The sequence below is a fragment of the Cinclus cinclus genome, chromosome 6, assembly GCF_963662255.1.
Source record: "Cinclus cinclus chromosome 6, bCinCin1.1, whole genome shotgun sequence".
Taxonomy (NCBI): domain Eukaryota; kingdom Metazoa; phylum Chordata; class Aves; order Passeriformes; family Cinclidae; genus Cinclus; species Cinclus cinclus.
The window spans coordinates 42591457-42735635 of record NC_085051.1 but is presented as its reverse complement, the minus strand read 5'-3'; the positions used below and the strand labels follow the sequence as shown (position 1 = coordinate 42735635).

Sequence of the window (144179 nt, the reverse complement as noted above, 5' to 3'; positions counted from 1 at the left end):
CTTTGTTTCTGGCCCTTTACTTTGAGGGACATTTGACAGCAAGAGGTAGGATAAACTTCAGCCTATTTGTTCTCCATTATTGTGCAGATCACGATTTTTTTTCTGTGGTTGTACACTGACACCCTCAGTGGAAAGCCCCTGGTGACAGCAATTAATTCATTTCCAGTAGCAAACATTCTGCATAAGAACAATAGCAAATACCCAGACAGGGGGAGGGAAGAGTATGAAGGCCAAGTACAAACAGAAGGATTGGTGTGGGAAGGATGGACACATTTGAAATCTGTTTCCTGTGCAGGCAGCTGTCCTGGAGGCTCAGCACGCCCGGTCGCGTTCCTGTCACGGCTCCAGCACTGTTGGGAAATCGTCTGTCTGTCTGTCTGTCTGTCTCTGCTTGAGTAGCTGCTCAGCTGACTAGATAATTACAGGCTGATGACCAGGCTCCTTGGAAACACATCTTGAAAAGGGCTTGCAAAGTGGGATTTCTGGAGTGCCATGAGAGCAAAGAGTATGGGTACTAGGAGAGAGAGATGCTGTCTTGTGCTGACATTACAACTACAGCATTTTGGGGCAGGTTCCCCAAAAAAGCAAATATTTGTTCCAGAGTGCTCAGAGTCTAAAAAATAGCAATTTAAAGACAGCTGGAATGTAGTGGTTTTCCTAAAGGAAGTACATTTTAAAGAAAAAACAAGGCTAACGCTAGGCCCTTGTTGTTCTGGCAAGAGTGAAGACGTTACTGGGGGAGCAGAGGTTGGGGGACTGATGGCAAGAAACAGGGCTGAAAAAGCAGGCGAGGAATTTGGAAGATAAAAAAAGGTAAAAATCAGAGGTACATAAATGAAAAGCACTCGTAGTAAACCTCACAGTGAAAAGTATATTTATTTAGAATATTCTTGTAAACCCTTCTGCCAGGTTCAGGCAGAGTAAATGCTAAGAAAAATGTTTGTTTCAAAATATTTCTGCATTTGGGATTTTTGTAAAGTTAACTGACAGCTGCCAAATCATGTGGATTTCTTCTCAAGAAGCAAAAACACTAGAATGAGGCCATAGAAGTATTTAGTCACAGGAATTATATATGGTGTCCCTCTCTGTTTTCCTTTCGCTGGGAAAAGAAGAAATTTTATTTTCGTTGTGATTATTATCAGCCTAGTCAAACTGTTACTGCCAAAGTGAAAAAATAAGATTTTTAGGCTCACCCAAATGTTGCACAATCGGTAAATGATCACAGTCAGCAGGTGACAGAACATTTGCATTTGTTACACAGTGGGCCTCCAGCTCACAGTCTCATTCTATCAATGTGTTAGCTGCACTCTTCAATTCAATGAGGTATTCTTAGTCACCATAATTAGACTAAGGCGAGATCTGTTAACATCATCCATCCTGCTCAGCCACGCCCACTTCTTCTCAAGAGCTTTGTCTGGTTTTACATGGCTCAAATTACTTGGACTCTTACCACGTCCCTTGAGACGCTATCCAGCAGCATATCTGAGCTTAACTACTTTCTGCTGTTCTCTCTGAAAGTAGGCAATATTTGCAACACAAGATCAGCAGCTGGAAACTACACCTGTCACTAGAAACTGTGATGCTATGGTAAAGTCAGAAAAAACTGAAGTCCTATGTAATAGCAAAGGAAATGATGCCAACATGGTTTATTGTAATGCAGTGTAGGGATCAAGAAACAGGTCCTTAAAACACCAAAGAGGAACAAAAGTTAAATCTGCATATTAAAAGCCAATCCATTGTTTTAAGAACAAACATGTCAAGAAAAGTAAAATGCATGTTGAAGGAAACAGTTTTCATTTTGGGAAGCTCTGAGTTGATTTTCAGTATCCAACGCATGCTACAGAATTTTCATTTTAGGGATAGTTCTGGTGCTGATCTTTCAGCATAAACGGATTTCTGAGAAATTCCTACAGCAGAAAGGCTGTGCCTCTCTGGCTATTGGCATTAAAGACTGAATTAAAAATTTCTACAAAAGCGCCCTTCCTCATTTAGGAATTTGGCTGCAGCACTTCCAGGAATCTGGAAAGCAGCAGCAGAAGCATCTGAAGAGAAATCTTAAACATGTGTAGATATTTACTTTTGCTTTATGAGATAGCTAGATGTTCTTTTGGCTCAGCATAGGAGAAAATGGACTTCTGTTTTAAATAATTAGTGTTGACTAGAACAGTCACAGGTAGAATTTGACTGTAGTAAGAATTTAAAGATCTATTGCAGAAAAAGCTGCCCATGATTTTGGTTTTCCAAAGTACAAGACTCATTTTAGGAAAAAAGCAAACAATTCTGTTCTTTCAAGATGGTCCAGCTTACCTGGAATGAAATTAACTGGCCTTTATATAGAAGCATTTGGCAACACTAGTCCAGTCAGTTGCCTTCTTAGATAAAAAACTGGGTTTGGAAAGCACAAAACTAGTTGGCAGTATTTGAGTAATTATATCTTGCATGTTTCTAAATTAGCCCGTGTTTTTGTATTTCTATGACTGACTTAAAAAAAATACTGGAAATCAAAGATTTTATTTTTAATGAAATAATTCCACTGTTTTTAGGATAGGAAACACACTTAAAAAAATAACTTGGCTTCTGTTAGCAATCCACATACAGAGCTCAGCTTTTCAGCTTGTCCTCTATGTCCAAATAAAGGGCTCTGTCTGTGAAAGCAATTTCAGCTGAAGTTTTAAGGATGGCTTTTCAGGTGCCTCATGCTGTGTTTAACAGAAGGACTGAGAGAGGGATTGACAGATTATAATCATACATTCATCATCCTTCCTCTACAATGTGCAGTTACTGGAGGGAGGAGGGGTGGGATTTGGTTTGTATCTGACACAACAGTTGTCAACCTGTGCAAATAAAGGGACAGATCTGATTTTCAGCTCCTCATCCTCAGGGATGAGCCTGCTCAGAAGCCATTCAGTGTCAGTAGGCTCACAGCTGTATATAAAAATACCACTGCCTTCTTACCTGAGGCTGTCAGTGCAGATGTACAAAATAAATCCACACTTCTCAAGAGGCAAGGCAGAGAGCACTGTTTGGATATTCTGTCTATGCACACAAGATTTCCATAATGATGAAGTGTTCCATCACATCACTTGGATGGAGAGAGATAAATCTTCTTCAACATTAATTTGTTGTTTCTCCCCAAAGTATTTGTCAAGCTAGTAAGGGTTGTTTGTTTATTACATGCTGAGAAGACAATCTCTGTGTCAGTAGCTGTTCAGTAACTGTGAAATTTGGGTAGCATCAAGATCTTTGTTGGTTTAGCAGCTAAATATAGATGTACTAATTTAGAAAACAGTTATTAAGCTGATATTAAATTAGAAGTTGTCTCTAGCCATATACTTTTCCTTAGTTCAGGAAGACTTTTTAACCATAACTTTCTTATTTATTAGTATTATTCCCTCACTTGAGTCACCCATTGTTCCTAGCATTCAAGTGATGTTGTGGGCAAAGAGTATGCATTACAAAGAGTACACAGTACAAACTCATAGCATTGGATGTGTGTGTGATTGTGTTCTAAACTCTGAGTGATGGTTAGGCAGGACTGAACTGTTTGATATGCAAGTCTGGCAAATGAGTAGAACAGGATTTTTGGTCAACACTGAGTTACATAATATTTTCAGATTGGGACTCTACATTCCACATGTTCAGAAACACAAGCCATTCCTGGTGCACATTAATAGGTCAATTTCAGGTTATTTTTATACTTCCCCTCCATGCAGAGCATTCCTGAGATGATGACTGCATTTGAGTGGGTGTCACAGACAGGGAATGCTTAATTAAATGTAATAAAACCACTTTAAAAAAATCTGTGGTGCTATAAATACTCCACTGTGTTGCACAACAAACATATTCAGGTCTTGTCAGCATGTCAGAAACATCAAATCTTGTTCTGAAAAGTCACAGCTTCTCCAATACTTGTGCAACAGGAAAGCATATGGCTGCCTGCAGTACAGATCTAAGGCAGACAGCTGAGTACCTGTGGAGGGTAACAGTGCCAGGCACTAGCTAAGTTGCTCTGCATTTATTATAAACTGTGTTGCTGTGGATGTTGGAATTTGTACTCACAGAGCCCCAGTCCACTGATCTAGCATGTCTTTGAAATAGTTGTGATCTTTGGGTAGATTGCCCTGCATGTTTCTAAGCAATACCTGTTTTCTGTAACCAGTGTCTGCATCAAAAGCACCCAGCTGGACTTCCCCCTCTTCCAACTCTTCTGAGAGGCAAGCCCGTGCCTCAGAGAGCAGCTGGACAACCAACTCAGAGGACACCAGCAGCCCAAGCATTGCTCCCTCATACACAGATCTGCAGTCACTTAATACCGAGGACTTGACCAGTGGTAGAACATCTGCAGCAGATTCAGCTGGTAAGAGGGAAGCCTTCAAGCTTCCATCTCAATTTTTTTGATGCTACTCAAACTCACTGTTCAGAATTGAGCCACGGGGAATGGATCCAAAGAACAAACTCAAGGATTAGGCAGACCAACATTTTGTTCTACTCCAATTCCAAAAAAATCACACTTGGATTTTACACAACACAGACATGTGCAGGCTTCTGAAGTTAGAGCCAAGTGCAGCTATGTACCTGTTGATAGACTTGGAGCATTTCTGGTTTTCACATGCCACGTCATCTTAAGCTGATCTAGGAACTAGTATTCTGTGGGAGAGGCGGGATGCCTTCCTGAATTTCCATGCAGAATTTTTCTCTACAATGTATTCAGCTGAGGCAGGCCCAGTTCTGCTTGCTCCTCTCTGTTTCAGTGAGTTCCACGACACAGATCCAGTTTGCTGGAGGCATTCTTTGCACAGTGCTTTGCACTGTTACTGAACGGTAAATGCAGAGAGAGTGTAAGACATGACATAAGATGGTTCAGTAGCAGAATTTAACCATTTAAAGATCTTGTATCTGACCTTGTAGGGCTCTATTCAGACACAATCCTGATTGTGGAAAAATGTGCTATATGGCATTGTAGTTCTTTGCTCTTCAGTTCTACTCTGGGTAATCTGAAGCAGGAGAAATAAAGCAGAGTGGTGCTAGTCATGGCATGGAGAATGGGGAGTCCTGAATGACAAAGCTGACTTTCATAGTGCATAAAAAGGCTGACATGTCAGGACACAAAAAAATACACAGCTCCAGGAGGAAGCACCTGTGCTATTTTGGAAGTTGTTCAACCCAAGCTGAGGAAGGTCAGCAGCTACCCAGTTTGGTGATGAAAATTGATTCCCTGGTGTCATGATAGCTCAGACCTGGGAGATATTTAATGTGTTTTCTCTCAGGTGGTGAATGTAAAAATATGTGTAAAATAAGATCTGTTTTGTGAGAATGGGCTAAGCCTTGCTGAGGTCATATGTCCCTTCCATAAGAAACATATGCATGCATCAACTGCAGAGTATTATTTGGTGGTTCAGTGAAGCTAGGTCAGGCTTCTAGGCAAGTGTATAAACAGCAGCATGGTAGGTGCTGGCTCAGTACTGTTTCTTTTTTCAAATAATGAAGTTACCATAAATTTGTGGGACCATTTTTATTTTGGAATACTCTGCTTCTCTGTACCTCTGAGTTTGGAAACCACTTTTTGGTAGAAAGGTAGAATAGGCAAGCTGGAGTATGTGCTGGATATTGCTATTTTGTTGATTTGGTATAGGATGCTGTCACTGGGGCTGTCTCCATCTGAGCAAAGGGAATGAGGGATGCCCAGTCTGTATGTAACTTCACATCATATAGGCAAATCAAAGACAAAAGGGCTGCTGTATATGCCTGTGACATGTGTGGGATTATATCCGATATGTGGCCCAAAGAAAAGCTAATACTTCAGTAAAAGCTTTGTGTGCAACTTTCTTACTATGTCTTTCTCAGTCAGTCACAAACAGACAAATTCATTAACAAGATGAGTACAAAAACTCACTCCAGTCACCTAAAATATTTTACAAGTAAAAAAGGAGATAATATAAGCAAGACTGTGCTATTAGTTAAAACATAAGATACCCTAATCATAAGATACATAAAACATAAGATACACTTACACTTCCAGTACCTTAGTGATACTGGAACATGAAGTGTGAAATACACAGAGTCTTCCTGTCACCAGGTGCAGAGCTTGCAGAAGGGCAGCATGAACAAAGTGCTGTTTGTCCTGTTCCTGGGATGCCTCACAGTCCTCTTCCCAAGGTGGTTGCTGGCATCAAGAAGGTTTGTGGAAGTGCAGAAGCTAAGGATCTAGTGGCCATGGAATTGTGGTACAGTTCTGGCTGCTTTTCTGTTGTTCCGTCCACCATCATCCCACCACAGCAGTGTATAAGTGGACAAAAAATATATTACCATTTTCTTCTCTCCATCCTCTCTGCTCCTCTCTAGAAATTCAGTTCTTTAAGCCTGACTTGTTTAGAGCATTTGATTTGCATTTCTCCCCTCAAAGGACTGGCTGCCTCAGTCTGTAGTGAAGTTTGAAGGCTTCATCAAGATAATGAAGTGGCATGTATTTTGCTCTGAAGGCAAAGAGAGGAATCCTCATGCTCTGTGTGATGATCAAGTCACCTTGACTGCTAGCCAGGGTGTTGACTCCAAGGTCAAGCTTGCTGGAGGGAAAAAACATCAGACTAATTTCACTGCTAAAAGCCCTATAAAAATAATAAATCAATGTTTGATCTACTTAGTGATGGTAAAGGATCAGGTCTATAAAACACTCTGGGTTTAATACTTTTCAAGTGAGAAAAACCTAGTGATGAGGAAAACATGAAATATTCTACTTGTGGTCAGATGCTAAGTAAAATAGCTGTTTTAGCTATGGTGAATTTTTACTGCCTGAACAGGATAAAAGGATACTCTGATGCATAATTTCACCACTTGTCTTGAATTTATCCTGCAATCAAATTGCTTAAACACCGTCTGTGGTAGTTCAGGGCACAGGGCTTTGTGTGGGAGCAGATTAAAGCCTGAGGTAGTTCTGACTGCAGGCATACACAGAGACAAGTCCCAGCCATAAAAATGTGCTTCTTGATGTCCACGACTGGTAGGCTCTAAGCAGGTAAAATTGGCTGGGAATTAACTTTCTCATAACTGACAGAGAATTTGAGTGTAAAACCTAGGGGCTTGAGCTTATATAATGCATGTGTTTATGCAAGATGTGGCCTGGAAAGATACCTGAGGAAGATGAGAGTCTTGAATGATGCAACTTGAAAGTTTACTTGCTAGAGGGGACTGCAGAAAACCTCCCAGCTGATGGAGATGGGATAAGCAGACTGATGTCCTGTAAAGGCAGCAATGCTCTCAGTGGTGAAGGTAAATGTTGCATGAGCAAAGCTGAAAAAAATTTACTTTTTTATCAAAATGAAGCTAAAAGATGCTGCACTTCATTGCCTATGCTTGTTTGAACTCTGGCACCAAGGAGCCTTCTATATTATCCTCTTTGTCAGCACAAGGGACTCTCTAGCCTGCAGCGGCTCAACAAAAAATTGGGTGAGGTGATAGCAGACTGTCCATTTAACGTGGGCATGTTTATGTGCTTATAACAGCAAACACTTTGCAACAGCTGGGGTTTCACAGTGTGTGAAGCTGTGTTTGGTGCTGCTGAAGTGCCCCTTGCCTCAGAGCTCTTACCGTGCCTCACCATGTCGCTCATCTTGGATCAATGAGCGTGAAAAGAAATGGGAACTTTTGGCCTTTGTGCTGTGCTCTGCAAGATAAGTAACACAGGACATCTCTGTTACTGATACAATACAAGTATTTGTTCCTTCTATAGCAGATGCCTGTCTCAGCTTTCAAAAAAGGCCAAATATCTTTGAGACAGAGGAGCAAGGGAGAGGCCGTCTTGTAACTATGGATCTGTTCTAAGGTTGTGCCCAAATACCTCACAGATTGATTTAGATTTCTGCATTTCACCATTCTTCTTTGAAATATTTTTATTTATATAAATTAAAATTATATTGTATACAAATATAAATAATTATATATTATCAGTATGTATATAATAAAGAATATATATATTTACATAGCTCATAAATTATACTGTGTTATAAACTTAATACGATATATAATAGAATCTCTCTGTATTATATAATAAAGCCGTGTGTGTATGTCTGTGTGTAGGGATAAGTTTCCTCATAGCAATTTTAGGTGCATTGCATAGTTGTGTTGTTTCTGTTGTGATTTGTATCTTAGCAAAGCTGCTGTGCCACATTTGATGTTAACAGTACAATTTGCTGACCAGTTGTTCTCTTTGGCACTTTCTTGTATCTCCGGGGCTACTGGAAAATACTGAGGAAATTGTTGTGTTATAATTTTCTGAGAACATTTGCATGTTTGGAAGTAGAAGTTTGCATGTGTGACCCCTAACTTTTCAAAATCCAGACAGTTCATAAATAGCACAAGGAATTAATTCTGAGAATGTTGTTATTTTCGAACTAAAACATGTCATTTAATGGGGTTCTGCTGCTTCTGTTCCAAAACTTGGAAATGGCAATTCTGACAAGCTCAGCTCCAGCTATCTCTTGAAGGTAATAGAAGGCAAGTAATAACGTTTCAAACCTTTTCCTAATGCTTTTCTGCAGTATTTCTGTTACATTTCTTGTGTAACCGTAGCCAGCTGGATACTGAATCCTGATGTGATGCAAGAATGGTGTTCTGTGAGTTCCAAACGAACAGCTTTGAACAGATTATATAGCTGTGCAATGTGGTTGCACTGAATACCGTGAATGGGCTACAAGCTCTGAAATTATTCCATGTTAATTACCATGCCAAGGGGGAAAATAATATATGCTGATGATTACCACCTTCCATCCAGAACTGCATTTCAGTTATGCTGTGTAACCAGCTTGTGCTGGTGTCCCAGTCCCAGACACATGAAAAAATTGTACATGAGAGCCAAAGCCAGCTGGAGAGGCTGCAGAGAGGAACATCCAACCCTGGCTTCAAGGAGGAGGGGACTCCAGAGTACCATGAACAAATAGTACCTAAAATATATTCTTAAACAACTCCAGCCTGTAAGGGCTAGATTCAGCACCAGAGGCAGGGTTTTTTTTATTTTTCATGTCAATACCAGCTAGCAATTCAGGAGTTTTATGTCTTAGTTGTCATCCCAGATTTTTTTCATGCATTTTTAGCTTCTTGAAGAGTAATGAATTAGTGGGAGAGATCTGGGACACTAAATCTAGATAATTCATAGCAGTAGAAGTGTTGTGATCCCAGGATAGACCTGTGTACTGGAAATTAGCTCATCTTCAAGGCTTCTTGGCTGCAGTATCCCAATGACCTCTGCTATTGTGTTCAATCCTCATTCCTCTTTTGCAGTGGGGAAGCCTGCAGCTTGGTTGTGCAAGCTGGACCGAGGTAAAGTAGAAATAGCTTTTGCCATTTAGACTGACAATCCTGCTCTTTAATGAAAGCTGCAGGTAAAAGCAGAGCAGAGTCACTGTCTCAGTCCTTCTTTGTGGTAGGAAGAAAGGCACAGAAAATCTGCCAGGAGGAAGGGGGAAGTGTTAGAATGAGGAAAGAACAGGTACAACAATAAACATGTTTGTTTCTATCTATTCTGTAGAGAGAATTACAAAATAATCTTGGTGTACAGTCATCTGATTCATAGGCTTTGAAGACAGAAAGGAAAACAGTGCTGTCATTATTGTTGTCCAGTCTGGCCTTCTGCATGTCTCAGGCCAAAGAACCTCACCTGGTCATTTCTGCACCAAACCCTTCAGTTTAAAAGGCCCAGCACAACTGCAGGCTGTGCAGAGAATGCATTGAGAACAGCCCCAAGGAAAAGGATGTGGGGTATTGGTGGATGAAAAGTTCAACATGAGCTGGCAATATGGAAGAAATTCTTTACTGTGAAGGTGGTGAGGCACTGGAAGAGATTGCCCGGAGAAGTTCTGGATCCCCCATCCCTGGAAATGTACCAGAGCCAGGCTGGATGAGGTTTGGAGCAAGCTGGTCTAGTGGAAGATGTCCCTGCTCATGGCAGGGTGGTTGAAACAAGATGATCTGTAAGGCTGCTTGCAACCCAAGCTGTTCTATAATACTGCCATGTCCTGAGCAAGTATTTGCCTAATATCTTCCTGATTAGCATCAGCTGCAGCAAAGTTAGTCCCTGATCAGCCATTTCCATCCCTTCAAAACTTCATTTTTAAAAAGGACTGTCCTGGTGATAACACTTAAAGCAAGCTGAGGTGTCACAGAGCTCAGCTCTGCCAACTCTTATGGGGCTAAATGTAGTCTGCTAACTTGAAAAGATCCAATATCTGCCTCTACTATGCCCCAGAAAATAAGACTGATTATTTATCTTCTCTGTAACCTTGCCTCACAAAGAGGACTGGTTGATATTACTGTAGGACTATCAGATTCTTGCTTTTTCTTCAGGAACAATGAGAAATATCAGGGTGTAGGAGGACAAGATTTAACATTGCTCTTATAGTAAGAAAGGAGTTAGAAGAGAGCTTAGAAGTGTCTGAGCTCAGTAGTGTCTGCTTCTACTAATGCCTGCTAGACTGAGTCTTATGGTGCTTACCCCCATGAATTAATTAGGCCTTCCCTGCTCCTCCACATTCTAAAAAAACCAAGTCTAAGACAAGGAGGAGGTAAAGTGTAAGAGGATAAGGTAACAGCATAAAAGAACTGAGTTTCATTTTCGTTATTGCTTGGAAAGGTTATAATTTAAACTTTATATATATACATATATATAATTAATATATATATGTATATATATGTGTGTGTGTGTGTGTGTGTGTGTGTGTGTGTGTGTGTGTGTGTGTATAGTAACTTTGCTGTTTAACTGAGTGTTTTCTTATCTGCTTGCTAGCATAGAATCAGTTCTGATCTTGTGCATGTCATTGGCCCTGTGCTGCAATCAGCTAAATGAGCATCTCCTAGTCTCCTAGTTCAGGTGCTGAGATTTCTTCTTATGGCTATTTGGAAGTGCAAGGTACAGTAACTGTGGATTTGTAGCAGGGTTATCTTTATTATAGAACAGCTAAATGCTGAGCCTGCATGGTGTTCTTGATGACGTTCACTCTTTTCACACCCATTCACCAATGTTTTTACATAGTCAGATCAGCTGAAAGGACAGCAGAGAGAAATCCAGGGTGAGTCACAGGACTGACCTTCTGATCTGCCTTTGTATAGGCAATATCCTGAGAAAACAGATGTGAGTAGAAGCTTTGTAGTTTGTCTCAGGCCAGTGAGGCAGACTAGGTGGTACAAAGCTCTTTATTTCTGTTTGTAAGGCTGTGATTCCTCGGCCCCAGTGTGTACGTTGGCCCCAGTTGTTTTCTAATGCAGAAGACCACATGCTGATATGATAAGCCTGAGGAGTTCAGCAGGAGGTTTTGCAGCTGGACAGGACGTTTCAGTGTAAAGCTTAATTGGAGATGGAATGCTTAAATGCAGCAGCTATCTGTGATTGCTGTTTTCACAGAGGAACACCTTGGTTTATTTGGACCAATTCTGCAGGATGCTAAGTGTCTTCCAAGCTTAAAGCTGCTGGGAGAGAAGAACACCAAGATATCTCACAACCAGCTCTTTCAAAGTGGAAAACCTCAGTGGCAGGATTTGGTGGCAACATCTCGCCTGTTGCATTCCATTCCTGGCAGCATGCTGCTGTCCTACTGACAGGAGGCAGGAATGGCACTGTAGCCATAGAGTAACTCTGGAGAAGCACTCTCCCAGCTTTGTGCTGCTCAGCACCACAGCCAATGCCCTAAAGCACTGGCTGCATCCCAAGGAACACAATTCTGCAGCTCCCGAATCACAGCATGATACACTGCAGGGAGAGGTCACCCACCTGAGAACTGGCGTTTTCCACCCTTGATACTACATGGCAGAGAAGCAAGCAAGGCTTCAGCAGCAGTACCAATTAAAAAGAGTTGTAAATCATTGCATGTGCTCTTGATTAAAGATCCCAGTTCTGTGTGGAATTTCCTGTCTGATTATGAAGGGGCTGAATGGAGCTGGCAGAATAAAACATCCAGTGAAAAAGCTGGCAGCAGCAGAGAGCAAGTAAGAATGAGAAATTTCACAATACCCAAATGCATGGATTTGCTTGTTCCTTCCTCTTTTGCTCTGTTATCATCTGAAACCTAAGAAAGGCTTGGGGGAATCTCTGGACTACACATCACAGGAATTGGAAAAGTGATTATGAATGCCTGTGGAGGATCAGTTGTAGAGTCATCTCCTCAAAGAACAGTGTGGGATAAAATGGGAAGCAGATTTGTCAAAAACAGGAATAGTGAACAGATTAATTTAAGCAAAACCTTCAGCTTCTATGTTGACAACTTACTTTCTTGTGCCCACTTAGATACTTTTAATATATGTCCATTTTTATCAGGACTTCTGCCTCCTTATTTTTTATTCAGCCCCAGTGTTGGGGGAAAAATGTAACACTTTCTGTTCTTTCAAGGCAGTAATGAGCAGAGTTGGATGACAGTACTCTAGGGAAATTGCTGGTTTCTGTCTTCAATATCTGTTTTTTACCTCATCTAGCCTTGATCAAACTGTACAGTAATGGAGCACAGATATGACATGAATCTTAATGATCATGTTCATCTGTTATTAGAAGCAATTTGGTCTTAATTGTCCTCATGTTTGACAGATGAGATCAAAATTCTCTGCTTATATAAACTGGTATTTGCATTATGACTGTGCGTATTGCTTGAGAGGAAGAGGAGACTTCATGCTATTTCTTCATTCTGATCTATTCTTAGCAAGAATAAGAATTGTGATTCTGAGCTTTGTCACATGGATGCCAGTCCAATTTACTTGTCAGTACCCTTGTGGTACTGCAATATATTTCACGGACACTGATTTGAACTAATAACTTAGGACTCATTTTTTTTAAAACTATTAAGAGTGCTCAGTACTTGTTGTGAAGTCCAGATCTGGGTTTTGCATATAAAACTGTTTCCAAGATTCTCATGTCCCAGCTATTCTTGTTACAGTTGAACAAAATTTTTAAACAGCTTCAGCTCAGTGTGCTCCTCTCCAAAGCCAGCCATTTAATTTAGTGTCTAAAGGGAGATTAGAGATCCTGCCAGCATATGTCCTGTAACTCTCTGTTCTCAAGCCCATTACAGACTTCGTAGAAATTATTCCATTTTAGTGGAGACTTTAGTCAGTGGTTTATTGAAGCTGCTGTATATTCATATGTAGACATTTCAGAGAGCTTTAAACATGATTCACTTAAGATCATAGGAATGGAATCTTTTTCCCAGGACCCTGATGTAAATGTATTAATGACCATTTCCTTTCCATGTGTTCCTGTGTCAATATTGTCTTTCAAATAGCTTTTTGCCCTCTCCAGGGTAAGCACTTTAATATATTTATACAGGGTGATTATCTCTCTCTTTATGTTCATTTGCTAAAATGAATGAGACAAACTCTTTAGTATTCTGGTTCTCCATTCTCCTCCTCATCCTAGAAAGCTTTTCTCAGCTCATGTTGTTGTTTGAATTAATGTTCTGGGTATGTGGTGACCAAAACTGTGCAAGACTGAGATCTCACCACAGTCTGATACCAAGATACTAGTTTTCCCATCTTCAGGAATTGTCTCCTTGATACATCCCAGGATCTTATTTCCTTTTGTGACAGTGCATCAGGCAAGTACCCTTGCAGTATATTCAAACTTACTTGTGCTTGCTATGTGCTTGCTGTGTCCTGCCCATGTTACACGTGCATTTGTATGCTTGGTGGTAGGCATGAGTCTTGGGAGGGACTGGGGTGGAAAGGGAGCACATGCCAGCACCGAGCGTACAGAGGGACACGTGGTGCCCCGGGCAGGGCAGACAACTGGAGGGTGTTAGTGCATTTGTCACGGCAGCCACAGCGCCAGCTTCATGGCTTCTTGTGCCTCAGGGCTGCACAACGCTGCCTCCAGCACAGGCAGCTGGCTCCACGAGTGGGACACGAGGTTGGCCCGAGGTGACTCACTGCGCCTCCTCTGCAGCAGGCCTTCACCAGCCAGCCAGAATTAGGATCTGGGTGGGAAAGTTTACATAAAAGAAGTAAGGGGGGCTTTCCTGGAGACTTTGCTTTCGTGAACCCACCGTTCCTCCTCCCCCGGACCGATTTGTTTGTTCAGGCTTGGTTGCCTCCAGCAACACATTATTAGTGAGAGCTATGGTGTATCCTGGGAGACCTACAGGATTCCCAGCAAATCTTTTGAGTTTTTTGTCTCCAAGGAGGAAGAGACACAAAGGCATTTCACTCTGTTGACGCAGTTGCACGTGCATTGTTCCCCTTCTTTGAGTGTTAGTGTGTCTCTTCAGCAAATGCTGTCATTGGACTGCAGTCTTTATCTTGCATCTTCGTCTCAGTGAGTAGATTATGCTTTTCTTGGTAGAGCCACCAAACTGCACTGCTTTAAAGGCTGAATTTGAAAACATGCTTAGCTGAAGAGGTTTCAGCAGAGCTGTGTACTTAATGTTGCACACACAGATCTGTCCTTGCTGATGGTAGATCTCAGGCTTTCAGGGTAAATCTGGTCTTAAGATTAAAATACAGATTGTACTATGCATGAGCAGTTTTCCTTCATTGAGCATGGCTGCAAAGGCAGTGAAGACACAGTGACATGGATTAACAACCATATGCTAAGACCATACATCTCTGCTAAAATCAGTGCCACTGCAAATTCTTTAGATATAATTAGTGTTATGAGAGCTTCCCCACTATGTGATCAAACTCCACAGGTATGCTTTTGATCTCTGCTTGGTTTGAAATTACCGGACTCAACTTCAGCTCCTTTGGCTGTTCTGTGTCCCAGGATTGCAGGGACCAGCCTATGTGTGAACAGAGCAGTTCAAACATCATGAAGAGCACCTGATTTCCTGATTAGTCATGTATGTGTCCAGAGATGGACAGCGTCAGATGAACTGATCTCCCATAAAGGTCAAGGCAGCTTAGCTAAGAGAGGTCAGTGCTCGGGTAGATAAGGCATCAACAACAGATGGCATCTCAATAACCAAGCAGTCAGAGGCAATGGATGGACATGAGGGTTTTCATGCAGTGATGCTGTCAGAAGTGGGATGCTATTGAGAGGGCAAGGGAGTTAGGGAAATGCAGAGAAAGTGTTCTAAGTGTGATCTGTTTTCACCAGGTGATTCAGTTGCCAAGAGACTCAGATGTTAAAAAGTGATGACTGAGGCTTCAGCCCTTTTGTCTGTCCCCCTGCTAAGCTGATCCAGGTCTGCCAGAAGGTGGGGGACTGCTGGAGCAAAAGGGTGAGCTGTGCTCTGCTGAGATTGACAGTCCAGCTGCATCCACAGAACAAAACCAGTTTGTCTCGCATGTCTGAACAACCCAAACCTGAACTAATGGAACAAACAGGTGTGAAAGGAGAAGAGTTTTGCCAGAGCCAGTAGCTCCTTGTCTGTTGGATAAAAGGAAAAGCAGGTCCGTAGAAATCAACCCATTCCTCATCAGACAGCAGGGAGAAGAGTCACTCTTCAGTGAGCTAAGGCAGTTGAGAATAACCTGATCATTCCTGGATCATTCTCAAATCAAACATCATGGGACCAGGACCCAGGAGGCTACTCCTGCTAGACCTGGAAACCCAGCTCATGTGCTTCTTGATGTCTTTCTCCAGGGAAGAAGTAAGGGAGAAGAAAATACAAGGATGGATGACTAGGCTATACTTTTTCCACATTGGAATTATTTCTTAGTGAACAGCTTTAATCCCCATGCTCCAGCCCATCTCCTGCTTTACAGAAAAGTTTCATGGTGGCTCTTGAGCCTCCCAGCTGCCATTGCTCTAAGAAATGCCATTTAACCCACACAATCCCTTTTCCTTTCCTTCACCATGGGATTTTCTCTCTTCCTGCCCATTTTTTTCTCTTCTGGGTCTGCTCTACTTCTATTTCTTTCCAATTTAAAATAACTTAAATGCTTAAAAGCTTGTTTCTAGTGGGTGACCCTCTGCATCCTGCATTCCTTTCTGGCAGGGAAGAGAAAATTAGTAAAGGGACTGTCATTCTCCTTTACTTGGCAGGAGGTCTTCCTGCATGTAGAAGAATTTCTTCATAATCTACTTCAAAACTTAAATTTCTCTTTGTTGACTGGATAATTGAAGTAGCACTCTTTCAATGTAGTGAAGTAATGGTAGTCTTTGAGAAAATACATACCAATTCTAGCAGTCACTAATGCTTTACTGGAATGCCCTGCAGTGTCATTTAAATTTCACCAGTGACCATAATTTCTGCCTGTTACAGAAACCTGAATCTGCAGTATTTCCCTACACATTTTCTATTTTGTATGGTGCTGTAGGAGTTTGACTCTTATACTTGGATTTGTACCATTGCATCAAAAAAAAAAAAGTGTATCATCTTTAAAACTCAATTTTATGGATGAAAATTTTGTGGCTATTTTAATTTTACTAACTTCATTAAATCATTCCCCTGCCTCTCAAAAAAAAAAAAAAAATCTGTACTCAAACACTATGAGTAGTGTTTGAGTATAGAAGTCTTCACTTATATTAGAATAAATTAGGAAAACGCCACTCAAGTTGATGAGCAGGTTTTGGAGACAAGCGGTCTGTATGCTTAACATCATAACCACCTAGAGTCCCCATGCAATAGTCTAGAGAGAGATATAATATTTATACTTAATAATATAGAGTACTTTATTACTCTAGGAAATTGCTAGTCACACTGAGCCTGTCTCATACCTGAATTGAAAGTGTAAAATATGTTCTTGTGCCATTTCTAATCTAATTAGCTAGTAATCATCAGGAGGTAAATACTCCTCACGATCTTTCCTGAAAAGTTTAAGAACTTAACACTCCCTATATATATTTATTTAGTTTTTGTTTCAAAAGCCTTCAATCCCAGTTCTGTATGACAAATGCAGTATTTTTTATTTTTTCATATAAGTGGACCTGGCTTTGCAACGTGTTTAATAAAGTCAGTTTCCACTTCGACAATGTGTAACCAAAAGGGAAGATGTTTAAAAAGAGGAAAACACTATGGTGAATATACAGTAATGGTCTGTATGCTGCATCTGCCAGTACAGTTTACTTTAAAGTAATTTTCAAGTCAACACTTGTACAAAACAGTGAACAAATGGTAAAAATGGTGAAAATACAACTTCTGATAAAAAATAATTGCTAGACTCACTAAGGCAATGAACTATGGCCATGGCATGTTTTGTGCTATCTCTGTCTTCTGTGATGAATGGCAGGACTGTTGAGCTCTGTAAAGATAAAATAATTTTTAATTCCTGTGATGAGATAAGATGGTGGGAACAGTGAAGATCCTCCAACATAATTTTCTACTTTGTGTTTTCTCCCACAGAAATTTGAATACAAAGGATGCCTTTATTCAACTGCAGGGTTTTTTCCCCCTCAGCTTCTCATACTTTATAATTTGGCTATGAATTTTAAAGAATGGAGCAGAGATTAGAAATTAGCACCCTTTGTATCCTATTGAAAGCATATCAACCCCTCCTCCTTAGACACTGCAAAATTCCTTTCTAATAAGGCTGACTGAACAAGACTTCATTAAACTGCATGTTGCTGGGCTGGAGAATTTGTCTCCATCAGCCATTCAGACCATGACCTGGAGAAATCAACCGTGATGCCTCAGATGTGAAAAGCCTTTGTTTGGCTTCTCACGTTCTGAACATAATTAGTAGCTCTGCAACTCATCCGTTTGGCCAAGGTAGAGTCATGCTGTCCCTTGCTGTAACTACTGGTCTTGAGGTAAGTCACTGAGTATTCCTCAAGTGATTCAGTAGAATATGATTTTAACCATGTAACTCCCAGTCCCATGGAAATGAGTGGCAGGTGAGAATAAAGCTGGTTACACCCAGGTAGCATAGTCAGTCTGTACTGTCTGTGCTGGCCACCTAAGAGGAAATGTAATTGGAGAAAATTTCCACTAAATTGGGGTAAAGAAACTGGCTTATGCAGTATGTCTGTCATTAAGGTGACTGAGGCTTCCCTCAGCTTCCAAACACTGTGGTCCAGATGTTTACCACATCTTCTTGCAACCAGGAGTAAGTTACAGTAGATGTGACTTTCATCTAACATGGTAGAATACATGAGTCTTTCATAAAAAATCACCTTCCATGTGAAGATAAAGTTATTATAAATTATAAAATAAAATATATAAAATAAAGGAGACAGCTTTTTGTAATAGTCATTAAAGGCTTAGGAGCTGTTTCACAAATACATAACTCCTTGAGTATGTCAGAGTTTGCTTTTCTCCAGAAGAATGAAAGGGCCAGAATTTTAAGCTGTATTTCCTTCTCATAAATCCTGAGGATCATGCATTTAGTTTGGCATTGGTTTTGCTGCTTCTTCAGGATATGTCTCTGTTCCCTTCAGTGTTACTGCACTGGGGAAGTGGTATGCCTTCTACTCATTATGGTCAGGAGTTAAGATTTCAGCTGTTTTGTCTCAGGCACTGGTTGAAGCCTTTCTGTTATGTGCCTGTTATGTGCCTGAAAGTCCCGAGGCAGCAGAAGCATGCAGCATGCAGCCAGGATGCTCTCTCTTTCTGTCTCTCTATGCATATAATTATCTGTATTTCTATGTATCGGTGGGGATGTACACGTATACATACTTTTATTTGTAAGCTCTTGCGAGACTTCAGACAAAAATCTCAGTTGTGGTTTTTGTTGGAAAAGATGGATGAACATCAGACCGACCCAACCTAGTGGCTCTTCAATCAGACAGGTCTTAACAGTGCCCTGTGTTCCCCCGGCTTCCTTACCCACCCCATCCCTCTCTATGCACTCAGATCCTGGTCTCCTCAGCCACAGCACACACAGATTGCTTCACAGAAGCAGGAGAAATGTTTTCTGTCAGCTGGAATCCAACCAGGATGTGAGCGTTCCCAGACACTTCTGAACTAGCCTCGTCTTTGGGGCACAGAGCTCCTGCCTACAGCTTGGAGGCCAAGAGGGGCTTGGTCACATGTGATAGGAGGTGCATCTGAAGGGATCTATTTCAAATGGATTTAAATGGCAGGCATGGTTAGGACACCCTTGGGGTTGAAGGAGGCATCTCTCAAGAGTTCTCAGCGTGAGAACTGGACTAGCTGGACAGTGGTCTTTGACCTGTGAACTTCCCTACATATTCTTCTTCTCACAGATCTTAAATGCTTATTGGCAAAATGCTGCTTCAGGCATGTGGATTTATGTAACAAGCAGAAACTCGTCAAGAGACTGTGTCTCGTAGATTTCCCAGGTATCAGTGGGTTTGGCTATTCATATTTTCAGTCATGAGTTGTATTTAGCACTGACTAGTGCCTGGATTATACCATGAGTTATATAGCTGAGGGGTATCTGAGTTTCAGTTAATATTTTCTCCCAATGTATTTTGATGCCTTTCATTCTCTATGTGGTGTTTTTTTGCTTTGATTATGTGCTGGCCTAAACCATCTTGCCATGCTAGGATGATACTACAGAAACCCATTTTGGACTACTGAGCTTTAATTTTGCCATCTTTTCCTCCCAAGAAAAGGATCCTGGAATAGCAACTGTTCAGAATTCGGTGGCTGCAAGATAAATTATAAACACAAGCCAAATGCTGCTGACTGAGAATTGTGTTCAGCCTGGGCTTGGTTCCTTCTCTCTTTCTCAACTGCAGCAGGATGAATACAGGCCAACAGTGACAAGATACTGATCAAGAGCAAGTCCTTATCTGTTACCAGTGCTTCAAATGCCTCAGGAAACAGAGTTGAAACAGACTTTCACACAGTTTTCGTATTTTATAAGTATGAATAGGAATAAAAGAAATTTGAATGTGAGGTGTGATGAAAATTACACCTTCTCAGGTGTAGCTGGGAGAATTTAGAGACCCTTCAGCTATTTGCTGTGCAATGAGATCTATTAGGCTGCCAAAGAGGCCACAGCAGTAAAAGCTCTATTGGTTAGCTATCTACAACACTATCTGCCAGAAAGGTGACAAACATCCAAAGGACAACCTTAGAAGTGCTGAACTGGACACACAATATTTATCAGCTGGTTTTAGTTTTTCTGTAGGGGTTGTGGGAAAGGTATTGTGGACACACTGGATTTTGACTGAGCTTCCATCAAGGTCCAAGGTAGGGTTTTGACAGACTGGACCCAAACTGGCAATAGCAGGGTGGGTAGGATCCTTCTCTAGGATGAGAAATGTGAAGTTCAAGTTGAGCCCCTGTGTAAAGAAAAACAGAGTTGAACATAGGTTTCCCGCAGCCAAGCAGAGGCTGCTGAGTTACCAGCTTAACAGGCATTTTGGAGTTTATCCTTTATATTTTTCACAAAGACTGTTGACAGTTTTTGAGACATTCTGATTACAGATAACAACATCTCTATAGTGCATGTATTTTTTAGGGCAGGTTTTATTTATTTCCCCACAAATCTGATTCTGTCCTTAATTTGAGTTAATTAATGTGCACATTTTAAAAGATTTTTTTGTAGTAGACGAAAGGTCAAGGGACTACCACCTTATGAGGAAAAAACCTGTTTCTTGTGAAACAAGCTTGCTTCAGTATGTCTTTGACATCCCAGCAGCCCATGCAGTGCTCTGTCGTGGTGGCCAGATTAATTATGGACCCTAATTGGGAACAAGAAACAAAAGAGGGAGTCTAGGGAAAGATGACTTCATCTCCCTGCTCATCTTACATTACTGTTCCACACAGAAAGATTGAGGAAACAGAAAACAAAACTTATCTCTACAGAGTTTTCCCTTGGCTGAGGAGAGAGAGAATCAAATGAGAAAAGGAGCACTGTTCACCTGGAAAGTCATAAGAGCAGGTCTGAGTTTTCATCTTTTCCAGCCAGCACGTTTGTTTAAGCCCACACCTTTGGAAGTTTTAGTTCAAGCAGTTTGTCCTTGGGCTAATTTATCCATCTCGTTGTGCTTTAGCCTCAACTTGCTTTAAGCCTGGTAATTTTAAGCCTCTGTGAGAGAAGCTTTTTTTTACACTGACAGAGAATGCCTTGTCTGCTACATGAAGTTGTTACAACAAGGTGTGGGAGGGAAATGAGGCATGATGATGTTGCGTAAGGGACAGCTTCACGGTTGGCAGACCTGGGGGGATTACAAAACAAATGTTCCAGGTCTTCCATTAATTATTTAATTTCAGATGAGTAGTATAGGCTTAGCTTCGCAAAGGCCTAGACAGATAGGCTGGCACAAGCAAGGACAGCATGTGGCCTTTTCTAATTTATTAGTTGTTTTGGGCTTTTTCTGAGGAAAGGCATCTAACCACTGATTCTGACTCCTTGCCTATCAACACATACATAACCCTCCAGTAAGGCAGTTGTCTCTCCCCTGCAGGCTGGCAGGCACCAGCTTTGTTGCATGCTATTCGGCACCTTTCCCACAGAAAAGACCCACACAGTTGAATCACCATTGTATCAACACCCAGAAATCATAGCCATTTACCTTCTGTGGGTAATTTCATGTACTTAAAGTTATTTCTGTACTGATATAATTTAATGGGTAAATGGCAAATCAATCATTTTTCTGTACGCCAGGTACTTTTTGGCATTACCTCCCAATTATCCAGACAACCTTGCCTTCAAACAATATGTTTTCTTCAGTGTGTCAAAATATAATTTTGTTTTCTACACAGTAATCAGTAGGTGGAAATGAGAAAAACCTGAACAACCCAAGGAATGTCACAGAGGAGCAGAAGGATGTTAGCTGTTTATCAGAGGCACTGACAGATCGTTCCTCTGGTTTTCAGTCTTACACCTGAACTGCTTGGGGCAGAGCTAAGGGGAAAGAAAGAAAAAAAAAATACAGGCTAAACCAGGACATTTGGGAATACCTAGAAGCATATTTGGCAGGTGAAGCACTCGGTGGACCTGGTTGGTTGGTAGGTAGGTTGCATCTCCTCCTACCTTTTATGGCAAGAGCTGGCAAGAACTTCCTGAATCATTAAGTCTTAATTCTTGCTATCACAAATGGACACATCCTGTTATTGTTGTCATAAATTGGCCTTGATTGCTGTTTTAAAACTGGTGGTTTATTCCTTTCATTTTCCATCTGTAAGACTGCACTGGAATCTCATATCCTTCCAATGATGAAAACCATCAATGAATAGCACACTCGAATTTCTGTCCTTTAGTTTGAGAGAGACTTGTGTCTATGATTGAAAAACATAGGAAAATGTTTCCAAGAAGATTAGAAATGACTGGCTTACTAAGTTCTTTAAAATGTGGTATGTGCTTTGCATTTAAAAGTTACATCTATATTTACCCAGGCTGGAGTAAATCCAAAACCGTGTACCTGAGAGAACAAAAGGAAATCCCAGTCCTAAAGCCAGCTGGTGACGGAAGAGTTAATGGGACACAGTAGTTCAGCTGCTGACACGGGGAGCAGCAGCCTGCTGCATTTCTGCAAGGTGATGAGCTGAAATGTTTGGAAGTTTGGTTTCGTTTGGCCAAAAAAAAAAAATGCAGCTTTTTTTACTGGAGGAAGAAAACCCAAAACTTCGAGAGTTTTGTTCGGCGGAGTTGAACGTGAAGCTCCACTCCCGTTTCACCGACTGCTCCCTGCCTGCCTGTCTGTCTGTCCTTCCGTCTCCCAGCTCCCTCGTTTCTGGGTGTGCCGGGCCTGCCCCCAACCTGCACATTCCCCACCCCCCGCCCTGCCCGGCGGGCCGGAGCCGGAGCCGGAGGCAGAGGCGGCTACGCGGGCACGGCGGGTGCGGCCAGCCCGGCGAGCGCCGGCCGCGGCGACCTGACCCCGCCTCAGGGCAGCAGCGCGGGGTCCGGGCAGCAGCGCGGGGTCCGGGCAGCTCGGCCGCCTCGCCTTCGTTTTATTTGCTTCGGTGGGAGGAGGAGGAGGAGGAGAAGCAGAGCATAAAGTTCTTTAAGGAGCAAGGTAATGCAGCAGCGGGGCCGGTGCGCGCCTGGGCAGGCGGAGGGATGGCTGATACTACAGAGAAAGGCGATTGGGAGAAACAGCTCCAGCCCACCAGGTCCAAGGGAACTTCCAGCACGATATTTTTGACTTGGGAAAGTTTTATTTACGGGCAGAGTTTGGCGCTCTGAGCGCTACTGGTAGGATGAGGCAGAGAGTTGGCGTTTCATCCCCCTGAGAACAAGTGATTAAAAAGAGAATTGTACATTTTACGTACGTAACTAAATGGACATTTGTTTTCCTCCTGTGCCTTAGTCGCAGCGCCCACTGCACTGGTACGAGTGCACCGTGCTGTAGAGCCGAGGAGGATGTGGGGGAGGAGGGTGCTTTGGTTCGTGAACTTCCCTGGGACGCTATTTCTCTTCTGCTCAGACGGAGGAAAGGTTGGCTGTTTCTTTGTAGTAGAACATAAAATTAAACATACGGAAAGAGCTGTATTAATTTTCTCCAAATATTGCTGAAGTTATAATGGAAATCTGTGTCTGTGCCCACTGAGATGTGCAAGAAAGGGAAGGTTTGGAAGCAGGTTTTGCTGTGAGATTAACAGCTCTGAGCTGTTCTGTATAGAATTTCAGTGGGTGAGTGAGCAATTCAGATTCGTCAAGGCTGCATTGTTAGGGGATTTCAGTGCCTCGGTATTTGTTGAAAGCACAAGCAGTGTGTCGCCCTCATATGCAGGAATAAGGATGCAGGAATAAGCAGTTGGATTTACACCAAAGTGCACATCAGGCACCGAATTTTGAAGTGCAAAAAAGTAAATTTCAACTAAGTTGTGCTCTATAAGAAAGGGTAATCTCATGCAAAACATATTTCCTCTGTTATTTTTCAACACCATTTAGTACTGCAGTATCATGTGTAGGATCATGTATGTCTGAGTACTTTGAGAGCAGGTTGTGTGAGGACATCCTCACATAAATATTTATATTTGGTCTTCTGAATATTGGTCTGGCTTTTTTTGTTGTTGTTTGTTTTTTGTGGGTTTTTTTTTTTGTTTGTGTTTTACAGCCAGTTCCAAGATGCTCAATTTGACATCAACTCTCCACATCTAATTTAATTTTATTAATATTTTTCTGTGAGGGAGCAGCACTAAAATTCATTCATCTGTTTTGAAATTCATCACACAACAGGGGAGTGAGATGGAGGTGCTTAGAGGTGCTCAAATAACTATTGCTGTATTTTGTCCTATGCAGATTAAAAGGTGAAAAAGCTTTAAAGTGGTCATGTAGCTGGAGCTTCTGCATATCACAAACCATAACACATCCCTGACTTAGATCCTGTGACTAGAATAATCTCACCTGCCTGAAGTATTCCTGTGACTTCACTGAGCAAAGTTTTTTGGTAAATCAGTGGTTAATTGCCTCTGCATGGTTTCTAATCTCAGTTTCTCCATGCTGCCTACCAACTACCACGTATCACTTATTTGATCACAGCAATTTTTCTTTTATAATTTTCTGTGTAGGTGCTTACAGACTGATTGTTCCTGAATCTCCCATGGAGCTGATTAAATAGGTTGAGCTGTTGTCTTCTGGTGTGTGGTAGAGTTTTTATTCCTTTATATTGTTGTGAATCTTTTCTGAACAGTTCTGTTTTTCTATGTTCCTGAAAAAAGACAAAAGATCAGGTGCCACCATACTAAATACACAAGTGAAATTATTTCCCGTCCCCTTCATGTTTTTTTCTTCCTAAATCCTATTGTATCAGTTAATTTAGTCTCAAGATAGCATAAGGTGTGATAATGATCCAAATCTTCTCCAGAACCACTGCTTCCAAAAGGTGCCATCCATCCCATAATGTTGCCCACTTCTCTCTGACCCTCCTTACCTGAGGGAAATCCATGCACTCCATCCCTAAGTACATACTACTGAACATAGCATTTATGGTAAAACGCCTTTACAGTCAACAGTAAATGAGGTGTACAAATTTATTTCCATCTATAAGGGTCTCCTACTGGCTCAGGGTTGCAAGAAAGGCTTCCTTTTGCCACTTCAGCAAAATTGCTGCTCACAGATACAGGAGTTCAGCTTTACATATGTTTTATCTGCTGCATCATGCAAGTGCAGACATCTGAGGAATAGATTCACTCAGTAGTGCAATCTGCTTGGCATCTGGCCATCCATGGGCAGACAGGGCAATATCTCCTTTCCAGGTGGTCCATTGTTAGGAAATGAATGAAGTAATGTAAATGAAAAGAACCAACCTGAACTCCAAATTTAAGCTGAACGCCAGAGCTCTACCAAAGCTGGAAGCTGTTCAGTTGAGCTTATTGTCTGTTTTGCAGCTGCCTGAGCATGTACAGGTTTCAGCCAGGACCAGCAGAGAATCACTGAAATGCTGTCAGGAATGCTGATCCAGGAGACTCTGTCCTGACCTGAAGTTCATACAGTCTTATGAGAGCTCCTGTTCTCAAGAGATTTTCAGCTTGCTTTGCAGGTCAAAAAGATGATGAAGAAACACTCAGACTTTGGTGTACTTACATAAAACTTACAGTTTACAAACTGCTGGAGTGTACAGCTGCTGCAGGCAGGATCCTTGTTCTTCCAACCAAATGGAAAGTAAAGCTGGTCTTGGCTGAAAAGGGAATTGCTTTGTCTGCTTGATGCTGTTTCCTCAGTTTCTGTATCCAAGCATTACAGAGAATAAGAAGGGAAATAAGATAACAGTAGAACTTACTTTCTTTTTTTTCTTCCATCAAAGATCACTGGGGAAAAGGTCTTGCCTGTCACAAAAGCAACCAGAACTTTTTAGTTTGGACAGTGAGACTCAGGTGTGAATTTTAAAAATCTGCACACTCTAGAGCTACATGTGCATACAGAGACTCGATGCTGAGAGCCAAAAGTTGGGGAAAGCATATACGATTCCAGTAGCTGCCCTCTGTAAAACTCTACCCTGTGTTTACAGAGGATAATGCTACCAGTGCTATCTATATTTATTCTTTGTGTCGGGAAGGTGTTGCCACTTCCACTGAATGACTTTCTGATGGTTTGTGCTGTAGCTTGCTGTGCTGGAGAAAAAGATAAAATACGAAGAATTAGTTCTTGCCTTATGTTAAAATTACAAACTGTCCACTCAATATGCTTGATCAGCCAGAGCTTCCTGTGAAATGACTACAGCCAGAGACCTGTCGTGTTTTCCTAACTATTTCTGGTGGACCCTGAAGGATGCCAGTTCCAGGCACGCAATGCTTTTAACGTGTTTGGTGCGTGTTATTTTGATCTAGTTCAGATTCTGTAATTAGCGCCCAGGCTTGTCCGTACAAGCTGGTCCTGCGGAGGAAGGAGCCGTCGGCGAAGGTTGGGCTCAGCCCCGGGCTCCCTGCAGGGACACCCAGCCCCGGGCTCCGTGCTCGGACACCCAGCCCCGGGCTCCCTGCAGGGACACCCAGCCCCGGGCTCCGTGCTCGGACACCCAGCCCCGGGCTCCGTGCTCGGACACCCAGCCCCGGGCTCCGTGCTCGGACACCCAGCCCCGGGCTCCCTGCAGGGACACCCAGCCCCGGGCTCCCTGCTCGGACACCCAGCCCCGGGCTCCGTGCTCGGACACCCAGCCCCGGGCTCCCTGCAGGGACACCCAGCCCCGGGCTCCCTGCTCGGACACCCAGCCCCGGCGGCCGGGGAGGGGAGCCCGGCGGGGAGGGCAGCCCGCTCACCCCGCTGCTATGGCAACGGGCCGGGAATGCCTCTGGCTCAGCCATCCCGCTCTCCGATCCGCAGCGCCTGCTCTGCAGACAGCTCCATTGTCTGCCGGACAGTTGCCTTTCCATCGGCTTCCAGCGAAATAGCCTCTTCCCGAAGACAAAAGGCTCGGCACAAAGAGATTGAACGGGGCTAAAAGTTTAAAAGGGGGAAAAAATACCCCCTTAATTTATGTTTTAACTGTAGGGAAGATAGGAGAACAGTAATTCTGGCTTCTCCTGAGTGATAGTCGGTGAAGAAGGAGAGGGGTCATAACTAGGTTTTGTTGGGATTTGGTAATTGCTTCCTGATGCATCCTGAAACTATTCACGAGGAGACTGGCTCACCCGCAGAACTGTGGCATGGTTTTTATTGCTGCACAGTCAGGCTGCTGCCAATTGACAGCTGTTCAGATCATATAATGAGAGATGTGTGTTTCAATTTGCTTTATGGGTGAACCAGTTTTCATATCCAAAATCATTAGAGTTGCCCCCAAGAAACAGTTTTGTTTAGATCCAGCTCGGAGAACTCGAGTGCAGCTTTGCCAAGTGTCGATAGATACCTTGTTTTCTAGAGTTACCTCCTTATGTTGTGGTGTGGTGATGATGGAGAAATTTACGGGGGAGGATACTGCTGAGTTAGTAAATACAGGATTTAATCTTGCAAGCCATCAGCATTTCTAGAGCATTAAAATTCTGGTTCAAATAAACATACTCCCAGTACATTCTCATGTCTTGTCTCAAGCAGAAACATGTTTTCCTGGAGCCAGTGGGAAGACAGAATTCTCCTTCACGACTTCAAGTGCTCTTATGTGTGTTTCTGAACAAAGCCTACAAGAAATGCTATTCCATGTAAGAAGTTAAATTCAAACCTTTTCATAGGGTGCATATTCTTGTCCACATGACTGGCCTTTTTGTTTGCACCATTTGACCTTGATGTGACCTAGATGAGTGATACAGATCTGCAAATTGAAGAGATGCACTGCAAAATATCAGAATGCATTACATTCCTAAATTAGTTTAGATATTTCTTCTAGACTTGTTAACCTAGTGGAAGTCCACTGGTGGTACTTTCTCATCTCACAGCTATTTCTGACATTATATCTAAGTCCTTTATCCAAATAGACCAGTGGACAAAAAAAAAAAAAATTCTCTCACCTCTAGTTTCATAACATACTGAAACAATTTTGCAGCATTATCTCATGAAGAAAAAAAAAATCTCTTTTCCTAGGACATGATCAGCTCTTGAAATGTTAGAATAGAATGCTCACCAGTGAACTGAGCAGTCATTCTTGTCCATAGCAATGTTGTTCTTCTTAGGTAACTCCTGTCAAATCTCCTCCACCAGTCAGTGCCACTATGTAAGACAGTCCTATCGAGTATTTTGATTAAGTGTTGCCCATTTATTTCTTGAATATTCATTTGATATTTTTGTGGGAACATACTAAAGTACGTATTTTATCATCTGAGTACCTTTTGTTTAAGCTCAGTAAACTCCTCATCTTACTATCCCATATTCCTCATTTCTCTATTCCCTGTTGTTTCCTTTGGGCAGACCTCAGTTCTTTCAAGACTCTTCTGCAAAATCTCACATGGCCCTTCAGAAAGCTGAGCTTTGTTTACAGGGTACAGCAGCTGTGGGGGCCCTGTTGTTTTCCTTCGCATTGGTCACATTCTGTTCTCAGCTCTTGTCTCTCCAGCGCCACCACCAAACCAGCTACGAAGTTCGGTGATAGAGGCAGTGAGGCTTCCTATCACACTAGCCATGCCTTTTTTTTTTTTTCTTATTCCCTAATCTTGTCCTGTACCCTGAAGAGATCTGTTAGGTTCCTTCCACATTTCCAGAATGCAGAAGTCTATATCCACTTAGCTTTCTGTGGTGTTTTGTACAAGGATTGTCCTGACACTATCAGAACTCCACTCTATTCAGCCCTAGCACCCTGCCTGATTGCTACTTCTGATTCCTCAGGACAGAAATTTTCAGGATTCCCTGTTCCTCCCTTCTGCATTCCCAACAAAGGAATTGGTGAGCATCATTTGGAGATGAAATAGGACATGCAGCTAAGACCAGATGGTGATGAGGGTTGCTAAAACTTAAAAATTATAAAAGAAATCAGTTGTCAGATAGAAGTTATTCAGGACTAGCATACAGAAATTTGGACCTTGTATACTCTGTGTTTTGCCTCCAGCTGGAATTGGATTGAAGATGCCTGTTAAAGATGGAAAAATGGGAAGTTAAAATTAGCACAGAGGACTGAAGTGTAGGTTTCTTCTTCACTTCTCACCGCAGTGCTGTGATAACATGAGTTACATCTTCCTATTCATTCTTGTATGGGTCACTTTTGCTCAAACTTTCACACTTTAACAGAGTCCCATGCTTTTCCCATTCAGTGTAATCACACCAACATGGTCCAAGAGAGGGAGGAAAAAATTGCTTGTTGGATCATTTCTGTTTAGCTGCATCTGTGGAGTGACCCTGAATAATCCTGTGTACAGTGGCAGCTACACACATACATACAAAAAGGAAAAACAGAACTCCAAATGACATAAGATAGGCAACAGCCCAGTATTTGGTTCTGTTGATTTCCTGCAATTGTGAGTAGCTGCACAACAGCTGGGGTTTTATGGTGGGAGCCTGGACTGGTTGTGCTAAGGGAGTCTCAGGCCTGGAGCAGACGAGTGTGGAAAAGGGGGAATGGCCTCATCAATCACAGCAGTATATCATAAAACAAGCCAGTCTGTCACAGCAGCCTCCCAGGCTGGTCAACAGCTGCCTTGAGGTTGGAGATGACATGCTGATAACACCACGGGATGATAACAAGACTCTCAGACTTGGACAGAGGGCTGTGTAGCAGGACAAATAAAATTTATTTGGATGAACAAGCTGACAAGTTTTATGTCTTCCACTTTCTTTGGGAGTCCTTTTGTTACATGTATGCAATGGGTGAGCTGGGTCAACACTGTTATTTTCCAAAGTTGGGTAAAGTTGTTGATGGTACAGTTGTGCTTACCAGACTGGCAGGACATGCACAAACTCTGACAGCACAGCTGTGTTTTTCATAACTCTCCAAGACAACCCCTATAGCATCACTTTTTTTTTTTTTTGGATGGGCAAAAACTGAGATCAGTGTCACTGTAAAGGAGGCTGGAATTAGTTTACCAGTAGTGGGAATGTTTATTCTTACTATGTTCTTTCTCTCCAAATTGTCATGCTTAACATATATCCAAAACACATCTTTAAAGTCCTCAAGAGGCAAAAACCAGCAATGCAGCATCCTGACTCAACCCTGCAACCACCTCAGCAACAGCCCAGTATGACTTTTGGAGACAATAACAGAGCAATAGCCAAATACAGTGGTGCCTCTCTGACTATAAGAAGCATGTTTCATGATCTGCAAGCATTTTTTTCCAAGGTCTTGATAAGCCTTTTTCACTTGCCTCCAGTATTTTTTGGTGGAATCCTCCTTTCCTCTGAATAGTGTGGACAGTACCCTGTTTCTCAGTCTATGGGAGGAGCAAACAGGACGAAGCAAAAGCCCAGCACTTCTCCTTGCAGTTCACAGCCAGTCTGGTACGTACGCATTGAGCCTTAGCTGTTTACTCCAGTTTGTCCACCTTTCTTTTTGTTTTCATCCAGATACACTTGCTTGCAATGGCCAGTGCACAAAGAACTACCTTGAGACACATAAGTTAAGTTTTGCTCAGCCAAGGGCCACAGCTCCTATTCTCTACAATTGTTATATTCCCTACAGGAGCTTCCCTCCTTATTCTCTTTATCCTGTATGGTTCCTAGAAAACCCACATGCTTTCACATGACTTACGATAGCCTATTTATCAAACACACATGGCAATAACCATTAACACTTCCCATTACATCAGTATTTTGCTTTGCTACAGACAGAAAACTTTCGGAGCAGAGGCCCTAAATTGCTAGCTGAAGGTCACTTAGACAGTCATATGGTTCAGATTAGCACCTAAGACTTGTAGCCCATTTCTGTGTCATATCCTTTGCATCATCCTGCTTCTCAGGCACCTTTAATTAATATTTTTTATTGAGGGTGTGGGTGTTGAGCTGGCAGGTGCATCTTCAGTGATATCTATGTGGGTCAGGCATTGCACGTAGATCACAGTGTCCTTCTGTTTTCTTAAACTTTTTTGGGCTAGTTACCTTCAGTCCTTTGTGTTACGTTTCAAAAATCCCTCCAAAATTAAAAAAAAACACAACAAATTCAGATACACGTGACTTTGTTATAAGTCTTCTTACTTTTGCATTGAGCACCTCACCTGTTAGCTCATAAAACTTCCCTGTAGCCTGGAGCTCACATATGCTTTGAGTCAAGAAGAACTGGCCAAACTGGCTACTCTTATGCAATTACATGGTCTTCTCTGCATTTTAAACAGAAAATGTTTACATAACAAGCTACAGGGGTGAAAAGTATTAGTGTTAGGCAAAAGTTGAGCACTGCTATCTTCCATAATTTATAGCTATGTATCAGCTGTGTTGTCTGTGAAACACATTTGTCTTCACAGTTCACCAGTTAACTAAATTATTAAAATACATAACTGAAATTGAAGTTTCCACAGAATCTTATATTAGAAATTTCTAAGTGGGTCTTTGTTGTTTTTTTTTAAATATCAGCAATGACATAACTTGTAAATCATTTTGATACTGCTCAGGGTAAAGGTAGTGTATAAATATGAGATTACCTCTTGACTGCATGACCTGAGATATGCAGACATATCTGGCAGACAGGATGTGAGCTGCTGACTTGATATGATATAAAACTTGATCCTGGGAAATGCCTTGGGCACAGGAATGAGGAAGTTAGTGCTACTATTTTTGAATGTTGGGAGGAGCCAGAAGTGTTTGCAGTAGTGCATTTTGAAGATGTAAAATATCCTGTCTCTTCCTGAATGATGTGCAGTATTTATTTTTGTAAGCAGTGGGTTGAGCAGTGGTACAGGCTTACTCAACATCCCTGTGTACTGACTTGTCTTTTTTTGCTAAAGAATCAGCGCAAGATTGAGCAGATAGTTGGAGTGACGCTGGCTTCAGCCATGCATGAACTGCCCACCTAGGGATCAGAGAACCAGTTATTTTGCATTGACTACCAAGTTGTCATCAGCTGATACTACCATTTGTGGTCCCTACCAGTACTGTTTCTGAACTGATGTACTGGTAATAGCAAACTCAGAGTGTTTCAGCCACTTAACACACGTGATGGTCTCTTGCCTTGGATTTTCGTATGGCTGTGGGAACATTTCTCACATTTATTCAGCAGGGTCAGACCTCACACGTATGCAGTCCTGCAGCAGCCATTTGAATCCATAACTGAATGCATGAGACCATAGTGTGTTGCTTTGCTATCAAAGGTTATGCTGCTGAGTGGGACCCCAGGTTCTGAGTGGATCCCATAGCTGGCACATTTCCACCTGCAGTCTGGCACTGCAGATGTCAGGCTTGTTCCATGTGGTATTACCTCAAGTACTCAAGACAAAGACTCAAGATCTGCAAACCTCTGTATTTTATTATTGGTCATCATACATTGCTTGAAAATTACAGCATAAGGAGGTAACATTGTCTATGTACGAGAGATTTATGTGATTGCCTTTTGCAAAATAGAGCTTGTTCAGTGGATGGTAGCATCAGTTCCTCCAAGATGGAGTGGGATGGTCTGCGTTTATAGGCCTGGCTACATATTTATTCTGCTTGCCAGATACCAACTTCATGAAGCATCCTGGGCTTGCAGACACATTTCTCTTTCCTTTTTCACTCTCATTTCTTCATGAGGTCAATACTCTAATCTCAGTGGCAGCTCCACTGTTGAAGAATATGTTGTATGTACTGTGGATTAAAATCAGAGAGAGAGACGGACATCTGTGAAGTCCAAAGTACATCAGGGAAAATTCTCTTCATTTATCTTTGCTGAAGTACTTTTAAAGGAACCGCTTTTGAAAAATGTTGTGCATATCTTGTTCTTCTCATTTGCTCCTTGTTCTCCTTTTGGATGAAAGATGAAGTAGCATGATTCATTCTTCTGCAGAGAATCTCTCATTCTCTTCTTGATCTCTCTGCTGAAACAGGTTCAGCTTGGTGTCTACCGGCTCTGATCTGTCCCTTCACACACAGGCTTTATCTTGCCTACCTAAACTGGGAGTGTAAGTATTCCCGTGGCAGTAACAGTGACTAATCCTAGGGTGTAGTCACTGTCTTGGTAGCCTCTGGGCTGAGCACACCTTGCTGAGAACACAGTTAGATGACATAGTGGTAAAAATATGTCAGTCATATCTGTGCCATGTCTTCAGGGGTAGAAACTAAGGTGCTTTGTAATGAATCATGTAGGTATGCTTACTTGCTACGACGTTGACTTTATGAATATACCTGTTTGTTTAATAGAAATAAGTTCTCAGGTAGAATAGGAGGTTTTAATCTTTTCTCCACTACTTGGATGAGATCTGTTCACAACTTGGCTCTAATTATAAATAAATAGTATTATGTCACATGTAGCATGTGAATTCTTTGAACAGGCATAGTCTTGTCTAAATCTTTTAAAAATCTTGAACACTTCTTCCAATTGTATCAGTGTTAATGTACCACCTTCTGGCCAGCTAATGGAAACACATGGACTGATCTTCAGGTGCTTTCTCGATCTGTGCCTCTGAAATGGGCTAAATCAAAAAGCCTCTTCTACAAAAGTTCTGGGACCCATTCACTTGTTGTGGTACACAAGAGAAGAGGCTTAAGTATGTAAAGAGAAGGTAAATTTACATACTCAACTCCACTCTTAAGTATGTAAAGAGAACAAAAAGTGTTTATGTTGATTTTTTTTAGAGCAGCCATCTTTACTGAAGAAAACCCCAAGAAACAAGCTATGTTTAAGTGATAAGCAGTGCTTTTACTTGGAGTATGAAATGTTTTCTAGCTATGACTAGAATTTTATTCCCTTTAAAAGTAACTGCCTCTAACACATAAGTCCTGCCTCATCTAAGGTTGAAACAGTTTATTCCAGACACTAACAACCTTATCCATTACTTACATGAACCATGTCTAATTTGGAGTCTACTGTTCAAATGATAAATTGGTATGAATTTGAGATACAAGCACTTAAATTTAAAGCTATATATCTCTCTTGGCTGCAATATTTTGGCAATTTTTGGAGAGGCTGTATGCTTGTTCCTGAGTGTAATTCTGTCTAGGAGTATTAGTACACTAACTTCTAAGTGTTTAGAGGCTGAAAACTAAGCAGTACATCTGGAAAGAACACTTTCTGAATATGGATATCTTCTGCACAAATCTAATTTATCAGTTTTGTGCACAGTGTGTCACAGGTGCTTGGTTTTGTCTTCAGACTAACCAGATGAGTTCTCATTTCTTAGAGCACTGCATAGTACAGACTGAAGAACAAGTAAGGAACTTTTATAGAACTGTAGTTGCAGCCAAAATCTGTACAAGAGAAAGGGGAGTTCACTGTACACAGACTATGAATTGCTGAAATATTTTTTTCAGTTATTCCATGCCATTTCTGACACACTGGTGGTACGGAATTTTTTTATGAACCAGAGTTTTAACTAATCAATAAACATGACACAATAAAAATATTGAGTATTTTTAAATTAAATGCAAGAAAGTTCTACCTTGCAAACTAATTTTGTTATCTTGAACATTTTCTTTATTCAAGGACAAGTGAAAAGGCTCTGATTGAATTAGTTTCTCCAGTTGAATAAACAGAGAACAGGAAAATAATTGACAGCTTCCTGCATAGTGAAATGAGACTTACAGCTGCAACTACTGATGTTCTGGTAGTGTGAAACCAGTGTCTTCATGGTTAGTTCAGTCTTGTTTGCTGGGGGGATGCTCTTTTCCTTCTCCAAGCAGCAAGGGTGGTGTGAGTGGAGGAGACTCCAGGCAAATAATTCAGGGCAGTGAATCATTGTAAGCACAAATGCCTGAAATACAGTAATCCTTCCTTCCCATAAGCACAGACTTCTGTGTTGAGAGGTAATTGTTAGAAAGAGTCAAAACATCAATGGGAAAACAAAAATAATGGTCAACAAAAACTTCCAGCATCCTTTTAGTACATAGAAGACTGTCCTTTTCAACAGTTTTCTTGCAGTATAAGGGCTGCTGCAACCTAGCTATGAGGGCTGAGTCATAATTTTGTTGTATTTCATCTTCAGTTTAGTATCTACATGGTGGCTTACACTTAAAATGAAATATAGCAGTTCTTATAGAGACTCGTGGGGATAAATCAATTGAACCTACATGAAATTCATTGTCTTTTAAATAGATCTGGAAGCTCCATGATGTAACGTCTTTGTAGCTTCAGATGATTTAACTTCTTTTGACAGTTAAACTTTTTTTTAGGACTTAGGATGAATTTGCAATAGTTAAGCAAGCAACAGCCATTGTATTTAAGCAGTCACTAAGCCACTACTGGCAACAGTCTATGTAGTACTACTGTACTATGGATTTGGGATAAAACTACCCTAGGTTTAAGCAGGTCAGATTTATGCGGCCTAAATTTAGACCGTTGTGTTCAAAGAAATGTTGCGATTTGGCAGAGTATTATGAATTGAAAAGTTACCTAAGTATTAATCCATTCAACATGACCTGAGAAGTCAGTCAAGTGGGAGGAGAATGAACAAGAGAAAACCGCAGAGATCAGATCTGTGTCTTCAGTCTTTCATCTTGCATCTTCTCCTGCTGCCTATTTAGTCTGTGGTGATTTTGAAATGACTCTTAGCTACACCATAAAACCTAACTTTTGTACTAGCAGTTTAACATGTTGGAGAACTAAATTGCTGTTAAATTTTTGCATGTAATGTTTTCAGCAGCAAGAGTAGAGGGCATGGCCTGTGTGAGTAATCACCTCTTCTCCATGCCAGAACTTGCAGAGACATTCAAAAGTCTGAGGAATGCTTACAAATCTGTCTTGCAACCTGTTGCGTGTTGGTGATCAAGAGGTTGTGGTTTAGCCAAATAGAAAAATGAAAAGATGAAACATTAAAGAGAACCAAAGCTTTCTTTCCTTGTCACAGGGAAATTATAATTGCAGCTAAGAAAAGGTGGTATGCTCGTGAGCAATCCAGATCTTACAAACACTGGAATTTTGGAATCCCTAAAAGAAACAGGCAATGTTTTCCTGGAAATACCATAAAACCTTTCCCTCAAGGTGCTGCATGCTGGACCAAAAGTCCTGGAAAGATGTGAGACGGCATAGACAACATATTGGTGTGGACTGAGGATCAGAACAATGTCAGATTATTCTTCCTGGGTTCTTTATTACTTTCTCACTCAGGGTGTGATTGTGGATAATAGTCAGTTGGGTTGTTGTTCCCCCCTCCCCCAATCTGTTTATAGCCTGGTGGTGGTACTTCAGCAGATAAATAATCCACCACTGCACTTGGGGTGTGACCAGTAGCAGGGGCTACAGATAGGCTCACTCTGGGAGTGAGATGGCAGGGTAGAGAAGAAAATCTGAGAAACTGAGACAACGGCACTTCTTTTCATATATGTTTTGCAATGCGTGGGTAGTCTCTAATAGCTGTCTGTTCTTGTTATTGCTTTGTATTACTGTGGCTTGGAAAACAAATTGGTATCATTCACCTTCATATATGATTCTCAAGTGTAATAACCCTAAGAATGTGGTTGATGTGTTTTGTCCTTAGATCAGAAGGTTGCACATATTGCTGGAATGAGACGGCCAGAATATCAACTTAGCCAAGACATTGTAATGAGCTCATGGCAGCACTTTGCTATTATGAATATTCCCTATTTCATATTCTAAATGGTAGCTGAAATTAAAATTCAAATTGTCTGTTGTGTTTGAGGCAGAATGGAAATCAAACTAATCTCTTTTGGGAATGGGTGGCAATTTAAATAATGACTTAAAATAGTTTGTTGTTGTTGTCGTTGTTGCTGTTGCTGTAAATTATGCTCAAATCACAGGTGTACAGCTATACCACAATGCTACATTTTACATTTACTTCTCCCTTGTACAGAAGAACAGTAACTTGTGTAAAACATAGGATGTCTAGGAGAAGCAAAAAGCACAAATGCCAGCACTGCTGTGTCATGTAGAGCAAATATGATGCAGCTAGAGAGTATAAAAAATTTCATGCTGGCTGGAGCACTCTGATTCATTAACTCAGTAGGAAGAAAATGGAAAGAAAATCATTAAATCGCTTAACACTAGGAATTTGTGCTCATTTTAGAAAACACCTTATTACCACTACAACAATCCTGGGAAGAGCTGGGACTGAAATAGCGCACTGTGATACAGTTTTCTACAAGTTGTCTTGGCAGAGCCTGAGACTAGGAAAATAGCAGTCAAAAGTGCTGTGTCCTGCGAGAGGATGAGGACAGCTTCCACCGCACAAATCGAAAACGTGGTTTTCCTTATCCTAACATACATCTCTAGATCACAGCTTCTCCGAGAGATGTTTCAGAGATATCCAAGGACTGTCAGACTCTTGCACACTGGGTAAAAACAAAGAGTCTCTTTACTGAACACATCCTGGGTAAAAATCATGCCTGGGCACCTTTTACAGTGCCGTCACCATACCTCATGTGCTTTTGTGGTAACATCAAATGCACAGACAAGTATGTGGGGACAGATTGGAGATGTGCTCTTCCTCAATGTTCATTTCTCTTCCTACTGGATTATTCTCTAGAGCAAAGGGTATGTGGATAGAAAAGGGAAGAAAATTGTAACAAAAGTGAGGGAACATTCCAGGCAAATAACAGAAGAAAACTGTAGAGGAGAAATGCATCCTGAAAGTTTAGAGAGGGAAGATTTAAAAAATCACCCTGACATGTGATTTCTCCTTTACATCATTATGTTGGGCTGAGATCAGTATAATCGCTGCTGTCATTCCGTTAATACTTATTTCTGGATTCCTCCTCTGTGTTCAGCTATGTATCTTTTAATTAATTCTTGTCAGACTCCTCAGCATTTTAGCCAAGTCTTTTGACTGTCTTATCTGTTTGACTATCTTGATTATTCTTGCCCATCATATAAATAGCCTTCCTTGAGTGTGCAGACTCTGGGAGTTTTTACGAGGAGAGAACTAGGTAACTTCAGAATAATTAGCTGAAATTTCCTCCCCTCCCCTCTTTTTTTAAAGACAATTCCTCGTCCCTCCAGGAAGATGAAGAGATAGATATGGAGGCTGTCAACTGGCAGCTGAACAGCACCTCCATGAATGGCCATTCATCTACCCCAACCACAGTTCGCTTTCCCAGCTGGGTGACTTTTGATGACAATGAAGTCAGTTTTTCACCACAGAGCCTTTCTCCCTTGAAAACAGATACCCCACCTGCAGAAACACAGGCTCCAGATGTTAACTTTAATCACACTATATCCTTAAAGAAAAGAGAACGTCCTAAAAGCACATTGGGAGACTTCGCCAAAATTCAAAAACTAGACCTCTCCTCTTTAACCAAGTTGCCTTCTGTCGAAACACCACCATGGAGTGCTACTAATCCCTTTCTGGATGAATCTCTTCGAGATGTCCAACCCTCACCCATCAATCCATTCAGCTCATTCTTTGAGGAGCGAGAGAGGCGTTCCAAAAGTTCTTCTGTCTCCAGTGCTCCAGGCAAAAGCCACATAGACTCTCTTATTATTTTCCACCAAGAGCCTGATACCATCAGTTTCCATGAGGCAAACAAAACTGTAACCCACACGGATGCTGTAGAGCAGCTCAAACAGCTCCAGATTGGAGACCCAGATCGTGTGAGTAGTCCTACGTTGCCTGATGATGACCCCATGATGCCATATGATCTGGATGCAGCTTTATTTAACCTGGTACCAGCTCAGCCAAAGGATGGATGGCCAATGATGCTGAGGATCCCAGAGAAGAAGAACATTATGTCATCCAGGCACTGGGGACCAATCTATGTCAAGCTAACCAACAGTGGCTGTATACAGCTTTTTTATGAGAAGGGACTAGAGAAGCCTTTTCGGGAACTCAAACTTGAAATAAATCATGAGATTTCAGAGCGCAAACTGCAGAACTATGATGAGAATGGAAGGATACACAGCGTGCGGTTGGATCGCACAACATACAAGGAGAAAAAGAAGTATCAGCCTAAGCCTGCCATTGCACACACTGCAGAGAGAGAGCAAATTATCAAGCTTGGGACTACAGATTATGAAGACTTCCTTAGCTTCATCACTGCTGTGCAAGATACACTAATGAACTTGCCAGCTTCATCAACAGATCTGAGCACAGTGGGACTGAATTATCAAGAAGAAGAAATCACTGTGGATGTGAGGGATGAGTTTCATGGCATCTTGGCTAAGGGAGATAGTGTGATTCTCCAGCACAGTGTGCTGACTCATATCTATGTTCTCAGCTTCCTTTCTGGTCTGGCAGAATGCAGACTGGGTCTTAATGATATCCTGATTAAAGGGAATGAAATAGTTGCAAGACAGGATATTATGCCCACTACTACCACTAAGTGGATTAAATTATACAGCTGCCGATTCCATTCTTGTGTGGATGAGGATATGTTTAATAACTCCCGTATTATCCTGTTCAACCCCTTGGATGCCTGTCGGTTTGAACTGATGAGATTCAGGACTGTCTTTGCTGAGAAAACTTTGCCTTTTACTCTGAGGACAGCTGCCAGCATCAATGGTGCTGAGGTGGAGGTGCAGAGCTGGCTGATGATGTCCACGGGGTTCTCTTCCAATCATGACCCTTTAACTCAGGTCCCTTGTGAAAACGTGATGATCCGTTACCCTGTGCCAAGTGAGTGGGTGAAGAACTTCCGCAGGGAGAGTGTCCTGGGGGAGAAATCTTTGAAAGCCAAGGTGAACAAGGGAGCCACTTTTGGATCAACCAGTCTGTCTGGTTCTGAGCCAGTAATGAGAGTAACTTTGGGAACTGCCAAGTACGAGCATGCCTTTAATTCCATTGTATGGAGGATAAACCGACTGCCTGACAAAAACTCAGGTGAGTGACACGTGCCATCTCTGCAGACATAAGCTAAAACATGTTATGTATTTTGAAAGATAGGAAATACTGAGTTTAAATGGTGAGAGATTTATCATCCTCTGTAGTACACCAAAAAGCTTAACTTAGTTGCATGAAGTATTTGTCTGACCATTCATTGTAATAGTTTTATGTATAGTACAGATATAGCTAATGATAAAAACAGTTTTAGGTTTTCTAGATGCAAAAGTATGCATTCTGTCTCTGCTGGAAGGTATTTAAAAGAGGTAGTACTCAGGGAAATGGTTTAGTGGTAGACTAGAATCATGCTAGGTTAATGGTTGGACTTGATGATCTTAAATATCTTTTCCAGTAATTGGTTTTGTGATTCTCTGATTATGAAACCTAGGTATCAAAGATCTGTGTGCTCAGTACTGTTATTGGAAGCAGAGCTTTTTCACGAAACTTACAAAAGCAATATTCTGTGCTACAAGACTGAATGACAGAATCGGATAAATGTGCTCCAGCACAATTGGTATCTTTTCCATGCATTGCCAAGCATACTGGCCCAGTGCTATATATTTCAATGCATATGCCACAATTAATGCCTCTGAATTATCTGAAATGGGAATTGTAAGAGAACAGAAGACATTGCTCAACCGTTAGAAGAAAAATAGACATTTCCAAACACCATTTTGTGGCTATGTTTCTTTAATCAATAAAGAGAATTACAGCTTAAATCTGAACAGAGAATACCGACATGAAACCCACTTTGTATTTCTATTCCAAATCTTTATTTCTGTCCCAAGGCTTTGCATTTCTAGTAACACAGTCATAATTAAATATTAAAATAATGTAGGCAAGCTACTGTTCCCTTTGGCCATTTCTGCCAGTCATTCTGTTTGCTGCCTGTCATCCACAGTGCACAGTAAAGCTGGACAACTCAGGTTTATTTTTATTTGTAGTGAATTCTTCTTCTCGAGCTCTCTGATCTAGAATAGCTTTTTACAGATGAAGCTTTTCAGTATGAATGCCGTAGTAATGCATCTGGGTGACTGGGAGAGTTTCTGTATTCAGTGTTCCCTGAAAGAAAGTTCACTGTGATACCAGGTTTGGCACTCTCTGTATGTTTTTGCTGAATTTGGCTTACAGTGTCAGCAAAACAGTGATCCAAGTGTATTGATCTTCTGGGTCATGTTTCAGCCTAAGGACACTAGTTTACACCACCGGATACAAATTTGGAGGGATATCACTGACAAAAGGGAAGGCTCCAGGTTTCCTGTAGACTAAGGTGTAAGAAGACAGAGCTTGAAAACTTGAGAGAAATACAGCAATGAAAAATTAACCAGCCTGTTTATGAGCAATAACATGCTTGTGAGGAAAATCTCAATATGCCATCTGCATGGGCTCTGGGAATGAGATGCTGTGAAATTGGGCCTTCTGTGGCATCTTCTCTCCAAAGACCTCAGTGTACCATACAGACATCACAGCTGAGGAAATGAAAGCCCTCAGACTTTAACACAGTCACAGAACATACCAGTAGGAAACAAGACTAAACCCATATTTCTCCTGCCTGCTGCAAGGTGATGTTGCCTCAGTCTTGCTACTCTGAGGGAGCTACTGATCTGTGCTTCTCGTTTCCTTCTTTACCATTGTGACTCATTATTGTATATACACTGTGACAGGGGGAAGGAAATACATTACAGATTTGTTGCTGCTGTTGGACCCCTGCCACAGAGCATCTATCCATCAGTGTCACCATGCAAAACGCAGGGCAGTTGGTATTTGTTTACATACTGAGAGGAAGACAGTGTCCTCACCCCTCTGATAGATCAGATGTAATTTCAGGGAAAGGAAGAGCCTTGGAAGCACTGTTGTGGCAAAGACACATGAGGTATGTGAGAGGGAGGGAATCCCAAAGTGATGACAGGGCAGGCCAAGTGTAGTTTAAATCTGACCTTGCCCTTCAGGGACTACTTCTGTTTATTGGTGATACTTCATCCCATGGTTCTCCTTTCTCAAAGTACATGGCAAACAAAGAGATATCTAAGTGGTACTCAGAAGCATTCATTCCCACTCCTTTTTAAATTTGCCTGAGGGACAACATATGCTTTTGGCCAGGTGATACTCATGTGGGATCTAACTGCCAGCCTTGTGCACATTTGGCTGTATCTAGCCCTATCCACAAGTCATATAATAACCCAGCTTCATGTATTTGCAAAGTTGTTATAAATGATTCAGTTCTCAAGCACTAAGCATAAAACTACTCCACTGACTCACACTTTATACTCTCTTACTGTGATACTTGTAACTCACTTCTAAGAGCACTCTGGGTCTTCTGTAAATATCTGGCCTGCTAAAGAACTGCTTTGATGCCTGGGACTCCAGAGCCGGAGAGAGCTAGTGGCATTGGAGCTTAGGAGTCACACTGGAGCTGAGGGAAGTGCTGCAGGTGGCCACAGCCTGCAGCTCCACCTGCCTCCAGAGGCCACACAACAGTCCACACCACTTGGGGCATATGCATTGCATAGGTGCTCCAGCACATGTGCCTGTCTGCCAGACATGCTCATAGGGGTATATATGTAGGCACACATTTTGGGACTCTTTATTCATCCACAGTGTGTGTTCTGACACAGTCCCTTGCAAACACAGTCCCAGAACTCCAGAGGTTTCCAGATAGGCAGCTGGACCTCCTGTGCTTCACTCCATTCCCTGAATGTGGACTGGTGCAGTCTCTGTGCTGAGGTGAGGGGCATGACCCCCAGCCCTGCCATCCACAGGAGAGCATGTCCCTACCAAGCTCACTGCTTGTATGCAGGCTGTAGCATCCTAAGGACCCAGATTGTTAAGAATTATTTCAGCAGCTTTGCACTCTTATCTCAATTTTTTTCTTTCTGTGCTTTCTAATTGGATGGGGCCCTTTGGCATCTCACTCTAGGAGACAGTGTTATCAGCACTGTCTGTAATATTTTGTAGCCAAAGTATCTGCTTATGACTGAACATTGAAAAGCATGTGACAAATGAAGGACAGTGCATACTCTGACTATGATTTGACCTAAGGAAAAAATGTAGACTGGATTCTACTGAGCACATCGCTGACATCCAAATAGCAAATATTCGTCAGTTTTTACAGCTCAGTAAACTTTATTGCCTGTCTCATATTTAAAATTAATATTAACAAAAGAGTTGATGAAGAATGCCTGTTTGCTGGCTATTTACAGCTCCAGTTGCTGTTGGCTGGGCTTCACATGTTTTGTTGTTGTTGTTGTTGTTGTTGTTGTTGTTGTTGTTGTTGTTGTTGTTTTGCTTGCTTTGTTTTGTTTTGTTTTGTTTTGTTTTGTTTTTTTAATCCACCAGTAGAATAGTAGGAAGAAAGCCAAATAGTCTTTGATCGTGGGAAAACACTCTTTCTGTGAAGCAGGGATCTACATCTGTGCAGAGCCTTGGATCTGGATTTGAACTTTTCTCTAGTTTGGCTGTGGATCCCAGGCATGCTGCCTGGAATGCTTTCTGAAGTAAATTATATATTTTAACCCAAACATGTTGGGACATTTGGAGTGTCATGAGTCATTTGGAACAGATTCTCTCCAATCACAGTTACACTGGCATATATATGAATTACCAGGTTTTTGATTGTCAGAACAAACTGGTAGTAGCTCAAGGAAATACGTGCAAAACAAAAGCAGTGTGTTGATTCTTCCTGATTTTTACTAAGAAGGGTACCTGTCCATTAGAGAAGGAGCTCTGAATGAGCCTGTTGAACAGTCTGTAGAGGTCTGAATGAGGATGTTGAACAGTCTATAGAGATGGTGCCTCTGAGCCTCATGCTCAGGACAGTAATGAACACTGATGGACTAGGTAATTTTGCAGTAGCTTCAAGTGGAGGAGTTTCTTTCCTGTTACCTACCACACTGAGCTGGTGTAAATTAATGTCCATAATTTTTATGCAGTTTGGGGGGGGTGGGATGTTACCAAGTGTCCAGTTGAAATTATGAAGAGTGTAAAAGCTCAGCTCTCTCACACTGCATGCAGTGTGCTCAAGCCCAGTTCAACACTTCCCAGTGATACCTTCACACATATCCACCTCAAAAGCAGCTGAGCACATGCAAGCTCTGAAGTGTTGCAGCACATTCTGCAGCTGTGGATGTGGCCTGCACCAGAGCACAGAGCCACTCCTGGGCAGCTGGTGTTCTCCAGCCTGAAGGAGGGAGCAACCCACAGCAAACTAGAGTGGAAAAGCATAACAAAGCAGATGAGTAGGGAGGATTACAATGCAGAGTCTGCTGAGAGTGGTGACAGTGTGAACAGAGATATGAATGGATGGGGAGCCTGAGACTGGGGGTTGATTGCCAGTACTGAGTGCTGAACACAGATTTTTGGAGCCAGTTTAAGGCATCTTCATAACGCAGTACCAGAGAGTAGTGCTGTGTCACCGAAGGGCCCCGTGACAGATGCTGAATTGCACTGCCACCATGGCTGTGCCCACCACAGCCAAGCTCAAGAAATGGCCAGAAGCAGAAGTACTGCAGTGCTGGAGGGCACTGTGATCTCCCTGAGAGCTCCTGGGGCTGCTGCTCTCCTGTGCTGGGTGGGATCACTAGGAAGGCCTGCTGTGCAGCACAGCTTTTGATCCAGAAAAAGCATGTGCACGTGTGAAAAGCCAGGAAGGGCTGTCAAACATAGATCCTGGCTTGCTCTAGAACCAGGGCAAATGAGTCAGTACTTTGCTTGGGATAATTAATCCTGATGAAAAGCCAGATGTATTTTAATGCTTGCAGAACTTGAGCTTCTGTATATGCTTGATACTGCACCCATTCATTCATAACTTGGCTCCAGCTGTGGTGCTGCACATCCCTAGTCTCTGCTGAACTGCACAGCCTCTCATTGGATTTGCTACACACACATTAATTTACAAACCTTCCAGCAGTGAGGGAACTTGGCTAGGCTGTTTTGAAATAGATGCCGACTCTAGATGAAATCCTTACCCAGACTTATACCAAGTAGAATTTTTTTTCCAGATCTATTTCAGAGGTCAAGTGGCATGCTGCAATGTCTAAGCCCTCTAGAGACTGCCTAATTTCATCCTACTGGGACAAGTCATACTTCAAAATCCCACATCTTGCTTTTCAGGCTTCAGTTTAACAAGGCTGGCTTTGGGCTAAGCAGGTGTATTCCTGCTTTTCCCAGTGGGAGCTACTGGGCTTTCCCCACCCAATTCTCTTTATTCTGCCTGCTTTCTTCCTTCCTTGTCTCTGTCCTGTACACCTTGCTAACCTGTATATAGAAGAACTTTCCTAGTGAGCAAGTATTCAGGAATCCTAAAGCTTATAATAAGGGCAGGCAAGGATTCCATTCATTTACTTGTACATTCATTTACATGTACATAGATAATAGGATCCTTTCAATCAAAAAGCCATGTGTGGCTGTGAAGGCCTTCATCCTCATTTTGCAAATAGAGAAACTGAGGCAGAGACATTAAATTACTTGCTCAAGAGTTTAAGGAGTTGGCAGCAGTCAGAGAAAAAGCCAACGTAGTTTGACTAGAATTCCCTACTTTTATTTTCAGACAGCACTGATGTCCAGCAAAAGAGGAAAAAATAATAAGGGTAATTTATATATGACAGAGCTAAACATTGCCTTCTTTTCTTGCCATCCTTAATGTCCATCCACCTTGTCATGAGTTCCGAGTGTGGAATAAATGGTTATTCTGAAGCTTTGCACAAATTTGCTTTTTGAACATGGGAAAGTTATTTAACCTTATCCAGTAAATTTTCTTCTGCTGAGAAGGGGATAACAATTTCAAATAATCAAATATTTCCAAATTTCTCCTTTCCTTACTATAGTTTCATAACATTTCAGCAGGATGTGCCACAATGTACTTAGTATGTGACAGATACTGAGGGAACCAAAAGGACAAATATCTTTACCCTACTGCGCCTGATTTACTTACATATATATGTATATATACATATATATACACACACACATATATATACGTATTTATATATATATACTTGTGTGTGTGTGTATATATATATATATATATATATATATATATATACACCCACTAAAAGCATACTAGAGTGATTAGCAATCCTTTTTGCATTTTGTTTAATTCCTTTGGTAACTTCAACCACATTGAAGCAGGTAATACACTTGCTATGAACTAGTTCACCTAGGGAGATTCTCAGTTTCCTGCAGCTTCGTGATGCTGCTTTTTCCTAGGTGTTGTGTTTTGATTCATCTGACACAACTCTCATGACTGTTTACTCTCTTTTTCCAGCTTCTGGCCATCCTCACTGCTTTTTCTGTCACCTAGAGCTTGGCTCTGACCGGGAAGTGCCTTCCAGTTTTGTCCGCTATGTAGATGTGGAATTTGACATGCCCACCACCTCTGCGTCCAAAGCCGCTGTTCGGTCCATCTCTGTTGAGGACAAGACTGATGTGAGGAAGTGGGTCAACTATTCAGCACACTACAGTTACAAGGTAAAACTGAGCAGTGCTAATCACCACTTTGCATGCTTCATTGTCTTGAAAGTTATGGGCAGACAAATAAAATACCATGGACAAAAGAGGTGGGAATTTGGCACTTGCAAAGCTGTGTGCATTAGCTACCCATGTGCAGCTATTGATTCATGACAAATAAGCAGTGGATTATCCCTCAGCAAAGATGGAATAAATTTGCTTGCAGTTGCCTGTAGAAGAGCATGCACACAGCCAGCTCCTGGGAATTAGCTGATACGGAGAGTTTGAACAGAGAGTTTTGCTGCTCTCATAATGGGAGGGCTACTGTGGGAGTCCTACAGCAGAAAAAATAATTGCATTATTTCTCTGCTTAAATATTTCTTCCTTCTGCCTGCCCTAAGGAGAGGAGCAGATATGAAAGTGCACTATGTATATTCTTGCCAAAATATCTCAGTAAATTCGCAATTTAGCTGAATACTCAGCAGAGAAATTGGCATCCTACCTTGCCTTCTTCGAGTGAAATGATAAGAGATTCTGAAAAGACCCTCATGGCAAATATTTTTTTTCCTGGTAATTGTAATTAAATTTTTGGTAGTTTCTTAAATTCCCTGGAGATGGTATTTGATATTCCTAAATATCTCTTTTAAGAATTAAAACATTGCATTATTCCCGAGTTTTCGTAGATGTGGAAGTTTGGAACCCAAACATAGATCCCCTTGGCCCTATCCCAGTACAAATTGGTATCTGTTGGCCCAAGAACCTGAGCTTGATGACAGCAGGAGTGTGCTGGTATTTGGGGTAGTGGTAGGCACTGCTTCAAGAAGTGTGATTGGGATTTGATGATCGTTATGGGTCCCTTCAAACTCAAATCATTTTTAAAATCTCTTTTAGGAAGCCACCTATTATCTGCAGATTTGGTTGTGGGTTTGTATTCAGGGTACAGCTGGGAATGGTAATGAATATAAAATCATGTGAGTTCTATGTGTGACATTATCTCTTCTAGAAATTATTTTGTGACACTGCTGAATTGTAGAACTGCTTAGATTAATCCTTAATATAAATGAAAATCCTTATAGTAAATAAAATCCAATTTCCCCTAATCCTCAGTCTATTTTTCCTCATAACTCTTCCAGTTCACCTAGAGTTTCTTCACCTGAGCACAAGAAGCACCACTGAGGAAGATTTGTGAATCTTGTTTTCCTTTCTCATTACAAATTTTCTTCCTCTTTTTCTTCTACCAGGTCGAAATAGAGCAGAAAAAAAGCTTGAATGAGGATCTGAAGGGTGAAGTTACTGCAAATATCAATGAATGTGCTACACAGTAAAGGAAGATCAGGCTGCAAGTCACAAGAGGGGTGGTCAAATTAACAGACCTGGAAGAAAGGACTTGCAGGGGTTGGGTATTTATCTTTTAAAAAAATAGGGACTATTACTTTTAAAATAATGCTCTGAAGAGTATAATTTTTTTTCTTTGTGATGATCCATACTTTGAGAAGAATGTGGTCAGTGGATTGTTTGGAGGGGATCCACGGGCTTTTGCTGAACAATATAAGCACAGTTGTACAGTCAAGCCTGCCTTTTCTGCCTTTACATCATTTAAATTCAAGTATGGTCTGGCAACCATTGCAGCCACACCAGAAAACAGCCTTTATCTCACAGTCTTGCCCTGCCTCATTAAGTATTTTGTTTCAGTGACATTTGGTTTGGCCATTGACTGAATGGCATCCTTCTGAACTGCCAAATAAAATTCAGGGAGGATCAAGTGAAAAATTACATAAAATCTCATTTCTGAAATGGTCCACAGAGTGAAAACCCTGAGCGTGGTTCTGGAAAATCAACACAATCTGCATCTCAAAGAGAATGGTCTCTGTGTTTAAGTAGAAGAACTACAGACAGGACAGCTGATCACAGAGCTGTTCCTCTGTTTAGCCCTTCCTGTCTCATCTCTTGAATGACAGCATGACACTGTGCACATTTTCATGGTGTTTGCACAAGTTACAAGAAAGCCTCTGCAATTTCTTAAAGTTTTTACTTTGTAGTCTGAGCCGTTCTGGTATCTTGACTGAACATGGTTGTGGCTGCAAGCAATAGGGAATGTGTATTACAGTAGTGGAGATACCAGAGGGACTTTGCTGAGACTAGATTATTCCTGCCTAGAAAGATACTTAAGGGAAAAACATGGAGGTTTAGTTTTGGGTTTGGGTGGGTTTTTTTATGTTTTCTAGGATGAGTAAAATGGTGGTTATTGAAAATGTCAGAACACAATTACTTTAACAGACACTGTTGTTTGTTTTCCTAAAAATCCTTGGAAGTCTGTCCAGCACAATATTATTTTCATGTTCTATCTTGAACCCACGATATCAGTAACTTGTATCTTTATAATACTCACATTAACTGGGCCCCAAAATCTCTTTCCAAAAATTAACAAGCTTCTATTGTGGAGATTTTTTATCCCCACTTAGCTGGAAGTAATAGCAAGTCTTAAACCTCTTTCTAAATAAAAATGCAGAAGATAAAAATCAGTCAGTTACACATATTTTCATAGAAAACAGTGTTATAAGTACCCATTTTTAGTTGTTTCTATGGCTTGTGTAATATTTTGTCTCACAACATTAAATGTAAAGTAAGTAATTTATTAAATCATTTATCTTTTGAAAGGTTACTGCTGACTATAAAATACACACTTGGAAAACTTTGGCAATATAATTTAAAATCATAATGAATTAAAATTAAAGCTTTTTTATACATTTATTTCATTTTCCATTTAATATAAAAAATTAATACACTCTTGATTTACCCTGTGACTCCTATAAAATTACTACAATGTTAAAATCCCAAATAAATAATAAAAATAATTTCATTGAGTCTGACACTGGTAATGGTAGAATTTAAAATAAATTGTAGGGAACCTAAAAGCGCCTCTTTAATATTCACCTATAGTTCAAGCCTGCATCACCCTAGTGACACGTACTTACACAGGTGCACCACTGTAGATATGTAAAGTCTCAGTCCCTCTAGGACTTTCTAACAAGCCTGTAATGCTTCACTGCAGGCAGCCCTTCTGGGCCCAGGATGCTCCTTGGAGCATGTTAATAATAAGCACCAGTTAATAATAAGCATTTGCAACATCTGTCTGTAAATGGAAGAATGCTGTTAACTTTTATGAAGAATTTTGAGATCAATGGATTAAAAATTCTGATATTATTAATGATAATTTGTATAGGTTGTGAAGTATCTGGGAGCACGGAGCTCAATTTGTGACTGATTCTCATCTCTGGCACTGGCTGTGATGAGTTGCATGGCAATCCTCTGCAAAATTCACTCCTGCTCAAAGGAAGTCAAAGAATTTCTGGGTGATCTTCTTGCTTTTCAGCTCCTAATGTACAGTTTCTGAAAACCACCATCAAGAAATAAAAAAAACCAAAACAAACAACAGCAACAAAACCAACAAAAAATAAAACCAAAAAAAAAGCCAAGCTGAAGCAGTGCTGAGATGTTACTGAGGAAATGTGAAAATGTTTTGTGAAAGAAATGGAGAATTTCTACTCTGACCTGCAGGCTCAGTGTCTTGATATTTTTGCCTATTGCCCCTCAGCTCATGGAAACACAAATAAGTGATACAAATTAGTAGTTACGTTGTACAACTTAAGAGGGGAGAAGATAAAAGCTATATAATTTTCCATTGCAGTTGAATTGTTAAACTATTCAGCCTCTATCATACTTGTGCCACAAAACATTCTGTGTTCCAGTAACTGAAAGATAAACATGTTGGAGATTTATGCATTTATTTAATTTACCACTTCATCGCTGATTTTTTTTTTAATCTGAATCAATGAATGAAAAACCTGACTCTTACCTTTCTTGTGTAGTTGTACACAGAAGTACTTCTTCCAGTCATCATTAATTTTTTCAAAGGCAAAACTGGAAAAGTGTTCTGGTTTATATGAAAGCTATTTTAATCCGGTCTCATCTCCAGAATGTGGTTTTAGAGATACCTGCTACTGAATTTTCAAGAATTTAGTATTAATACCTCAGACAGAGTTCAAAAGATCTTATTTCCTAAGGAATTTAGTAAGTAGGTTGAATTTTCAAAAGACAGCTAATAACCAAAATCTTTGGAAAGTCTATTGTTGGTATCACCAAGTGTCTCAACTGAATTCTTTTTTTCAGTCCAGCACCATTATGATCATGGAGAATTTGAACACTGGGATCCTAAGTGCCCTTACTGAGGTCTCCACAGTTTTTTATTGATTATATAGTGCCAATATTTTAGTGTTGCACACACACTGTCACATACTTTATGTACATATACTCTTTACCCATGTGAGTATAGTAGTAATTTGAGCAGACTGTTAATTGGAGTGAACGGAAAAGATCTGAGAATTTTGTGAGTTTGAAAGTAGCAAAAATTATTTAGATACAAGCAGTGCCTGTAGTGGGACCGATTTTTTTTTTAATTTTTAATCATGTGGAAAAAACTCTTTGACTAGTCTCAGATTACTGCTTCTTTTGAGAAAGATGCAATCACTGCCCTTTTGTATATTTGAAAGCTTTATAGTACTCAAACACTCCCTGCAGGAAATGTGCCTCCAAGGTAAGCATACGTTTACTCCCTGAAACGATTCTCACTTTCAGTCCTCTTTCTGTTACTCATGGTTTTAATATTTGTACTGTGGTAAGACTTGAGGTATCGTATGGAATTTTGCCTAGAAACATAAAAGGTCTTTGATCACAAGGGGTAAAGATGAGCAATATCTCCAGGCAGCTGAGCTTATCTTAGTTAATGTCTCTTACATTTATTACATTTATTACCATTCATTTACATTTTTTAATTATCAACACTCCGCTAGAAAAGGAAAATGGGTGAATTCAGCTGAGAAACACTAAAACTGACTGATGTTATTTTTGTTCTTTCTTTTATTTAGATTTTAATTTAGTCATCCTATGAAGGAGTCAGATACAGAAGTATCATTATAAACACTGCAGAAATAATTTTCCTTCTCTGGTGGGTTGCTCGCTGACAGTTACTTGATAGGATGTCCAACACTTGTCCACATTATTTAGTAGCTGCTAAAACTCTCTCTTGAACAGTCACCTCTCGGGACAGAGAGCAATTGCATGCAAAAGAGCATGAAAGCAAGTGGAAAAGGTGTATAAAGTTCAGGCTGGAGGTGCTTGTTCTTTTGCTTGCATAAAATTCTCAGTCATTTCCTTGGCCCTTCAGTGTACTAATCAAGTCCTTGATAAGACCTGCGTTCCAGATGGTGAAAAATTTCTTTCAGTGACTGCATAGCTATATTAATCTCTAGAATTTGCAGCACACAGAGATCACTTACGGATTAAGTATTTACCCTCTTCTGCCATTGAAGTCAAATACACATCATGACTTATCTAAGATATAATTTTTTGTGTGATAACATGCACAGCTGTTCCTAATGTTCCTCTTTTGTTTGGTCAGCCAGCCACCCCTCACACATTCAGCCATCCATCCTCCCATCCGACCTCTCTCTTTCATACTTGCAAGTCATTCTTTGCACTATTGACATTGATTGGTTTAATTATTATTTTGTAACATGTTCCTACCTTCTTATTTTGTAAAAATAAATAAGTCTATACACTGGCAAACTTCACAGAAGTGTTTTGTTTGTTTTTTTTTTCTTTCTATTAGTTGAAATGGGATGTCATGTTTTGTTTAAACTACATGAGAATTTAAATAAATGTTAAGATGAAAGAGTATATCCACATTTTCACTGTGAAATTTAAGTTGTATATTCTAATAAATCAGAGGTTCTTGAATTCAGAGGAGGAAAGGGAAGAATTCAGAAGAGGAAAGGGAATAGTTTGAATAAGAGACAACATAAATTAGAAGTAATGGGACTACATAGCAAAAAGAGATTACTTCATTTGATCATGCAGATTGAACAACAGATGGCAAAGGAAAGGTGGCAGGCCTAGAGCTTGAGCCACATAACAGTTTGGAGTAGTACTAACTTAATATGGAAGATGGTCCAGCATTTGAACAAATCCATCCTGAAACAAAAGTAACTGAGGATTGAAGCCTCTGCTCAGTGGTCTCTGACCACTAAAACCAGGAGTGCATGGAACGGATACATGAAACACGTATCTCCCTGTGATCAGAATGTCTGTTTGCAAAGCAAGTGTAGGGTCTAAAGTACATAGACTCCTCTGATAGGATTCTGTGTTCTTTCAAAGTTCATTAAGCCATGTGTCATTTCATGTATCTTTCCACTTTTCTCAAGAGTCACTGAGACACACTTCAGTCTGTTGTTTTTCTCAGAAGCATTCCTTGTATCAGACTGAAGAGCTGGGCACTTCTCTTGGCCAAATAAAATCAGATACTCATAATTGCTGTTCAAAGTATTTCTCTGAGCTCAGTACAACTGACAGTAAGTCAACCATTTTACAGTATCAGAAAATGGAGGTGCATAAGGTATGATGCCTCATACTGTTACTTAAGAGTGAGTCAGGTGAGCCAGAAGAAACAAAGAAAGTTAACATTCATGGCCTGGTAGTACTAATAGTTTTTTACTTCAGATACTCAGTGACTTTTGGAAATGAACATATTAAAATCGGGAGGGTAGGATTTTATCAACCCTGATAGCTTGCTAATATGCATAATGTTCTTAATAAGAAAGACTGAGATTAAAAAAAAAATGAAATTTTAAAACCAAGGAGCTCAGAATTCCTTGGCAATAGTGTAGTCCTTAGAGATAAGCCAAAATAACACCCTTCAAGAGATGGGAACGTCAAGAGAACCAGTGCAATGTGTACCCAAACAAAAGACATCACTAGAGTGAGACAGCATGATTTGGAGAAGAAAAAAGCAGTTTTCTTTCAGTACTCTTAGTTTCTATGATTACTCATCCTGATTAGTCCACAGATGTTGTATATTTTTAAGACAAAAAGTGCTGAAGGTCACCTGGAAATAAAGATGGAGGAGCAGCCCACTGTTTCAGCTTAGGTGCAGGTGTGGGTCACAGCAGATGTGTCTGAAACATGAAGTGCACCAGTCCCAGAAAAAACTCTCGTCCTTTTGGTCACAGTATCAGAAGCCTAACAGCAACTGCTGTATATAAAAATAGTAATTGGAACAGTATTTTGTACACTAGCTATGAAAGGTGCCTTTCCCAACTCGGAATAATGGGACAGCAAAGCCTAATGGACAGGGGTGACTGCAGTACTGCCTTCAGTAGCACTGGGGTACTTCAACAAGCAGCAGACATGTGCTGGGGTTCAGGAGGTCTGGGCAGACTGGTCCTTCCCTGGTTGGGGGCCTTCTGTAGCCTCCCAGTTGTACTACCCCAGGGGCTGTAGATAAACTGGGAATAGTCAGCTCAAGCCTAAAGAGCTTCTAAAGGAAAAAGCTGAACACAGCTGAAAGTAACTTCTTAAATTGGGAGCCTCTTTTGTAAAGGTTTACCTAATGGACTGACAAGGAGAGCTCAACTCCTCTGTGGAAACAAATTTGTTAGGATATGGTCAGCTCAGCAATTGTCCTAATACAGAGAGTACTCAGATTGAAAGGGAATGAAGTGGGAAAACTTTGTGTCAGTGCTGAGATGCAGGCAGAGTAGCAGAGTCCTGACTTCAGGTCAACCAAAACAAGAGCAAAACTGCAGACAGTTTTCAATTAAGAGTTCAACTGCTCTGGCATCCCTGTGCCCATCTCCCGTTTATCCAAACCTTGTTTCTCACTGCAGCAGTCAGCAGGTTTGTTTGATATTTTTTTTTCCCCCCAAACTGTTACAGGTACCCTTTGCAATGGCTCTCAGGAAGTGACAGTGAAGGGGAGCACCCAGCAGAGTGCTGGTGGCAAAATGGGATATGCTGAAGTTACAATCTCACCAGAGAAAAATGCGTGCTAATACCTCATGAAGTCCTGTGACAAGTCAGGATCTATGCGAGAAAATGTGACTTGGGGAGTGCCAGCCTACAAATACTGATCTTGGGAACAAAGGAACAAATACTGTAAAAATGAATATGAGTATTATGAAAGACAAGAAGGCTTTTGATTAGATTTAGATGTGAACCACATTGTCAAAATCAGACCTCAAATTGATCAGGACCAGCAGACACAGCATGATGAAATTGTGAGTTGACTGACATTTCTGCTTGGTAAGTTGGGGTCTATGGTATGGGTCCTACCTGGAGAAGCGAACCGCAGGTTGGAACAACGAGGCACTTAGCTGCGCGCTCACACTCCATGGGTTCTCAGAAGTGAAGGGACTGTTGCTCTCTAGTGGTCATTGCCAGGTTCTTGCCTCAACTACTGACCTGCTGCACCATGCAGCCTCAGTGAATCACAAGTCTCACTGTTTATCAAGACTGTGAACCCCATGCAGAATTTGGTCTGTTGTAAACCAGATGGATCTCAAAATTGGGTGTAAGAGTTGAATACCTCAGCTAATCCCATATTTAGCTGAGAAAAGGACAACAGACAAATTAATTTTTCAGTGGTGTTGACTAGCTTTTTCACCCAAGTAGTCCTTATCTGTCTGCACAGTTATGCACATACTCAGTTTAAATTTACATCCATAATGCACTTCAAATACCTCCAACAAAAAATGCTGTAATAGGATAATGTTTAACTATTATCTATAAAAAACAAAAGCATTTGTTTGTGTGTGGTATAGGCATGCAAGGATATATACAATTATGCATTGATGGAAAGAACAATTCAACAAAAAGATTTGACCTTTTTATTTTCTGGGCACTCTTAAAAGAGACAGCCACTCCCCACTGCCCCAAGGTAAGCCACTGTGGCTCAGTCCAAGTCCTGGCAGACTAACCCCACTAATCCTGTCTGGTCAACCACCATGCAGCTTCTGCCTCATTCTGGAAGTACAAAAATCCCCAGAAACCTTCATAAATTTGCATGAAAGATGTCTGCAAACTGTTCCTGTATGTGACCCGAACTACCACAGTTCTATACAGCCAAGCTTGGGTTTTCAAGCCAGGTATTCCCTGATTATCCATGTCTTGAGGATTACAACCTGCTGCTGTGTTCACAGTGAGCATTGTGTACTATAAAGCTATGCACTTGTCAGAACACTGCACGACTGGGAAGTGAAGGGGTTTGGGATCCCTTTCTCCTCCTTGTTTGAGGCTACCTAGAGAATCCATACAGAGGTGGAGACAATTAAAGACTGAAAAGAAAGGATTTAAGACTTTGAGGGTTTAGAGTACTGACCAGGTTTGTCAATCCTTGACTGCAGCTTACGGAATTCTGTTGAGTATATTATGGAAATAGTCCTTGGAGCAGGAATTAGACACCACACCTCTCTCCATCCAAGCTGCTTTCTCTTCTGAGCTCACTGAATCTGGAAGGCCTGTTGCCCAATGAAAGTACTTTATAGGATAAATAACAGCAACATTTGAGGCTAGTTCCTTATCTGTTTGCTGAAGTGCTATGGAAATGGAACTTTTTAAATAGATCCATATGATGTATTTTCTAAGAAGCAAATTGTTATAAAAACTATTCTTCCAGAAACCAAATTGTCTTTATGTATTAGAGCCTGGCACAAATACAATTATATGCCTTTGAATATTGTGGGCAGTTTTCATTCCCATCTACAAAAAAGCACATGACAATCAGTTTCAATCTCTCCTGAGGTAGTTTCTTACCTGAATTGTAGGTTTAAAAAAATGATGTATTAGTTACTAATTTTCAGCTTACATTAACCATTTAGTATTTACCATGCATTGAGTCTACATTCATAGGAGTTACAGCCAATGATCATTGTTCTCAATACAAGGGCTACTGGACGGTTTTAGTTCAAAGAAGGAAAATTTGAAAGTGTATTTCTCTCATTTGTTTTTTGCTGGGGTTACTATACTGCCATAGGAGTTCTGCCTCCCTCTTGTGGCTACCTCTTTTAATTTCAGCTTGGAAGAAGAACATTCACAGTGCAGCCATGATTAGAGTTCCTTATAGTTGCCTTCCTGATACAAGTCTCCTCCTTAAGTTTAGTAAAAAAAGCCCCATTATGTCTGGATTCTCCTATGCAAAAAAAAAAAAAAAAATTGTCTACCTAAGAGAGAGATTCTTTTTTATATTCATGTGGGAATAACTGAACATTTTTTATAAAATCAGTGGTAATTCTGGGTGATTACATTTTGTAATTGGGTCTGAATATTTGGATTCAAGTCAGTCACATGTAGGAGCTCCACCTAGGAGCTGCAAAGATATACTTCAGGAGATACGATATTTTCAAGTCATGCAAAAAAACATGGCCTATATATTTTAGGATGTCACTTTTCTCTTTCCTATCACCTTCCATTTAAATACATTTAAATCCTTTTCAAACATGAAGAAATCAAGCTATCTGAAGATTTAAATAAAGGACTATACTTCTAAGATGATAGGGAAACTAAGACAGCATTAAATATCTGCTTTGGAATGATAGAGCCCCAGCTGAATGCAGATATAATGATGTTCCTCCATTGCTTCCCCAACCAGAACATCTTCTCCCTTCAAAGTCCTTAGCAGATTTATAGCATTTGCAGGGTGGCTGACCTTGAATGTGCCTGCTCTTTGCACTTCATTCTTTTGCAATTTACACTGATATCAATACAGCACTTTATAGCCTGACACACCATTCAGAAAGAGATGTGAGTTTTGTCTTGAAAGCCATAGCTAGAAAGTGGGCAGGAAGGACATGAACATTTGCAGCTGAAGTCTACAATAATGGAAAGAGAATGAGCTGCACACTTCAAACACTGCTGCTGGTCATCTTGCTTTGTCAGGTCTAAAACAGTCTTTCTAATTCTACACCACTTGGTTGCATCCTCCAGCTTCATCCCCAACTTCATCTGGCTTTGGCAGCAAAGTAAGGGACTTGCTTTGACCACTCATGTATTTATGTAACTGACGTGGATAGAGACCTTATCACTTTGGCTTGAAAGGTATTCTCATTCACTTCACATTAGATGATACACATCAGCAGCTCCTTGACAATGAAAACATTCATGGGAGCTGAGCCCAGCTGAACTCAAACTACAGACTACCAGGGGCTGGCTGCAGTAACAGCTAGAACTTCTTGGGAAAAATCATCCCTTGTACCTACAGACCACATCCAATAAAGGCAGCACTGTGTCCTCACCCTGTAACTTTAACACTGTGTCTGCATCTGAACAGATGGGTCAGAGTATGGGTCAGTCTCTCCAGCAAAAATGCATCTGTCTGAAAACTCTATAAACTGGAAGTTCTGTTTTCTGCTCAGCAGGTGTTCTGTTTATACCATAAAACAGTGCAGGTATTGCAGATGTGATGTGATGCCTCACTAGAAGTATTTTCTTTCAACAGAGACATAGCCACACTGACTACTAATCTGCCCAGGGCCTTGGTGGGAGAAGAGAGATGGCTGATGTCAGTAGGCTATATTGCAAATCTAGGAAGATCTATAGTGGAAGATAATGCTTAAGATGGAAAAACTCCCTTTCATCCAAAGCAGCAAGGCAGAGAGTAGGAAGTAGCTGAGGGAAAATGTGAGTTCCAGTCTACAAGTGCAGCTTCCCATTTTTTAACATGCTGTCAGCTGTCAAAATCTTGGTATGCCAAAGACTCCCAGGTTATATATCAATTGCTATCAAGACTGGAGCAGAGAGGAGCTCTGGAAATGGGTCACAGGTTAGGAATGACAATAAATGCCTAGGGTACTATAGCTGCACTACAGGATTAACTGGACTGGCTCATTCCTGCTGTTATTCTTTCTCTTAAAGCCAGGGACTCCAGCTGCCCAGCAGTTGTCACACTAGTGCAGCTTTGCAGTTAGATAATTTGCCTCAGAATGACAACTCCACTCATAAGCCATGGGTTCCAGCTGAGTTTATGTTCATTGTTCCTCACTGGGAAGACTAAATTCAGTCAAAACTGAACTGGAATTGTTTTCTGCAAATTCTACCCAGTCCTGTGAAAACAACCCTAGGACTCAAGGCAAAGAGAAAAAAAAATAAATATTCTAATGCCTTGATGCCTCTCATGCTGGGTCCCAGAAGGGACATAGGATCACCTTTGAATAGGCTGCAGAGTTTAGGACACAGCTATGGTTTTTCCATTAAAGCTGTAGACTCCTTGCCCTTAAATCAGCTCTGTGAAACTCTCAGCAAACCAGAAGCTGGTGTGGGTTGCAAGGCCAGTCACCTGGGCACAAAGGAAGAGAAGTATTAAGTGGGAGGCAGTGAGCATCTGAAGTGGAACAAACCTGCCTTGCACAAAAGCATTTTTAGCAGATAGCTAAAAATATGTGAACATGTGGCTGAAGGAAAAACCACTGAGTAAAATACATCACAGCACATCTCTGCTTGGTGGCAGCAGCCTGTGCCGTCTCCCACTCTGCCAGCTGTGCCAGGGAAGCTGAGCCTACACACACACACACACACGCCCAAAGGAATCAGAGTTATCACTCACACAGACCAGCACCATGCCATAGTTACACACTGTGTATTTGTATTCTGGCACACCCCAGGTGAATTACTCTATCTTAGGTCACCACATGGAGCAAGAGGTACGTAAGGCTTCCAGTGGCACACTATATAGGTCACTCTGCAAATTTTTCTCTATGGATATTTCATCCTCTGATGCTTGTATATATGAAGAATAACTTTGCTAAAGTTAATTCAGTTCTGCTGTGGACCTTTGCACATCATAGCTGATGGCTGGAATATATGGCAATAGTCAGTAAAAACATTTATCAGCATGCTACGTATAGCTCTGCTTTGGATCAGTAAAGTAGGACATTGCATATGAGGACACTAATCGGTATTTCAAGTCTGGTGCTTTTTTATATGATTTCTTTGTTGTTTGCTGTCACAGATCAAAGCCAGCAATATTTGGCTGTTGTTGAAACATCATCATAGCTGAGTAGCTGTGATTCATAACAGTTACAGTCTGAGTGAATAATCTTACTACTTCAAAAGCACTTCAGCACTAATGCAGAATGTGTAACTCAGAGGTACTCCTTTACTTCACACCCTTTCAGAGAAGCTCTAACCTTCAGAATTTTAGGGACTTTTTTTTAGCTATTTAAGCATTGGTACTCTATGTTAAATTATGAATCATCCAGTTTGTGGAGACTTCAACATTATGTCAAACATGCACACATGTGAAAAAGGGAAGGGTGGTCTATGCTCTAAGACCAGTAATCTTCCTGCTACAAGCATGAGACTTTGATTACAGCAAGCAGGGTATGCATTTTAATAATGGCCAATTCTTCTGCAATAAAAGGAAGCCTGGAGACTTTTCTACATGACAAAGCATTTGGCAACAATGTTGTTTTGAAGCATTTCCTCCTCTGGTCACTTATTTCTACTCCTGTCAGCTCTTTCAGTTGCATTAACACATCTTTTGTAGAGCTGCCCTATGAACCAGATCAGGAAACTGATCCAGATTAAAAATTAGCCAGCACAGGAGGGAAAAGATTGGGGGAAAAAAAAAAAAAAAAGAAGGCACAGTGAGAAATTGGCAAAAGCAGAGCATGGTGGTGGTACAGAAACAGAATGAGCACACAGTGGTATAGGAAGGAAGTACTAATGCCTCGAATCCTCATTATCACTGAATACTTGCAGGTCGTGAGAAAAACCGAGCCAGGGTCTCAATTAAGTTTTGCCTTTACAAATTAAGTGTTGTTTTGTCAACCAGAAACATGAAAAAAAAACCCACAGTCTTTGGTCTACAAAATTCACGATGGCAAAAACCTTTGTTAGGTGTAAGGTGTAAAATAACTGCAGCATATGGCAAGAGCCTGGAAAACTCCTACTAGTCTCCTCCAGCTGTAGCTGATAATTTACTAGAAACAGCTGTTATAAAGACCTCAGTGCACAGATTTGAAATGATTCCTTGAGGAAAGTCAATTTCCTAAGCAGAGGAGGCACAAGTGGTACTAGAAAAGGAACGATTTTGGCAAGAGCTGACATGGAGTTCGTGTATAAATCAGACAGGCAATTGTGATTCTGCTAGAAGAGAAATCCTGGCATTGACAGGAGAGGGTCAAGCAGTTATTAGTAGCAGCTTTAGAAGAAAATCTCTGATTGATCCCCTGGCTTTTGTGGTACTGTTCTTCAGTCTTTGAAGAGGTGAGAGATCTGTTGAAAACAGATGGGGACAGTAGCTACAGTAATGAACAGTAGCTGGTCACCTGCTCATGTAGTCTTCTGTGAAGTTGCAGCTTGGGTATTTTGCTTGGGACAGGGAAGACTGCCTTCTTATGTTGGTAGCTATGTGGCTTTGACTGGATAACTGAGTGCATAATTTTATTGTCCAGTTTATGCCCTAATGAGAAAGGGCTATATATAAGTTGTTATCAAAAAACGATATGTATTCTGACAGTAAAGAGTCTATATTAAAGAAAAAATTATTCATATTTCCTACTTGGTTAGAGTAGAGAAGGCCTAAGACTCTACAAATGTAATAATGAAATAAAAGCTTAATATGTAACTCAGAGGCACTCCTTTACCTTGCACCCTTTCAGAGAAGCTCTAACCTTCAGAATTTTAGGGACTTTTTTCGGCTTCCTTGAAAGCCTAGCCTGCTCTAGCACTTCAGAGATAAGACTTCACTGAAACATTGTCTGTTCTCTGCAAGATCATGAGATGCAAAATACATTGTTGTAGGATGAAAAGATTTAGCTTTCTGTGAGCTGTGAGAAGGCTGTTGAATTGTTCATATACTAGACCCTTAACTGGTGTTAGTGTGCTTTGGTAAAGCATACTGCAGTGCTTCAATTGCTAGCTATGAAAGTAGCCCCACCAGAAGAATAGAGGGACATTGCAGTAAAGGCGATGTGAGCTATTTCATTCCATTTCTGCCTTGCTAAATAAACCTCTTTGGAAAACCTGTTGCTGAAGGCAAAAGGGACATGTTTATTGGTTTTGGCTTCCAGCTACTAGATCATGGTGAGCAGGCTGTTAGGAGAATGTCAATTAATATATATATTTTATACCATTTAATTAGGGAATTTTTATTCAATACCTGAACACTGTCTGAATGTCACATCACATAGGTTTTGTTATGTGTCAGCCTCCCTTCTGAATCTTGAGGGCTTGTTGCATCCAGAAAACCTTCATTTTGATATGTCTGCTTTTAACTTCTGCCTGTGCCCACCATTTTGGGCTGTGGCTTGGGCCACTTAGTTTTGTTTTTAGCTCTGTATGGACACTTAAAAACCCCAAAGAAACAAAAAGAACAAAAACAGCCACCCCTCAAAAACAAACAAAATTTTTCAAATTTTATTTAAGGTTATATTCTCTCTTTGGTACAGTGAATGGAAGCAGTGAGAGAGAGAGGAGAAAATAAGCTCTAATCTCACAATATGTGAACATAACTTCATGAAGCATTTTTCTCTTAAGAACATTTTTTAGACTGCCTCAGTTCTTAGTGTATGTTCCTGTTTTATCCTTTAACACATGCTATTGCAATTTGAAGTTTAAATGTGTATCTCACTCTTCTGGAAACATGCTATTTCAGAGATTGGGTGAGAAGGTTTACTTTTTGACTAATAATACTAATGTGTTGCCAAAGCCTTCTGAAAAGTGTTCAGTGGCCTAGCTTATTTTTAAGGTAAGAGTATAATAAATATATTGGGTGAAAAGTGTGCATTGTCCTCATGCCTAAGACAGGAGACTTCACCAGTACAAGAGCAGATTGGTAATGTGGACAAGACAATGATGACAACACTGGAAGGTGTGCTGATGGTGACCATCACTCTGTTATCCTGTAATATAGTTAAGATCAATTTTTGTTTTCCTTGCTCGACCACCCCCTCAGAGGGAAGGGGAACTAGTAGACACAATCACAAGTCATCAACAAAACAAGTTTTATTTTGTTTCAAGAACTAGGAAGGAAATGAAAAACCACTGTTGTCAGCAACACCTCATACTAAGTACTCTATTCTTCACTGTATGATTAGACATGATTTCAAAGAAAAATGAGTGCATGCTGGCAGTGATTTCTCCAGGTGCAGGAGATCAAGCACACTCATGGTCTGCTCTTGGGGGCAGAAGAGTAGTTTCAGATATGCTTTTTAAATTTTCAGATGAATCTAAAAACCGCAATTAAAAAAAACAAACTAAACAACAGAGAAAAATAGAAATTAAGATTGCAACTTACATTGAATGTTTTTTAACTTAACATCAAGAATTTGTTGCTCTTTCTTCCAGCTCAGTTACTAGCTGATGGTTTTCTGTGGCAATCACAGACTCTTTGCATCTTTGACTTTCTAGATTCAGGAGTGTCTCATCCCACCCCCGTTAACAAATACTTATACATCAGTTATCCCTTTGCAAATGTCTCATTGAAAGATATGCTGTGTAGAACAACCCATTCGTACTTGCCAAGAACTTTAAAATGGAAGGGTGGTCAACCCAAAAATCATACTGAAGAAAATTTATTTCTTTCTTCCCCACCCCCTGCAGCTCCCTATTTGCAAGTTCTATGATGGACTAGAAAGATGAACTACAGATATCCTAGACCCCTTGTATTAATTCAGCTACTGTTGCAATGGTAAGTAATTTGCCCTGCTGAGGAAAACCAAGAGATGCTTCTGAACAGGCCAGGAATCTTTCAGGATACTCAATGTAGACTGTGTGACTCTGAGTGCAAAATGTTTGCTGTAACAGATGATTTGTCTTTGTCTCAAATGTTTGGTAGAGAAAGAAATATGATTGTGTCTAGGATTGAGTGGGAACTTTTCTATATTATTTCCTTGTCTAACACACCAAGGATCAGCTTTTGATCTTGTGCACAAATTGTTTTTTCCCTACACTATCTCACATTTGGCACGATTTTTGCATTAAAGGAGAAAGTTTACCCAAATGTCATATCTTTGCTCTCGATGTAATGTCCACTTTCACTATGGGGCTGAAATCTAGACAGGCCAATAGCTAAAATAGAAGTGTCCATCCAACTTACAGCTGATGTTATTACTAAACCTGGTGAAGCCACCCTTAGTTGTCAGTGGTAGAGACCTCAGGGAGAAAGATGACAGGGTAACAAACAAACTTAAGAAGATTTGTGCTTGCCCAGAAAACAAAGGAGAATGCTAGCAGATAAATACAGATAACTATAAAAGTAATGCTGTTATGTTGCTTATGTCTTCTGATGCTCCCCAGGTTATCAGTTTTGCCCTTGCACTGTACACAAGCATGTATGTTACTCCAGTCTAACAAAATGCTAAATGAAGTAGAATCCCTTAACATCCATACAGCAGGCTACATACTTCAGGAAGTGGCCAAGTCGCTTGACTCCCCAAGCAGCAGCTGAATTGCCATTAATTAAATGGACCTTTAGTTTGACTCATTGGGGCACTTCTCATGAGGGCTTGATTTTGTTCAGCTATATTCTTCAGAGCCACACGTGGGTTCACAGTGCTGTGCTACAACTGGATATTAGTGCCTGAGAAACTCTGAGAGGGCTGTGCACATAGGTTTTGCCTTCTGGGAAGGCAGTCTGATGAAATATGTAAAGGAGACACCAGACTGAGGCAGTACTGCTAACATGCCCACATGTTAAATTTTTAATCTATTTAGTAAGCCACTCTGAAAAACTGGGAGGGGGGGGGGGGTCCAGGGTAGGAAGCTGTAGCATTGCAAAGCCTTGTTTTGAAAAGAAAAGGGGTATAAATGGCAACCTGATTCCTTCCTGATAAGGTGCTAGTCATTTTGATAGTTTTGTTTCACAGTGAAGTACACATTTTTTCCAAGAGACTACTACCTTGCTATCAGAGGCATCAGAAGTCAAGTAACACCAGCAACTCAATCAATCCCTGTAATTCATGCATCAGACTGTGAATTAGGGCTTCTGAGTGGGCAAATCTTCTTCAGTACTGTTGGCTGTACTGTGCAGGTGGAAAACTCCAGCAAAAAGGAGAAGTTGGACAGGTTGAGAATGGTAGAGTTTTATAAACTATGCTATTTGTTTTGGCCAGGGCTCCAGCAACATGCACAGTGAATGCTGACTTAATTAGCAGACCCACTCTAAACCAACCAGTTATGTCCCTATATGACATTCCAGCAGGGAAGGTAGTGTGTGTTACTGTAGAAATGAAAGATTTTGAGGAACAAGAGGGGAAGGCCTCCTGTACCCACTATACACATTAACAAACTCCTCCCCATCAAAAGACACCAGACAGGAATTCCTGAACTTGTTAGTAGGGCTAGTTAATAGAGAGGACTTCAGGCTGAAGGTTACATAACAAATGTAATTTACACCAGCACAGTTGTTGAAGAGATGTAACCTACTATGATTTGTGTATGCCAAATCAGAATTCGATGTTATTTTTCATTTATACTTAAGTGGACTTCACCCAGGTGGAGATCTAAGGGATAGGTGGAGTTCAGAAGTTGTGCTAAGGACTGAGCAAAGGCAGGAATGGGTAACACTGATGGAACAGTACTCAGAGTTGAGAAGATTTTCCCATATTGCATGACTCTCAGAGGTTACCACAGAGAAAGATGATAAAGAGGGAATGGAAGAAAAGACAATAAAGTGGGAAAAATGGAAGTTAAGCCATCTGGCAGAGCTCTGAAAACCATTTGCACAGATTGGAGATCTTGTTGCCACCGCCTAGGTGACGAATTGTTATAAGTGGCAATGTTGCAGATCAGTAACACCTGTGGGCCTTGATAAGACCCTGAGGAAGGATATCTGTAAATCCTTAGGTTGTGCTGTCTCCCTCTTCCTGGCCAGCTCCAGCTTCAGCTACCAGCCCAGATGGTGGCATACTGCCTACAACAGTGGGGCCTGGGCCTGGGCAGCCTTTATTCAACTGTTTGTAAGAGAAGGCACCAGCGCTCACAATGCTGCATGGGGGTCATGAACTCCTTTCTTGTGGGCCCAGAAGAGACACTTTTGCTTTGTAGTGATTACTTGTGGTTTTTAATTGTCTTCGAGCAACCTCTCAGGGACTGAGGTGAGGCATGTTGATTTCTGCAGAGCCTGACACTGGTTGTGACCAGCAGCATGGACAGCAGGGCCTGAGCCACCTCCTCTGCGAGGGCTGCTAGCCCTTCTCCCTCTATTTGACACTGGTGAGGCTGCACCTTGAATCCTGTGTTCAGTTCTGGGACGTTGAGGTGCTGAAGCCTGTCCAGAGAAAGGGAACAGAGCTGGCAAAGGTTCTGAAGCATTAACTCTGATGAGGAGCAGCTGAGGGAGCTGATATTGTTTAGCCTGGAGAAAAGGAAGCTCAGGTTTTTGCTGTCTACAACCACCTGAAAGAAAATTGCAGGTAGGTGTGGACTGGCTTCTTCTGCCAGGTAACCAGTGACAGGACAGGGGAAGTGGAGGTTGGCCATCAGGGTGGATTTCTTCACATAAAAGGTGATTAGACATTGGGCTGCCCAGAGAGGCGGCAGAGTCAACATCCGTGGAAGTGTTTAAGGAAAAACTCGACGTGACACTTAGTGCCCTGGTCTAGCTGACACGGTGGCGTTCGGTTATTCGTTGTACTCCACAGTCTCACAGATCTTTTCCAAACTAAACCATTCCGTGTTTCTGTCCCGCGCGCGGCCACGGAACGCCGGATCGCCGGCTCCACTTGCCGCGCGCGGCTCGTGACGTCACAAACCAGGCGGGGACGGCGCTCCGGAGAGAGGCGAAGACACTTCCGCCTCGATAGGGCCCAGCCGCGCGGCCGCGCGCAGCCACTTCCGCCTCGATAAGTGTCATGGCGGCGAGGGCGGGGCAACTCACGTGACGCGATCTCGCGGCAGCTCTCGCGGTGCTTGCGCCCCCCCGCCCGCGTCCCCCGCTCGCCGGCCGCTCGCGCAGCGCTCGACTCGCGCTATATAAAGGGGCGAGGCGGCAGCGCGGCGGCTGCAGCCCCGGGGCCGCGAGCGAGCCCGGCACAGGCCGCGGGGCCGCCCCTGAGCCGGGGCGGAACGCGCGGGCGCTGGGGGGACGCAGCCGGGCAGGTTTATTGTTTTAGGGGCGACTCCCCCCGCGGTTGGGGGCGTCCCGGGGGGCTCGGGACATGGCGAGCTCGACTAACACAAACCCCGTGGTAAGGACCGGGTCGGGGGACGAGGGGGGCCCCGGGGGCAGCGCGGGCGGAGGTGGCCGGCGGGGCCCGCCGCCCCCTCCCCCGCACTCCCTTCCCTCCCGCCGCCCGCCTCGGGCGGTCCCGGCCCCCCGGCGGGCAGGGGCGGCGGGGGGCGCGGGGCAGCCTCACCCCCGCGGCGGCAGCCAACTTGTGGCGCCCGGCGGCGGGGAGAGAGAGGCGGCGGGAGAGGAGCGGTGGGGGCGCGGGGCGGCGGCCCGGGGGCGGCCCCGCGGGGAGGCCGGGGGTCCGGCGGGGAAGGGAAGGAAGGGCCGTCGGGCGGGGGGCGCCGCCGCCGCCGCCGGCGGGAGGCGCCCGGGGAAGGGGCGAGAACTGGAGGAACGCGGGCGCTAACGCCCGGCCCGAGATGAGGGGAAGGGGCGCCCGAGCCAGGTTTCGGTTTTGCGGTGTCGGGGAAGCCCGCCTGGGCTCCGCTGGAGCCATTTTATGTTGCTTTGTAAGAAGGCGACGATGGTTGAAAAGCACTTATCCCAGTCCGGCCGGATCGGCTAAACCGAGTGAAAGCCCTCAACTCTGGCGAGCGAGGCAGTATTTATTTAAAAAAAGAGGAGAAAAAAAAAAGAAACAAAAAAAACAAACCTCTCCCCCCAGTTCCCTTCTCGTGCTTTCTGCACCTTGGCGGGTGGCTCGCTGCTGCACTTGTACTCACGGAGGTTTGCAACAAACAGTCACACAGACCTGCGCTGCCACCGAGCCCCCCCGGCCGCCGTTCCGTTCCCCGGCGCGCCCCCGGCCGCGACCCCCGCCCCGAAGCGCTGGAGGAGACAAACCCGGCGTCCCGGCGGCGGGCTCGGCCCCCTTGTTTGTGGCTCTCGGATCCATCATGGCTTCCCCCTGCCTTTCTGCCTCCCTGCTCCTTGTGTTCCTCCTCCCTGTGGCTGCCCTGTTTATATAGCGCTATTGCCGCTCTCTAATATAGACTCTGCTAGGATGGGAAGGTGCTTTCCAGCCCCACGTCACCGCCTCTCCATTTAAACACCACATCAGCCTTTAAATAGGGAGCGAGCCGCGGAGCGCGGGCTGGGAGGTGCATGTGTCCGCGGCGGTGGCTGGGAGGCGGGCGGCTTGTCCCTCGGATCCCAATCGGCCTTCCCCATCGGTTTCTCTTCCCTCCACGCCGCCCGTCCCCGTCGCCACCGGGCTGCAGAGCGGTGGTGCTTTGCGGGGGCGAGGGTGTCTCCTGGCCCGTGTAAATGGGCTTTCCTTTGCTTCTATGCATCGCACAAAGAGACTTTTCGTCTGTTGCTGCATTTGAATCTGTTTTACGTTTTTCTTCCTTTTTTTCTTTTTTTAATTTTGTTTTTACACTTTTAAAAATTTGCTTGTTTGGTTTTGGGTTTTGCTGTGGGTTTTCTTGTTGGTTTAGGATTTGTGTTTTTTGTCCTTGGCATATAGCTCGCACACGTTCCTGTGCTCCTGTAAAGCCTTCAAAGTAGCTTTTCTGCTGCGTGGGGAAAGGAGTGTTTAAACGGTTCTTACCCAGTGTATCAAGGAGAGTTGTGGTATTTATTTTATGGCACTTTGCCAATGTCTGACTACAGCTGTATCCCCAAAAGTGGAATTAATACTCGAGTTTTATACATGGGTCATGTGCTGCAGGTGCTGCTCAATGATTTATGTGTGTTTCTGGTGCCTGAAGTGTACAAAAATTTTATTGCAATCCAGGTAGACAGGGGTTTTGGAATTTTCGCTACTTAGTTTCATTACAGTATTTAGTGTACTACAAAATACATAAAAGAAAACGTAAAACATCTTAAGTTTTCTTTTTCTAATCTGAAATGTTGGAGACCTGCTTGTGAGTTAGGTTAATGCAATTGTAAAGAAACATCTTTGATTTGATATTTTGTCAGCATCTGTGTCAGAAAATTTTGGGGAAATAGCTGTTGCACAGAGGACAGTTACTCAGCAGGATGTGTATTTGAATGTGTGTGATTTAAATCTTAGTTGTCCTTTTGTTTATAAACTTCTTAATTTGTGTTTTTATATAAGAAAAGGTTTTATTTCTGTGTAGTAAATTAGAGGTCTTGCTTCTATTTCTTGATCTAGGTAGTACTGAATAGCAAAAAATACATACGTTGAATAATCTCCAGAGGACTTGTAAATATTTTTGACCCCACAATTTACAGACTTGTTTTCTTTCGCTGTATTTCTGTACTGGAAGTCTTTTTGAAAGGTGTCAGTGTTTGGAATAGTAAAAGCCAAGCTTAAAATGAGCCTGCTTCAGATAGGTATGCTTTAAATTAATCTTCAGTTAAGCAATAAAATCTTTTCATTGTATTAAATTGAGTCTCATTCAGTAGCAAAAAATACGTTGCTTACCCAAGGGTTGCCAAACATGAGTAGGAGCATTTTGAAATGCTGCAACCACGTGACTTCAGGAAGCTGGGCTTGGACCCTAATGTGCCAATGGCATCACATCAGCATCTCTGATCATATCTGAATTGCTAGAAACCCATTCTCTGTAATAAAAGACAAATGTTAGATGTTAACAGTTATATATAGTATAAGATTTTACGGGTGATAAAGCTAATTTATTTGTACTGGTCCACAGCAACATTAAAACTCAAATACAATATAGATTATATGCGTTACTTTTTTATGCACATCTTTGATGTAATCGTGACTAGAATTAGTTGCCTTTACAGTGTGCTCTGCCGGCTGCATGTGGCTGGCTTACAGCAGTAATTGCGCAGCTGGGAGGAAGATTAGCAATGTTTCAGGGAGAGCTGCAGAAGCAACCAGGAGCAAACAATGTTGTCAAATGTACAAAGTATGCTGTGGTCTGTCTCTCCATAACATGTTGTTTATTGGAAACACAAATTGCTGAAATGCCAGGTGTTGTGATAATGATTGCAGAGGATCGTAGTTTTTGAAGCGGAAGGAATGTAGGAAGCGTAAGCCCCCAAAGGCATGTGGCATTTCTTAAAATAGCTTTCTGGTTGCTCCTGGATTTGGAGTGTGTGTATAGCAGTGTCACCATACTCGAGAGTTTTCTTATCAAGATGCACAGAGAAAGTAAAATACAATCATTCCCTTATGTTCCTGGAGGGGGAAATAGTCGATTCCAAATTTCTTCTATGTGTTTGTGGTTGTATCTAATAAATCAGGAATTTTAATTGTTGTCTTTAATCTGTAGTAAGCACTTGGAATAGTGTTTATTGAAGAGTTGAGTATTTTGCTCTTAAAAGAGCTTGACATTTATTTACAGCAATGTACTCTTTATGAGGGAGGCACTTTCATATAAACCAGATGAAAGCACAATTATTTTAATAGCAACCTTTAAAGTTTCCATTTGTTCTCATTGCTTTCTCTGACTGAATGCAGAAACTTACTAGAAAGCACACCTACTATGCCATCTTACTCAGTCTAAATTGTATTACTATGTTTATTTTTTGAGTATAGTTTTGTCATTTGACTCCAGAGTCTTAGATGGCTTATAAAAACAGCTTCAGCATCATATAAATAATGCTTAAAGCTAAAACTTCGTGTATGTTGAAAACAGTACAGTGTGCTTTCTTCTAAAGTCTGGAACTTAGGACTGTTTTGTAATTTTACAGGATATGCCTTTTTTGAGGTAGGAAAGGAGCCTTTTGTGATGTGTCAGCAGTGGCAGAGTGAACATCTGTGCTCTTAACCTGCCTTTCTGAGGTCTTGCTAAGCTAATGCTGGACGCTAGAAACCCATAACTGCTTCGATTTGTTTTTTTCTCTTACCTGCCTGGGGGGAAAAAACAAAATTCCCAAGCAGGCTGTTGGGCTGTGGAGTCAGTTTGTTGTATTTGAATGTTAGTATCTTTCTTACAAGGCTTTATACACTCAGAAAGATTTATGAATAAGCCTTACGAAAATACCGGTCTGTGGAGATTGGCGGAAGTAGCTACTGGTGAAAATTATTTGGGCCTGCTTGTGTAAAATATGTTTTATTAGAAAAGGAGACCTAATAGGTAATTTAGGAAGAGGAGGATTAAAGGAGAAAATGAACCCTCTGTCCTGCAGGAATTTTGATTGTAATTTGAAAGCATGCAGGTAGTAGTTCTCTTGACTTGACCTCAAGTATATAAGTTACTTTATTTAAGCATATCGATTTGCAGAATGTGGTTTTTGGCATTAAGTAACAGATGCCTTTAATGTAATAAGGAGCAATATATGGAATAGGTTAAGTCGTATTTCTGTGCTAGTTGAATTGCATAAGCTTCATTCAAATTTTTAAATTACAGAAATAATAGTTCTTAATGTTATTAAGTAGAATGTCTTTTTGCATCTGTTATGCATTAAGTAGAAAAATAATCCTGTTAATGGTGCTTGGTATTTCTGAGTCGCTACACAGATTTAAAGTACTAGCACTCAAGAGTGAGTCTGGCTTTGAAAGTCTGTTTTAATGTTTATAAGCTCAGTTAATGTAGTATTTTAAACCTGGATAAGAAAGCATGCACTGCGGTATGTTTTGTTTCTTTTGGAGAAGTTAAGTTATGGGCATAGGTGCTGTGAATGTAGTTGTCAAAGATGGCAAGCTTACTCTGTTACTTGAAGCCAGAAATTTTTAGTGGTTGGTTGGTTGTTTTGATGTGTTTTGTTTTGTTTTTTAAAGACCAGTTACAAAAGGATGAATGATAACATTTCAGATACTTGATTTGCAGCAGCATGTTTTAAAGCTGAAATGTGATCAGTAACATAGAGTAGCATGTTGGATTTTGTTGGGATTTTTTGGTTTATTTTTGCACTTCTTTTTCTTTCTTGGGGGGAGGGGCTGGGGCAGGGATTCTTAAAAAAAGTAACTTGAGCATGCCCCAGTGCAGAGCTTTTTTTAAACAGTAAGGGCATAATGTACTAAGCAGCCATCAGACTGCATATTTCCAGGTTCCAAATACGTTTATTCAATTGTAATCTTTATGCATTTTGTTAAGTTTGATTTTCCTATTTTTTCTCCTGCATCTAAAAGTAGAGAGGTTCAGCTTCTTTTTTGTGCTTATTGACCACTCAGATTTTCCCTGGGTTAGTAAATCATGGGCTCCTAGTGTCCCTACATTATTCCATAATTTAGGCATAACAATTCATAACACTTGAAATACAATTCTTAGCATGCCTGCAATAAATTCAACACTTCTGGAATGCACTAAGATGTCTGTGCATATAATAAGTAGTTCAATGCATTAAGTAAATTTGTGTAATTCTTGCACCTCTGTATTATCTGCTTGTGTTTGGTGCAGATTTCCTGTGTGTGTGTTGGAGGTACAGTTTTCCTAGAGTGGTAAACCCACTGCATGGTGCAGGATGTTTGTATTGAGGATGTACAATGTATCTGGTGTGTGTGGCATCATTCGAGATTTATTGCTTAAGGGAATTAGGCGGTGGGGCTGAGGAGAAGGACAGTTTAGAGAAAGTTGTGGCTACTTTCTGATAGTTCAGAATTGGTGTACTCGCAGCCCAAGGAGCAGACTTGGGCAGTGGGGTATGTGTGGTTCACAGGCTGTAAGATTGATCAGCCATAATTTGCAGCTTGCACTGCTGCCTTGCAATTAGATGGCACAGATATTTAAGCCTAGCCAAAATCCCATTTAGGTTCATACATACAAGGAGAGGTCTGAGCTGTACTATTTAAAAGTACGTGTACTAAGTACATGTATAAATACTAAGAATGTGCATAGTACAGTTCTCATGTGGTTCTGTGAATTAAATTTTTTGCTTTAATTGATCATGTTAACATTTATAATTGCTCATGTTTACATTCTCTGTTTTAAATTGTACCTTAATTTTAAAATTCTCAAAATGATTGAAGTTGGAAGGGGCCTCTAGAGGTCTTCTTGCAACCCCCTTGCACAAGCAGGGCCAGCTAGAGCCCAGGATGATGTCCAGATGGCTTTCAAGTGTCTGCAGGAATGGAGGCTCCAGAACGTCTTTTGGCAACCTAAAGTGAACTGACAATTCTCTTTCTTTGATAGTTTAGGTGTGAAAGCAGTGTAATAATAATATATTTTTAGTATTCCCCCATGAAAAATTGGAAATGTAAAAGCATAAGTAGTGATTGAAAACAGAAGCCTGTCCAATCTAATATCCTGTCTTAAGGAGTTTCTGAAAACAAATACATAAAGAAGAACAGGACATTCACATGAATCCTTCCAGTTTTTTGAGCCTTCAGTGTTTTTCAGCTCAAGATCATTCTGAGCCATACTTGTTGCCTGTTGGAACTAGTAAGCAGCAACAAGTTTCCTGTCTTTAATACTTTGGATACTCTTAAATGCATTTTTGCCCACATCCAAGCATTTTTATGTGATTTTGCTTATTTGCAAGCAGAAAACAAATTTAACAGAAAACAATCTCCTTTTCTCTGTTTTAAATGGTGCTCTTTGTGGCTTGATAACTCTGCTGCCATAGTTATGGCACAAAATATCCTTCCCTTTTCATGTTGTTTGAGCTGTTGTTCCTGATTTATACCTTCCTGGATATTTCAGTCACTTGGAAACCTGTGGTGTATTCTGAAATGCAGTTTTTTGTGGGGGGGAAATCTTATTTTAATGTTAAAGTGACAGATTTTTTTCAAAACAGTGCTGACTAGTTGCTGGTTTCTTTAAAGCCTAAATTGTACAGGTCTGTAATTGAAGATGTCATTAATGATGTCAGAGAAGTTTTTCTGGATGAAGGAGTGGATGAACAAGTTCTCATGGAACTCAAAACAGTAAGTTGAACTTAAGAGTTATTTTTAATTGAACAATACAGCAGTTAGTTTCCAAATCTGTCTACTGTTGTTCACTGTAGAAATACTAATTTTTAGTTAATTAAGCACTGTAATCTGCATATCTGTAACCACATACCATTTGAATTGCACTGTTGTACAGACAGATCTACTCACCCTGTTATTTAATCTGGCAGCAGTCACCTGGATGCAGTGTTACTTTGATCCCCAAAACACTGCATTTTTAAAAAAGGGGAAAAATACGTTTATTTCAGAGACAGACAGTTCTAAGTATGTCTCTGCAGGAAAAATAAAATGCCTGCACTGCTTGATGTTTTTGTCTTTCTGAAGAAGAGTTGCATAGTCAGATTTTTGCACGTATGGTTTGTCGTTTGCAAAAGTATTGTCATTCGGGGCGGGGGGGGGGGGGTTGGTATGTGATAAATCACACTGTGTGCCTCACACTTGCCTGAAGCTTTGATTCAGAATTGTTTTATGTGGAGTGGGTTTGAAGCAAAGGTCCAAAATGAAGGCAGGATGTTAACCTGAGCTCTAGTGGGTCTCCTATAGCTTTCTCCAAATTCTTCAGGAGTAAAAAAAGCCCTTCAAAGGGGAAGGGAAAAAGTGCAGGAGGGGGGAAGGCACAACAAAAAGAAAGGAAAGTAGGTGACTTTTTGTCTCATCTGCCGTGAACATGGTGTCCCACATTCACAATATTTTTGAAGTATTGAAAAAAAGATGGAGTGGGAAACAAATTTTGAATTTGACTAGACAGAAACAGTTGAAGACTTCTCCCATGAGGCCATGATCTGTCTTTGTGAAAGCACAGTGAGCTCTATAAAAAATTTCTTTGGTATTTGTGTTACTGATATGTTCTGCAAATAATGTCAGAAAAAATTAATGAAGCCAGAGACAATAAGGAAAATGAAGTATTGAAGAGGAAGGGAGCCCTAGCAGATTTTGCAGTCAGAAGTGCTGGGTGCCTGTAGTCTTTTAGACTTCGTGTTACAAGAATACTCGTGTTGCTCTTTTAACAAGAGCTGCTTTTTTTGCATCTGTGTCTGTCCTTTGGAGACATGTCAGCTGACATAAAGAACCATAGGACCAAAGCTGAATTTGATAGTGTGGTAGAAACAGTATAAATTATTGTAGAGAGGCATTATCTTAGGTATACTGGTAGCTTCTGTTGTAGGCAGCAATAGTCTTTAAGCAACTTCGATTGAGGAATTCCAAGAAGAAATGGCTTGAGGAAAGCTGTAATAAAGAATTGTTTTTGCGATGAAAGAGGTAAGAGAGAAGGAATATAGGGGAGTGGGAAACTTGAAGTCTTATTTAAAGTTACCAGTTTATCTCAATTCATGCTTCTATTAGGGTTGTTGTGAATCTTCCACACTTGGAAGAAAGAATGTTAAAGCTTAATCTTGGACTGACAAAGGATATTTTATTATTTTACTTAACTCAGTGAAGTTATCTTTTGTCTATATCTGCCTGAAGGCTTTTTGCACAAAATAAACACTGAAATTCAGTTTTATAGTACCATCATTATATTGTTACAAATCCCATAGAATAAAAGTTATACACAGATATTTTTCTTTCCTTTTCCAAACTAGCTGTGGGAGAACAAGCTGATGCAGTCTAAGGCTGTAGATGGCTTCCATTCAGAAGAGCAGCAGCTTTTGTTGCAGGTGCAACAACAGCAACAGCAGCAGCAGCAACAGCAGCATCACCACCACCACCATCACACACCTCAGCCGCAGCAGACTGTGCAGCAGCAGTCTCAGCCACAACAGGTCCTTATTCCAGCATCTCAGCAAGGTCAGACTTAATCTCTAAACTCTCTGGCAAAGCACTCTGAAGTTAGTCCAGCTCTGTAGCATATTCTGAATCTAGGGCAGGATGGTTAAGAGGAGGTATACTCATAAGTGGGAGCTATTATTTCTGTCTTTCTACTTGGCCTCGCTTCAATGGGTCAAGAAAGCTGTCTTGGTGAAGAAGTGATTTGGTATTTAAGTCATATTCTTTAGAAGATCGTGAAAAAAGCTGAATTCTTCTCTTGGTCTCCTATAACATAGCATGCTTTCAGAATGGACAACTTTCTAAATTCCATTAGCAGCTCTCAGTTCAAGCCAATATACATAAGCAGTTGACAGTTCAGTCACAAGGTGGTAATGTCATTAGGAGCAAATTATTTCAAAAAAACATTATTGGTTAGCATAACTCAATGCTAGGACACAAAAGTACTTGTATTATAGTCTGTGTAGGTTTTTTTTGGTCTTAAAAGATTGCACACTGTGTAGATGTGGATATACCAAGGTGTATTTTAGCTAGGCGTAGCAGTATTGTTTCTTCTAATAACTGTCTTGCATATTCATTGAAAATTTTTTGCAGAAATTATGTTATTTGAAAACTGAGATAAATACTACTGGATTTTACTGCATATATGTTGAAAAAACATATCTGCTATCTATGAAAGGCTTGATTGAGTTTCCAGTGTATTAAATTTGTGACATAAAAGATTTATTTGTGGTAGTCACAGACTTCAGTCTTCTTGTCAGATTTCAGGGATCAGAAAACCTGTGTTGTCATAGGCGTGAAAGATAGATACGAGTTGATACCCCTTGCTGTCTCACCCCAAAACCAGCCAAAACCCAACCACTATATATTCAACACAGTATAGAACTAACGTGACTAGTTTTTTCCATGGTGTTGTTTTGGGGGTTTTTGGTGGTTTCTTTGGGGCACTTTTTTGACAGGGAGGGAAAGATTGGTGTTGGTTGCTTGTTTTCTTCTTACAGTACTTTTTTATTTTGGCTAGACATAAACGAGTTCTGTATGTTGGGTGGGGTAGAACTAATTTTGAGATGAAAGCCTCTCAATGAGCACGGCGGCTGCAAAGGCTCGGGGCTCGGCGGGTGCGGCCGCTCACCGCGCCCTCTGGCGGCCCCTCGGCGGAGCAGCCGCCGCTCCGCTGGCCCGCGTTCCCCGCGCTGCAACATGGAGGTTGTTCCCTGTGCTCGCGGGGTAGGCAAGATCCTGCCCGTGGTAACACACTTAAAGTTCGTTTATTGTTGCCCAGTGTTGTGGCTTACGACTAAATGACCGTGTGGAGACTAAATGAAATTAGGATATCAAAGCACTTCCATCACAGAGATGCAGCTTTACGAATTACTTGTCTTCCCTGTTCCATGGTGGAGATGGTACAGTAGTTCCTCACGTGATCTGGTGCAGTCCCGGGGGGGGGGGGGGGGGGGGGATCAGGATGATCAACATGGTGATTCCTGCTGTCCTTTCTTTGATCCTGGCACAGGTTCACAAGATTTCCTTAATCTTTCGCCCTCCTTAATTTCCCTGAAAGTTAGAGATGCCCTCAGATCTCTGTACAGGTTGTGAGGCTTCCTAGCCCAGAATCTTATCCAGAAACTCTTATTCCTAATATTCTTAAGTGTCATTTGTTTAAAGGATTAGATGGAGAATAGTTTGTCAGTGAATAATTAACTCAAATTGCACTGTCACTTTCAAGTTTCCTGTTTCTGATAATAACAGTGGCAACCTGCTTGTTCAGTAGACTTGGACATATGCATTTCCAGGTGATCAATAGGTTGTTGGTATAGTTTAGCTGTCTTTATTCTTTAGGTCACCAAAACTGCTTTGTTGTGTGGGAGAGGTGGTTTATCACGTTCCATCTGCTTCTCTTGCATTAGAAAGACAGTGAAGATCATGAGCTTACAGCTATGCTGACTGTGCACAGCTCAGGCTAACTGCAGCATCCCATTACTCTTCATCTTGGAATACTCCTTTCTTAAGACTCTTTTAAAAGTTAACTACACTTGTTTTTGAAGAACTCTGAAATTTGGTTTCATAAATGTTATCAACATCTCAAAAATACATTTTCAGTCTTGCTTTGCATAGATTCAGAATAGGTAGCTGAAGCCCTTGAAATAAGATCTGTAAAGGCAAAGTAGTGATATCACCCTTCAGAGCTGCTGTTGAATATTATCTTGAGAGTAAAACTTACTAAGACCTGAGACTGCTTAGTATTTGTTTTTGTGATGCTCAGCTGACATTTGGGTGATATTCTTTCTAAGTTACTCTGGCTTGGATGTTATTTGGGCAGATTGTGTATTTTCCATTAAATGCTGGATTTCTTTTGTTTCTAGCACCTCAGCAGCAGGTTATTGTGCCGGATTCCAAGCTGATACCACATATGAATGCATCAGGCATGGTAAGAGAAGGATTTTATACAGGCTTACAGTCATTATGTAAATTGTTTTGATTAAATAGCAAATAGAAATTTCTATTAGTCATCAGATGCTTGAAAGTAATTTAGGATACATTGGTAAACCTATCTGCCATCTTTGAGTTTTGCTGCTGCACTTACAGTCTAGGAACAGTAATCTATAACTTCAGTTCAGCTAACAAATCTAGGATTTACTTTGTCCTCTGCTTAAATATGTTTAACTGAAACTTTTTAAAATCAGAAATTGGAGTAAGGCTGGTATGAATCTCCATGATGATATGCTCATATATCAATACACCACCATTAACTGATGTGAGTGCAATTATTTGCTAGATGCAGGAAAAAGCATTAAATATGCTGAAACTTAAGCTTATGTTGAATGAGAGATGTTTTAGCATTTCAGGTAGATATTTGCTGGTCACATTAATTTGATTCACTAATTATGTAACAACATGTAGAACTGGTCACAGTTTTCTTTCACTTTGTATCTCTAGAGGTTAATATTGCTTATCTTGCTTTAAAGGCCCTGTCTTAATTTAAAGAAAAATAAGTTGTTTGCAAAACGTTGAAGATGACCTCTAATAAAAGTTTAATATGTGTTGTTATGACCAGAATTCATTACATTCTTACCACTTCTATGGTAAAAGCTCATGAAGCATAGTCTCATGATGCAAGAAGTTTTGAAGCTAGAACAGCCTTCTCTTAGCTTTTACTTTTCCATTACCAGTTGATCTTGGAACAGAAAAGAGCCTGAACTTTGTTACTTGAATAGCATGATTTACCCACAAGCTAAGAGCACATAAACATTCACCCTTTTCTTATGTTTGACAACCATTTCAATGGGATCTGTAACTTTGCAAGTCCAACGGTTAAATGTGTTTTTGTCCTGTCTCAATTATCTCAGGGTATAGAAAAAAGAGTATGCCAGGCTTTTTAAACTCCACTGCTGTCAAAATGTTGATGCTTTGGATACCAGAGAGAACTGCTGTTCAGCAGAGTTACAGTTAATTTGGAAATACTGTTTTTGTTCATTAAAAACATTGAAGTTGATTTATAAGAGTGGATATGACAGACCTTGAGTATTTTGGAAGGTAGAGAGTAATGAAAGTTATTCACCTGCCTTTGTCTGGGATGTGGGAATGCATACAAGCAAGTTTTAGTTTTGTGTGGTGATCTCCAATCTTGGCAGATACCGCTACTATATTGGCTAGACAGTATGGGGAGATCCTGTTTCTTCTAAATAGGAAATAAGCACTTCACCCAGTAATGAAGTTTAAATCCTTTCAGTAATGAAGAATAATTGGCCATAGTTCCCTTATAGTAGGGGAATAGAGGCTTTTCTGTAGGCACCTGAAGTTGGACCCTTGAAATGGAGAGGCCTCTAGAGAAGTCCATCATCCTCTGCAAGTTAAGGACTTAATACAAATTTTTGTATTTGGTGCTCTCATAATTGTGTTGGAATTCAGTTTCCTTGTGGGTTCAAATCGTTACTCATTGGTAGTTCTACTTTCTCTTCGAACCAGCTGTCTTGAGAGAAGAAAAAAAAATCAGTCATTCTGTGAACAGTCAGTACACAGCATGTGTAGATTCACTCAAAGGACTTACGTGATGTCGGACTTGGCACGCAAATCACTTACAGAATGAAGAAGAGTGCAAACCTGATTGCTATGCCTCGTGAAAACAAGAAAGGCGAACATAATCATTGCTTCAGTACCTTATGTTTCTTCAGATCTGTAGGCCCATAGCTTCAGCTGCTTTGAAAAAGTGTAACTGAAGTTGCCAGATGGGCAGTGCAGTGTTGTGCTGTATTGGTAGATCAGCAGAGAAGGCAGAGAAATCACATGGAGTTGCGTTAGGGTGTGATATTTAGTGATTTTGCTTCAGTCTTACTATTAAAGAAGGAAAATAAAATAATTTTTATGTGTAGTATAATGTACAGTTAAAATGCCCGCGGTCTAATAGCTGCAGGACCTTGTGTGCAAATGCTATAAACAGCAGTAAAATGTCAGGTATGTCCAGGCAGCATACTGTGAGATGAAATGCTGTCAATATTACATTTCTGGTTAAAAAGCTTTTCTTGTATTTCAGAGTGCTGCAGCCACTGCAGCTACATTGGCTCTCCCTGCTGGTGTTACTCCAGTTCAGCAGATACTTACAAATTCAGGTAACTCTCTGAATATTGAGAACAAACTATAGTTTTAAGGGGGTTTAAGAGGGAAGCATTCTGGGCCTTACTTATTTACTGCTAAAAAGCAGGATCTGCGAATCGACCCTAACAAGGTAGTGCAGTCTCTTTATTTTATTCCTGCATGTTTTGCTCACTGACGTTCTTACTAACCCTATGGTTCTGCCCTAACCACAAGGTGTTTTATGTTAGAATCTGTGTAAGTTTTCCCCACTTAGAGTAGCTCTAGACACACAAGGATTTGGGTTGGTGTCTTTCCCTTTTGTGTATTTCTGAGCTCAGGTACTGTGACTTCAGAAGAGTAATGTCCCAAGGTTTTTTCGTACCTGCTAAGCATGCAAAGTGGGATTTCTAATTTTGCTAGCAATGATAACTTAATTTCATATTTATTGTTTTTAAATACTGTTATGCCATGCATTTAAAGTATTAATAAAAGTTTGATGAGCAGCATAGCTGATATTTAATGTACTTTCATATTGTGTTGATTTTATGAACCTGATTATAGATCTACTCCACAGGAAATAAAGAAAGGCCTGAGAAATATAATTTTCTAGATCTAGTTGCTGCTTTTGCTGGAGTAGTTCACCTTTGCTCAGAATCACCTGGGATTTACCCCTCCTGTTTTAAACAGTATAATGTTTATTTGTATATAGTTGAAATAAAATTTTAAGTATGCAGCTGTTCTAAAAATCAAAATCTTACCAGTTTTAAGGATGCACATCTGCGCTTGTTATAGTGCAGAATCATCTGCAGCCTACATTTGTTACTTTTGTAGTAATACTTCAGTTTTGAACATTTACAGTAATTTCTTAGACTAGGGGTGGGGAAGTCCCTTCTTTCAGGTAAATTTAGCTGTTTCAGTAAATAGGGCTTTGCATTTTGCTGTGGAGAGAGAACAGGAAATCCATCTGAGGAAGATGTATAAAGTTCAGGATTATCAAATTTAATTTCTTCACTCTTCTTACTCCACCTTTATTATAAGAAATGTGAAAAACTAAAGTCGGAGTGTATGTTAGCTCTTACTTTTCAGAATTTCAAGCTATTTCCAAGTGTGTGTTTGTGTCTTGAATGTATTTTGTTAAGTGATGAAGGGTATAAAATTGAAAAGCTGAAATAAAACAAAAGGAAATCAAGTACAGGCATTGTGGGGACATAAAGGAGATGTGGACAATAAATGTAAGGATAGATTATTCCCCCCCATCACCTGCAAATAACACTGAAAAGGAAGTTATGGACAGAGGAGTTTCTTGCAGTCAGAAGGGAAAAATTCTGAAGAAAGGTCATGGAGTTAAGAAATATCATGGGCCCTGGAAATATCATGGTGTTAGCAGTGGATAGAATATTTTATATTGTGAATATATGTACTTCTATTTTGGTTTACAATAATTTGTCTTTCCAGCTGTAAAATCTATCTCTTAAAACAGGAGGTAGGCTCACAAGTGGGAGCTATTATTTAAAATACTGTGCTGTTTTAAAGGATTAATCTGTGGCCTGCAAAAGTAAATTTATTTTTGTATTGTATACCTCATGATCATATTTAGATGGTAAACAGCCCTATTCCTTGTTCCTGGCACAACTGCAATGATGAAAGTGAATCATTTTAGTAGTTGTCTCTTTTAAGTGCCATTGGTATTCTTCCAGGAAACAAGCTTCTAAACTAAGATAATTTTAAAAGTGAACTTGTACATTTGATTAATTTGATACTTATTTTACTGCAGGCCAGATCCTCCAAGTGGTTAGAACTGCAAATGGAGCTCAGTATATTATTCAGCCACAGCAGCCAGTGGTTCTACAGCAGCAGGTTATACCCCAAATGCAGCCTGGTGGAGTACAAGCACCTGTTATTCAGCAGGTAAAGGAATTTATTTTAATAGGTACACTTGGAAGAAAAGAACATGATAAGAAGGAGCTTGCATTTTTCTATGCTGAACTAGAACACAAAACTTAGGAACACTATAATTTAAAAAAAAAAAAAGGTTGTGTCAAGTGTGGCAGGGGTTTTTTTTGGCTTTTCTTGCCTTTGTTTTTTTTAAAATTAACAATCTTGAAATGTTGTTTTCAGTGTCACTTTCATTCTTGCCAGATACTGACTGGATGCAGTGTGAAATTCCTTTTGTGCATCTCCTGATGAGTTATATTATGTGCATAATCCTAGTCTACATACTTTTAAATTAATTGAAATTTTTCTGAGTCACATAATACTCAGAACAAAATACCTAGAACTGACACTCCTTGGTTATTTTTGTAGTGAATACAGTATGTTTTAGAAAGATTGTTGATAACCTACAAGGTCAGCTGTGTGTCCAGACTCTGTTAGCATTGAATTTAGCAAAGTTGCATTGTCAGTGTCACAGTTCTACCGTTTAAGTGTGACTAACAATTTGTGAAGTTTATTTTTTTTTAAGAAGATTTTTTAAAAATAATCTTTTACTTGAATTAAAACATTCCAGTGCTGTGTTTAGAACTCAGATGTGGTAGTAGTGCTCATGTTTTAGAATAGATAGATTTTTAAAGTTCTTAAATTTAGCAGCGCAAAATGCAGAAAATTAACAAGTAAGGCAAGAAGGTATGCGATAAAAACTAAACTTATGTACCTGATATACGTGAAGTATTTGTAACTCTTCTCTAATTAGTTAAGTCACATTGATATGCTTCAGTTGTTTCCTTTGAGTCTGATGTGGTTGTCTGTCATGTTAGCAGCCACAGTACTTACAATGATATTCCATCAGGTTTTGGCTCCTCTTCCTGGAGGGCTTTCCCAGCAGACAGGAGTGATTATTCAGCCTCAGCAGATCCTGTTTACAGGAAATAAAACTCAAGTTATACCTACAACAGTGGCTGCCCCTACACCAGCTCAAGCACAGATTGCTGCAGCTGGTCAGCAGCAGCCACAGCAACAACAGGCACAACCACAAGCACCACTTGTTCTCCAAGTTGATGGAACAGGGGACACATCATCTGAAGAAGAAGATGATGAGGAAGAAGAGTATGATGATGATGAAGAGGAAGAGAAAGAAAAAGATGGGGGTGAAGATGGCCAAGTAGAAGAGGTAGATTTAATGTTATGGTTGTGTTTCAATTTTTTGTTGTTATTTTAAAGGAAACTATATCAAGTAATACAATTACTTCAGTAATTTTGAGACTATAACTCTAGTCCTTGTACTTCAGGTTGTTTATTTCCAATATTGAAGTTGTGGAAATGGTGTGTATTAGCAAACAATGCAGCTGGGGAGGGTGTGGGGAGCACAGCAAAAATTAGCTGGTGTCCATCACCATTTAAAACACTTCAATAGGAATATCTTTGTTATGGAGAGGTTCAGTCATGAAATCATGTAACCTTCATGAGCAAACAGTAATAGTCAACTCCGTTTGGGACCAAGGTGTGTACAAAAGCAGGGTGTTAAGATTGACAAAGAGGAAAGCAGTGTTTGGTTCAGTGCTGGCACCAACAGATGTGGTCTACCTGTATCACATTGGTTATTCAGTTGCTTTCTGTTACACAGGAGCAAGCTTGAGAACTCAAATTTGATTACAATGCATCTTCTAGAAACACATCTTACCTTGATTTAATAAAATGAGACAGGAACAGGAGTGAGTTGTTGCATTCTTAATAGTATGTGCTTATTTTAGGCTTTGAGTTGGCTTGGTTTTGGACTTCAGCCAGTGGTTCTTACTGAGTTTTGGTGTGTTGCACCAAAAAGCCCCACAAGAATAAGAAATTGTAAAAAAGGAGTAGAGTGTAGGGAAATACTACTAACTTAAGTGTACTGATACTTATCTCAGACAGGAAGCTTGGTACTCCCTAAATCTGTCCCTAAAATGCATCTTGAACTGCCAGATTGCTTCCAAAATTCTCTACAGCCTTTCCAATTATTTTACATTCTATTTAAAATGCCAGTGTGAATAGCACTTCAGTCTGTACCACCCATGCAAGATATGCAGGTAAAACTTTGTAAATAATCAGATTTTCTGTGGTACATTTACAGTGGTGTCTTAACGCTATTCTTCTGTCACAAATTACAGGTTGAATTCATATGACTTTTCCTGTATATCATTCAGCACTGATGTCAGTTTGAATGTTTTATAATTGCCTTATTAAGTATAAATCATCATTCTTGAATATTAAGTGTTCCTTGACCTTAGTGCTAGCACTCTGAGGGAGTTTTTAATGTGCCAAGATTTCATTATCAGCATGTTAGAAATCTTATTTTTTGCTTCTTTTGCTCCTCAGCAGCTACTTTGAGTGGATCACTTCCTTACAGACTTTAAACTCAGTTAAACATAGCATTACTTTGAATGAAATTAGGACCTCTTAGTACACCTTCTCTCACTAGCATATCCTCCCTTTAGCTTATATACTTGGAAGTATATTTGTTGTCCTGTGTTTATTAGTCATTATTTCAGCTGTTGAAGTGTTCATTATTCACATAAGAGTGTGTATGTTAAGGTTTGTTTTCAGTTTTGGTACATCAAATGTGAATAAGACATGGAGTTTTATTTTTATGGTCACAGGTTTTATTTTTATGGTCACTTCTTATGTGCCCTTAAAAATGCAACTCTGTTGGATGTCACCTTTCCACTGCTTAGATGCTTTGCAGAAATGAAAATCTTCATTCTTCTGTATGAACATTTACAGTGAAGGAGCAAGAATGGAATAGTTGTGGTGACAAAAGGCTGCAGTGCTCAGAATCTGACCTGTACACTGAAGTTGCAGACTAAAATTCTTAAGGGTGTCTTCTCAGGATGGAGGGTAGGAAGCATCAGCACTCTGTTGGAAAGCCAAACGTTGACCACCTTAACTCCATTTTGGGTCCTGTAGTTCATAGATAACACTGTAGCCTCATGTTAATAATCAAAGTACAGCTCTAGTCTTGCCAACCATTGTAACTTTTTGCTTGTTTCTTTCAGGAGCCTCTGAACAGTGAAGATGATGTGAGTGATGAGGAAGGACAAGAACTGTTTGATACAGAAAATGTTGTTGTCTGCCAGTATGATAAGGTAAATCTCTACAGAAAATACAGGAGTTTTACTTTGTCTGTTCTTCCTATCAAATTTTAAAAGTAGGATCTTTGTTACTGTTAAGTACAGGTAGATCTGTACAGATTGTAATGTGAATGGAAATGAGAATTACCTGTTGTTTTAAAAACAAGTTTGTCTACCATATTTGTACTAAACTTGGTAATGAGTAAAGCTTATAAAGATTTGGCTACATTTTATTTTTCTTCATAGCATCTTTTTGTGCTCTTTAATAAAAGGGCAGTCTTCTGGGACCAAGAGTGGTGAATTATTGTTAAGTTTGTATATTTATTGTGGCTGTAAACAGGAAAAGTAGTCATCAGGATTTAGACCTGTGAAAAACTGTTTCTTAATCACTAAAATTATTTTTTCTGGATGATAGAATAGTTACCAGAGGAGAATCCTCTTTCTGTGGTATGCATTGTGCTATGCGGAATGCTTGTGCTTGTTTTGCTTTAAATTCTTCTGAACTGTCTTGTGAGAATTTAGGAATTTACAGGGGATCACATTTTCCCTGGAATACCCAGGGATTCATCTGTGCAGCAATCTTTTTAAATGTGTCTAGACAATATCAGAACCTTTTGGCTGAGACAGTACACAGATTATTTGATGTGGATTTTTTTTTCTTTTCCTGTACTCAAGTAATTTGGCTGAAATGAATAAGGATCCTTTTTAAAGTAGAAGAAAAAATGCTGTAAGCTTGTTGAATAAAAGCTCCTATGTTGCGAACAATGGCTGTGTTAGCAAGTCTTCAGTTAGTCTGCCCAGACTCTGCTTAGGCTTGCCATCAGATTAAACACAGATTTTAAGACCTACATCCCAGCCATCTGTCTCCTCTAGACTGTAATCCAAAACTGTTTTGTAAGGAATAGTGAGGGGCCTCAGGCCAGCAGTCAGAAAAGCTTATTGGGAGCTGCTGAAGCTGGGCAACAGGAGCTACACTCAAATCCTCACTCTCTTAAAAGTTGGGAATGGGAACTTAGGAAGGAGCAATGTCCACTGTTTTAACTTCCAGTGCCACGTATTCTAAAAGGACTTAATCTCTTTTCAAGAAATCATTATTCAGTTTGCCTCTAAAATACATAGAATCAGCTTAGATCTGAGCAGTTCTCTACTGCCCCGTGTCCTGCATCTGCTGGTGGTGGGTGCTTCTGGAGCTGAGACAAGAACGGAAGGGTAGCAATGCTCATGGAGAGCTTTTTGCTACCATCCTTCTGTGAACTGTCTCTTGAGGAAGAGAAAGTACCTTCTTCTCAAATGGCCAACAGAGGATCTTTTCCTCTACTACTTAGAAATCAATTTGATTATTTTTGAATCCTTGAAAACTTTGCCTTATGACAAGAAATTTCATAAATGTATTGTGTGATGTGTGGAGGATCACCTCAATTTTAAACCCATTAGTTTTGTATGATACTTCCTAGTTCAAAACAGTCTTTTCTTTTTTGCTTTCTTGGTGCCATTTATTATATTGCAGACCATCATAAACTTCCTGAGTCATATATTTGAAATCAGAGCTGCACTTTGTTATTTGTACAGCTGTTCAGACATTTGATAGCTCTTAATTTCATTCTCCAGATATCTTTTTCTGTACCTTACTTGTGAGGTTTAGGGAGGAGCACAGGCAATTTATTTGCTGGTATAGTAGTGTTCTGCAATAGTTGGTGTATGCTTTTGACCCCACTGGAAACAGCTGATATTCTCATGGAGAAGTCTTAGAACATTGGGATCTCATTCCTGACTTGTAATTGTCAGTTCAAACCCACCAGTTCTACTGTCCATGTAAATTGAAATTTATTTTTTTCCCATTGTTACTATCTTTGCTCGCCTTGAATGGCACCATTGTTTTCTTACACAATGAGTCAGGGCAGTAATATCGGTCCACAGCTCCTCAGTAACTTTTTTTTGTATCATCAGTACAGTCATTTTTCAGATCCTTAGTGAACTCTTAAACTGTGTAGACTTCAATCAGCACAAATCTTTGCTGGAACAAACTCATTTTGCTGCAAAAACTGTGTTCTTTACCTGTGTTTCCTCATCTTTATTCTGTTGTTCATCTGAGGGTCTTCCTTCTAACCTCAAGGCAGCTGAAATGCTTCAGATGAGGGATTTTTATGGAATGCCGTTCAGTAGGACAAGCCAGATCTTTCCATGTTTCTAACTTTTGTCACTGACTGTCTTTTTCAGCTTAAAGTGAAAAGAGATCACACACAGTACTAGAAATAATTGGTAGAGTGATATGGTCATAGCTGTTTTGGTGCTACGTTACTGTTTCTGCAGCACTAATGGTAGATGGTGAGACTTCCTATGCTTGATAAAAACTGAAAAATTGCAGCAGGGTTTTTATGACTTAAGCAAAATTTTCTAGATCATCTTTGGTCTAGAATTACATATTTGTCCCATCTGTGAAAGTTTATTGTAAACTTTCCTTTTGGACAGCATTTCTGAAGAGTCTTTGCTTTCCTTGAGTATCTGGTGATCTTTTGCTCTTTCAGATGCAGTTCTTGATAGATTGCAAGTATTTGTCTGCACTGTGCATACATGTGTTTGGGGGGTGGGGGGGAGGGGTTGTTTTTTGTTTCTGTTTTAATATTTCCAAAATTTACTCCTATATCTTTAGACTGAATTTTGTTAAATTTTCTTTAGTTTTAAATTAAACATATAGGCTGGCCATCAGGAGGAATGTCTTCACAGAAAGGGTTGTTACACATTGGAATGGGTTGTCCAAGGGAAGTGGTGGAGTCATTGTCCCTGGAGGCATTTAAAGAAAGACTGGATGTGGCACTCAGTATTTTTAATAATTTAGTAATGTATGTCTAATAGTTATTTTATAGTTATTTTTATTTTTCTTGCCCTTAGAATTTACTTACGCATTCTTACAGATTTCTGATGCAGAGTAATAGGTAAATGTTTTTGCCCTGTTTTTAGATTCACAGAAGTAAAAACAAATGGAAATTTCATCTCAAAGATGGCATCATGAATCTTAATGGAAGAGATTATGTATTTTCCAAAGCCATTGGGGACGCAGAATGGTGAAGTTTTAAAAGACAAAATAAAAGAACTCCCTGTAAAAGAAAAAAAAAAGCAGGAAAGGTTGAGACTTGGATATATACTCCAATCAAAATGTCTATCTGCACATCAGAAATAAACAAAAGTATTGGAACAAAGGTAAAATGTGGCAACAAAGACACTACTTCAGATGAGCAAGCCATGGACTGTAGCAGCTATAGCATTGTCTGGGAGCTGGTTTTGTGTGTTAGGAATACCTTAATTATAAATTCTACATTCAGGTACCTACAACCGGTATTTAGCATGTAAGGCTTTGTCCCCCCTGCCCTTGATTTAAGATTTTAAAATACTTCTTCCACTGATTGAAGGAACTATTCCCTTTGATAGATTATTAATCTGAAAATGCTTATTGTGTGTACAAATCTTTGCTTTGAACACTTCCTTTTGGTAGTGAGGATGGTCAGAATCTTACTTAAACTGTGTGCAAGCTTTGTACAGAAGGGTAAGAATTAAGGTGTTAAATTTTAAATAACTTGTATAAGGAAAATATTTTTAATTCTGATATGCTCATTAATTATTATATCTATTTGCTGTTTTCAATGCCGTTCCCCATAAACAGGTTGTTGTTCCTAGCAGTTACACAATGGTAAAATTATAATTTATATTTCAAAATTTTAATTTCATATTACAGGTTTTATCTAGGGCTGCATTTTTCAAATTCGAAGCACCTCATCCCCCACTAAAGTTACATTGCTTAACTTTTTAATTATATTCTTGCTGTTTGGTGGTGGTTCAGCATCACTGAATTGAAACAAGTAAGCTTCCCTTGATTTAAAAAAAAAAGGAATTGGGAAGGGTTTGGAGACCCTTTGAATCCAATAACTAGGTAATGTCATAGTAGATGCATTCCTTTACCTGCTTACGATGTATGTAGTCAGACAACCACAGGTAATTCAACAGACAACAGGAATGACTAAATTTTTAATGTAGAAAATCGCATAAAAATTCTAACATCTTGGCTGCAACTCTTAATCAAAGATCTGCTTTACTAAAAAGTATAGGCAGAAGTTACCTGCAGCAGTTAATCTCTAAAGTTTCCAGATGGCATGTAATTTCATGAAGAGAGCTGCACAGCTTCACAAATTTTGGTAGAGTATCTTTAGGCTGTCTTGGTAACACCGAATCAAGCAGTCAGATGCACTAAACCTTGTGTAGTCACTTTTTCACTTGCCTTTTTTATTGTTTGTTTGTTTGGGGCTTTTTTGTGTTCAATTTGTGAAAAGCAACAGAGTTATTCCCCCCCTCCTTCCCTTTCTCACCTCAGAAGTTGAAGAGCTTTCCTTCCTGCATAGGGTCATTCTTGCAAACCCTGCTTTTGGAAATGCAGTTACTTTTGTACGAGGAGAGGGAATGGGCATTATACTTCAGAAACTGTTGAGGAAGGAGTGTTCATGTGGCTCACCATTTCAAAAAAATTTTGCATTTTGTTGGGTGCTTGAAAAGATAATGAAAAAAGGATACAACAAAGATAATTTTTACTAACTTAGATTAGACCATGAGAAGCAGACATGATTTTTGACTTTATTTTTTGCTTGAGAATGAGACATCTTAAACATTATTTTAAAAAGTCACAAGTGTATTTTAGCAGTATGTAACAACTGCTTTGGTTTTCATTCTCTGATTCATTTGCCTCCAAGTGCATTTGTAGTCTCAGTAGTATGTAGAAAAACCACAACAAATTGTAAAGGTTTTATTGCTGTGATTTTGTACACCTGCGCTCTTAGTGATAATGACTCAAACTGCCTGTAGGCTATGTCGAGAGCCATATGGTTGTTGAAAAGCTGTCTACATTCATAAGTTTATGAAAAGTTAATTGATGATTCTTCTAATTGATTCTTCAGTAGTGGAATCATCATTTACACTGCATTTTTAGCTTGGGGCTTTCAAGGTATCTCAAACAATTGGTGTTTGCTTTCTTTTGAACAATGCAGATACTTTATTTTTTTACCACTGTTGACACTTCTATGTAAAACTGCAAGGAAATCAATAATATACCAACTGATTTCTTCCCTCACCATTTCCATGTCTGCTATCAGTAAGTCTTAAGTAGCAGACTTCAGAAAAATTCCCATAATGCTGCACAACCAAACCAATAAAAGGAAAAAACATCCCCTTTAGCTATAGATTCCTTTTTATACTACTAGAATTCAGTTTACTTACACAACACTTTGTTTTCATACAACTTAGTGACATTTCTCACCCACATACATATACTAGAAGCTGCATAGCCTCTCTATTTTAAGGGGTAGCTGAATTTTAAAGGCAGTTAAGCTTAGTCTGTTCTGAAGGATGTTAGACGCTTTCTGAATCTGCACAGCCTCTTGCAAGCTAATTGTATGGTATGCTTTCCAGATAGGTTTTGTCTTCAAATACAAATATCTGTGAAGTTTTGGGAAAGCCAGTCAAACCATGAACATACCAAACTGTGCTCTTATTGCTACATCAAGTGTTCCTTTTTTAAGTCAAAAAGCATGTTTTAATTTCATTTTATTGTAGCAGCTTGCTGTAAGAATGTAGTTTGCTTAATTTTATTATTATACTTGAATTTTTAATCATGGTTTTAACTATATAATTGAACAGACCATTTCATTAGGTTCAAAAGAAACCATTCCTTTCAGAGGGCAAGGGATTCCCATGTTCATAAGTGATTTTTTCCCCCCTTAGAAATAGTGCTTTTTTTTTTTTTTTCCAGTTTAAATAGTTCAGTATTATGGAAACAATTAATGGTTTCAAGAGGGCTTATGTTAAAATTTGCACAGATAATGGAGCACCTTTTTTATGATGGAAAAAAAAATGGGGAAAAAGATAACTTCAGAATTATAACCGTGATGGCTGATGGAAACTTGTAGAGCAACTGGGCAAAATTGAGTCTTGTGCCTTTTCAGTTTGCAGAATACCTGTTTTGCCAGTATGACAATGATTCCTGAGGGAGTAAATTTCCTGCAGTGCTTCAGTCAGAAAAGCAACTCTTTTGCGCTAATTCTGTTGTGTTTTAGTGTGTGCAATCATTTAAAACCATCTAAGTGAAAAGCAAAATGAAATGTTTTCTTTTAAGGAGATAATAGAGAATTTAGTCACATAAGGAACTTTATTGGACTATTTAAATAAAATATGTTTTTATTCCCCCTCAGTTGCTGGTTAGCAACAAGATTTCTTTGAGAGTTCATACTCCTTGTTCCTGCATTGTACTCACAACTTGCATTTAAACTTCATTCAGTTTCCTCAACACTATTTAAAGTGACAGTTGTGGTCCAAGTTTATTTCCAGGGTTGATACGTGATTCTGAAGCACACTTTCTAGAAGAGAGCAAAAAATATGTTGTGTCATGTAACCGATCTTTTTTAAATAAATATTTTCTTATCTTTTTGCTGCACAATTAGGAGTGTTAAAGTAAACTTCATTCAGTCTGTGAAAATAATTTCACCTCTTGACAGTTAGCAGTAATTATGTCACCACATGCCACTACCAGACTTAAAATTTCTTCATTTCAGTGACAGAGTTTAGAGACCTTGTTAACTAAAGTTCGTATTGATTTAATCTCTTCAATTTGTAAAAGCTCCTTTAAAAACAATAAAGCCCCCTAGAATTTCCCCCCAAAGCAAAAGCTTCCCAATAGAATGCAATAAGATGTCCAGGAAATGAGCAGTGGTTTTAGGACAATGCACACTGGATTGATACTGGGCTGCCTTACACAGCACTGTGGGGTTTTGCTGTGTGCCATCCCACACCACCCATGCACCCCCATCTGATACTAGAGTTCTTCTCAGACTTTGAGATTAGTGACTATACAAGATGAAGAAACTTGCATATTGTTTTGTATTGGTGTCTGGCATTTTGAAGTCTCGTTTTCCCATTGCTGTGATTGGTTGGGAAATGTGTAAAAACCAGTACATTGGTTTCCATGTTGTCTACTCTTTTCAGGCAGTTCATGCAGTGTGTTTTTTAATTCTTATTTGGTGGATTAGATGTTGTGGAAAAAAAAAAAGGAGCTTTTTTAAACAGGAAAAACGACCTTGGGTTAGCTATATGTACAGTCATCCAATGAGACATGTTCCAGAGTGCATAGGGTACCAATAGATTATGGAGTGGGGGACTATCCTTTTTTGCTGTTCTGAGCTACTATTGTCAACTGCTGTTGTACATATACTGTTATGTGTAAGGGGGTAAATATATTTATTATGTTTGTAAAATTCATTCTGTACAATTGCAGATCAAGGTTGCTCCTCTGTGATATACAGGATATTATGTTTCAAAGGCCATGCTTGGAATACGATTAGAGAACTTAGTATTTTGATGTACTAAGACCTATTTTAAGTTTAATATTTTGCCTTTGCAAAAACTTTAATTAAAGATGTTATTTAAAAATGTTTGCCACTTCATTTACTATGTTGCATGTGCATTTGTTTCATATATGCGGCTTATTACTAATTCATAATAATGTTGAAGATTCTGTATTGCTTTTCATCACGTGCAGGTAATTTCACTGTCGGTAAAAATTACCTGTCAGAAACTGCAGGTAATTTTACTTGTTCAGTTTGCAGACTTTCTATTTAATACCATCACTATGGTATCAAAATATTTGCAGTTCAGTCATGAGGCCAGACTTGCATATTTAAGGATTTCTTCCTGTGGTAACCTAAGGCTTAGGTATTGAGATAAGATTGGTTGAACAACTTCTTATTAAGGCCAGTGGTATCCTGAGGTGCATTGGGAACAGTGGCTTGTGGGAGATGATCCTCCCCCTCTACTCCACCCTCATGAGGCCACATCTGGAGTGCCTTGTCCAGCTGTGGGCTCCTCAGTCCAAGAATTACAAGGAGCTACTACTGGAGAGGGTCCAGCAAAGGGCCACAAAGATGGCCCGGGGTTTGGAGTATCTCTCTTAGGAGAGACTAAGACCTGGGCCTGTTTTAGTCTGGAGAGGACTGAGAGGGGATCTCATGAAGCCTTGTTAATACATCAAACATGAGTGTCAAGAGGATAGTGCCACACTCTTTTCAGTGGTGCCCAGTGACAGGAAAAGGAGCATTAGCCAAACACAAGGAGCTCCACCTCAACATGAGGAAGAGCTCCTTTACAATGAGTGTGGCAGAGCACTGGCACAGGCTGCCCAGGGAGGTTGTGGAGTCTCCATCTGGAGATGTTCAGAACCCACCTGGACGAGTTCCTGTGTCACCTGTTCTAGGTGACACTGCCTGGCTGGGGGGTTGGACTGGATGCTTTCCAGATGTCCCTTCCACCCCTATTGATTCTATGATTCTGTGTGACATCTTGATATTAGTCCTGTATGTGGAATTGTGAGAAAATACTGAGAAGTAAAATGCAGAGTTCTTGGATGATAACTGCCAATTAATAAGACTTTGTCTTCATCAGTTAATCTAATCTGAGGGAACTGCTTTCTGACAAGCAAGATGACATCTTTTTAGTTGCTATCTAAAAGCAGTATCTTGAGACATGACTTGTGATTTCTTTTTCAATCTAAATTTTGAACTTGAAACACTAAAATAACTAGAAATTAAGTGTAGGCTACACTGCCTGTATGGATGGATGTATTTTGGAATGTGATGATTTTGAAGTAATTTTTTATCTACAGTGGTGTCAATGTATTGTAAATCAAGACTCATGAAGAGTGGAGTGTTTTTTTTCCCCAAGTATTCAAGGAAGGACACCCCCCCCCCCCCCCCCCCCCCCAATACTGCTCTCCAGCCCTCAACACTGAAGGAAATCTGAAAGAATGCAATACTGCTTTTTCCATGAATTTTACCTTGCTTAAAAGAGTGTTGGGGTTGATTCTGGGTAAATAACTATTTATTATTAAAAAAAAATCCATTGTTTTTCCAAAAGAGATCATTGCTGTTGTAGCTTGCACATCACATAAGAAACAAACGGGTCAGAAAAATGGCCTGTTGTTTCGGCCAAAAGGTTTTCCAAAGGACCCCGACAAAAGAGGCAAAGCACAATGCTGACAAATTAGTTGCAAATTTAAGTTAAAACACAAAAAAAATGCTAGATTTAATTCCTGTGAGAAAAGATGAGTGTGTTACAATTGAATGCTAATTGTGCTCTCCCAGCTGTGGCTGAGCAAAGTATTTCAATGGATTGTTTTTTTTCAAAATCAAGTATATTTAAATAATTTTCTTATCTGATTTTTATATGGTTTAATTATTGTTATTGCAGAGGTATGTGAGGATAGGAATATTGAGATAGTAGCATAGCTTTCAGTATATCCCCATTTATTTTCTACATTATTCCTTACAACTTAAACTTATGATGCCTTAAACTGCATCAGCTTCTGAGTGTGTATTGTTTTTTCTGATGCAGACTTCTGTTTGTAAAATACCTTATTAGAGATATGCCCTTTGTTTTCAGAGCAGATTTCAGCACTCTTTACCACTAATGAGATTATGCCAAAATCTCATCCTTTCAGAGGTAAGGACAGCTGTAGTACACTCAGATGAACTGCAGTTGAACCACATTTGACCTTCAGTGTGGATATACAACATTTAGAAAATGTGGTTTAGGACACTTTTTTTCTTTAGAGTGAAGGCTTTCCTGGTTATTTTTGTATGAAGTGCCTATGTAACCAAGCCTTTTGCATAATGTAAAAGTGTATGCCCTTGTGTGACCTGAAAGAGGGTTATCTGAAATTGATAACTTGAAGAGACAATAAATGCAAATAGTGTTTTATGTTACAAATGATACTGAATTGCACATTCACTTCTATAGGTCAAAAACTGCTCTCTGAAGATTGATAGTAATGAACTGCTATTTTAAGAGGCTTTTTAATGATAGTTGTTTTAAAAATACGTTAAGTTTTTGTTTTCCTTTTTAGTTCAGTTTGGTAAATCAAGAATTTACTGAAATTTGAAATATGGTGTTTAATTTGGATAAGTATATTTCAGTAGAAAATCCAAAACAAGGACTGTCATTAAATTGTAAAAATAATAAATACTCTCGTAACAGTAAATGTTACGTGTGGATGGTGATTCTGTCAAGGTAGAAATGTTTTTCCTTTGCTAGAAGAACCAAATGAAGGAGAACGGTGTTGTGGAAGAATCCCTCTAAACATCTGGAACGTAAGACAGTTGGAATCCCAGGAGAGTCTAGGCACTGCTTTGCAAGTACTGGAGCTGCTGGATTTGATGTCAAGGTAAAGAACAGCCCTTCCTTGCTTGTGATGGGGAAAACGGTTTTGTTCAGCAAAATAAGGAATGCACTTCTTTCTGCTAAGGCTCTTGGCTACCTGGATTTTCCCATTTGTCCCAGGAATCCCACTGTGAGCACCCTGCGGACAGGGTTCCTCACGTGTCCTGCTGTACCAGTGTCCGAGTATTTCATACAGACCTTTCCCCTAGGAGGAGCAACTCTAGGTTGCCTGACTCTAGGTGGGCTGTCTGGGTCCAACAGGTAATGCATTCTGGGAAACAGTGTTGTGGGAAGTACAGCATTTAAAAAAAAATTATTGCAGAATTTACTTGCTGGGAATACTGCTTGTAGATTTTGTTTTGGCACAGATTGCCTTGTTTCAGGAAATTCAAATTGTTGCAGGATGGAAGCCCTTTCTTCCTGAGCTCACCATTTTTATGGTTTTAATGAAAAAAAAGCAATAGTGCTGGGAATAATATTTATGAAGTCCTGATTTTTGTGGGCTGAATTTGTGTCTGATTTCAGTAGGTAGTTTTAGTCTTAAAACATTAAAGTAGCATCTGGTGAAATTCCCTGTATGTTTAAAGAGCTGACAAAGGGTTTGATAAGTGTGATGATGATACTGTTGTTAAAAATCAGATAACTAAAGGTGAAGTATATTCATATCATAGACGTTTTTGCATGTATCACTTAAGTTTTTGGGAGGTAACAGAGAGAAAGTAGAGTAGTTCTTAAATTTACCAGATCAAATTGCTGTTAATCTTTATTCAGAGTATCTTTTAGCTTTCATTTTCTGCCCTAAGTAATTTTCATGGCCTTAAACAACTCTCTCAGAGGTTCTTGTGTTGCCAGGTAGCCTAAATCACTTCACATAGTGGGTGGGAAACATAAAGTAATTCTTAAAATAGAGTGTGGGGTTCTGAAGTGTCAGAGGGAGATGTAAAATGGGAAGAGGAAACAGTACAGAGGAAAAGATAAAATAATGCAGCCAGCCCTAAAAAAACAAAAGGAGAGATTGCAAACATACTTCCGTGTCAAAGGAGAAGTTTATGTATGAATTGAAAAAACCCTTTTTGCCTTCTGGACTTTTCATGGGGCAAGTGCATGTGCCAGTGTCTCAGATGCACTCCTAATAAAAATATTGTTCTTGCTGCTTTATACTGACTCTTGCAGTGTTAAGTTGGAAATCTGCAGCTGGTTAAAAAAAGAAGTAATTTGCTGTTTCAACAGCTCCCTCTAGGCAGCAGCAGTAACCCACATACAGCTTAGGAAATTCTTGCTACATTCAGACCAAAACCAGCACAAATACAGCTTTGGTACTTCCTGGTATTTCAGTGCTATCCTGCATATATCAGCAGCAGGCCATAGGGAAGACAGACATCCAGCCAGGTAACCCCTCAGAGCCTGCAGTGGGGAGGTTTTTGTTAAAACTCATGTTACTGTTCAGATTTCATTTGCTGTAGCTTTGCCTTCATAAAAGGCATAAGTACTGTAGTTTTTCTTCAGTTTTTAAAGAAAAGCCACTGCCATTTCAGCTGAAGCTGTAAGACAACCAGCATGGGTTTGGCAGTCCAGCCAGTTACCAGTATCAATGTTTGAAACAGAGGCTGCAAAGAGGTCTTATAGAAAGTATTGTAGTATATATGAGTTACAATCCAATAGTTCAGTCACTTTCTAATGACTGTTTAGGGAGCTCTTAGATACAGGTGGTTAGTGAAGTTAATGTTCGCAACATATTTCTTTCCTTAAGGCAGAAGAAAAATAACCCGAAGAGTACTCCTCATCACAGCTGCATATTGAATAGCTGAGAACCAAAAAGAGTGGGTTCCTTCTCCTTGAACTCATTATCAAAGCTTCACAGCTTCAGTGGAACTGCACAGGTGTGCGTCAGTAAGGATATGACTTGAGATGGCCACAAGTACAAGCCCTGGTGGTGCATATAATCAGGATGGCACAGAGACGTCCTCCTGGAAAGGTGGGGTAAGATTCAAGTTGATTCTGTGAATCCCACGGAAGTTAAACTCTTGAAAGGATTAAGTTCAGGATGGCCCCAGAGAGGTCCAGGTCCAGTGCTACAGTTCATGAGACTTTTCACATTTTGGAATAGTTACCCAATATATTCAGGATGGAAAGTAAAGCCAGGTAGTTACAAAACTACACAGGATTGGTATCTGCTTTGAGAATCTAGAAATTTGGGATACTGTAGAAACTCAAACCAATGTGTGTACATGGGGGGTAGGTGTGGAATGGGAATAGGAAGTTAGAGCTGATGGGTTCTGATGAGATAATCTTTGTATTGACCTCATAGAGCCTTCAGTTGTTCACTTTCACATCGTGATTTCCAGTCACACAAAAATAAGTCCAGTCAGATGGCAGTGACTAAACAGATGAAAAGTATTCCAGCTTTATGGAGGAGGTGTGTTATTGACCAGTGTGAATTCTAGGTTGACGGTGCTGTCAGAGTCTCCCGGTGTGCGTCACTAAGACCTCTTAACCATCTTCTGTTCCAGGGCATGATGAGGGCCCTTCAACATCTTGTGCCTTAGTCCATGGAGTCTACATGTAAGTGCAGTATAATATCATATATTTTCAGAATCCGTACAAAAGAGGAGGACAGTGCCTAAGGAAAAAGGTATAATATGCAGCTAATTTTGTGCCTCACTGTCCAATTTTAGCAGCAACCCAGAAACCATTTGAGTAGTGAGTGATTTTAGAGTGCAGATGTCTGGCATCTGTTAGAAAAACAATACAGATTATGCTGCTATTACCAGCCTGCCCAAACAGCCTGGGAGGGAGGGTTTGGTTCATATTAACACATAATAAGCATAGAGCTTCTACTCAAGTCAGGCTTCTCTTTCTAAGGAGATTTTTTGGTATAGGTTTTCCTGTACTGTGAGCATTAATCCTCTATTTATCCCACCATTTCTGTTAATAAATCAACAGGCTATGGTAGTGATGTGAAGTTTATCTTTGATTGATTGTGCTATTTTCAGAATCCAAATACCAGTAGCAGGGCAGGGTGTGCTTTACTTTGACTATAGCTGACCTGTTGTAGATGATGCCATCTAGAACCAATACCTACTCTGAAAAATCAAAATCTCTCTCTATTGGAGAGAGAGGAGACTAGGAGACAAATGTCACCTAAAGCCATTCAGTTGCTCAGAGGAAGTTCAAGTGTTCATAACTAAGGCCTCGTCTCAACTTTACAGCTTTTTTTTCTTTTGGATTATATTGGATGTAATGAATGATGGTTGTGGAACCCCTGAGCTCAGCAGTACTACTGCTGTCTTTTCTATCCCTACTGCACTGTTTGAGATGGCCATTTAGGACATCCCTCTTAGAGCTAGTGATGGAGCTAAAACCCCCAAACCTGCATCAGACAGTGTGTGTCATGGGATAGATCAGCCAAGGAAAACAATGAAGTTGAATGCAATATAAATAGTATTAACTTCTGTTATAGGAAAAGTATTTTAAAATTTCCCAAAAAACCTTGTTGAACCTCTTCCAATTTCAAACAAAACATTTTATTCCCATACTTTGCATTATTTCGGAAGTATCCTAGAGAACATACATACTACATGCCAGAAATAATACAACTGTCTGCGACTCAAAATAGCAAGTATTGCGTAAGGGTGCGCGCAAATCCAAAAATGGCTCAAGGAACTGATAGAAGCAGGAATGAAAGAAAATGTCTATAGAATACAAACATTTACAAGAAATGGTCTGGCAAATAAATTATTTAAATTCTATTTGCCTGGAACTTTCCAAGAGCTTCTAAAAATATATTTTTACCAAGTTAAACACAAGAAGGACTATGCAAGACAAACTGGAAATATCAAACTTCATTGATAAAGGCAGTATCTTGGAATTCTTTTTACAGGCATAATGTATATGCAATGATGAGAGACAGAAAAGTTCAATAATGTGTAAATATATCTGTCATCCATTAGTTACAGCAAGCAGCTGCATTAATTTACAAGCAACCTGCACCAGTCCAGCATACCACATTTCCAAAGTCCTACTAGTTTCCGTGAAAGAAATATTCTCTTTTAAGATCCATGTTACTTTTAAAAGCACTTTTAACATAAATGTTTTAGCCTTTCCTCTCTCTCTGAAAAAGAATATGATGTAAGCTTGAATTTTCTTTTCCAATGGTATATGAGTGTCTGTGAAGTCTGTAGGATAAATGTCCATTCAAACTTCGTTGTCTTTGCAGCTGCTGAGGTACTAAATAAAAGCACGCAACAAATATTTTGTCCCTTTAATGGTTATTCTAGTATCAGAAGGGTGGCAGAACCTTGCAGGGGGTGTTGCATCTGAAAAGTCCTATGTTTGTATGGGACTCTTGGACATGGCCAGAGCATAACAAATGCAGTTGTTCCAACAGTAAGGACTTTTGCTGATCTGCACACTTAAGAAGCTGTCTTTGTTTCTGATGTAACACTGGGCAACCCCAGATTACAGAAGAGGAGGTAATAAATTATTATTTGAATGGGTTTCAGCAGTTTTGCTTTCAGAGTTTGCTGAGAATCAACCTACAGTGGCATGCCTCTCCCCCAAAGTAAGCAGTTAAATTAGTCAATAATGCATTGTTGTATATTTTTTAATGACATTAACAGTGATAGATTATTTATTTTCCATAAGACCATCTCATGGAATTCATTAATCTAGGCCCTTGCTTCTGCTTACTGAAGCAGCCTTCATTTATAATCAGAAATATAGAATTGAATTGAGTTTTAAATATTTGGGAAATACAGAGTCAAGTAGAGTATGTACATGGCATTTGCAATCACTCAGTTTCCAGCTGTAGTAGCTGGCAGTTCAAAAGGCTCTACCATGACATTTTTTTGGATACTAGTACCCTGCATTATATAAGTTCTGGCTATTGTGTGATCAATTTAATTATAGTTTCTCAAAGACCATAATTCCATGAAAAACAGCATAGATATTACAAAATTAATTTAAAAATACCTACCTGGAGGCAGATATTCACACAGTATTTTCCATTCTTATGCCAAGGCTTTCAAACAGATGAGCGAAATGATCCATGGTAACCTTGGTAGCGGTTCTGCAGAGCCAGTCTGTGGAGCTGGCTGGGAACAGGTGTGATCCTGTTTGTGCCAGCAAAGCCAGGCACTCAGGCCACTCAAGTGTTAACAATGCAGCTGGTGCAGAGCAGCTCCTACCCCAAGTCCTGATGTCTGCAGGAGGTGTAGAGAGCCAGGCCTCTGTTCATTTGTTTGTGGTGTATGAATGAGCTGAGCACAGCCAGGCTTGACCTTGGTCTGCCCCATCTAGCAGCAGGTATGGCAGAAGGGTGCTTTAATTCTTTAGTCTGGGTTGTTCCTTGTGTCTGAGCATGGATTTCCATAAGCACACTGTGGAGAGCATGTCCCAGCTACAGCAGGGCTGTGGTTAGCCAGAAGATAACTATGTGATTCTTGTAGTTGTGCTGCAAGCATTACAAAATTCAGGTAACAGATCTCACTACAAGATAAGAGAGATGTTCTTAAAACATGTTGGAGAAGCTAGAAGTCAGCCTTCAATGCACTGAACTGTATGGCATGAAGTAACCTAAAGGCGTGATCCATTCCCGTGGTCTAGTTGAGGTGGCTCAACATAGAAAGTGTGAAAAGGAAAGTTCTACCCTGTAAGAGAGAGGTAAGTGGGGACTGCAGAAGTGGTAAGAAATCAGGAATTACAGGGTGTTCAGAGCAATTAACATGTTCAGACAACACAGCACTGAAATACGGTAACGACTGGATCAGTCATCCAAAAAAACCCGAGCAACCATCATTAACTTGACTGGGTAGCCTGGTCTTCAAAACAAATTCAAATAAACCAGCTCCTAAATCGGTTTAGCAAAAAAGTGAGAATGATAGTAAGGGACACAAATGCCATAATGTTTCTTACCTGTTAGATTATGAGCAGCTGCAAAATCAGTGATAATTTGCCTTTTACTACTATAAAGGCAGTATGAAGAAGAAGCTTGTTTTCCCACCTCACCAAACTAAACCAAGAACAGCAAACAAAAGACTAGATTTGCTTTAGGTTATGGTAGCAAAATGAGAGGAAATCTGTTCCATTTTAGGCCTGGTGGAAGTTTTAGAAATTTGCTATTAGAAAAAAAAAACCTTTTGACATGTAGGTATTTGAGAGCTTCAGTCTTTAATATTTTTTAAAAATTATTTTAATTATCACACTTCGTCCATTTTTTTCAGTCATATAAGTACCCCCAAGTCTTATTGTTGGTCTCCTGCTTCTTACTTTAGTTATTTTAAGGTAAGGGTATATTTTGTATTTGCTCAGTTTACATATATATATATGTATATATATATATATATATATGTATATATATATATATATATATATATATAAACTTTCCTATTTAGGTAGAGCATTCACATCTGCTGTTAGAATTGTCATCAGGACCATATGTTTTGCCCTGCACTGATAGAAGGTTCAGATAAGAAGTCTGAAGACTACTCTGCCGGTACTTTCAGCTTTTACGTACTTTAGCGAAGCATAATCTAGGGGAAAACAATATGGAGAATATTATCTTCTCACTTGATTCACTGTATGCATAGTCACTTCTTGACCAGGTTTTGGCTGTGATACTTTAACTTGTTATAGCTCAGTTTGCTTGCATTCTTCCATGAGAATTTGGTCCTGTGTTGTCACAGCAGGAAGGTAATCATTGACTGGGTCTTGAATGCTGGTAAGAATCTGACCTATCCCTTGGTTGATTCTCTGCCCGTAAGACCCGCTGCTGTTTTTGGCTGAGACTGTCTGACCTCTGTAGACTTGAGCCTGATGCTCACATATACCAAACCTGCTTAGCAGGATAAACACATCTCTGCGGAAAGCTTTGGTGAAAATAGTGTAAAGAAAGGGGTTGGCACAAGAATTGAGTGGGTAGAAAAGTACCAGCAAAATCTTGGAATTGGAGACAGTTATCAGTGGTTTGTTCATAATGGCAGATAAAGCATGGAAAGAGATGGGAGCCATGCACAGAAAGTCCGTGAAGATCAACACAGCCATCCGCTTGGCAATTTTGGTGTCTTTGTCCCCTGACTTGTACTGGGGGTTTCGCACAGTTAGGTAAATTTTTATGTAGCAGGCACAAATGATGACAAAAGCAATAATGTTACATATTAAAACAAAGACAACGTAGGCTTCAGCCACTGGTGTTTCTGTGTCCATAGGCAAGCAGATGCTGACTTTGCTGTAGCTGCTGACACCAACCAGTGGCAAAAGGGCGAGCAGGATGCAGGAGAACCACCCTCCCAGCATGATGAGCACGGCGTGCCGGAGGCGAATCTTGCGGTCAGGCCGCATGGCGAAGGTGATGGCGTACCAGCGCTCCAGGGTGATCACGGTCAGGGTGTACACAGAAAGTTCACTGGCAAAGACCGTGAAAAACCCGGCTGTGTTGCAGCCAGGCCCAGTCTGCCACTCTATGGCATGATTATAGTACTCTGACCTGGTGTAGAGATCCACCGAAGCGATCAGAAGAAGGTATAGCCCCATGCAAAAGTCAGCAAAGGCCAAGTTGCACATCAGAAAGCGAGGTACAGTCAGTTTATAATGACTGGTGAGAAGAATGAAAAGGACAAAAATGTTGCCTAGGATGGCAAGCAGGTTCACAAACCACACCACAATCCTCAAAAATTGATATCCCATTATATCCTCACAGGGATTAAACTCATCAGGCTCTGGTGTGCATATTACATCTTCATTGCCTCCACAGACAGGATAGTCATAATGACTGTCAAAGGTCTGGACATCTTCCATTTGAGGGTTCTTGAGCTCTTTGCCAAAGCCAAGATTTCCTTCTCCATGCTCTTCCAAAAACATGTAATAATGGGGATTTTCATGAAAACTTGTGAATTTGGTGATTGTGTCATACACAGCATTGGTGTGGTCTGTGTATTCTTCTGCATAATCTTTGTAAAATGGTTCTCTGAGAGTCTTGACTGATCTCTTATGAAAGCTGTGGCTACTCTGGTTGCACATCAGGTACTCCAGGATCCTGAAAGAGTAGAGGCAGAAATCACTGCTGGCATTTACAGTGTGACTGGTGCACAGCATGTGAACAAAGGGAATGCCTCAAAAGTAAATCATCCTGAATGGAAATATAGTTATAAAAATGTGATCGGATATATTTTTGTTAACAGACCACATAATGTACGATAGCATTTCTGGGTTTTTTTCTAACTCTTAACTGTATTTTTAATTTTATCCCCAGTAATAATTTTACTTGTTTGGCATCCATAATCCATCTTCTTTTTTGAAATCTACATTCTTAGTGGGCAAGAAGACATTCATGTACTGTTTATAACTTCTTGGATAATACATAGAATATTACTTTCTTTTCACTATTCAGTTTCTCCCAGAACTTCCATCAATCTAATTTCTGTTCTGTAGCTTCTTTACAGCTAACTAGCAGTGCAGCAATTTGGAATTCTGTACCTCATGATGTGATGCAGCTGTATTTACAGTCAAAAATTTTTCAGTAGTCAACAGCTCTTCAGTTAAAATACACAAGACTTGAGGCTATAACCTCTCCAGTGCTTTTTTATCAGGCCTTGCTATAGCACATTAATTACCCTTTTCTTTTTTCTTTCCCTTTAATTCTGGGCTCAACAAGAGGAGGAACTGCCGCAAAAGGTCCTACAAAAAATTCTTACAATGGTTTGCAATTGTAATCTGTTTCAAAGAACATTGTTGGTACCTAGAAAAAATGGTTACAAAAGTGCCAATACATGTATTTTTATATTATTAATAAAGCATTGTCTTTATAAATATATTCTAAAAATAGATACTGGTTAGTGAAACTCACCCACTTTTTTTTTTCCAGCTCTTGAAAGCACAGCAGTGACTTGGGTATGATAGGTCAGCTCGCATTAGCTGAAGAAATACCTTTACAGCTGGTAATTTCTTTAAAGTCCACGTATTTTTGGCCATTAGTTCTTTTAGGCTTTCCAATCCTTTGGCTGGAAGGTTGGTAACAGCTGTTCTGGAGACATCCCTAAGAAAGAAAAAGGTGGCTAGGTCAGATTATTTTTTTTTTTTTCAGATTTTTACAGTTTTTCAGGAGTTTCACAGAATTCTACAATAAAAATCAAATCCTAAGGAGGTAGGGGTTACATATCACCTTGCTAAGTTCTGATACCATTCAGTTTGGGAAGTCCCTGAGCTGATGGTATGTGGTGTCTACCAGCAAAAAGTCTTGTGACCTCTCTTTACCACTGCTATTGCAAATCAGAAAGCTTCCTGGGAGTCTGGTGATAAATTGTCTCCCAAGGGAAGGTAATTTCTTAGTTACTCTACCTTGGTCTACACTTTGTGTGTCTGTTAGCTGGCCAAGAGGAAAATATGGGATTCTCACGGATTTTTTTACCTTATAGTCTTGATGAGTATCTATTCAGATTCAAAATCTACTTCAAGCAGCATGGCAGCTGTCTTCAAACTAGATTGAAAACATTTATAAATAATTGCTAATCCTTGGAGCCGTGTGAATCCCAGTAGTTTGGAGTCGTGAAGACCATAGTGTCTGTGCTTGAATTTGTATAGAAGACACATTTTCCTGAATGGTTTCTTTGTGTGCTAATGTATAGAATTATAGAATTATAGAATCATTAAGGTTGCAAAAGACCTTTAAGATCATCAGTCCAGCCATCAGTCCAGCACCCATGTTCACCATCTCCACAAGCGTCATATCCACACATTATTTGAACACTTTCAGGGACCATGACTCCACCACTTCCCTGCGCAGCCTCTTCCAATGCTTTACAAGCCTTTCTGTGAATTTGTTTTCCTTAATATCCAATGTGAACCTCCCCTGACACAACTTGGGGCGATTTCCTCTTATCCTGTTGCCTCTTACCTAGCCCTGATCAGCCAAGTATGGTCAGCCCCAATGTGGGATGATCAGACTTGATTTTGGTTTGATGAAAAAAATGGGAACTGACTGCAGTTCTGTCTGTCTCATTAACAGATCATATCTAATCATATTGATAACTAAGATGATGTTTAAACACAGCAGTGCTTACATTGGATGGAAGAGTGTCTTGCTGGCACTGCTAAGTTGCAGCTTGCACCCTTAAAGAAACAAGAGAATGGGTAGGAGGTCTGATGGACATGTCAAGAGGATCTGTCTCAAACTGAAGTGACTGTAAGAGGCTATGCAGAAAACTGATTAAATGAATGATAGCAAGTCACAAGGACTGAATGGTTTTCACCAGAAAAGTTCTGAAGCAGCTGGAGGAGGAAGTAGTTGAATTGGTAAAAGTGTTGTGGAACCTTCAGCTTTGCTCTCCTGCAGAAAGGCAGCAAACAAGCCACCACTGAATATGATATACCTGGGGAAAGTCAGCATGTAAGGAGCTTTTATAAAAACAAGTCCTGCCTTGCAGGCTTTTCTGAGTGTTGTGTTTATAATCTGCTCAAAGTCTCCTGGGACTTCTATAAGGCCTTTGACAAATGCCCACAAGGCCGAGACAGCAAAGAGGCAGACACACTCTTGTGGAAGGTGCCAAATGCTCAGGATTATGGAAGAGGCTAGCAACATTCACAGCTAGCCTAGAGCCAGACCAGCTTTTAAGTAGCCATGGTCTAGAGCCCACTCAGGTACTGGAAGTGGTTGCATGGAGTTCTGCACTGTGAGGCTGAACAGCAACCAAAGTGCTCTCAACCAGTCTCAACATTTGGGCTTGGTAGTGGTTCTGTTTTTTCTTCACATATTTTCTTATAAATCTCGTGACGTTTCTAGGCTGTTGCTTATCTCAGCTGAAATTTATACATTATAATGAATGTTAAAGAGACCCTGGAGAGGTTCAGATAAATGTGGGAATAAAACATAGCTTATGAGTTCAGAGGTGTTGTCTTCTGAACCAGCTGTATATTACAGAAGTACTAAAAAGATACTCAGTTGCTCTGATTTTTTTTCCCTGGGTTATTATATTTTGGTCTAATTCTTTGTTGGTTTTATGAAGTCAGTATTTCAGAACTAGAGCTAAGCAATAGTAGCTTTTGTCAATAATCCTTTTCTTTGCTGGAAGCATGTAATTGTAGTATGAAATCCAGTAATAAAAGTAATAGTAATTTAAAAGACAGGTAATTAAGAAAATTAGATTGAATGCATCATAGTACAACTGAGAATTTTTACTTAATAGTATACAAATTTCTGAGTACTGGAATAGATAAAGCATAAAATATATAATATATATATTATTATACAGACTGCAGATAGTATTTTAACTCTACTGAAAGATTGTTTTAAACCTAAAAATTAGCACTATTTGATTAGCAAAATATAGAGTGCTCCTCTTGCTCAAAGACTTGTGTCCCACAGGAGAAACTATTCCTAGATTAGGAAATGATGCTTCAAAAAGCAATTCTGCTTTCTAAAGATAATTAACTACTCACATGTATCTTGTGTGACTAACATTTTGAGTTTGGACTGTGTGCTTTGTAAAAACTAATTGAATAATGAAGCCGACTGTATTTTTGTTGCACTCTGAACTTTTGCTCTAGGCAGCAGCTCTTGTCACATGTAGTAAATCAGGTCCACCAAGTTGCTGAATCCTTGCCAAGGTTTTATTTTGAGGTGAAGAGCAATGTGCTGTCATAATACTCTTAAAATAGTTTTCTAAAGGGAGTAATCTATATATACATCCATGTACATCTGAGTATACAACAGTGACAAAGGAATTAGAATTGTTGACATCGGTTTTCCTCTATTCAGCAATCACAGTCCCTGCTTCCTCTGCTGTTGTAAACTGCAAATTTGACAAAAAATTAAAGATTACCTAGCTTTTCAATACTTACTTAAGTATGTTTAATTAGGTGGTCTGAGAGCATGGCCAAACTCACACAATGTACATATAATCAGGCACAATTCTTTGTAGTTAAATCTTTCTGATTGGGTTTATTTAAAGCCAAAATGGAACATTACCCCATTAGGGTAGATCCATGGTCTGTATTTCAGCCTTTAAGTTGCTGTTGCTGCTGAAATCTTGATCAGGAAAAAAGCACTATCTGTGGGACAAATGTTGCATAAATTCTTATCTCACTTGAAGAGTGCATATAGGGAACTCCAGACAATAGGTTCTGCCAGATTGGCAGGGAGGCAAAACAGAATTTCTCTTTAGAGCTCCATAAATGTTCCTTTTTCAATTTTTTTGTGTGTGTGTGTGTGTGTACTGCTGCCACTCTAACAGTTGTGTTCATTGTCCCAGAAAAAAAAAAGCAATATTCTCATAATCATTTTCCACAGAGTTAGTTTTCATGACGAAACAGTTTTGAAGTAAAACTGTATTTTGAAGAAGATTGAATGGTCAGCTAACAACACCAAGGTAGGTGCCTGAACCAAAAATGGCTTAACAAACTATTCCTTATAACAATCTAAGTTGTTTACACTGCCCAAGGGAATATGGAAGGGCTATATTGGTCAGACTTTCCAGACTGTTACATGAGTTAAATGTGTCGTTTCTCTGTAAATAATTCATTGGTCATGTCAGTATAGTGGGGGTGTATACTAAGGCACCAATTGCAAGGACATTTTTGTCTCCTGTGAGAGGTGTTGATGGCCATTGACATGACACAACCACAAATACTAGGTTTTCACCCAGTTTTCATTTTTTTACTTCAGCTCTCTTAAGGTAATGCATATGCGGGAGTTTCAGAAACTCTTGTTCCCATTAAAATAACTCTAGTTCCCAAAATTCAGCTGAGAGATCAGTCCAGGTGGAAGGATTCCACTTTAAATTGTTGCTCATTTTATGGCAAACTTTTTCTACATCACACATGCAGGATAATTCCTGGTTATCTGTGGGTAACACAGGCCCCTAAGCTGCTATTAAAATTACATTAAAATAAAATTACAAGCTAATAACTTGAATTATTGATTTTGCACTGGTTTTGGTTGGCATAGAGTTAAATTTCTTCACAGTATGGGGCTATGTTTTTGATTTGGGAGTGAAAATAGTGTTAATTATATAGGGATGTTTTAGCTGTCCCTGGGCAGTACTTACACACAGCCAAGGTATTTTTTATTTTTCACATCATCTGACCAGTGAGGAGGTTAAGGGTGCACAAGAATTTCAGAGAGGATAGCCAGGACAGACAAACCCAGCTGACTGAGAGATATTCTAAACCTTATAAAAATCATGCTCAGCAGTAAAGACTTGATGGATGTTTGCCAGGACTGCCATTGCCAGGGGACTGGCTGGAAATCAATGGACTGGTGGTGAGAAATTGTTTTCATTACATCACTTGTTGTTCTTGGGTTTGGGTTGTCTTCTTCCCCCTCAGATCTTTTTTTCAACATCCCTTTTTAAATTATTAATTATTATCTCAACCCATTATTTTTCTCATTTTTACCCTTCTAATTCTTTGCCTCATTCCATTGAGTGCAGGGGCAAATATGCAGCTGTGTGGAGTTGAGGTGCAGGCCAGTGTTAAACTGTGACAACATCTAGGAGCTTTATCTTAGGACTTGCATATCAAAGTATCAGGATGTGAAATTCTCTGGCTTTTTACATCCACTGTTGATTTGGTGTGGTTACATGCCATTTCTGGCCTTCTGCCTTTGAGCAGCAATACCTCTCCCTGTAATTACACTATACTAAGTACCACATCTCTCTTCAGTTATATGTACTGATAGGGCTCTTAATAGCCATCAAGGTATATCATTCTAAGAGGAGATGGGTAGCTGTCTAGACTGCAAGTATAAAACATGTCCTGAGATCAAGGATCAATGGCAGCTGGGATAGCACAATAGTTATGGAAAACTAGAAAAAAATTAAGTAATTTGAGATATTTAACTTGAAAACAGGGTAAAAAGGAAGTTCTTTACAGTTGGATATGCACATCCTAGGAAAGCATCTCTAGCCCCTGAACCGAGAGGTTTTGTGTAGTTGACACATCTCCAAGCTAGCCTTTGCTCAGGAAACTTACCTGGCTCTTACAGCACACAATTAAACATCCACAATCTTTTGCAGCATATTGCAGCATAAACATTACTTGTTTACCTGTCACCATAACAGCAACCCTGATGCTTTAAATTCCTACAATAACCAAGTCAAAAATCTCTACTTCTGCAAGTTTTCACCTGCTGGAGCCAGACTGAATTTCTGGAGTTGAAAAGATTCTAAAAGCAAAATAATGACTTTTGCACCTTTTGTAATTGCAGGTAGCTGCTAAGATTCCTTCCAAGAAAAATACAGTTATTCTGCTATGAATAGGCTGTTTTACTGAAGAGCAGAAAATAAAACTCACTCTTACATGGACTGAGCACTGCTGGCATCATCTGGTTTTACAGTGGAGGAAGAAATTCCCCTTTCAGTATTTCAGTTCTCCTTATGATCAGCTGTAGGCACTACATTAAATACTAGACAATTTGAGTCAGGGAATGTGATTCTTCTGGAAGTTCTTAAAAGTTTTCATTCTGTATTATGATTCCTAATTTTAGTGAAAAGTTCTTTGGAGGATTATAACATCAGACTGGAAGCCGAATAACATGAGAAAAAAGAAGAGCATCAGAAGTAACTAGTTTTCTGTCTAAAATTTTTTTTTTGTCTCTTTCAGTTTCCTTTACATATGTGGGACAAGAGCCCTTCTTTTGTATTACAATTGTACAGCCATAAGACAAGTTGTAGTACAGAATCTTCCATAAGAAAAATTGGTAGGAACAGCATATGTAATGTAGGATGCCAGCATTTAATAAATCAGTTCCCTAAAGCACAGGTTTTGTTGCTGGTGTTATTTTTGTAAACATTCCATTCCTGTCCCTGCTGCTCTGATGCTAATTGTTGTAAAGAAATTGTAAACCAAAACAGTATTATTTTTTCTTATTTTTAGCTTTCTCTACTTCATTTTTACCTACTTACAGTAAAGTTGGTCCACTGTGCACTCCCAGAAATGCATCATCATTGATAACTTTGAGGTATTTGTTCTTGTGCAGATAGCTGCAGAAACAAACAAAACACAGTGATAAGGGAAGTAGTTATCCATTGGTTACTGAAGAGCTCGAGTTTACTTGCCTGTACAGTTGTACAAAAGCAAAATGTATAAAGGCCATCCATTCCCAACCACATATTGAAGCATAATCAGTTACTTCATTTTCTGTGTACCCAAGAAACAAAATACAGGTTTTCCATTTTGAAAAGCAATTAAATTCCTCAACAAATACTTTATTTTGGTAATTTTATTATCTTTGTTCCAAATTATTTTTTCTCACTGTCATAAACATAAGGGCACATGCATAGAACAGTGTACCTTCAAGTAGATATGTGTAAGGATGAGGTGAAATAGTTTTGTTTTGTCAGAATGGAGTATGGGGAAATATGTTATGGAACGCATCATGAACAAATAGAAAAAAAACGTTGTTTCAGTTCATGTTGTTTTCAGTTCATGAACTCATGATGTTGTGAGTTCAATAAAATCTTTAAATGCTTAAAAATTGCAATAGTCAAGTGCAGGTTTCTATATACAGGCCAAAACTTAAGATCAAAGTTTTGTTATAAGAGCAAGGAAAGATTGGGATGTTTGGTACCCCATTGTAAATATTTACAAGCTAGCTAATAAGGTAGAAGGTGCAGTAGTAAGATAGTCACAACAGATGTCAGAGGGTGTCTGTGAAGTTCACAAAGTCACAGAACATTCTGAATTGAAAGGGACCCACAGGGATCATCAAAATCCAACTCATGGCCCTGCAAAGAATGGCCCAAGAGTTGCATCATGTGCTTGAGACTGTTCTCTAAACACTTCTGGAACTCTGTCAGACTTGGTGCTGTGACCACTGCCCTGGGGAGCCTGTTCCAGTGCCCAACCACCTTCTGGGTGAAGAACCTTTTCTAATATCCCACCTCAACCTCCCCTGACATAAGTTCAGCCCATTCCCTCAGTTTCTGTCACTGGGTACCACAGAGGAGAAATCAGTGTCTTTCTCTTCTCTTCCCCTCATGAGGAGGTTGTAACTGCAATGAGGTTTCCTCTCAGTGTTCTCCAGGCTGAACAGACCAAGTGCCCTCAGCTGCTCTTCATTCATCCCCTCAAGGCCCTTCACCATCCAGCCCTCCTTTGGACACTCTCTAATAGTTGAATATCTTTCTTACATTGTAACCAAAACTACTCACAGTGAGGCCATACCGGTGCAGAGCAGAGCAGGACAATCCCTTCCCTTGCCCAGCTGGCAAGCTGTGGCGTGGAAAACATTAAGTAAAGATTCTAATCCTGTCCTGGTTGAAGTCATTGGCAAATTTTTCCTGACATTTACTGGATATAAACTTATATTGATCACCATAGTGAGAAATGAGAAGTAAATGCACTTTATCTGGGTTGCACAACAGAAAGTCTTAGGGAGCCAAATAATGCTTCTGGCATGTTATTCATTGGACATGACTCATGCCTTAAGCTTTGTTTCTTACAGAGGAAAATAGTTTATATCACCTTCTCAGCTGTTGTTTGAAATAAGCTTTCATTCTTTAAAAATATGGCATTCTAACATCATCTGGTGTTTGTGTTTTCTGAGAACTGATTTTCATATTCTGTAAATGGCACACTACTGTTGTGAGCATTTCCTTTAGTGTGCAAATCTCCTTATGATTTTGTCTGCGAAATGAATACAAAAATTAAAACCAGAACAACAGTTAACGATTTAATCCAAGATTTCAACATCTAGATTGTAGTGTTGAAGGACACAAAAACCTGCTTAACCTAATAAAACCAGTCTGCTTTAGTAACTAGACACTATTATACAACCAGTTAATTGCTTGTCCAATTTTGAAATATTTTCTCCTGATGGTTGAGTACCATAGTGACTAACAAACCTGAAATATAATAGCTGATATGCCTGATGAAAATCTTCAAAGTTACAGATAGAAACAGCTAGAGACTTTGGGAAGTACAGAACCACGTGTTAGTAAGGAGGGGCTGCAATGCTAGCTGCCAGTTTTCACATCAATGAGTCAGGCCCATCAGAATGTACAATTTCCTGATGCTAATTGGTTTCAGTTGTTTAAGCCCTTTTATTTTCATAGATACTGCGTTTAAATGGAAAGAGTAAGGCTTTGATAAATACTAATTTGACAAAGAAAGCTTATGGAGAGTCAGTTCCTTCTGAAAGCACCATTAATTCTGTTGCTACTGATAGCTAAATGATACAGAATGTCATTTAAATTCCCTGCAGAAGAGAAAACCACAACAGTGGAATTAATACATCCAAACAAATCTTAGAAGTTTTATAAATCACATAATTAATTTCATAGCCTCAGAGGGGGACCCTAGTGTAATTGTAATTTTGGAGAGTTGGTGTATGGCAATCAGATACACATGAATACCCCAGTGCAAACCACAGGAAATCTGTAGTAGTAAGTGCAGAATCTGAAGCAGGAGATGCTGATATTTGTGTAGTGCTGTAAGTAAATGAAGGCCCTTTTTGATGTTTTTCAATCCAGTCAGATAAGTAAAGCACCTATACTTGTGTCTAACAGTCTCTACAGACTTAAGCTCCTGGGTAAGGGGGAAGAATATTGCATTAAGACACCAGAAAACACCATGACTGCAGGGTGCTGAGGAGGACCTTCTGAGGGCATGAAACACTCACAGGACATCTCAAGTGCTACGTAAAACATATGCATCCAGCTGGATTATGAAATGAAGGTTAAAGAAAGAGAGAATGGGCAAAAAAAAGATGTATTGGTAAGTGAACAGTACTAAGGATTCATCATACGATTTTTCTGCACAATTGTTTATCTTAACTCTGAGCTGTGCCAAACATGATAGGTGAACCCTGAAAGTGTATACTAAAGTAAATATATTCTTTTGGAGTTTATTTTTGTGATTAGATTTTGAGATTGCACACTTTCCGCTTCAGTAATTTAGATCTGTAAAAGCTCATCACAAATATATTTTGCCATTCTCTGAAAATACCTTTTAAAAACTCTTCTTTCCTCACCAATTACCTTACAGAAATAAACATTGGTGCAGCAGCACTACTTTGCAGAAGTGATGCAGTTTATGGACTTTAATGATGGGTTAAGATGAAGGATTCAAGTGTCACATGAGTGCTTTTCAGTAAAAGTGTCATTCAGCCCTTCATTCCTGGTTCCTTACTTCCCTGCCATTATAAAACTTACACAGCAGTACTGTGGTTTGCTGTTAAACAACAGTCCTTGTTGGATGACAAGATCAATTAGGAAGAGCTGTTATTCTGTATGATAATGGGAACCCTTTATCCATGTTTTTTCACCTATTACTTGTATTAATTTTTTTTGGTCCCCTTTTAATTACATAGGCATTTTAATGCTGCAGAAGTGGTTGAAAGGCATAATGCATAGTAGAAGGTAGCCTCCAAGATTCCCAAAATGTCTTCTGATTTATGGATGGAACATGAAGTCTTTGAATAATTTGCCAAAAATTTATTGTTGTTTTTGCTTGTTTTGCTTTACTTATTTTTGTCCTTGAGATAATAATTCAAAGCACATTCAAATTTCCCTCACTCTTTTTCTATTAGTTTATTTTTGCTCCAGTTTTTCTTAAATTTAAATGGCCTTGGATCAGACTCAGAGAAAAACAGGTATTTCCTTCACTATACAGTGGTAGATAAACAGGAGTTCAAATTAGAGATGTCAGAATAGAGAAAATGAAATATTTGCCTCTTACATAAACTTAATGTTGCTGCTAGAAACAAATCTCCAAGCCTGCACTTAGCAAAATTATACTTTATCCTGTCACATGGTAACCAAACTACTTCAGAAAATTAGTTTAAAAGTTTCAGTGTAGTTTATCAAAGAGATAAAGGCTTTACCACTCATGTTCAGCTCCCTAGTTTTCCATGTACACCTGGAGTAGTACTCTGCTCCAAGTAAATGTCATATGATTTAATTAGTAGAAGAGTGTTTGTTGCAGTAAACTATTTTTACTGCTGGTAGATAAACCCATGAACGTAAGTCTAGTTTTAGTTATTCTGTTGATGGTTTTTGTTGGATTAGTCCCTTTTTCTATTTATTTTTCTCTTTTCCTTTTCCTTTTCCTTTTCCTTTTCCTTTTCCTTTTCCTTTTCCTTTTCCTTTTCCTTTTCCTTTTCCTTTTCCTTTTTCTTTTTCTTCTTCTTCTTTTTCTTCTTCTTCTTTTTCTTCTTCTTCTTCTTTTTCTTTTTCTTTCAATTTGATTGACTAGTGCATCATAGCCGGTCTCTGGTAGGATTCACGTAGGATCATAAATCCTAGAACATATCAGGATCCTAAACATCATAGCATCCAGCTCCCAAGTCTTTGCAGGACAATGAAGAACAAAACCGTGACTATGACCATTATCCAGATGCAACTTGAACTCTGACAGTCTTGGTGCTGTGACCATTCCCCTGGGGAGCCTGTTCCAATGACTGACCACCCTCTGGGTGAAGAACCTGCACCTGACACCCAGTTGAACTTCCCCTGATGCAGGTTCATTCTGTTCTCTTGTGTCCTATCACTGGTCACCAGAGAGATCAGCACTGCCTCTCCAGTGCCCCCCTTGAGGGAGCTGTGGGCTGCCACGAGATCTTCCCCTCATGTTCCCCTTCTCCAGGCTGAACAAGCCAAGTTACCACAGCCACTCCTCTGAAGTCTTGCCCTCAAGGCCTTTCACCATCTTGACTGCTCTCCTTTGCACACACTTAAGGGTTTGATATCCTGCTCATATTGTGGCTCTCAAAACTGCCCCCAGTAATCAAGGTCAGGCTGCCCCGGTGCAGAGCAGAGCAGGACAATCCCTCCCTCCCCTGGCTGGCCATGCTGTGCCTGATGCACCCCAGGGCAAGGCTGTCCCTCCTGGCTGCCAAGGCACTGCTGACTTGTGATCGACTTGCCATCAACCAGGACCCCCAGATCTTCTGTAGGGCTGCTCTTCAGCCTTCCACTTCGTAATGTATGACCAGGATTACACCGTGCCAGATGGAGAATCCAGAAATAGCTCTTGTTAAATTTAATATAGGTGGTGATTGCCTAGCTCTCAAGACTGTCCAGATCTCTCTGTAAAGCCCTCTACTCTTGGCCTTAAAAAATACTTACACAATTACAATTTTTTTTCCTAAAAATAAGCAAACAGTATCTACAGAGGCTAGTATATGCTGTCTGCTTCTCTACTTCCCCATTCAATAAAACAGAAGTTTAGGACTTCAGATCTTCTAAAACTACATTTTCATTTGATTCTTTAATGATAATGAGAATTCCAGAGGACAGAAGCGATAGCATCTGCATACTATGAGAGAAGCATAAAGAAAAATTGCTACAAAATAGTGTCCAACCTGTGTTTTGTCAAAATGTAAGTAATGGAAGAGCCAACACAGTTCATATATTGGCTAAGGCCCGGAAAGTTTCTGGGTATTGCTGAGTACTGCATGCAGCTTAGAGGGATTCAGTCAAGACACTGGCTTTATTTTGCCATATTTTACGTCTTGTGATTTCTGTGGGCACTAGTACAAACACTATGTCTTCATGGAAAACTTCCTTTTTCATGTGAAAGTTTAAAGTAACTGAACTACTGTGAATAAAATCAGATCTCTTCCAGATCTTTGGTTTATGTCAAACCTTTGAGACTTTAAGAAGTCTAGCTAGCTGCTATGCTAAAATAGGCAGTTTGAAAAGATTAGGACCATGTGAATGATGTTCTTATGGAATTCTTACAGAATTTAAGCCTAATTTAAAATAAAGTACTAAAAATAATAATATCTATCCTCACGTGTCTCTGTTTAATTTAAGAGCCCACTCTGAAGAAATCTCTTTACTCATGAGAGTGACAGACTCTTCAATAAAACTTCTGTAGGACAAGAGTAAACTCTGCCAAAGTGAATGGAGTCTCTAGAATTGAGATTTATTCTCTCTTAATGAATGAAGCAGATGATTTTGGGTATGGTGTAAAAAGGATATTAAATCAATAAATATTATTTTTTCAAAAAATACAATAAGAAGTTGCAGGAAAATATGGAATGGTTGGTTCATGCTTTTGGGATGTGCATCTCATTTCCAGTGCAAGTGGCTGGTTCCTCTGAGTTGCTCCACTTACACCACTCTCTTTTTTGCATGTAAGAGATACCTGTGAAAGAACTGTTACCATCAGTGCTACACTTACTAAAACAGTCATGTAAAAAAAAAAAAAAGCATAATTATCTTCCAAATTGTCTTAGAAAAGTTACTGATCAAACAAAATCTTACTGTAGCCTCAAACCAGAACAAAACTCACATTGGAATTACTTGGCATAATTTTATTTCTGAGCTATAAATATACATACGAAATGAAAGCACATTGCAAAAGACATTTAGCAATTATATTCTTGCTGGCTGAAATTAACATCCTCTCTTTGCACCTTAAAAGTAATTAAAATAAGATACATATTTCAGAGCCTCAAATAAGCAGAGAAGTTTGGGATTTTTCTTCTGAAAGAAGAGAACTACCTGCTACTTACATAGCATCCAGATTGGTCCCATTAAAAGCATGGCCTTGAATACTGGTAAAGCCATTATTGTAGAGTTTACTGCAAGCAAAAAAGAAATTACATCAGTTTATTTTGGGCTGCTTCAATACATGAATACCTAACATTTTATGCATCATTTTTCTTTGCAACAGCACATTTATGGATGGGTTAATTTTAGTTTCTTGAAGAAGCAGTAGTTACCATGCAAGGTCAAACAAATGCTCAGAAGCATTCCTGAGTGCACCAGAATCAAGGATACCATATGGTATCATCATCAGGTGTGTCATCTACCTCTTTTTACAGCAGTGATAGACTAAACCACTTTGCTATAATTTTCCCACACTTAAACTAAAAGCAAGGAAGCAAAATCTCTCTAGGATGATTAAGGAAGGCTAAAGGAACTAACAACTAGTAAAAAAGGTCTGATTTTACTATCAGGTGTGCCTTAATTTTTTAGAATTCATTCTTTTACTCCCTTAGGGTAAAAAGTTGGGTTGGTTTTTTTTTTGGTTTTTTTTTTAGAATTTCTTTAGAATTCATCTGTTCACATTCTAATGCTCTTTCTCCCAGTTCAGGTCATAACCCCTTACAGTAATTTCACTCCCATGAGCTTTTTCTTGTGGCTCATATTGACTGACTTGTATAACTGAACTTTATTTAACAATTTTCTTTCAAATATGACTCTTTTGATGTTTGCCATACATTAGTTTCCATGGTATGTACCACTCAGGTTGAAAATTAGTCAGACAGTTATAACCCTGCTGTAGTTTTACAGGGAGAGAACTTTGCAGACTTTCTCCTTTGATTTTTTTTTTCAAATATAATCTTTCACTAGCACTAGAATCATAGGAAAACAAAACCACTATAGTCAAGCCAGTTTAAAGAAAAAGGCAGGACTGATTCAAATAGCTGTCAATTACAGAATTTATGCAAACTAGAATATAGGTACTGTCTGTCTGTGGTATTTCTCTCTTGCAAACTACTAGAGGGTAGGACAGGAATAATTTTACTTTTAAGCATTTTAAGCATTACCAGAAAGGTAATTGCCTTGTAACTTAAACTGGAAGAACTTACAGGGTTAGAGATTCATTACAAAGCCCATGGAAAGCATTTGCAGGCACTGAAGTCATATGAGGATTATCTGCAATTTCACTGAAAAAGGAGACAAAATATCACAATCAAGCATCTGCCCAACAGAGCATCTGGAGAACAGCTTTGTTATTAAATGTTCTCTGCCTTGATAAAAATCAAAGTTTAAAATGTAATTATTTAAGTAAATGAATATTGATGTATTTTAATATATTATAAAATAAATAAGTCATATTTATTTTATTATAAATTTATATTTATTCAAATAAATAATTTAAAAATAATAACCTGTTTAGTATTATCTAAGGCCAGAAGATACATGTAGGATGAAGAATTGAGCATATTCCAGCATCCAGGAAGACAGCTCATGAGGTAAATGGGTTTTGTAGTTCTGGTGAGGTGTGCCAGCCTGTGAGATGATAGTGGCTAGTGGCACAGACAGGTCCCTGGTCTCATGAGCCAGAGAATAAGCAGAGTGAGTAAGCATTAGCTGCAGTGTCAACTGAACAGCCCACATGGCTTTAGAGCTGAAATCTTGCTCTCTAAATTCAGATAAGATATCAGATAATACATTATTGAGGACAGAGGCATTTTACTTTACAGAAGTGCAGCTAGCACATCTCTTTCACTAGTAAGCAAAATAACTTACCAATTCTTCTCACCTCTTGGTCCAAAGGAATGTTTCACTACTCATTTCTTAAATACCTTATTTTACTCCTACTCTGCAGTCTTAATAAGTACTATGTATCTTCAGACCAAAATTCTGTTGTAACAAAAGGGAAAAAGGAAAGCTAAAGAGATTTACTGTTACTAAACTGGAGAAAGGAAAGATGGAAAACACTGGTAGAAACAAAGGGCAGAGCAAAGTCTTTGTCCTTTTCCTGATTTTTCCTGAATAATATTATAGTCTAGAAAAGAAAATACTGTGCAAAGTTTTCTTTTTCTTCAGCTTGCAGATTAGGTACACATAAAATCCATAGGCTGAGAAGTCCTAACAATTACCCATGTGCCAGAAATAACTTTATTCCTTTTCTGTGCTACATTTGTGCATATATATGTGCTAACACTGAACAGTACCACAACCGTTTCCATTCCAAGTAATTTTCATTGCAGGTGGTTTCCACCACAAATTATTTGGGTTTGACATTTTGCAGATTCTTCTTTTTTTTTTTCCTAAATAAATGTTTACTTATAAGTTGCTTGACCTCAAAGGCAAATAGTAATATAATAAATGGATTTTCCCCAGCTATACCTTATTCATTATTTAGAAATCTATTATTTTTCAAGAGCATTTTTTTCCTTGATGGAAGAAACAAAAAGTCTTTCATTGAATAGCAATATTTAGAAATATATATCATAGAACTATCGTTCTTGGAAGTACAGGTCTATTCTTTAAAAACTCTGTGCAGCATATAAGACCTATATTTATCTTTTGTTAGTTATCATTATTTAAAAAAAAATCAAGGCAGATGTAAAACAATGTTTGGCTTTCTGCCAGTTAGAAAAGTACTGAATTAGTTGGAAGTAAGAACACAGATGGTTGTATAAACTGCTTTGTTTCATCTAGCCTGTTCAATTCTTAGTTCTCTCTGCTATACAGAAGTAGATCTAGCAGAGTTTTCAATCTAAGCTGAAGCCCTTTTGGTCTTTGAGAAACTCCCTAATAGTTTTCAAGATGTAGTTACATCTCACTCAGAGCTCTGACTGACTCAGGTTTCAATCTTGGAGGCCTACAGCCAAGGTGAATGTGTGTTAGAACAAAACTTATCTCTCAGAAGATCCTTGGAAGGGAAGAACTCATTGCTTCCTGCAGGTCTACACTTCTTTAGCAGAACCAGCAGCATTTCTCTATTGCTCTGAGGTTCATCTTGCCAGTGGCAGACCATGAATGCAGTGGGAACTGACCCTTGACCAAAAAACACCACTTAGCAGCACTGAAACAAGGCCTGCAGTAGATCATCAATCACATCTTTGCAAATCACCTTCTAACATAACACTTCTCATTTTTAATTGCCTTTTGCCTAGCCCATCCAGCATTCAAGCCCCTGCTACAATATAAGATTTCTAACTCCTCTCTGGGTCCGAGTGACCAAGATATTTTTACCTTGTGTCAGCCTGCAAGTCTTCATCTGAGCTCCTCTTCCTCCTCAGCTTGATTACAACCCAAAATTCTGATAACACAGGTGGGTGTTGTCTGTGCTTTTTAAATACCAAGAAACTCCTGCATATTTTAGAGTTCAAAGCAGAACTCTTTGTTTCTGCAATTCCTTTAAGGATAATAGTGGGAGACCTCCTTGTACCCATTTGCATTCCCATTCTCTTTCTTCAATAAATTGTTCTGCAGTTTGCTTCACCATGGCAGCATAAATTTGTTAGAGGAATTTTGATAGGATGATTTGATGTTAGCAGGATGTTAGCAGGACCAGCTCAGGTCCCGTGTGTCACACTATTCTGACTTCACATTAATTCAGGTATTGCACAGCCATTGCAAAACCAAGAACAAAACAGGGCCTGTAGAAGTCGTGTATCAAGAATGTGCTGTGTGTCTGTGTCTCTAATCCAGGTCAAACGTATAGTGCTAGGTTACCTGGCATTTTCCAGATTTGGCGCTAATGATCATTGAAATATTGCTTGTGGAAAACTGCTTTGTCGAACTTAAATTGTATTTTTCTCAAAACCAGAAGCTTCCATTATGCATTTTCATGTGGTCCGAGGATGGCAATATTCTAACCAGCTGTGAGGACAGATACTTACAGCAAAAAATTCACATCAAATGAATAGATTTTGTTGAGGTCTGGAAATACTTTGAGTCCAGTATTGAAAATACCACTAGAAGAAAGGAGAAACAGAAAGAATTGCTGCATCACTGAACAACAACCAACAATGTATTTAAAGTATTCAACAGAGCAGGATGATTATTGCACCCTCTCTATTGTTAATCAATTCATTTATAATCAACTGTCCAAAACAGAAGGATGCAAGAACAACACAAAAATTAAAAATACCGGGCTTATAAATTACAGAATCTAAAAAATGAGAACATAGACTAATGAGACATCCAGGCAGATCTGCAGATCTGCATCTTGTGAGGTTGATAGGAAGAAAATCATTAAAACTCTGGTTTATTTTAACTTGTGAGATTAAGGCTGTTTCAGTTAATAGTCTGGACCCCCAAATCCTCTATCTTTCATTGATGCTAAGAGCTGTTCATAAAGCTCTAAAAAGGGAAACTGTCTTAAAATGTGAAATGCTTGAAGTCCCTTCTTTATGAATTCCTGTAGAGTGAAAACAGTAGTTTTCCATTTTCAAAACTATGTTCCTGTAATGGAATTTTTTACTATTTTCTTTTTTATTGCTTTCACATCTATAGGAAAAACCTGGATAAATCTCTCCTCCTTGCCACTGCCCCCACCACACACACATGGAGGCTTTTCTTCCAAATATTACTCAAAATCACAGAAGTTTATTTAGAAAATCATGGGAAATTTTCAGGATTTCTTTCTGCCATAGAGGTCATATGAAATCAGGGGTCTATAGGTGAGCTTTTCACATTTGGCTGACAGGTATGCTTTAAAACCCTGTGCAAATGTCTAGTAAATAATAGAGATGTGTGTATATCTGTTGTGTTCCTTCTTCCCACTATTTCCTACAAAAATAGAGTCAGACAGCACTTACCATAAGAAAAGAGCTAGCTGTGGAATTTCGCCAAGGAATATTAGTGTATTCTAGATATTTAATGGATAAGACAAATGGGAAGACTACTGATGAATTTGTGAACATGGTTTCCTTTCTCACAAAAGTAGTAAGAGTTACAACCCCTACCCTTGCTGGCTTTGTCATTAGAATAAAGCAACAGGGGAAAACACAGCAATCACTTCTAAAATCAAATGCAAACTTACAACACTTCTATAATGTAAAGAGTAATTTGTGAGATTTAAGTATCAACTATTTCAGGAAATTTATACAAACCATCACATACAGGTGCTAAATACTTACAGATATTTCAAAAGTGGGAGGTTCTTAAAGGCATCTGGATCTATGTAATCCAAGTTTCTCAGATAACGAATTTCACTGTAAAAAAGGGAGGAATGTTGATAATTAATATTTAATAACTTATCACAAAATAAATCAGCAATGATGAAATGAAATTTCAGGGACCTAATTCCTACAACAGGCTTTTTGTACTGGCCAGCACTAGCTCAAGACCAGAGCAATTTTACAGTGGTGTATTATCATCTGAATAGGTGCCATCCTGGGGTCTGGCCTTTTGAGGCAAGGGGACAAGAAGTACCTAAGATTTGATTATGGATCCTTTGTCTGCATGGTCCTAAAATCAATACAAATAGCTTGTGGTAATATCTGTTACTCTGAACATGGTAAGGCTTTTGCATCTGCAATGTTGAGTAAAAAGAGGAAAAGTAAACCCTTCAGTATTTGTATATAAGAATTCTATGAAATTACAACCATCTATGCACCTTTTAATTTCATGTGCAATTTTTCTGCTTACTTTCTTCATGTGTCTGAGAGGATTTTGGTCTTTTTCCTCCTGTGTCTTTTATAGAACTCATCAAGAGATGGCTCACTCACTTAAATTAACTTTGTTCTGAGACTTGAAATGGACACACCATTCACTACATAGCCATGCCCAGCAGTGTAGAGGATAGCATATCTCTTTGCTATATAACAAGACAAGACTTCATTCCTTATATCTTCTGTTCACTGTTATGTCTTTAAATACTTCTACCCAAGAGGCACCTTGATCTGCAAATGGCCTTTTAGTCTGCACAGGTTGAAAAACCATCCTGACACTAATCACAGCTATGACCACGATGGTGCTTTCTGTAGGTGTGTTGGTGGAGCTGCTGCCAACACCATCATTGCCTGGAGTCATGACTCTTCCACATTTTTCTGAAATGTTTGTCTCTTCGCTTGGTACAGTTTCCCTCAATATTTCTCATTCCTCTATTTTCTAGTAGATTTCTTTCACCAATAACAACAGTCAGCAGTCTGGCTGCACCAAGCAGATTCTGCCAAGAGGTAGAGATAGATTCAATAGACCTACCAATTTTCATGTTTTATGAAAAAAATCCCTCCCCCATCACAGGCACACTTCTAATTTCTTAGACTCTATAATTTTTCTAGAAGGGTATAGATGGTTTTGCATGTTTGCTTCTATTTCTTTACCTTAAATCAGCTCTGGACACTGGTCTCATAACACTGCTCAAACAACTCTCAGCCTTTCTAGAAATAGAAATCATATAGAAAGAATGGTGCCAGGCTTCTTCCTGATACTAGCAGGGGAACAATGGGTCTTAAGAAAACATTTCTAGCTACTTATATAGAGAAATTTGATAATGATGACAGATTTAGATAGTATGGTGGTGCAGGTTCTGTGGGTGATGTTCCAGCCTTAAGTCAGTCAAAGAAGTGCTGCTACTGGACAGAGACAGAACCACAGAATCACAAAATCACAGAATGACTAGGTTGGAAGAGACTTTCAAGATCATTGAGTCCAACCCATGCCCTTACACCTCAACTAGACCGTGGCACTGAGTACCAAATCCAGTCTTTTTTTAAACACATCCAGGAATACTGACTCCGCCACCTCCCTGGGCAGAGCATTCTAGTACTTGATCACTCTTTCTGTAAAAAACTTTTTCCTAATATCCAACCTAAATTTCCCTTGGTGCAGCTTAAGACTGTGTCCTCCCATTCTGTCAGCTGCTCCTTGGAGAAAGAGACTCAATGGGCAGAAACCAGTAGTATTTAATTTACCATGGCCTAATTGTGCCAAGTAACCTATATATTATAAAAATCAGAACATTTGGATTTAAGACTACCTCTGCCTCTGGAATTATTTTAATAAAATCAACCCGGACAACTTGTCTAAGAAATAGAAGTGGGAAAAGAGACAGAGATTAGTAGATAAATCACAATGTAGACACTGGTACAAAGACTTCAATCCCTCCATATACTGTTGTACTGACAAAACAGGTCTGCTTCACCTTTCAAGTCATCAAGTTTTCGCTCTGTTTACTAAAACACTGCAGGGAAATGAAGATTTACCTTTTACTATCATGTTAAACTGATGTCATTAATTGCTATAGTACTGCTACTGTAATGCTGCATTCAACTGTTCTTCACATCTGTCAGCTGCTTTGAACTGTAGCTGTGTTTCTGTATTTAAAAGAAATCCTCTCAGTGTCAGTTTCTTACTTCTCTCCAATGATTTTATTAGTTATGCAGCTATCACACTCCCAACAGTGGAATTTGCTTCATAAACATTAACTAACATATTTTTTCCATCACTAACTGCTTTCAAAATGTTGGACTTGTGAGCTTCCTGGCCTGATACTCATCTGTGGACCAGCCTTTAGCCTGGAAATGGATAATGCATTGGAGTATCAAATAGTCATCAGGTTCTGGGTTGTTGCTAGTCATAGTATTCTATGTAAATTATTTGGATGAGAGTACTGGAAATAAGAATTCAAAATCAGCAGATGGTACTAAAATTAAAATAAAAAATATTGTAATGAAATACAGTTTTGATTTATTAAGTATTTGGGCCAAGAGAGGATATTTGCTGATTTAAAAAGGCAAATGAAAAACTAATTAATCTGGGAATAAAATATTTTAAACAGCCAGATGAGACAGCACAGTTGTGAGAGAAAATCTTAAATTATGTGAGTGAGGGAATCAATATGATTCAACTACACATTGGGAAAAGGTTTATATCCCTGCTGTTCAATGTTCTTGAACTGGTAATGTTGGGATTAAAAAAGAAGTTTGCTTTAATATATATGTATTCATATTTACATTTCATCTTACACTTTGTATTACAGAGGTGTCTTAAAGCCCAAAGGGAAGAAAAAGCAGCCAGCCAGGCTTAGAAGTGTCTAGTCAAAATAGATGAGAGAGGTATAAAAATAAAAGGTGATTTGACAAAAGTGAGTGTCACACTTAAAAAAAATGAGGACGGAAATCCAATTTTCCCTACTTCCAGTCAAATGTGCCTCCTGCATTTGAATGGCCTGAATATGTGGCCTCTCATTTTATCTGGGTAAAAAAGAGGAAGATCTTGTGTGCCGTGGATAAATGTCAGTAACACCAAGACGACCATGACACACAGCTGAGCTGCAAAGAGTAGATTTATTCCATCATGCCCCTGGCTGGAGGATTCAGAACGAGCAAGTAGAGACACATAGACTGCTAGGCTCAAATCAGCAGGGGCAGAACAGTGACGCCTGAGTCCTGCCCTACATATCAAAGGGGACCTGGAACACGTGCAAATCTTCACCAGGCTGTGTTTTACAATCTCTTATCTCCTTTCCCTACTTACAAAGCTAAGCCTATAAGAAGAATGCTTTTAAATCTTTCACAATTTTCTGTTATCATGTGAGAAAACTTCACTTCTTTATTAGACTAAAAACAAGCAGAACAAACACAAATACATGAATTCTCTGAAACTGTTTTCTAACATCTCCCCGAGATGCAAGATTAGTCTCTGAATGAAAACAATTCTAATCCAATTTATTTTACTCTCTTCTTGCCACTCTTCTCTTTTCCAACCCTTTCTTTCCCACAAATTCGTTTCCATTCATGAACTGTGCTGCTGTCCTTGTTTTAAATACTCAAACATCATTAGTCTCAGACCACTGGCAGAAATTCCTCCCTAAAAGCATAGATTTAAAGAATATCTATTGCTCTATTGATACTGGAGTCTATGAAGTTAAGCCCATAAGGAGGAAAGATATTTGAATAGTTCTGATCTCATCAATTAACAGGACAAACTGAATTTTACAATTTCTTTTACCGTAATCAATCATGACTAATATACTCAAAGGCACATAAATGTTTTAGGATCCTAATTTTCAAACTGTAATCAAAAGACTGCTGTGGTGTAAAGATTAATCCCAAAAGGTCCATAAAGATAGAAGAGCGAGTTGATTATCAGTAAATTCATTAAGCAGGGTTTACACTTTTCTCATTTGTCTTCTATGATTTGATGAGTTAAAAATATTGAAACTTGTGAACCTAAAAAGTTAAGGTTCTTTGAAAAGCATCTCTAGGAAAACTATTAGGTGCTTAAGGTGCCTAAAATACAGATAAAGCCAAAGAGTATACTTAAAATGCCTAGTAAGCTAGTTCCCAGATATCTAAGTGCCTGCGGAAGTTGATTTTAAATTATTTGTGAAATGCAACTTTGACACACTCTACAAATAGAAAAATCATGGCATACAGCATTGTAACAACTCTGAGTCCTTCTGGGCATTAAGTGCTTTTAAGATATAAGAATACGTGAGACAGTAGGTATTTTTGTTGAACATTAATGCAAAAAGGCAAAAGGTGCCCATGAACAAACATTTCACTTTGCAGTCCTTAGATTACTTAGAGATGCTCATAAAGAAAAGGATACTGCTACTTACCCACAAGCTAAGAAAATTATTTGTGGAGTATTTACAAAAGTATTTAAAGTCCTTTAACAAATTCTACTATATTCTTGGAAGTATAGAAGCCATTTAAAGACTGGCTTATTTGTGCTTTAAAGACACTTGATGTCTGAAATTTTTGTTCTGGCACTCAGACTAGGAATTAAAAATGTACTAGGTTCACAATGAAATCACCACCTGAATGTCCAAAAAACAGCAATTCACTTTTCCTTTTTAATGAAAATACACAAAAAACTTTATCACATCAAGAATGGATGTGCAGAGAAAGTCACTTGAAGTTATAAAGATATGTGTCAAGACTTACAAATAACTATCAACTAATGTTTAGTTGCAAAGCTATAACTACTTAAAAATCCAAATGAATCTAAAAATGAAACTAATAGAACTATTCAAATACTAGACTAATTAATTAATTAATTAAGACATATGTTTGCCAGCTAACTTTTCAGAAAGGTTAATGTGCTATTTCAAATTCTATCTGAATTTGGTAACATTAAAAGAAGCACAAATATTTACATATTTAAGGGGAATCTAAATTTCATTTACCAGATATGTTTTTCATACCCGCCTTGAAATACTGATACCTTCTTGAGTCTGTTTAAGCCCAGAATTCAGAAATTGCAAATCTGGCTTTAGAGTAGCCATATAACTATGTTATGCTGAGATACCTACAAAGACTAAGGATATTGAGGTCAGCAATTGTTAAATGTTTTAAATAAGCTTTTATCATTCTCTTGTAATAACCTGGGCCCCCCTCTCTGCGTTCTGAGACTTACTTTGTCTGTAGCTACTTTGGCTTCTCTTACTAGTACATCTGCTTCCATGTTTTATTCTCCCGCTGCAGCCAAACCATCCATGCAATTTCATCTGCATGCAGCTGTTTAAGCCTTTGCAGCACTGGCACCTGACAGCTGGCTTAGGCTCCCGACAGCCTACTCCCTGCCTCCAGTCTGCAGATTTTAACACGACTGTTTTGCACAGCACTTATCCCAGCTCTGAATTTCACTGCAGGTACACAGCATTCCCCCACAAATCTCTTCAGGCTTCCTCTCCAGTTGCTTCTCTCTTCTTCCTGCAGTGCTGTATCCCGTGGCCTGGCATCACAAGCTGTCCAAGAGGATGGTGGGACTGCCCTGGCCCTTGGCTCCATCTCCCTGCAGAGCTGCAGAGTGTTCCCTCACCAGCTCTCCAAATGACATCACATATATGAGGGCAAGCTCCTTGAACCATAACCTCTGGACTCGTTCCCAACTGCTGAGAGGGGTTTTTATGTGGTTGTATAAGGGGAGAGTGTCTTATGAGTTAGGAGAAGAGAGCTGGGAGAGACCAGGGGAGGATAAGCCAAGACACAGAGAAAGGAGGAAAAGAAAGAATGAACTTTGCTGAGGTTCCGTTTGCAGGAATGTTTCCCTGAGAAACAGAGACCTAATTGCAACAGGTTTTTATTTAGTGTAATGTTACAAAGCTTCAGCTCTACTAGTAAGGCAACTGCACAGAGACAATGGTTGGTAATCCGACCCTTTCACAGTTACATTTACAAAAAATACAAATACATACTTATGTAATTGTATGAGAGACAGTTCTGAATTTGTAAACAGACATCCTTAACAAAGGTAAATACAAGAAGAGGAAACAATAACTAATTGTCAGACCAATTAACGCAATTGGGGAGAAAAAAAAGAACAGCGACAGTTTGTTCCTTATTTACATCTTCATAGAGTGGAAATTTTGCAATTAATTACCAGCAAAACGAGATGTGACTCATTAAAATACAGCAGGTGATAAGTATCCTTAGTTTGCAGAAGTTGCTCAGGACTTGAAAGGTATGGATTCATAAATATATGACCCATGCTTAAAGAGCTGAGGTCTGGAAGGAACATAAAGTCAGGATAGAGGCACATGAACCAAATAAGGACTGAGAAAATGGATTGCTGAAAATCGAGGCTGAAGTGCAATAACTAAGCTTGGCAGGCAGATCATGATGAACACAGGATTCCTATTCACATAACACTTGGCTTAAAGCAAAGCATTAGTTCCTCCCTTCCACAAAAGCTGAATTTTCTCCTAAGAAGTTCTTATGTCTAAAAACAAATGTTTTGAGAATGAAACTGTGTGTAAAATTTCAGTTAGGGTAAAAAGATTATTTACATAAAGATGCACTTTATGAAAATTCAAAGAAAAACAAGCTGTAAAAATAAAACTCTGAAATGACTTTTCAAAACTGTTAATCTCAACCTCCTTAATAATACTTTGTGGTAATCTTAACCTAGTATTATTTGAGTAATAATACTTTAAAAATACTATGTAAATAGAGAACATTAAATGAACGCATAGCACAAGATACAGCTTTATCCCTGTATAATCCTGCAGTTTGGAAAGTAAATCAAACTCAACAGTGATAGATTTTAACAAATCAAGTTATAGAAACAATTCATAAAAATTATCAAATCTATAAATTGCTTTGTTTCACATTGTATATGCAACTGTCTAACTTATCAGATGCTTGGATATTCCCTGATTAAATCATACATGTGCCTTACTTCCAAACAGATTTTATAAACCTGGCAAGGTTTATAAAGGCACTTTTGAGTGGAAGAGGTGGCCCTTCTTTGTGGGCTGTCGGCAAAGGCTTGAGGTTTTCATATAACTTTTGTGAGCAGAGTTCTGATGTTGTGACCTGGGTAGTATTTTTGGCTCTTGTGCAGAAAAAAAAAAAAGTGTTGTATGTCTGTGTACAGTTTCTCTTTTGGCAGTGCTTTGCAAGAAATATAAGGGGTCCCACATTACCATACCCTTGTATAGTGGAGCAGGAAACATTCCCTCCATGCCCTCCCCACAGCCTGTGCCAGAGGTGAGATGAGAGTAGGTGCCTGTGAACTCTGCTGACTCCTGCACAGACCTGCAGCTTCACACTCGTGGACAACGCTTTCAGACCTGGGGGCTGGAGTGGGTGTGATAATGAGGTGATTTTGGAGCTTTCTGGAGCATGTTATCTTTAATTTCTAATAAGGTGAACCACAAAAGAAGTACCATATGAAAAATTTGTAGAGCATAGTGGCAGATGCTTTCTTTATTCATTGCTGATAAAATGTGCTGCCAGTAAATGTTTCATTAAATGTTCGTTTGTGTTAAACGAGAAATTTTAAAGACACAACAACTATGAAAGAGGAAGAGAGAACTTGGACACAACAGGCCTGGAGAAAAAAAATCTACAGAATAGGGAATGTTATTATTAGCAAAGGTAAGAACCAATATCACACCAAAGCCTTGCTGTGAAACTCAGGAATACTACTGGAGCATGTTGTTGGCCTGGAGTAGATCTCAGGATCCTGCACTCTGCTTCTAGATATGCCAGTCAGGTTCATGTTCTCTTAGAGCAGTCACACTCTCCAGCATTAGTTTCTCTCTTTATCTTCATTAACAATAATTATATTTTTCTCCTGTAACTTTTTTAGTCTTTCTCATTCACACAATGTAAAGTAAAAGGAAAAAATATCAAGAAAAAGCGGTGTTAAATCATCATCTACTTCAATCTCTTTCTCTGAGTGAAGATTAAATAGATCTATGCGATTTTAGATCATATAGCCTTAAAGGCCTGCAGTAGTAGAGACAATGTCTCCAGGAAAACAATTATAGTGTTTATTTATACTAGCCATAGGAATATTTTCCCTAGAGGCTGACACGAGTCTTGTCTAATCTACTTTAACATTATTATTACTTTTTCAAACATTAGTGTGAAAACGGGTGGTAACTTTCACCTCTTGCAACAACCTTGAAAAAATCAATCTGCCTCTGGTATGTTTACTTTCTGGACACAAAAAACTTTTTTCTCTGACAATGTTTTCTGGATCCCTGGTGACCAACAGTACTGTACCATGGAACCTCTGCAAACAAAAATCTCTGAAATATGCCTAACTGTAATTCAGCTGAGCTTTACAAAAGTGGCATACTTTCCAATACCTCCTTTGGATGAGTAATGGAAACATGGAAGAGTACCAGAGAGAGGATGGATCCTATGGAGCTCTCTATTCAATACATTACTTTCTCATTTTGACAGGGTCCTGATGACCCTAATGACAAGAATTCTCTGGATGCATCCTACGAGTTCTGTAACTGCCTTTAGAGCATCACTTGGTGAGGATTGGTCAGAACATGAGAACAAAAAGGTGTAAAAACACTTCCCAGAAACCTTTTTACATATTATTCTTGTTCCATTTAATAACCATATAAACACTCTTCATTTTACTAGTGCACTTTCAGAATGATTACTTATTCTTCATGTCTCCAGCTAGTGCCATTTTGCTCTGTGCTTTGGTCCTTCTGATTTTATTTCTGATGCTTATATTACTGTTTTACACGTACCTGCAGTAAATTGACAGAAAGAATTCTTAGTTGCCATCTTATTTCAACTTGACATCAAGCTCATGATGCAGTCCCACTAGTTTCTCACTACATTTACCTACATTTCTATGGGAAGATACAGAAGAGTAAGGGAACCAAAAAGATGTATGGAAAACAAACAATAAAATAAGCTCAAAGAAGAGGCTGACTCATTCCTCTTAATGGAGAAAGAAAATGAGAAAAGGAATATTTAGCTACATAGGAGACAAAAATAACTAACATCATCATGTATGTTATTTCTACACATTCCAAATTTATCTCATTACTGTATTCATTTATATAATTACAGTACTTACATGTGAGTGACTTTGCTTAAACTGTTGAAGGAATGGGCCTCCAGACTCTGAAGTGTTTCATCTATGGAGATGTAACTAAACATCAGCAAACAGAAAAATAAACAGGTCTCAGACACTGGGAAGCCACAGCTAGTGCCCATCATGCCACTTCATTTTTGATTTTTCATTTTGCCATCTCATTATTTTCTCATGCAGCTATGATGACACTCAGAAAGAGCCTGAGAGTGCAGGGTTTAAATCAGATCAACACTTGGCAGCAACTACAAGGCCCTCTCCCAGCCCTTATTTTCTTCCTTCTCCTTCTCTATACCTTTCTTTGTTTTTTTCCAACCTCAGCATCCTCTGTATTGCTGCCCACCAGCAACACCCCTGTTGTCCTCTGCTCCTGATGGAGAGCAGTTTGGTGACACCTGGGGCACTTCAGGAGAGGACAAGCAGGAGCAGGTAAGGCAATGGAAACTGAGTTGAGGCTGTGCTGTATCAGCTGGCACTGGACAGCACAGAAGGTGCAGATGCATGCAAGGTGTGGGGAGCTGTGTGGTGGCAGTGCCTGTGGGACAGCACAGGGTGGGAAAGGAACTGTGTTGCACAGGAAAGTGTGCACAGGGCAATCGTACTTTACATGGGGCTGCTGGTAGAGAGCACTGTGGGGTGCTCCTTTATGTGGAAAAGCTGTGGGGAAAACACTTTGAGGAGTTACAGACCGGGTGTTAGTGAGGTACTCGTAAATGTGACCCCAAAGCATCACCTTAAACCCAGAAAGAATGTTCCTTAACCTTGACCTTAAAAGTACTGAATGTTCAATATGTCCTTAAGGTAAAGCCCTGTTACCAAGATTTAGTGTATTTGCATTATTAACAGTAGAAACCAGAAATTTCTCTTACATTTGAATATCCTATAAAACTTTTTTTTATTCAGTGATGCTTTTCTGAGAGGACTTAGCTTTGCAATTAAGCATGTAATTAAAATGTATTTTCTTTCATTCATGTGGAAAAGCAGCACAGGGGAAAAAATATCTACTTCTGGCTATCAAGAGTACATAGACATGCATTCATTTAAGAGAAATTGTAGCTCTAAAAATTTTGTTTAAACAACTAAATTTTCTCTTCAGTACAGGCAAAAAAACCCCATGTTTATTTGTGGAAATCATATAGTAGACACCATATAGCAAAATGAACTGCTGTATTTTGAACAGTAAACATGGTATATATTACCCTTGAAAACTTAAAATTATATTACCCTTGAAACTTGAAAACCAGGAACCATCTGGTAATTTTCATTGCAGTTTTCATTGCACGGAAATTATGGGCTGAGAGAGGCAAATGAGTAGTGGTACATTAGAGGCCAAAACATATACATGAAAGTTGTAGTTAAAACACAGGTACTGATTCACTAACCTGCAGTGTATATCAAGAAGGTGACAGTCAATGTTTTGTGGTAGTAGTAATGCTATAAGAAATATCCAGATGGGCATGGACACTATTAAAATTTAAACTGCCAGTTGGAGCTTTTGGAGCCAAAGAAGGGCTGTCACCCTTTTATATTGAATCAAACTCTGTTCTAAATTAAGTTAATCCTTTATATATATAATACGATACATCATGTGAGGGATATTCCTCCCTCTCCAAAAAAACCCCAAACAATGCCCCATCTATCTGATTAAGCTGAGATGATAAATGAAAACCTCAGATATCCAAGAAGAATTACTTAAAAGGATTTTAAGAAGTCTTTATTTCAATATATCTGGATGAAACTATAAAATATAATAGGCAGGCCATGTTCCCCCAAAGTCCATTTTCATTAATTCTTAAATGGTAATCCAAAGCTCTTACAGAATTGAGACTTGCAAGGGACATCAAGGGCATGAAGAAGAATTCTTATTACTACATTACTAATAAAAAGCTGAACAAGAAAAAAAAGTGGGCCTGTTGCTGAATGAGGTGGCTTTTTTAGTTAAGAGTGGCCACAGATAAAGCTGAGCACCAGACTGAGTTAGAGCCCTATGCTTAGAGCAGATTGTGGACTAGAGCCCTCCTGAGGTCCCTTCTCAATTACACAGCTCTGATTCTGGGCAGTGAATTGTGAGGTGGCAGAGAAATTCACTGCATCAAACAGACGTGCACAAGATCAGATTATGGACAAAGAGCAAACAAATGTGGGACAACTTTTTGTCAAGACTGCTGACACCAATGAATAATTCAATGCAAGGGCAGCTGCTGAGGAATCCATTCAGTGCAGGTAGCTCAGTTTGCAGCTGCAGTGTGAGCTGCAGGATGAGCTCTGAGCAGCAGCAGCCTGAGGCAAGGGGCCAGGAGCTGCTGACCCTTTGATAACCAAGGGGACCTGTGGCACAGCCAGGTGAGGGCCACACTCAGAGGGACAGCAGGAGCCAATGACCACAGACTCTTGTGGGCTTAAACTGTGAGAGTATAAAAGCCCAGGGATTCCTTTGTTCAGGGTCCCTCCTTGGAGGCACCAAACTCAAGCCATTTTGTTATTTAGTTATTGAATAAAGATTAAACTATTAAAAGATCTGGGCAACTGAGACTTTGCTATGGGAAATATGGGGTCAAGCTGGTAATGGTGTGAACATGGGTCTCAGAGTGGCTCCTGGATGGTCAGACAGGCAAGTGTCTTAACACAGTCACCCTCAATGGGACAAATGTAGAAACAGCTGGATCTGCTTTTGTGGACTGTATCCATGCATATGTTTGCACACAGAGGAAGCAACACAATGGAAGTCTCTCTCACATCACACAAATATTAATGTTTTGGTGGAAGTCCATCTCTAGTCTAAAAGTGCCCCTGGTCTCCAATGAGATGTGCTACAAATCATGCTGGCAGCTGGAAACAAATTTTATAGCCAGGACCAGCAACTGAATATGTTAATTTGTTATGAGTGAAATGATTTCCTGTAATTTGCAAACCAAAAATATGTTTTATAGCTTTATTTATCAAATCAACTTCAATAAAGGAGGAGCAGTCTTGTTCACAAATGCACATAACGCCTTCCTATAACTGGTTCAGGTTATAAACAATAGAATTATTACCTTTGGTTCTAAAATGTAAGTGGTGAGGTAGCAAAATAATATAAACATTTTCATTCCATAAGTTTTTATACACAGACAGAATTTTGGAGAAGAAGAGTAATTTTAAACAAAAATTCAAAGGAATAGTATCAGAAACCAAACAGAACTTACATCCTAGAGATGTTGGGGAGATTGGAAAAAGCGTCACCTGGAATTTTTCTTAGATGAGTCTCCAAAAACCTCCTAGAGAAACAAAAGATTGGCAATTAATATTCTTTGATAAGTAATTTAACATTAAAAAGTCCTAAACAGCTTCAGCTCTGTCCCAGTATTTTTGTTTTTATCTTACCTTTTCTCTGTGTTGCCATCTTTGCCTCATTCATATTCATGTTTCATTATGTGGCTTGTTTTGTTTGGTGTGCTCCATCAATCTAAATTGATTGCAGCTTTCTGCATTATCCCTCCCAAGAACTCAGCATTCAGTGGTGATGATGGACCTTCCAGTACTCCCAAGCATGACCAGCAAAATATATTTGCCCACTGAATTTAATGAAGTATTGAGAGAATTCTTTTAATAATTTCAGGCTCCACAAAGATATCCCATCCCTCATTCTGAGCAAGAAATTCAGGTATGACAGCCAAAATTGAGTTAGAGCAATTGTATACTACCTCCACAGAATTCTTCATTTCCTTTTTAATAAATACTACATTCTTCCTCCCCAAATATCTGATGTGGGGGTGGCATGTACCTTACCCATCTGCAGGAGATTTCTGAAAAACCCACAATATTAAAGCAAGATACTTATCCACAGCCAAGTTCTTAACAGAATGAATCTCCAGCAGACTCACTCCTCTAAATAAGAAAGGAGGAAATGCTTTTGAAAATCAGCCTATGATAGCTGTTAAACTTACAGTTACAACGTGTTGTTGTTTATCTTTGGTTTTCCAATACAATTTGGGAATACCCTTACAGAATATCTAGTCTATGAATAGTTTGAAGAATAATCAAGAACAAATTATAAACTTTTCCCCCAGTTGCTATTTAATAGCAGTTAAAGAAAAAAGAAATAAACAAATTAGGATGATTTCCTGATTCTGTTTTATTTCATAATGCCAAATATCGGATTACTATAAGTATATTTGGTTTACACAGCCAAATATCTTATCATCTTGAGATTTATCAAGCTTCTGGAACTTGCATATAAGAAATAAAACTGTAGAAATAGAGTTTAATAATAACAATATATATAGAAATTCTTACAGGTTTTGTATTGAATTAAAGTATTAATTAAGAGAATGTATATTCCTATAATCCCAAGGGAATAATCTACTTCCCCAGTCTACCTTCTCTACTCCATATACTTGTTACAAAAATGAGTAAAGACTTCTGCTTTTCCAACAGGGAGTTGATGTTTCTCCTGACCTCAATACACCTGGCTCCAAACAAGCCCCCAACCACGAGAATGTCAATTGGTTCAGAGGTTATATCCATATAGACATGCCATTTTAACATCCACAGCAGTATCAGTGATATTACTTCAGTAAGATATTAGGGAAGTAAATATATATTTTATGTAGTTACCTCTTCATTTTAAAAGAATTTTTAAATGCACATCTACAAAACAAAAAAGTAAATACACGCTACCCAAAGAATTTCAGATTTAAATTATATTATTTATAATTTGAATCATGTCAACAAAAGCTTTTAATGAGCTATTTGAATGTATTTTAATGAACTATTCTTCACCAACACGGGGGGGGGGGGGGGGGAGGAGGGGGGAAATGTACGGTATGTCAGTATGAAACAGAGTTTGTCAATTTGAAACAAAGTAAAAAATTTTACGTCCTAATTTCATTTTCATTTTTTTCTGAGAAAATTATAACAAGCAGTGACCTTCTAGCTTTTATATAGGAGGAATAAACATGACAACGAAGTAATGGCTAAGTAAACAGCTATTAACACATTAGTTTCTAGGTTTTTATATCCAATTAAATCCAACACAAACAAAAATATATTCTAAAATCATTCAGAAATAAATGCATTGCAGTCTTTCAGTGCTGCAAAAATAGCTAGAAAAAGGCGTTTCACATAGTGATATTTGTGCTGAGCTTACCAGAAGATGATTACCACCTAGTGTCCAATGCTAGTATTACCAATGTGGTAGGAATGAGGGAAAGATGCACACAGCAAAAAAAAGTCTGAAAGCAGTGAATCACTTCTGAATATGCAAGACGACATAGCTGCTTTCCTACAGCTAGCAGTCCAACAGAATAACAAAACGTATCCTTCAAAACTGGCCAAGCCCTAAGAAATTAAAGAAATACGAGATTCTTTCAAAATGAAATTGTACAGGTCAGTGTTTGGGACATGTATGCACTGAAAGTAAGCTCTTACTGCTAATGTATCCTCTTCCTACAAACTGAGGTACATATGAACACTGTCAGACCGACAGGCAAGAATTTAGGTTGGTTACTTGCTAATTTATAGCAAACAGAAAACACCAATCCACAGTGTTGGAGCTTATCCTTGCTCGATTTGTGATCACCCAGTGCTTCTGACTGGATTCGAGTAAAAAGATACATTACAGGAAGGAATGATCCCATCCTCAGTCAGTTTTTGGATGACACCAAGATGGGCAGCAATGTTGATCTGCTGGAGGGTAGGAAGGCTGTATAGAGGGTCTTGTACAGGCTGGAATGATGGGCCAAGGCAACAGTATGAGGTTCAACAAAGCAAAGTGCCAGCTTGTTGTGTCCCCTCCTGACTCCTTGTGCACCTCCAGCCTGGTGGGATAGTATTGAGAAGCAGAAAAGGTTGTGACTCTCTAAGCACTGCCCAACAATAATTAATATATCCCTGAATTATCAACTTGTTTTCCAGCACAAATAGAAATCCGATCCAATCCATAGCACCATACTTGGTACTATGAAGAAAATTAACTCTAGTCCAGCCAAAATCAGGCCACTTTTCTGCAACTTTTTCTTTTTTTTCATTTGCTCCCAGGCCTCTTAAGTCCTTTGCCTGGCAGCACAGCCTGAGGAAATGGAGCATTATCTGGAGTAGAGGATGGACCAAAGAAGCACTGAAGTGTACCAGACACACAGCAATCTATGGGACCAGACGTGTTGCTCTTAAGGGCAATGAGGGCACTGGCTGATCTCATTCTGAGGCTACCCTATCATCTTTGAAATATCATGGTGATCAAGGGAGGTTATGCCTGAAAAAGAAAAGCAGCATGCACATCTTCTAGTGAGGCAAAAAGGAGGATCTGAGGAAACACAGGCTAGTAGCTGCTATGTAGTTATTTTTTGCGTGCAAATAATTTTATACATTTGAATGTTCTTTTGCAGGTGCTATGCACATGATCAGAGGCAAAAAAAATCCTTTATTTTCATCTATATTTCTGTCTTAATAATTCCTAACATTCAGTTTGACTTTTTGAACTCTGATGAGCAGCTGGCAGCAATTATAGGCACTTAGTGGTTCTCTGATTAAACACAATAGTAGCCAGCAATTACAGCCTATTCTTACTCTCTTTCCCTGTAGGAGGTAAGCCTCTTCAGATTGCTCTTTTCTGAAATTTCATGGTCCTGTTTGAACTTTCTTTGCAGCAATTTATAGACTTCTAGTTCAATATTTCAGAAACACAGCTCTCCTCTATTGTAGTTAAGAGTACATTTTATTGCAGGCCATCATAAAAGTTTTAAGTTCAGGGTAAAAAAGTAACAGTACCAGTTTTAGGTCAAAATCAAAATTTAGTTCAAAAGTAATGAAATAGGCAAGTCTGTGATCACAATAAAATAAAATATATGAGGCTGTAGTGTTTTCATATGGCAATCAGGTGAAGTCCCAGGTGACTGGAAAGAGGGAGACCTTGTACCCATCTTTTAAAAGTGTAGAAAGGAGGACTGGGATAACTATTGACCTGTCAATCTCATCTCTGTTCCTGGGAAGATCCTCCCAGAAGCAATGCTAATGGAAAACAGGGAGGTGATTTGGGACAGCCAGCACAGCTTCACCACAGGCAAGTTCTGTCTGACCAACCCAGTGGCCTTCTCTGATGGAGTGACTACATCAGTCAACAAGGGAAGGGCTACAGATGTCATTTACCTGACTTTCTGTAACATGTTTGGCACAGTGCCCCACAACATCCTTCTCTCTAAACTGGAAAGAAATGGATTTGATCAGTGGAATTTTAGATAACACATTGGCTGAATGGTCACATTCAGAGCGTTGTGGTCAATGGTTCAGTGTCCAGATGGAGAGCAGTGAAAAGGGTTGTGCCCAGTAGTGGGCAAATACACAAGTCTTGTACCCAGCAAAGAATAATACTTTCATCAATTAGATAAACAGTTGCGTCAAGTGAACCTTCAGCAAATTTGTTGATGACATGAAGGCTAGTGGTGTAGTTGATACACCTGAAGGATGGAATGTCTTCCAGAAGGACAAGCTCAAGAAATAGGCCCATGGAAATCTCGTGTAGTTCATCAAGAACAAATGTAAGGTGCTGCACCTGGGTCAGGTATCAACCCCTGGTATCATCACGGGCTGGGGGTGAACAGATGGAGAGCAGCCCTGCTGAGAAGGACTTGGGGGTGCTGGTGGGTGAGAGGCTGGGCGTGAGCCAGCAACGTGCACTTGGAGCCTGAAGAGCCAATTGTATGCATGCAAAGCAGCGTGGGCAGCAGAGCAAAGGAGGGGATTCTGCACAGGAAAGATGTGGACCTGCTGGTGTGGTCTCAGTGGAGGGCTATGACGATGATCAGAGACTGGAACTCCTCTCTGTGAGGAAAAGTTGAGAAAGCTGGCTTTTTTCAGCCTGCAGAAGATGTTCCAGAGACTTTATTGCAGCCTTCCAGTACTTAAAGAGGGCATCTAACAAAGCTGGGGACACGCTTTTTAGTAGTGCCTGTTGCAATAAGGCAGGGTGTTATGATTTTAAATTAAAGGTGATCAATTCAGACTAGATATAAAGAAGACATTTTTACAATGGTCATGGTGAAGCCCAGGCAGAGATTGCTCATAAAAGTGGTAGATTAATAATCTCTGGAAGTATTCAAGGTCAGGCTGAATGGTACTCTGACCAACCTGATCTAGTTTAAGACATCCCTGCTCCTTGAAGATGCAGTTGGACTAGATGATCTTCAAAGGTACATTCCAACCCAAACTATTGTACATTTTTATGCAAAATAATAGTATTAGGTTTCATTTCAATTATCTTTACGGGTTATTTGGCCTCTATATTTATTTATATACTCTTTTTGGTGAGAAAAATGGTTCAAACTTTTCATGTTGTGTTATTCAATCTTTCTTCATAAAGAGTGCCATTTAAAATGTCTGTTTCTTCAGATCCAGACAAATCACACTCACTGGCTGGAGTTCAAGAGAGAACCAATCTTCTTTTAGTATGTGTCAGCAGCTCATTGTTCGCATTTAGGCTTAAATTGTAATGTTTACTGTAGCTGCTCTCATTGCTTCAATTTGAGTCCATAGCATTGCGCTTTGCAAAATCCTGAGTATCATTTCCCAATGACTTTGGTAAGGAATCAGGCCACTGGCTGGATTGCACAATCTTGAACAGAATAGAAGCTGTTGACATAAAATGGCCTTTTGCAGATGGCTCACTTCTCATTTTTGAGTAAAACAAGTTATTTTTTCTACTCTCTAAGTTTTGGCTACCACACAGTTGCCACCCAAGTGTGGTTAACAAGCTGCTATGCTATTAGCAGCTTCACAATATAAATTGTTAATTTTTTTCGAGACTCTTTAATGTGTATTCTGTGAACATGAGGATATGTTAGGGCTGAGTCCAGCAGAACACAAAAGCATGTTTAAAGTTGAGTTTTTGAGGAACTGAGACTGTATCTCATTTTTCTTATTCCTGTTTTGGAAGATTAGCATTTCACAGTAGTCACTCTGAACTGCATGTGGGAAGATTCAGCCACTCTTGGTAATGAAGGCAGATGATTTAGACATTTTTAAAACACTTCCTGAGACTGTCCTGTTTCCAAAATATAATCACCTTTTATAAACTGTTTTGAGGTTCTGTAAACCCATGTTAAGGAAGACATCAAACATTTCTTGATTTTGCAAATATATAAATGGACTGTATGAGTCAGATTCATGAAAAGTTGCCCTCTTAACTGACATTAGCTATTTGCAAAAAAAACCCTGTAAATTATTCCTTAGTGACATAGATTTTTTAATTTGTTTGTTTTTGTAAAATTTAACCTTTTTCATTCCTTTTACAGATGTATCAATAAGCTCTGTTTCCGAGTTCAAGAGAAGGCTGTTGTGTGCTTCTGAAGTGTAATGGGTTGGAAATGTTATGTCAAAAGAAAACACTGTAATGAAAACTGACTATAGTAGCAATTCAAGATTCAGTGTAGTGTAACACTTACAGAATCAGTCTGTTAAACCACTGTTGAAATCAACTAAAAAAAACCAAGAGGTTTTTAACTCTGCTGTAAACTCTTTTGCTACTATGATGATCAAAACTCATCATCTTCTCAAACAAGGAAATTATACAAATGAATTTCTACTGCCTTATCACCAGTGTCTCCTGCTAAAATGTGTGATATTCTCATTGAGGTTAATCTCTTCACAGCATTCACAAAAGAACTACTAGCAGTCCTTCTGTTTTCTGTTGAGCAAGCTATATGTGTAGTTAAAAAATGCTGAAGTGATGCTTGTTTCTACTAGGAATGGCAACATCTTTCTGGTTTGTGCTTGTACAGTTCCTAGCACTTGATGTGTTTCTGTGCCACGACATGGAAAATTTAAATGTTCTAAATGTACAAGAAATGTTACCTATACAATGACAGATAAAGAATGAAAGAAAATATTGTATTCAGTGTTCACAAAATATTACCTTGGTCTTTAGTAGTTTCTCTGTTCCCTTAGTCCCTCATTCCTGTTCTTCATCTGCTCACTTTGAGTTGGGCTGTGTATGTACAGTACAACAGTGCACAGTTGTAAGTTACCTCAAGAACCCTTAGAACAGTGCTTCAATTTACCATTAGGATTATGAACAAATCCTTTCACTTCAACTGAGACGATAATACATACTAATTTTTTGATCCAGTGTATTGGTTCTATTGTATGTCAAATACAGGACTGTTGTATGTTAACAGCAGGATGATAGAGGCAATACCATGCTTTTCTAAGTAAAATATGTAGGTAAATATAATAACAAGCATCAGAATTGACAAGAAAGTATAGTTTTAAGTAAAATATAGCATCTAGGAAACATTTTATGTTGCAGCCATGTGCATAGAATTATTTAAACCATTACCTGAAAGACAATTGATAAAACGATTTCATGAATTTGTTAAGTATAATGGTGTTTGATTAAAAAAAATAATTATTTTAAGAAGGTTTAAATCTGGCATTGTCTTCAGAAATAGTCAAATGGTTTTACAAATGAAAATAACTAAATTTTTTTTTGAAAATTAATTCCAACTAAAACATTATTTTAAAAAGTGTAGCCATTCTATATTGCCTACAGAATACACAGAATATATAGGCATTAATCAAAAGGCAGCATCCTGCCTATGGCAAATATACTGGAGCAAATGCAGAACTGTAGCTTAATAGCTAGTGTAAAGGGCATATTCTTGAAGACTGTACCGGTTTTGTGTCTATTTATATACCTATTTATTTATATTCCACTGTCCTTGCCTAACATCCTCTTGTTCAATTTCAATCAAATTTGATTATGTTGATATTAAAATAGCACCTGGGTACAGGAAGGGAAGGGAAGGGAAGGGAAGGGAAGGGAAGGGAAGGGAAGGGAAGGGAAGGGAAGGGAAGGGAAGGGAAGGGAAGGGAAGGGAAGGGAAGGGAAGGGAAGGGAAGGGAAGGGAAGGGAAGGGAAGGGAAGGGAAGGGAAGGGAAGGGAAGGGAAGGGAAGGGAAGGGAAGGGAAGGGAAGGGAAGGGAAGGGAAGGGAAGGGAAGGGAAGGGAAGGGATTAAGTTACTTTAATAAGTGAATGCAGGAGATGTAATGCACACTGAATAAGAAGCAAAACTTTATTAATTTTATTGTCAAAAGAAAAAATAATTAAAAGCAACTAGAAATAGATTTATAAAATGAAAATAATTGAGAATTATATTGAGGAGATGCTGGGATAGTGATATCATCTGTCATCATAATGATGCCAAGAAGCATATTACAATAATTCAAGAATTATGATGCAATTATATATTTGGAAAAATGTTTAGTGGTGTTTTGGTGACCTGTATGTATAAGTAAACTAAAAAAAATCTTATACTGAAAGAAGGACATCTCCAAGATCAATATCTGTACATTCAGATATTCTGTATAAGTGCCTACATTAACTTTATTTGGATAAATAACAGTTTAAAATAAACACACTTTTCTGGCTTAAGTTGATGTCACTTTTCTACTAAAAGAGTTAGAAATAAACATTTATTGGAATTTCTTATAAGCATTTGTTAAAAAAAGGTTTGCCCCATTCTCTTAAAGTAAGGTAGAGAAATGAGAACAGCTCTAACTGAATAATCAGAACAAAACTTTAATTGGAGTTTCAAGATCCTGTGCACTGAAAAGAGCTCATCATCTCCAAAAGCTGGCAAAGTGTTCCTACACTCACCAGTCTCTTAGTCCTACAACCCTACAAAACTGAATAGCCACACAAAAAAGTTTTTAAATTGGCAATCTTGAGGTTCACATGTTACCACCAAGAAGCAGAATTACTTTTCCTAAAGTAAGAAACTTGCTGCATTTAGGGAAAATTGTAGAGAGTTTCAACATAAAATGTGCAGGTATGTACAGCTACATATTTCACTTCAAAGAAGTGTTCATTTGTTCTTAAGGTTAGCAGAAACTTCAATTATTTTGGAATCTTTTGTCTTTGATTCAGAACTGCTGCCTATTGTACAGCAAAAGGATGAAAACATGATGGAATCAGGGGCACACACTTTCCAATCTCTCATGAAATTCTGTGTGGTTTTTTTAACTGCCACATGCAAATAATCCAGTCTGCAGCATTTGAAAGCACTCTGAACAAAGAACAGAAAAATATTTCTCAGTTGTTTTTGTTAATTACTTTTCCCATGGAAAAAGTAATTTCCCATCTTCACAGGTCTTATTATTTTACAGCCCCCATTAATACATTTGTTTAAAACACTAGAATTCCAGTGGCCAAAGTGCTTTATTTGTGGAGCTGTATGTGGAGAGGTACTTCTCAGCCATCAAACCAGCATATTTCAAGGAAAGTATCAAATTTCATTATGTGATCTCATTGTTTCTATTAACTATATTAAATGCCTGTACAATGGCATTTTCTCCAATAAACATAAATTGCTATAATTTCTAACTTGTCATGCTAGATTACAAAGAACATACTACTTGGTGCATGTTGTAACATTACAGCAATTTCAACCTAAATAAATTGTGTATACAAAAGTATAATAACAAAAAACTTGTATAATTTAATATCTTATTGACTGAAATACAACAGTCTAACCATCCAAAAAACTAAAGGCAAGCAAAAATAATGGAAATAACATAAATATTCTTTTCTTTCTTTCTAGGCAAGTGACAAATTTAAGCTTTTACTTTCAGTGTTAAGAATCAGAGAAGCATTCAAGTAAGTTCAAATAATTTAATGGTTCTTATTTATATAAAGTGCTGAGAATCATTATTAAGATATAAACCAATCTGTTAGTTTTACCTTGCGTTTAAATCAACAGAGTTAAAGTTCATTTACTTTATTAGAAAGTAATCTGTATTTACAAATAGACCTTCTCAAAGAGCCTATAAAACTTTGGTACCTCAAGAAACAAAGTAAAAGCCAGGAGTGATTCATCTGCTCAGTTTTAGCTGCTGACAGGTGCCATTTCAGTCTCACTACAGTATTCACCTACAGATATGACACAAGATGCTCATCTGGGTTGACAGCAGGAACCCAGGCGTGTAAGGTCTGTGCCTGTAACGTACTGAGCACTTGGGCTGAGGTACCCGAATTACACTTTACTTTGGCAAGCTCTAAATTTGCTGCTTTATCCCATACTCCACATTTTAATCTGAAGTACTCTGTCTTCCAGACAGTATACTTGGATTCTCAGTTCCCGTGAGCTTTTTTCCCCCCAGCTTTGACAAAGAAGCTGGAAATGCACAGACGATTTAGTGGAACTCCTTGTGAGGTGACACATCTAATTCCTACTAGATTTTAATAACAAAAATGTGTTCGATCTACCTTTCCTTCCCCTCACCCCCTAAGCACTTGACACGCAGAATCTAGACTACTGCTCACTTTGCTCACAAACAGCCCAGTTACTTATTTTACCATGTTTTACACAGAACTCTTAAGATCCAATGAACCATCTCCTCACAGCCCTCTGTGGTCTGAGAGTCACTGTCCCTACGTCCTCCTGCCACACGCAGTCTGTACACTGCCGTTCCCGCTATCCTGCGCCGCCCAGGTAGCCTGCAGCGCTTCTCCCCTCTCAGCCCTCAAAGGACATTAGCTTAGAGCATCTCCTGCCTGCAAAGTATGAATACTCACAGCTGGCTTCCCTAAACCATCCCAATGTACTCACAGGGTCTGGGTGTCCTCCGGAAGGCTGGGGATAAAGTAGATGTCCCTGCAAGTGATTTTGTAGTCCTCCCAGTCAGAGCACTCGCAGAAGGCTGAAGGACACCTCTCTATACCCTGGCTGCACAGCACCAGCACCAGCAGCAACTGGAAGGCTACCGTGAGGCACAGCATCTTCCGCCGTCCGCTCCCGCTCTGCCCCTCGCTTCTCCGAGGAGACGGGGAGATCCCAGAGCTGCAGGGGCAGACCACGCTGCCCCGCGGGAGAGGCTGCCGGGGAAAGGCGGCACCTGAGCTGGACAACGCCGCCTCCTCACCAAGCGGGGTCAGGAAAGGTCTCAGCAAGCCCTGCGCGCCCTCGCCATCGGGCAGGGTCCCTCTCCTCGCCCCGGCCCCGCGCCCATCCCGCTGGCCATCCAGGACACGGTCCCCTGTTCCTCCGCACCCCTCCAGCGGAGTGCCCCGGGGCCCGTTCCCCGGCAGCTCTGTTCCCTTCCCGGGACCCCAGCGCTCCCTTCCCGGGACCCCGGCGCTCCCTTCCCGGGACCCCGGCGCTCCCCGCACTCCGCCCGCTGCCGGCGGATCCGGCGCAGCCTCG

General features: G+C 39.7%; 3 protein-coding genes and 1 long non-coding RNA gene across 6 annotated transcripts in view; 3 read left to right on the top strand and 1 right to left on the bottom strand.

Annotated features, from left to right (window-relative positions):
- The window catches only part of STON2 (stonin 2), a 49906-nt gene extending 2682 nt beyond the window's left edge, over positions 1-47224 (top strand). Inside the window, exons 3-6 of the mRNA XM_062495285.1 lie at positions 4160-4357; positions 37620-39455; positions 45718-45920; positions 47141-47224. Coding sequence (XP_062351269.1) covers positions 4160-4357; positions 37620-39455; positions 45718-45920; positions 47141-47224 — 2321 coding nt within the window. The remainder of the gene's footprint in view (positions 1-4159; positions 4358-37619; positions 39456-45717; positions 45921-47140) is intronic.
- Positions 47225-65772: 18548 nt separating this feature from the next.
- On the top strand, positions 65773-91520 carry GTF2A1 (general transcription factor IIA subunit 1). Its single transcript, XM_062495286.1, has 9 exons — positions 65773-65917; positions 72545-72646; positions 74254-74458; positions 76801-76865; positions 78969-79044; positions 80784-80917; positions 81795-82115; positions 83974-84063; positions 87007-91520. Exons 1-9 carry the CDS (start codon positions 65888-65890, stop codon positions 87112-87114), a joined length of 1131 nt encoding a protein of 376 aa, XP_062351270.1. The 5' UTR covers positions 65773-65887; the 3' UTR covers positions 87115-91520.
- A 9400-nt stretch (positions 91521-100920) lies between these two features.
- On the bottom strand, positions 100921-143755 carry TSHR (thyroid stimulating hormone receptor). 3 transcript variants are annotated; one of them, XM_062494323.1, is made up of 10 exons: positions 143586-143755; positions 133190-133261; positions 129990-130064; positions 120839-120913; positions 119597-119671; positions 116828-116905; positions 115745-115813; positions 109188-109265; positions 103136-103324; positions 100921-102325 (listed from the first exon to the last, which is right to left on the bottom strand). In XM_062494323.1, the coding sequence occupies exons 1-10, from the start codon at positions 143753-143755 to the stop codon at positions 100921-100923; spliced, it is 2286 nt and encodes a 761-aa protein (XP_062350307.1). The 3 variants fall into 3 exon arrangements, with proteins under 3 accessions (XP_062350307.1, XP_062350308.1, XP_062350309.1); XM_062494324.1 differs by lacking the exon at positions 129990-130064; XM_062494325.1 differs by lacking the exons at positions 129990-130064; positions 133190-133261.
- On the top strand, positions 104523-109015 carry LOC134044865 (uncharacterized). The gene is made up of 3 exons (XR_009933284.1): positions 104523-104674; positions 106574-106656; positions 108495-109015. It is a non-coding gene; the product is annotated as an uncharacterized LOC134044865 (long non-coding RNA).
- Positions 143756-144179: the final 424 nt, after the last annotated feature.

Coding starts and splice junctions, on each gene's coding strand:
- GTF2A1 (XM_062495286.1), top strand. CDS start 65,888: ATGGCGAGCTCGACTAACACAAACCCCGTG. Junction 72,647..74,253: donor TTCTCATGGAACTCAAAACA/GTAAGTTGAACT, acceptor TTTCCAAACTAG/CTGTGGGAGAACAAGCTGAT. Junction 84,064..87,006: donor TTGTCTGCCAGTATGATAAG/GTAAATCTCTAC, acceptor CCCTGTTTTTAG/ATTCACAGAAGTAAAAACAA.
- TSHR (XM_062494323.1), bottom strand. CDS start 143,755: ATGCTGTGCCTCACGGTAGCCTTCCAGTTGCTGCTGGTGCTGGTGCTG. Junction 133,262..143,585: donor CCGGAGGACACCCAGACCCT/GTGAGTACATTG, acceptor TTGTTTCTCTAG/GAGGTTTTTGGAGACTCATC. Junction 116,906..119,596: donor TTTGATGTGAATTTTTTGCT/GTAAGTATCTGT, acceptor CTCCTTTTTCAG/TGAAATTGCAGATAATCCTC.